General features: G+C 39.4%; 8 protein-coding genes, 1 long non-coding RNA gene and 1 other non-coding gene across 18 annotated transcripts; 8 read left to right on the forward strand and 2 right to left on the reverse strand.

Annotated features, from left to right (window-relative positions):
* The first annotated feature begins 3668 nt into the window (after nt 1-3668).
* On the forward strand, nt 3669-5399 carry pfdn4 (prefoldin subunit 4). The gene is made up of 4 exons (XM_077512823.1): nt 3669-3784; nt 4478-4585; nt 4665-4805; nt 5128-5399. The coding sequence occupies exons 1-4, from the start codon at nt 3758-3760 to the stop codon at nt 5257-5259; spliced, it is 408 nt and encodes a 135-aa protein (XP_077368949.1). The 5' UTR covers nt 3669-3757; the 3' UTR covers nt 5260-5399.
* A 1281-nt stretch (nt 5400-6680) lies between these two features.
* Nucleotides 6681-23203, forward strand: vegfc (vascular endothelial growth factor c). Its single transcript, XM_077512822.1, has 8 exons — nt 6681-8031; nt 12034-12274; nt 12347-12537; nt 14829-14959; nt 15300-15403; nt 18003-18137; nt 19688-19889; nt 22298-23203. Exons 1-8 carry the CDS (start codon nt 7930-7932, stop codon nt 22407-22409), a joined length of 1218 nt encoding a protein of 405 aa, XP_077368948.1. The 5' UTR covers nt 6681-7929; the 3' UTR covers nt 22410-23203.
* A 408-nt stretch (nt 23204-23611) lies between these two features.
* Nucleotides 23612-38764, reverse strand: LOC144013688 (uncharacterized). Of its 2 annotated transcripts, XM_077512824.1 has the most exons (10): nt 38560-38764; nt 35892-36037; nt 35199-35280; nt 34040-34175; nt 33522-33721; nt 33258-33394; nt 33045-33186; nt 32655-32936; nt 25723-31582; nt 23612-24436 (listed from the first exon to the last, which is right to left on the reverse strand). In XM_077512824.1, the coding sequence occupies exons 1-10, from the start codon at nt 38683-38685 to the stop codon at nt 24426-24428; spliced, it is 7122 nt and encodes a 2373-aa protein (XP_077368950.1). In that variant the 5' UTR covers nt 38686-38764; the 3' UTR covers nt 23612-24425. The 2 variants fall into 2 exon arrangements, with proteins under 2 accessions (XP_077368950.1, XP_077368951.1); XM_077512825.1 differs by lacking the exons at nt 35892-36037; nt 38560-38764 and adding an exon at nt 35738-35819.
* A 1129-nt stretch (nt 38765-39893) lies between these two features.
* Nucleotides 39894-43680, forward strand: LOC144014938 (gamma-glutamylaminecyclotransferase-like). The gene is made up of 2 exons (XM_077515232.1): nt 39894-40025; nt 41086-43680. The coding sequence occupies exon 2, from the start codon at nt 41105-41107 to the stop codon at nt 41579-41581; it is 477 nt and encodes a 158-aa protein (XP_077371358.1). The 5' UTR covers nt 39894-40025; nt 41086-41104; the 3' UTR covers nt 41582-43680.
* Nucleotides 43681-44909: 1229 nt separating this feature from the next.
* On the reverse strand, nt 44910-87538 carry LOC144013689 (FERM, ARHGEF and pleckstrin domain-containing protein 1-like). The gene is made up of 28 exons (XM_077512827.1): nt 87162-87538; nt 81930-82144; nt 70119-70223; nt 70005-70047; nt 69195-69273; nt 67810-67907; nt 66672-66786; nt 64379-64526; nt 63316-63411; nt 63065-63231; nt 62012-62080; nt 61869-61944; nt 61600-61774; nt 55371-55555; nt 55183-55272; nt 53617-53753; nt 53092-53173; nt 52927-52988; nt 52680-52855; nt 50877-51007; nt 50730-50798; nt 50537-50626; nt 49749-49831; nt 49010-49122; nt 48699-48859; nt 47662-47769; nt 45805-45956; nt 44910-45598 (listed from the first exon to the last, which is right to left on the reverse strand). Exons 2-28 carry the CDS (start codon nt 82101-82103, stop codon nt 45523-45525), a joined length of 3060 nt encoding a protein of 1019 aa, XP_077368953.1. The 5' UTR covers nt 82104-82144; nt 87162-87538; the 3' UTR covers nt 44910-45522.
* LOC144013691 (uncharacterized) lies at nt 79585-82237 on the forward strand. Its single transcript, XR_013282299.1, has 2 exons — nt 79585-79695; nt 79811-82237. It is a non-coding gene; the product is annotated as an uncharacterized LOC144013691 (long non-coding RNA).
* A 223-nt stretch (nt 87539-87761) lies between the features above and the next one.
* Nucleotides 87762-99469, forward strand: LOC144013690 (N-chimaerin). 3 transcript variants are annotated; one of them, XM_077512828.1, is made up of 15 exons: nt 87762-87868; nt 88167-88263; nt 89512-89550; nt 89719-89774; nt 91584-91615; nt 91689-91802; nt 92293-92419; nt 92498-92659; nt 94513-94590; nt 94662-94746; nt 95967-96140; nt 96221-96298; nt 97473-97610; nt 97684-97789; nt 98374-99469. In XM_077512828.1, the coding sequence occupies exons 2-15, from the start codon at nt 88245-88247 to the stop codon at nt 98543-98545; spliced, it is 1380 nt and encodes a 459-aa protein (XP_077368954.1). In that variant the 5' UTR covers nt 87762-87868; nt 88167-88244; the 3' UTR covers nt 98546-99469. The 3 variants fall into 3 exon arrangements, with proteins under 3 accessions (XP_077368954.1, XP_077368955.1, XP_077368956.1); XM_077512829.1 differs by lacking the exon at nt 87762-87868 and adding an exon at nt 88007-88052; XM_077512830.1 differs by lacking the exons at nt 87762-87868; nt 88167-88263; nt 89512-89550; nt 89719-89774 and adding an exon at nt 90106-90946.
* Nucleotides 99470-99964: 495 nt separating this feature from the next.
* On the forward strand, nt 99965-100037 carry trnam-cau (transfer RNA methionine (anticodon CAU)). The gene has a single exon. It is a non-coding gene; the product is annotated as a tRNA-Met (tRNA).
* Nucleotides 100038-100897: 860 nt separating this feature from the next.
* Nucleotides 100898-104772, forward strand: LOC144014939 (deoxyribonuclease-1-like). The gene is made up of 10 exons (XM_077515233.1): nt 100898-100999; nt 101072-101154; nt 101239-101327; nt 101396-101482; nt 101546-101658; nt 102479-102591; nt 103583-103740; nt 103858-103954; nt 104031-104166; nt 104616-104772. Exons 2-10 carry the CDS (start codon nt 101074-101076, stop codon nt 104732-104734), a joined length of 993 nt encoding a protein of 330 aa, XP_077371359.1. The 5' UTR covers nt 100898-100999; nt 101072-101073; the 3' UTR covers nt 104735-104772.
* A 938-nt stretch (nt 104773-105710) lies between these two features.
* abtb1 (ankyrin repeat and BTB (POZ) domain containing 1) lies at nt 105711-116624 on the forward strand. Of its 6 annotated transcripts, none has more exons than XM_077512832.1 (12): nt 105711-105975; nt 107444-107506; nt 108045-108106; nt 108219-108363; nt 109774-109933; nt 110032-110077; nt 110300-110416; nt 110506-110618; nt 112056-112388; nt 113050-113250; nt 113776-114014; nt 114506-116624. In XM_077512832.1, the coding sequence occupies exons 1-11, from the start codon at nt 105920-105922 to the stop codon at nt 113980-113982; spliced, it is 1503 nt and encodes a 500-aa protein (XP_077368958.1). In that variant the 5' UTR covers nt 105711-105919; the 3' UTR covers nt 113983-114014; nt 114506-116624. The 6 variants fall into 6 exon arrangements, with proteins under 6 accessions (XP_077368958.1, XP_077368959.1, XP_077368961.1 ...); XM_077512833.1 differs by having other exon boundaries at nt 113776-114003; XM_077512835.1 differs by having other exon boundaries at nt 112056-112154; nt 112221-112388; nt 113776-116624.
* The last annotated feature ends 2085 nt before the right edge of the window (nt 116625-118709 follow it).

Raw genomic sequence — 118709 nt, forward strand, 5'->3', positions numbered from 1 at the left:
CAGTCCTCAGATGAACTGGTGATGATGCAACTTGCACGGGGAATTGTCCTGGATGTCATTATTTTACACACAACTCAAAGTTACGGTTTGTTTAAAAACTATTTTTTTTTAATTATAGGCCGACATAAACATGTTAAATTCAATTACACAAATACATATGACAAGGATTAACGCCCTTATAACGTCATTAATGTCATCATTAATGTCATCTGCGCCACAATGCATTCTGAGAACAATATATATGCAAAACAACCAGATTTAACACGTCCGCAACTCATCCAGGCAAAGTGTTGCCGCGTTCCATTTTTTGGAACAATATGCTTACAGTCGAGCAGCGTAATTTTGGAGATGGTCCACAAATAGCAAAAATCAGAATATCTCATTCACTTCCAGCCATTTTCACAGAAGCAACCCTCTTCACTCTGGGTAGTTTTACTGGATTTTGACTGATTTTGCAAGGCCCACAGAATTTTGTGGTCTATTGCTATAAAAAAAAAAAAAAAGTTGCCAAAAGAAACATTAAAGTGTTTTCTTTAATCAGGAACAAAAAAGTAAATTTTTAAAGTTTCCGTTTGGCAGCAATTAGCATTGAAATATAGCTAAGTTTTAATTATTCACAAATCTATTTAGAATTTTGAGCAATTTAGCTTTTTTCAACATGGCCTTGATTTATCTACTTTGCTCTGCTGCCACCTGCTGTTTGTGTAATAACTACCATTTCTTCAATTGTTCTGAGCAGTTGAGAGGCTGCATCAAAGCCTTCTGTATGCTCTATCCATCCATCCATTTTCTTGACCACTTATTCCTCACAAGGGTCGCGGGGGGTGCTGGCGCCTATCTCAGCTGGCTCTGGGCAGTAGGCGGGGGACACCCTGGACTGGTTGCCAGCCAATCGCAGGGCACACAGAGACGAACAACCATCCACACTCACACGCACACCTCGGGACAATTCGGAGCGCCCAATTAACCTGCCATGCATGTCTTTGGAATGTGGGAGGAGACCGGAGTACCCGGAGAAGACCCACGCGGGCACGGGGAGAACATGCAAACTCCACCCAGGAGGGTCCGAGCCTGGACTCAAACCGGAGACCTCAGAACTGGGAAGCGGACGTGCTAACCACTCGACTACCGTGCCGCCCTCTGTATGCTCTAGCATAAAACAAAAAACATATAAATATATATTTCGGACACTTAAAACATTTAAAATAGAACGTATTTATACATTTTTGGGAGCAAATGAGCAATAGTTTTTAAGTTATATACCATTATTTTAAGGATCCGGCCCACTTGGTAGTATATTTTCCTCCATGCAGCCCCTGAGCTTACGAGTTTGAGACCCCTGATCTAGCCTGTGAACAGAATGAAGATGATCTGCTTTATTTATTTATTTATTTGTTTTATGAATAGTTCCCCCTTTGCAGGTCTGTGTTCGTCTGAGTGACATTCTAAACGTTTTATTTTTATTTTATTTGTTTTATTAATATTCTGGTTCAATATAATCAAAAGTGACGTGGCTTAAAATATCTAATGTGACATCATTCCTTTTTTAAAGCAGAGATGTTTGTGGGTTGTCAAAAGCAAGTAACAGCTCTTTTGATCAGAGCTCGTCAAAAAAAAGACAGAGAGCCGTTTTGATGAGATCATCTGCCACATTTGTCCTGTTAAAGATTGCACAATGCTTCTTTGAGGGGAGAGGTAGCATCAATACATCAATACTGCGAACCTTTCAGCCATCAAAGATGTCAGCTCATCAACTGAGTTTCTCCTTTTATCAGTCTTTGTTTTTTTTGTTTTGTTTTTTTCCTGGAAATATGTTGTGATTACAGGGACAAAAGTTCCTTAACGTTTGTTTTGTTCCTCTCAGAAGTAAACAGCCACATCAGTCAGTTAGACTGTGAAAGAAAAAACATGTTTTTTGTTTTTTGTTTTTTTAAATGAACCCAAAATGTGCCTTATTGATGGTAACTGCTGGAATGCTTGAACACAATGCACTGATTGTAGCATGTGGCGTGCACATGAAGGTGGGAGTTGGATTCTCCCCGTCTGGATTGTGCACTCTTTGTAAAAGACCTTATAGTAACGACGCATGCCAATTACAGCTAACCTAACGGAAAGTGTTGTTTGCATTTTATTTGGATTTTTTTTTTTTATGTCAACACAATAGTACTATTAATGTACCTTTGCACCTTTTAACTGTGACCGTTTTCTCTCCATCCATCCATCCATCCATGTTCTCTGCCACTTAATCTTATTGGTGGTGACTCGTCAGCCAATCACAGGACAATTTCGATTCTTCACTGAACCCAACGTGCATGTTTGTTTGTTTTTTATATGTGGGAATTAACCAGAGTACCCAGAGAAAAACCCACAAGGGAGCCAGGATACACAGAAATACCCACAGAAGCATGCAGACTCCACACAGGAAGGTTGAAGTCATCTAGACTTCAACAAAGGTTCACCTCAGTTTTTAAAAAAATATTAATTGGATAATTTAGCTTCCACACTAAATGCTATACAGCCTCACGTAAGCAAGCATCATGGAAAGGATTGTGCTCGACTTCTACTGGATGGCATGCACATATTTTCGAATGGATTAAGGCTGCTCTTGCTTTACAGATGTTCGGTAAATATTTGAGATTGGGTGCAGTACTGTTTGCTGGAGAAATATTGACAGTGCGCTCATTTAATAACACCTCTGACATTTTGTCAGTGCCATGAATGGACAGCTTCACATTAAAATATTCACCAAAAAATTAAGCAGTCACTCAAACTCATTATAGCACACCTTAAAAGGACCCTATTAGGTTATGCAAAGTTGAGTTTTCAATGTTTTTATCCAAATAGCGGTATGTGTCTTGAGTGCCTGTCCACCCATCACGTGCGTAATTCCATCCATCCATTCTCAGAAGCGGGATACACCCCTCAACTGGTCGCCAGCCAATTACAAAGCACAAGAGAAAAATCATCCATTCACACCCATGGACAATTAACTTATCTTGCATGTTTTTGGAATGAGGGAGCAAACCAGAGTAGGCTATCTAGAGAAACTCATGCAGGCAGAAGATGCAAACTCCTAACAAGAAGCCGTCAAGTGTGACATTAAACAACCAAATAAATCGTTGTCTGCCAATCTCAAACTGACCAGTGTTAAGTAAGCGACGGGCTGGTTAACATAATAACCACCACCAGACTTTTTTCAGCCAACGACTTGGCAGCTAGATTTTGAGGGTGAAAGAATCATGTTGACACAGCGGCTGAAGCATGAGCATGTCAAAAGGTAAGCAGAGCTGCAGTGTCATCTATCAGTGTTAATAATGTTATGTTGAGTTGCTTGTGTGGAGGTGGGAGATATTTAGCTTCGTGATGTGTCGGCGGCAGCGCTAGCTACACTTTCCTTGTCCAAGGCACTAGTCCGAATGCACTGGCAGCATCCTGCTCAGTGGTTGTCAATCGAGCAAAAGCCAGACTTACAATTGGCTCAAAAGTATGTGCGGCAGGGTAGCGAACTGCATGAGACAGATACACCCGTCAAACGAGATGATTTCAAGATAATAGTCAATATAGCATACAGTTTTTTTTTTTTAAGAAAGAAAGAAAGAAAGAAAGAAAGAAAGAAAGAAAGAAACAAAGAAAGAAAGAAAGAAAAACAAAGAAACAAAACAACAAAAATCTGTGGTCCACCGCGCCGCACGGGGCGCTGTTAGCTAGACTGTGGCGCTCGTTGTCACACGACGGTGTTGACGGGGAAGAAGTGAAGATGGCTGCAACCATAAAGGCAACTGGCGTACGTGTATTTAAAATAACTATTAGTTGTCTTAAACATTTTCTTCTGCTGTGGTATAGAGATTGTGTAGTCTGTCTATAAAGCTATTGGTGGTATCAGACAGCGTGCCCGATGTTTTTAAGTCGCGGTCACACCCTGTTGTCAATCAAAGCAGCACGCGCTAATCGAGAGCTAGCAACCTCGCCATTGATTTGTGATATTATTCAATAGATTTATCTTTTTGTGCAGACCTTGATTAGCATTGGTTACTTTTGGTAAAGTTGTTGTTCTCCATTTTTAAACAATCGAATGAACAGAATGACAACGCGTTACGCCCGAGTTTGTGTCGTTAAGTTTAGCCTTTTATAGCAGTCGTCGTGTTCAATCTGGTTTAATTTTGTATCCAGGCGGGTTGATTGTCATTCGGGTACCTGTAATTTTGTGGCTTTTGCAGAAAAGTGTGCGTAAGACCATGCCAATCTCGTTTGAATTCATGAATGACAAACTATCGCAACGATAAGATAAATTGAGAGCAGTTTGCCTCACTAAGGATTTCGTCTGAACAGCCCCTGTGTGCAATAAATGTATATGAAACAACTACAATACTGTGTATAGGGATGCACAATACCTGCATCAGTATCCCATTTTTTTTTCAAGTTCAACATTACTGTGTGCACTGTTATGACTTTTTGACCAAACATTTCTCACCTGCAGGGGGTCGAAGATGTCAATGTCACTTTCGAAGACCAGCAGAAGATCAACAAGTTCGCGAGGAGCACGAATCGAATGACAGAGCTAAAAAAAGAAATTGAGTCAAAGAAGGTGAGCTTCGTCCCATTTTTGTTTACAGCCATCATATATTGCAAGTTTTCGTTTACTGATGTGCTCTCCCGCCTTGCAGAAGTCACTGCAGAACTTGCAGGACGCCAGCGACGACCTCATGATGTTTGACGACGACTCACTGTTGATCCCCTATCAGATCGGCGACGTCTTCATTAGTCACACGCAGGAAGAGACGCAAGAGATGCTGGAGGCTGCCAAGGTAGGTTCACTGCAGATCAAGTATCGAAACACAATACATATGTTGTAGTGCATGGGGGGGGAAAAAAACATTGATGGGATTTTATGATTGCTGATTTAATGTTTGGGTTTATGTTTTAGTTCTTCTGCACATGAAAAGCAGCATAAAACACTCAAAATGGGCACTACAAACTTCACTACATCAATACGGTTGACTTGATTATTCATGCTTAAGTCTTACTCTACTAACGCTATATTAACCAAAATACCGTATTTAGACTAGTGGGTCTGCATGCAATATATTATTGTTGACTTCCCTTCTAAATGCCGTATTCTCTGAGCAGGAAGCATTGCAGCAAGAGGTCAAAGGGCTCGACGAGCGAGTGTCGTCCATCCAGCAGCTGTTGTCGGATCTGAAGGTGCAGCTCTACGCCAAGTTTGGGAACAACATCAACTTGGAGGCGGACGAAAGCTGAGACGGGGCTTTTATCTGCAGCCCCAGTAAGGACTTTGACAGAACATTTGACACGCAAACAGGAAGTCCAGTTGGACCCGACCCGTGACAGCAAAGAACCACAAAGACAACGATTGAATAAATAAATGCTTTTCAAATGTATATTATTCGGTCTCTTTTTTTTCATTACTTAGTTGTGATTATCCTGATTTACAACATTTTAACTTAATTAGCGATTACTAAACATACGATGGTATAAAATCGATGTGATAGAACTTTTTTTTTTGGGGGGGGGGGGGGGGGGGGGGAGTTTTAAAACGAATGAACAATGAAATTCAAGGCTGGCTTATTCATTTTCACATTCAAAGGGGACGACAGTGAGGACAGCAGGTGGCGCTGTTTCCCTTCGATTTCCATCCTTTGGTTGTTTCCCAACCAGCATTGAAGTTGACTGAACCTAATAGTCACGAATTTTACATTAGAAACTGCAAAAAAAAAAAAAAAAAGTACTGAAATAATGATCTTGTTTTCATTTACAGTACTCACAATTAGATGTACGCTGTGTGAAATATGAGCCTGTGTATTTTTATGAACACAAAGCTGATATACTCGCAGGAAGTCAGCTAGTGGACAAATTCAGGTTCACGCTAGCCTACTTTTGGCCACCTGGGGACAGTATGAGACCAACATAAAGCCGGTCAAAACTTCTCAGTAATATTAGTCATTCTTCACAGAGGATAAAAAAATATATATAATTTTGATATTTGGACATGGTTATTTCCCACCACTGACTATGATTATGGTTGACTTGTGCACAACTCCACAATGTGCCCCTTGGGAAGAGGTGGGTCATCAAAGTTTTATGTCCAGCTGCACAATCATAAATGTTCATACGACTAAAACATTTAGGTGTCTTTAGAGTCGAGTCATTGCTGCAACATTATGAAAATTGAGGAGGCAGTATAGTCCAAAATTATGGGCTAATAAAGGACTCCAAACAGGAGCAACATGTTGAAAGAAGAGAAGACCTCTTTAAGACAGTGATTTGTTTTCAGCACATGAATTAACAAGCGAGAAAAGTTGTCATTTTTCTAAACAAAAGACACATGAATGTATACTGTAAATACTTGGCAAGGATCCACCAAATCAATCACGTTTAATTTAATGCCGTCAGCTCACACGAAGATGAAGACAGCAATGATTGGAATGTGGAATTTGCTTGCGCAAATTTCAACACAAAAAGCCCATCAGCATGCACACACTTGCCACCGTGTGCGTGCATGTGCGTCTCTAATCCTTGTAAAGGCTGCCAACCACTGGCCCAAAAAAATCGGATGTTTTTTTTTTCTTTTTTTCCACTCTCCCTTCTCCAGCCAAGCAGTTCCCAGACACTCCCCTTTCTCACAGCTCCACTCCGCTTCAAGCGAGTCACCGTTTCTCGCCTTTTGTCTTTTTGAAGTCTGGTCTGTCCCCGTTAGCTATTTCGCTTTTCTGCGTCACCTTGGGAGGGCGGCGGGGGAAAGATAACTCCGAAAGTCAGGTTCCTGCTCTTCACATTCCCCCCCGCGACACATGCCCCCGAGCCTTGGGGCACTTGTATGCAATGTTTGACCTTGGATACTACTAAAAGCAGCATAGGAAGAAAAATGTACCTCGGCAACTTTTTTTTTTTTTTTTTTTTTTTAAATCGTTGTAAGGACACCAGCAGAGTGATGTAAAGCAGAAACCGTGAACAGACAGCGAAAGTATTAGCGGCCAATAAAAAGGCACTTAAGAGCCACATTCATCAGAATTTGCTCGACTGAGGTGAGCGCACGCAAATAAAAGTCTACAAGGAGGAAAGACCGCTTCAATATGATAATGTGTGACAGGAATGTGGAGTAGTTTACAGTAAATGTATATCTCCGAAGGAGCCCGATGGCATATAAGTGGAAGCCTGGAGGGAGAAAAAGAGCCGTGCCAGTATAACCAGTGAAAATGCATAAATCATCCCTCAGATTCTCGGCTCCGCCCACAAGCAACAAGCTTCCCACTCTTGTATTCTTTTGCATTTACTCCACCAGGACCTCTGCAGCGCCTCGACACTTCTGCTCACATGAGCGCTTAAACTCGCGTTTCTCTTTGTCAACATCTCCATTTTTTTATTGAAAGGATTTGGAACTCTCTCTTCCCTTTTCTGGTGCTTTTCTGTCAGATTTTGAAAAGCTTTGCCCTGAAGGTTTCTTGGGCAAGAGGCGGATAATCGGAGTAGGACACAGAGGGAGGGAAGAGTGCAGCTGCTGTGTGAAGAGCAAAGAAAAATAGAGATAAAGAAGGCGAGGAGGTGTGCAAGTGTGAAGGGCGAAGAGGCCGGCGAGGACAAGGAGAGAGAGAAAGAAAAAAAAACGTTTTGCTCATCCGACGTCCACCTGAACGTGAACGGCGGGAATGCGGCGAGGCGAGGCGAGACGTCACACGCCCATCCTGAATGAGCCACGCTGAGCCGGAGTAGAACACTTTCCTCATCATGCTCGATTCAGCCGCTTTCCCACATTCCAAGTACAACCTGCGCCGGAAGAGCAACTTCGTCCCCGGGTAGAATGACGAAAGGACACATCTGAGCTTGTGACAAACCCTCCTCCTCTCTTTTTTTCTCCCTCATCACCTTCCTCTGTCCTTGCCTTCACTTCAGCTCGACTCTCTCCTCCTCACTATGTTGATACCAGCTGTACTCCTATGGATTCTTAATGTCAGCAAACTGTGCTCAGGACAAGACTACATGGACTACTACGCAGCTGGAGACACGGGAACCCAGGTGAGAGCTACAAACGTGGATCTCATCGTTACTTCTGACCAGGGTTGGGGAGTAATGAATTACATTCTAATTACGTTAGATTACGTAACGTCATTGCAAAAAAATTTAACTAATGTTACTAGAAGAAAATATGCACATATGTGAAATTTAGTTGATTACAATTTGAGTTCTGTTTGAAATATCACCACAAAAAGTCAGATTTTTGTTCTTCTGCTTTTGCCCCATCTAAAGCCGACACTTAATTAGTTGTGAATGGCCATCTGTGGTCACGTGCCATTATTATGCCTCTGTATTCAATCGACTTATTGGTGCAGCAGTCAGACAGTTACAGATGTGCAACAATGTCACAGGTGCACAATATTGCCTGAGTTGTAAATACTTTAAGAACTTCAAACTAGGGCTGAACTATTCTGAAAAAAATTAATTTATGACTTGCAACTTTTAAGCGTTCACAAGGACAACTTAAGGAAATTCTACAAAACACGACAGCTTCAATGTGTCTTTTTCATGACAAGCAGGTTAAATGATGATGACAAAATCATTCCTGATGCGATAATAGTGTTATGAAGTCAGGTTATGTTATGTAGTACTTTGACAGTAAACTTCACCTGGAGAGCCAATAAACAGCTAGAAGTCACCTTTACAAAAAAAACAATATCACAACTAGTAAGTCAGCTAACTTGGATCTCAAGGCACCACTGTATTTGTCAGGTCAGTGACAGAATATTTTAGGATTTCATTCCTTCATACACTACCTCAGTATCTTATAATCTTTAATTGAAAGACATTAACAACTATGGCATTCACCATTCAAGAATTGTCAAATCTCACTTTATCACTGATTTTTAAACGCTACTGTACACATCTAATTTTATGTTGTGGATTTTTCATTATATTACTATGATCATTTTTCCACAATTGCGCGGAAGTGCATAAAAGGTAGAAACGTCCAAAATTTTTGATCAATTCACACTTTAAAAAATAAATAAATAAATACTGTGCAAAGTGTCTACTGTACAGCAGAAACAGGTTACAATTAGGTCACAACTGCACGTCTACAGTAAACATTGTTAATTTGATACAGTTTCCAAAGCTAGGTAGAAGAACAAACTGTAATACCTCGACAAGTTAGAAGTCCAGAGTTTATATTAAGTTGGCATTGGGCAAATGACTGCAGTTAACAAGTCCAATAACATCATGCAAGTGAAGGAGTCCATCATTGTGCTAAAAGACAACAAATGTATTAAGAGTGATTGCGAAAAAATGCTGAGGCCGTATCAACAATTTGGTGCCTTGAGATACTGGTGACAACAAGTTTTTCCAAAAATGACTTGAGCTAATGTGTACATCTGATATATGGACGCTGCATGGTGGCAGTGAACTCAACTGAACTCAGGTCACAACAAGCAGTAGTTTAGCAGATAGTGAACAACTTCAAAAAAGGAGGCCTAAATCCATTTTTTGTCACCCCTAGTTGACATTTAAACAAAACATAAAACAAAGACTTAAAACTTAGCATTAAAGGGGAAGTCAACCCCAAAATTTTCTTTACAATATGTTGTATGTGCCCCCATGAGTCGAAACACGGCGTTCTGATTCATATTGCATTTTTGGAATGAGTTAAGTAGCAAAATCCAATATAGAAACAGTCACAATTATAGTTTACTGAGTCACTTAAAGTAGTTGTGAAATTCTTCTTTGATTGTGTCTGCATGTCTGTATTATATTGCCCCCAGTGGCCAAGTTGTGCATACCATAAAGCATTCATTCATCATTCAACATTAAAAAATAAATAAAATAATAAATAGCGCACAAAGATTGCCTTGGTAAAAATTTACAATCTGAATGAATGTAAATAAAGATTCTTTGGACGGAACCTTGGTCAGCTTGAATCAGAACAATGACCAGCTCTTGATCCAAACCATAACGCAACATGAGGTCCAACAAGATGGACGCAGTGTGATATATAGGACCACAGTGTCCTTGGCTTACATTCAGCCAAATGCTACAAAGCCGATAGCAGTGCACTTGACAGTGAAAATTGATAACCTGACCTTAGATATACTGTGAAAGGCCAATCAACTGAATATTCATCAATATCCCTCATCGACGGCAAAGACTTTATCCAAGTATTAAAATGTATGACTATGACAAATGTCCACATAATATAGAGCTTTGGAAAATGGACGTATTGAACACAAAATGTCTGTTATACCTGAATGGTAAATCCCATATTTTAGTGGTACTTCTTGACAGCCCGCACTCAATCATCAACCACCAACAATTCTGGTGGTCTATAAAAACCTAAATCATAGTTTTGGACCTATACTTCCGCCCAAAACATTGGAAAAGTCATGCTAATTCCTGAGTTTGACACTGAAAGATGAATGAGACAACAGATGACTATTTCAACTTTGATTTCCAGGAATTTACGTACATCCGGAACGGATACACAACTTGGCATCTTTTCTTTGAACCCACCCATTTTATTTTATTTTTCAACTCATGTGCGCTGTTGTTTGAAGCTGTGAGTCAGAGGTGTGAATGGTTGCCCAAGTGCTACACTGATAATCCAGATGATAAAACGGCACATTGAATGTCTACTTTCGGTTTCAGATTTGGATTTTGACTGTGCATACTACATTTGAACTAGTTAGAGCTGTAAGTGGACGCTATGTGCTACTTTGAAGACCCCCTTTTTCTTATAGCACGCAGTTCCTTAGACCCCAATATTATATTTGGCAGAGGCATCTTTTGTTGAATTACAGTTATAATTCTTTAATTAAAAAATATACAAGTTTCCTCCTGTACTAAACATCATTAATTAAGCATATCATTTATACATGTATTTAAGGCAAGTTGTAGAATGGCTGAAGTTATCTTGTTTATGTTTAATAAATTTAAGACACCATAAATTATGCTGTTTCTACTAAGTACTGTTTCGAATGTTCTCTAATTTTGATACTGTAAATGTATAGGATCGTATGCCGAGAACGTTTCTTGGGAGGAGCAATATGGCGGCCTTGCGACCTCAAAAGTTTTGGCCTATTGGCTATTCAGTCATATATAAAGATCAGTGCCAATTTCCCATGTGTTAGCATTAGGCTAGCAGAATTTAAGGCAAAATTGTTCATTCAAATACTCAACATGTAAGCTCTATTTTGGTTTGTTTGACAGTAAAGTTCAACTGGCAGTGGCAATAAAAGCCAGAACCGTTTTTTTTTTGTTCGATCTGCCAATCAGGGCATTGACGAGATCGCAACTATTCTGCACTATTCTGGTAGTTTATCTGCTGAAATGCTGCTTGTTGTGACGTGAGTTGAGTTCACTGCTACCATACAGCTCTCATGTGTCAAATTTGTGCTCATAAGTTAAAGCAAAAAAAAGAAAAAAAAAAGTTTCCGATTGATGGTTCGTAACTTGAAAAATAATTTCTGCTCAGGTGCACCTTGGGAGGTGTAGGACATCACAAAGCTGAGAAAATACAATAGAAACCCAACGAATTGTGACAAAATGTCATAAGAGCACATCTAGGTTCTTCCAATGATGGTGCAAGAGTTGACGTCAGTTTGCGGGCAGAATAATGGTTTTCCTTTCATGAGAATGGGAAGAAAAGAAAAACGCCTTTGAAGTCATCGAATACTGCTGCAGCTGGGGTAATGAAACAGCCATGAATATTATTCTTCCATGTTCCTAGAAGTGGACACACCCCAGAGCAATGGACCGGTCATTGCTCCATCATGACCTCACAGTCCCACAGCAATGACCTCATGTCCCAATCACAGAGAAAAAGGTTTTGTTTTTTGGTGTCAAGTGGGGGGAGGAGAACAATTTGGCATGCATGGCAGACAACACCGCAGGCAGGTTTTTTACAAACAACTCCATTATTATTAAGATGATTATCATGTTATGATATCATATCCGCTGGTGGCTCAAAGCAAGAATGACTCCTAACCACGATGTGGGACTACGATAAGAATGTTATGTTTGTCTTCCTTCCAGGCTCCAGTCTTGTCAGATGACCAGGTCAGTTTACAGAGCGTCGTGAGCGTGGATCAGCTGCTGCAGCTTCTCTATCCTGAATACAATCTGCTTCAGCAGTGCCTGAGGAAGAAGTCATGGCACGCCTCTTCCTCCTCTTTTCCCACCTCCTCGGCCAGCCCGGCGGTCCATTCGGACCGTGACGATCGCTGGGAGTATCTGAGGAAGGAGGCTCTTTACAAAGTGGACAGCACGCTCGGAGGTAAACGCCGCACCGTCGCGCTTTCCTGCTCGCAAACCGAATCGCCGACTAATGCAATCAAAACGTGACCAGTCATCCTAGAAGAGATCCAGCGCACCTCATGTCAGCCCAGGGAGGTGTGTATTGAGGTGACCAAAGAGTACCCAGAATCCACCAGTCAGTTCTACCTCCCCCGCTGCGTGGCGCTGCATCGCTGCGGTGGATGCTGCCCCAACGAAGCCTTTTACTGCACCAACACGAGTCACGCGCTCGTCAACAAGACGGTGAATATTAGCACATCGGCAGCACGCCTCGCTATGATCTGATGCAAGCAGCGTTTCACAACCGTTCTCGAGCCTTGGCACGGAAGAGGAGTGTCAGAAAAGTTCCAGGATTGCCGTCACAAACGATACAGTTTTATATACAGTCAGAATTTAATGTAATTCTGTAAAGGGTCTGTTGGTTCTGGCTCCATTGAATCGAGGTTGTATTGTACTGTGAATATTTTTAGGGTGCATGAAACCAGCAGAGAATGCTGGGAAAGTGTGTTAGACTCCATGGGGAAAACTCAAGGGGAAAACGTGCACCAGTCCTGGATCTTTTCTGACACATCTCACAGCACACCACCAAAACAAAAACGTTAACAAACGTATATACAGTGGTACTTTGATTTACTAGTATTTATTTCCAAGCCATTGTTTGGTTGATTTTGTGCTTGTGTCGAGAGCCGGAATTTGCAGAATTTAAGGAACGAGTGAGCTTCATCTAGTGCAGTGGTGTCCAAACTACAGCCCGGGGGCCATTTGCAGCCCGCCGTCCATTTTTCAATGGCCCTGTATGTGGCCCTCAAATGAAAAGGTTTGGACACCCCTGATCTAGTGTCAGTAAACGCTAGGGGTGTGCTCAAAAAATCGATATGGCAATATTTCGTTGCGGGCCTCATTACAATACATGTATCGATATGCAGGCGTCAATCAATATTGCTCGTTAACTTTAAATAGGCAGTGAGCGACGCGTTGCTTGCGCAGGGCTATAGAGCCTCTTTGAAGTTGCGCAGGAGAAGTGGGAGCAGAGGAGACACGGGTGCAACAGCGTCTTTGAAGTTAATTGCCTTCAGTTAATGCAAAAATAGCTCACCAGTGATTGGAAACTGTGTCTTGCTAAGAAAAATGAAAGCAGAGGAAGAATATCAACATTTATTTACTTATAAACTTAACATGGCACGTATCTTAATGTGCCAATTTTCATATTTTTTGCTTAAAAACAAAATAGAAAAAAGCTACAGTTACATGAAAAAAATGCTGTTTTTATTTCCCCAAATATTTAAAATAAGCACATTTTAGAGCTGTAATTTTAATACTTTGATATTTTTGCTCATATCGACTCATGCCTATTAATACATTTTCCCGGTGTGTCTGTGAAAACTGCTCCTTGCTCTGCAGTGCGTACATATTTAGACCCGGCCTGCCGCTTGGTGATATACCAGAAGAGCTACTAACAAAAACATTTTGTCATCCAGCATAATAAACATATCCTTTCGGTAAACATATGACTGTTCTTATAAAATGCAAGTAAATTAATGAAAAATATCGGGATACGTATCGCCTTGAAGATCATGTATTCGGGATACATATGTATCACGATACGTATCATATTGTGACCCCTGTATCGTGATACGTATTGTGTTTGGTGGCAATACCCAGCCCTAATAAACGCCACAACATCCGCCCGGCATCCCTTTATTTGACTAGACTACAATAGAAAACCTTTATTGTAACTTTAAGGTGCTGATACAACAACACTTCAGTTATATACAGTTATATACTATACTTAAAAAAAAAAAAAAAAAAAAAACTAATTATTATTTGTAGTGAAGAAGCTCTCCCTTAGTCTAGTCCTACTAGATCAGTAAACTGTCAGGAAAAAAGGGTACTGCAGGGTCCATTTTTCTTCTCCAAGGTTGAACTTTTTTTGTGATGTGCCCTACAGGACTCACAACTGAACCCTTATAATCATTGTTTATCATGAGAAAAGGTACATGAATGGTCCAAACTGGGAAAAAGGCCATGTCTATACATTTTTTTTAGTGCACAAACAATTGCTAGGCAGTGGGCACACTTTGGAAAACGTCCACTGTTGTATGGTATACAGTATGAAGTTATTAGAAATTAACATGAGCAGTGTTCGGAAAACATAATGCACTTTAAATGAACTGTCAACGGTTCTTTCTTCAAAAAACAAAAAACAAAAAAAATTTGGTTCCAAGGATGTAATGTGGCATGCATCCATCTCTGAGATAAAAAAATAATAAATAAATAAAAAAAAGTCGTCATTAAATGTCAAGGTACCACTGTATCCTCATAATACCATTGATGATAATTCTGTTGCATGAATGGCAATAGGTGGATACTATCTATTGCAAGTCATCGATCTGCCTGTCACACAATATGTAGCTGGCACAAATATATGAAGAAAGCTATTAGTTGTAGTGAATACATTATTTTACCCACCAATTAAGTGAAATTAGATCATTTCACATTCCTCAAAGCACACTCACCCTCCTCCATCCTTCCAGCTAATGGAGCTATCGCCACCCAGGATGGAGCGCTCCGTTGTCATGGTAACCTTTGTCAATCACACGGCGTGCGAGTGCCTCCCTAAGCGGCCACTTCACTCCATCATCAGAAGAGCCGCAACGGATCACCTGTGAGTGACATTGAAGCAGGCGGGTGTCATGCACAGACATTAGGAGCATCTATACATTTAATGAACTATAATTTGACAGCACGTTAAGGAAAAAAATAAAAATATGACAATTTGGTTGAGATTATCATCTGCACATGTATTTTTTTTAAGGCATTGTATTAATAATATGATTCCACCAAGCTGTTTGTTGTGAAATCCAATCAAAAGTCAGGACTCGGCACATTCACTGCCTCACAAATCTGGAAATGATACAAGTTTAACACAAAACATAACCGGATTGAACTGTTTTGTTTGACATTCCTTGTCCTAAGAGTGTATGTGTGTGTGTTTATGTGTATAGCTGTTCCCCTCCCACAGTCCCCTGCGCTACAGCGTTCTTGTGGGATCCAGTCAACTGCATGTGTGTGCCAATAGATGCCATTAATTACTCTGAGAAAGAGACAGGTGAGACCTTTATTCGTATTATTATTATTATTGTTGATCATGCACCTTCTTCACTTTGGAATAGACATAACAAAAATGTTTTTCTTCATTTATTTGAGTAACATCAAGTTAAAAGAAACAAAAAAATTACAACAAAAGTTATACAAAGGTGGTACTCAAAATAAGCAAGTAGAAGTTCATAGAACTTGTAATAATCCTAACCCTTTAAGTTTCCACTTTTTGGTTATACATATTTCTCGTACGACAGAACCTCAAACTGAGGACAAAAATAAAACATCAAAATATACTCCATCAGTTTGGAGTTAATATGTTTAGCCTCATCATTATGGAAATTTACAGAAAACCAATCACAATTTAATGTCAAAATTATATAAAATTAAAATGTACTTATTTACACATAACACAAGCAAACCGACATCAAATATACACTATAAGGATAACAATCGGCACAAACAATACTCGTTTATGGTCATATAGTTTGACGATAACTCATCCATCCATCCATTCATTTTCTGAACCAGTTGTTCCTCACAAGGGTCGTGGGGTTGCTGGAGCCTATCTCAGCTGGCTTCGGGCAGTAGGACGGGTACACCCTGGACTGGTTGCCAGCCAATCGCAGGGCACACAGAGACAAACAACCATCCACACTCACACACACACCTTGGGACAATTCGGAGCGCCCAATTAACCTGCCATGCATGTCTTTGGAATGTGGGAGGAGACCGGAGTACCCGGAGAAGACCCACGCGGGCACGGGGAGAACATGCAAACTCCACCGAGGAAGGCCGGAGCCCGGACTCGAACCCAAGTCCTCAGAACTGGGAGGCAGACGTTCTAACCAGTCTTTCACCAAGATTCCGCCCAAGATAACTCAAACATTTGTAATTACAATATAAGAAAAATTGAAGACAATTGAGAAGAAGAAAATAGCCTCAATAGACTTATTTATGAATATTAGAAAACCTTTGTCGCAAGTTAAAAAAAATATATCTCTTGCTCATTAGTTATTTAATTCCTCTACATATTTCCACAAAGTAATTTAGGTGTACCTTTTTAAATTGCCTCATGTTCGTACATGTTTTAATATCAGATTTGAGGGCATTCCATAAATCCACTCCAGCTCTGGTGATTTCAATTTAGATCGCTAACTCATCCCACGAGAGAAACCAAACTGTCACAGCAGTAATATTCAAACATCTACGCTTGATTTGATAGCTAATGTAGAAACCACGTGAAAATAACGAGAGCAGTATTGAGGAGAAAGAAGAATAAATTGAAATTTAAATCCAAGCAAGACAAAAATGAAAGTGAAGATATTACCGACACGGAATAAGTAATGCTGCTACCAGTCACAGATGAGCTCGTGTGTTTTGGATCATAAGCAGATTCTTTCTTTTTCTTCCATACTTTAGCCTTTCCATTATTTTGGTAGAAGTCAATGTTGGTTTCATCAATCCATAAAACTTTGGTCCAGAACTTTTGTGGCTCACCTCTGCACTTTGCGAAATCCAATCTGGCCTTCAGATTCTTTTTGCGGATGAGTGGTTTGAATCATGCGGTATGGCCTGTATATTTCTTCATTCTAAGTCTTTATTGATGATATAACTCATGATGGTCACAGCAGAATGAATTCTGACATTCACAAAACTATTTTGTCTGGCCATTTACTGGATAATGCATCCAAAGTAATCTAAAAGCAACAAAGATAAAGACCGAAAAAACACACTGCTAGCAAAACGAAGGACTTCATCGGGGGGTTGAAAGTCTTCAACTGGCCAAGGCAAACTAATACATCGTGCATTTTACCTCCTGAATGTAAAACCCCCAGAAACAAATTAGAACTGAAAGGCGCTACAGTGAAGGCCAAGAAAAGCAATTCAAATGTGGACTGCGAAAGTCTGAAGTTTTGTCTCATTTTCATCTTTCTGACCTGGAATCAATCGTCTTCAAGAAACAAAAACAGAAGAATTTACCTCACCCGTTCCAATACTTTTGGAAGCGACTGTATCTGTAAATATGTTATTTTACCATCAAAAGCTCATTCTCAGTCTTGTTTTTGTTATGTTGTAGCTGAAAGTGTGTCAAAAGCAAAATAAATAAATAAATATGAGCATCAAAGACACCGTTCTTCTTGATGTGTCCCCTTTCTTCGCTTATTAGTCAGAAACAAGTGTTTTTGGTGAAACCAACCCATGTTCCACTGCAGGCTACTAAAGAACCAAAAAAGCTAGGAAATCTTTTTTCCCCTCAGGTGAAACGAAGAGCGTCTACCTTTTCTTTTGGTAGGTTTGGTGCTTAAATTGTTAAAGATTATATTCTGGGTCTTGAAAATGAGTGGCAGTCTAGGAATTCACCACGAACTGTAAGTGCATTTCCTAATTTTGAAGCAGATACGTGCTGCTGCCTTTTTGCAATATGTTGCATAATAACGTGTCATTAGAAACGACATCCTCCACAAAATAGTTGTCTCATTCTTGTGAAAAGAAATAAAAGCGCAGGCCTACTTGCAGCTCAGTCGTATTTACTTAACAAGGCCTGGATTTTGCAACTAACCGCTGGTGCGATTCCAACAACTTCTCTTTATCTGTGTGGCTTCCAGAGGCTTTGGACTCGGGGCTGCTGGCTCTCTGCGGCCCCAACAGGGTTCTGAAGGAGCCCAGCTGCGAATGCGTCTGTCGTAACGGGCTCACTGAGGCCAGCTGCGGTCTGGGCTGGAAACTGGACCACAACACATGTAAGGGGTGTTTTAAGATATGTTGACAGAAATACAGTGCACACAGATACAGAAAATGGGGACTGAGCCCTGCCACAAATAAAAAAAAATAAAAAAATGTGAGGAATTGACCCTCCCCCTAAAAATATTTATAACTGTACATGGCAGCGGTTCTCAAACATTTTCCACAAAGCACGACAGGAAAAAAATTCTTTGCTTTCCGAGTACCGCCATCAGGGCTTCTTTTAGCCCTAAGCATTTATCTAAAAGAGACGGGTTTTAGTCCAGAACGTATGTTGAATATTACAGTAAGATGCTATAATATTACATTTATTTTTGTGCATTAAATCTGCACTTAAATATATCGCTGGCGTTAGGCCGAAACTCCAAGTAATAACTGTAATTCCACACTTGTGGGTGTTATTTTTGCAAATCATAACCAATCAATCTCAATATTAATGGTTGAACAAACATACTGTTTTTGGGGTGTCCTTAAGTACCGGGAGCCATTTTGGAAATACAAGGTTTGGCCCGATGCAGGAGATAGGGGTACCTAAATACATGTATGTCTCCCATTGTTTAGAGTCAATTATGTGCATGCAACCTTTGACTAAATACACTGTAAAGGAGTCTATATCCTTCTGACTACCAGGAAAAAAATATTGTCCAATCATGTTTATTTTGATATTCCCCAACCTTTGTGAAGTAACTGGAATACTGCAAAAGTAATTTTTGAAAAAGATAAAGGTTTTATTTTTAAGCTATGATGTGTCCACTACAGAGGACATTTTTTAAACTTAAATGCTAGGCTCAAATATAGTTAAAAATAATTCAAACAATACCTTAATATGTTCTTAAGAGTCTTATAGAAAACATGCTAACATTTAAAGCCTAAATGTGTTCAATAAAAAGTGTTATACACTTACTTTTCCTCTTCCCTAAAAAGTGCTTGCACTGAGGGAAGCCATTTTCCTTTATGATGCAAACAAAGTTTGCAAAGCCCCACCCCTACCTATTTGGTATCATTGGAAAGCTCCGAATGTCCTCTATAGAGTTAATCATATTCACATCATATGCAAATTATATGCACTGGGTGGGAGATATTCAGGTTTAAAAAGGTCCACTACAGAGGACAAATTTGAATTACTGGCAGTCAGGAGGATACGACAAAATATTAATCGAGTACACTTCAAACGCATTTTACAAGTTCACCATTAAATATAGCTTAGAGATGACCTGGGGGGAAAAAAATGCACCCAAAGTACAAATGTAGCAGAGCTCTCGGTAACCTCCATTTACAAGAGGTTAAACTCAATCATAGAAATATTTTTGTCTCAGATGCATCTCTTCATCATACTTGACATCATCACTAATTTCCTATTAGCCAAGGCTTCGCCGCCATCTAGTGGCAACTTAAGGATTTACAGAAAAACAAAAAACTTTGCTAATAGCTGGGGTTTGGTTCCACAAAAAAAAAAAAAAAAAAAAAAAGGTGATTGTAACAAGTGAAACACAGTATTCGTAAAATATGCACAGTAATGGATCAATACTTAGCAAACTGTTTCTTGTAGGTGAATGTCAGTGCGAAGGTCAAGGCGAGGGCAAGTGGTGCCCCGTCGGCCAGCGCTGGGACGAGGAGCTGTGTGGCTGTGTGTGCGCCGCCCAGTGCCCCGGAAATCAACCACTCAACCCTGACACCTGCTTGTGTCAGTGCAGAGAGAGTCCACAGTCGTGTCTAAGGCAAGGCAAGAGATTCAACCCCAACACCTGCAGGTGAGCCTAAAATAATAATAATAATAATAATAATAATAATAACTGCTTATTGTAGAAAGTTTACTATTCATCTGTGTTTGTGGTTTTTACCTGCTGGTTTAGCTGGAGTTGCTTTTTTAATTCTTAATTTCCAGTGAGGTAATGTCAACTGTGATTGGTTGCGATCTCAAGTCCTTGTAAGGCATGTGTGTGTGGGGGAGGGGAGGGGGGGGGGACAATATGATGAAATGTGAACCAGGGAGCATTAAAATAAATCACTGATGCAAGATATTCTCCTTTACGTTGATTTGTTCAAGAAAATTGTTTGATGTTGCATCCAAGAATAATTCATGGGTAATGCATCGTCTCGTGCCAGCCTGAAAACCACTATCTTCTTTGAAAAATTCTCAGTCTAAACAAAAAAAAAAAGACGACATACATGGAAATGTATTTCCCAGTTGTCATCATTAGCCAATTTAGCGTTGTTTTTATTACTGAGCGTTATGGGAACATGCTATGGGAACATGCTATGGGAACATGCTCTGATAGCGTGAAAGTCGAGCCAACACAAGCTAGCTCTTAAATGTAACGTAATTTTTTTTCTCAGTATGAGGACTATGTAAGCTAATAAAAACTGATACTATTTTCATAAGTTTATTTTGTTGTACCAAGTTATCAAAATGGCTATTGAATATATACAATAAAAACACATTTATACTTTTGTACATTTCAGTGTACTTTTAGTTTTACTTAAGCACAATAGTGATAGTGCAGTCAGTATTGTACTTCTGTTGCCAGTCTTTAAAAAATAAACTAAAAATATTTTTACAGCGGTTAAAAAAAAAAAAAAAGTTTGCCACGCCCATTGACCTTTACTACCAAATTAAAATAAATGCAATTGCACTTTGTGTATTTAAAATAACCATTACCAAAGCCTTTCAGTTCACTAGCTTAATGCTAATGCTGTTACAGTACTATAAAACTTTAACGCCGACCACATCCAAAGTCTTCAAATGAAGATATTCTAGACCTGCATCCTGTATTGCATTCTGAGACAAAGTTTATTAATTGGCTCTACATAAAAATAAAAAAAACAAACTCCTGAATCACCTTTAATGTGGTTATGTTGCGAGAATCAAAATCTAAATCTGCGACACTGCTGACTCGAAACTTTGTCCATTCACTTTTGTTCCGACGCTTTCATTTATGGACATAAGACGTCCCCGGCACCCAACCGCGTTCTTAGTTGCGAGCATGCGGTGCGGTTCCCACAGCTCGCACGCGAGAGGCCTCTGACCCGAGAGGCCTGAGCTTGCTGACAGTGAGCAGAGCACAGCAGTCATCAGGCCGCCGGGTAGCCGCAGAGATGGATGGAGTGACAGGACCCAAAGAAAAACATACGAGGGGGACGGGAGCTGAGCCATGAGAGGAAGTTCAGATGTGCAAGTGATTTGTCACGGTGCACATTCTCAGGCGTTTTGTGAGAGATGAAAGGACCACAAAAAGATGGATTTGTGACAAAAAAAACAACAACAAAAAACTAAACTGTTTAACACGACTTTGTAGTTTTCGTTGTGGGACTGGTGTTGCAAAATCTTGCAAATTTTCTAGGTTAGACACTTTTAATGAGAATTGATATTTATGTGACTAAACCAGGAATTTAAAAATTGAAAGTTGGCTCTCAACGGGGGAAATTAAAAATAGCTGAGCAAAATACATTTTAGCATAATCTTCACGCTTTAGTTTTGACCCAAACATCACTCCTTCTGAAAAAATATGGAATACTTTTCCAAGTCACATGATCCACAGAAAGTTGCATTTCTCAGATCCTCTGCAGGCCATGGGAAGTATGCAAGCCCCTTATTAGTATTATTATTAATAGCTTCCACTTAAACTATGACTGGGAGAGTCATGCTCTGTAAATAATTTTTGGGGGGAGTTATTGTTTATTTGCCGCTGCGCTTAGTGTCAACAGGCTATAAATGCCACATGGCTGTTTTCATTTGCTAATTCGATGCGAAAAACTCAAGTTACTTTCAGTCCTGTTACTCAAATAGGGACTTTCAGTATGTCTACAATAAGAGCTGAACATGAAAAAAAATAGTGTTAGGTGAGCCAATACCTTTTAAGCAGTTCAATATGTGTGGGTGGGAGAGAAAAAAAAATAAAAAATAAATAAATAAATAAAGATAAAATGAAATTCATTTGGAGTGTTCCATAAGGCAAATAGCATTAATTTGGTGCAGCGGGCCTTAATATTTATGCCTGAATATGATACTTTTCCATTCAATAACCCTCAGTTGCCTTGTAAACGTTCCAATTCCCGTTAAAATTTACCACACTTTTCAGCTACAGTATTTTCCACTGCTTGGTGAACCCAAGATGGGATGAGTAATTGAATGTTTTCTCCTCTTCCACCTTTACCCTAGTTGTTACAGGTTACCATGCAGGACCCCCAAACGTGCCTGCCTAACCGGCTTTTACTACAGCCACCAAGTCTGCCAATGCATCCCCAACTATATGAGGCCACAGTGGAATTAGCCAATCACAGAGGAACAGATGCAAGCTGAGGACGCTGTTTACACCTTGGGAAACTTGTGGCCTGACACTACAAGAGACCAGCAGGCAGAACAAAACAACAAATGAAACAGCTATTGGATTACAACAGACCTAATCATGATTCCAATCGCTAAATATGCTTTGTCCCATGGTTGGATGCAGTAACAGAAAAGGAAATGAGATATATGTGACTCACAGGTGTCCGTGTGTGGCCTCTCATCCAATCGCACCTGGTGAAATGTCAGAAGGCCTGATCGGATCGATCTGCTTCCGGGCCAGATTTGATACCTGCTGCAACATGTTGGAGCAAGCACGCCGACACTTTCCTTGAAATGGAAAGTGGAAGAAGATAATGACGGAGTAGACCCAAGATGAAATAAGCTCAAGGCAACTTTGCTGCTGCTTGTGAGGTTGAAGCATTCACCCTAGCAGAGATGCCGCAGCAGCATGAGTGTGAACATGACACCAACATTCAATTTTTTTTTTCTCCAACTAATCGTTTGCATACCTACCAGAGGGCACAGACTGTCCGTCTTGTAATTCCTACACACCACTTTGCCTTTTTTTTTTTTTTAAGTCATTCACTTCAAAAAGGTAGTCCCTGCTGCAGTACTGATCTAGAGCTTTTACTCATAATTTAAATGATCCGAGGCAATGTTCAAATGTAAATAGTTAATTTCTTTGTATTTAAATATTGGTCTTCTGTAGTTGTGAAATATTGTATTTAAGGCAAACCATTCTCCCAAAGTCAATGTTTTGATTTGTATTGATGCCAATAGCGCTAAAAGAATGAATCCAAATATATATATATATATATATATATATATATATATATATATATATATATAGAGAGAGAGAGAGAGAGAGAGAGAGCGAGAGAGAGCGAGAGAGAGAGAGAGCGAGAGAGAGAGAGAGAGGATTGTGTTCTCAGCTTACTTTTTGAAGTACCCCCCTTCAATTAAACGATCTACTGACAAATGTCTGGACATTGTTTTATAATCAAACATTAAAATCTTTCCTGTATTTGTGTAATTACACAACACAAACAGACCTGCAATGACATGTAGTTGGAGTGAGCCTCAGGCTACACTTGGCCATGCAGGCTCATTTAAATAACCTTTCAATGTTCAGGAAAAAAAAAAAAAAAAAAGAATTTAAGTCTGCAGTGATAAAAACAGAACCAATAATGTGAACTTCTTTTATTTTCTCCAAAAACAAATATAAACTCTGCTCCAGTAAACCCTGACATAAGCAATTTAAACTCTAATATTTACAATATAAAAAATAAAATAAATAGAACCTGTTGCAGCTTCCTGCAAATAGTTAAAACTGTGGTTCTGCATTGTCTTATTCGTTGCAATGTCTTATTCGTTGAAGGAAGCCTGAAAAACAACAGGGCAATGTTTATACTGTAGCAGAGACATGCCTGTTCAATGACAATGAAATAACCTGTGCAGCGAAGCAAACTTAACTTATTAGGGCAAGAAAAACTTCAGAAACTCGAGTGCCTGCTGACCCCTACTGGCAGCACCAAAATTAGATATGAGATTCATCCATTCATTCTCAGAAACAGATGTGCTGGGAGCCTATCCCAGCTGTTACAAACTGAAACTGCATTTGTCCAATGTTAATAACTTGAGCTTGTAGATTATGACAAGAGTTCAAAATGCAAACAAAGCATTCCTTTGTATGGCTTACTGATGGGGAAACAGTATCCTTGTGGCAGTTCTGTCCATGTGTTAAGAGTGGGGTACAGACTCCGATGAAGCAGGAAATGTGTGGATCCAGGGCAGGCACTTCAGTACAAACTAACTGAGCTCCTGTAGTCCTTTAACTCATTGGCGAGCTCCCGGGCTTTGTTAACGAATATAGCTTTTAGTCTGTACATCTATTAAGTCTTGAAGAGGTCCTGTGGACCTATCTCCATCCCACAGTTTCCACAGGCCGCTCAGTTCTGCATCCACAAGGTCCACTCACTTGGAATCACGTCAGGGTAGTTCAACTATTTCCTGCAACGTAAAGAATACAAGTGATACTGGTTTAGTTTAGTTACAATAGCAGAGAGGGACTCAGGATATTTCACTATAACGTCATACGTACTTGCAGGCAGCAAAAGCCTGAGCTTTCTCTGATGAAGTAAATAATAAACATAACTCTTCTATGCCATTGAAACTAGATGGAGTGATTTACAGAACAGAGTCAATGGCTTGAATGATTATGTCAGTCGTCTTCTCTACCGCAGCCTGTAATTTATAAGTGTCAGCTGAAAGGAAGATGATACCTGAGGTAAATTGCTTTCGAAGGTAGACGGAACGTCAGCCCTAATTAACATTTCAGTTGACTCAAATCTAAACATGGTGGAAATTCAGACATAAATAACGATCACTGAAGGACTTTACTGCTGCTCGGATTTATGGCACAAGGCGCGTTCTTTTGACGGCTAAATGGATAGTGCGCTGCAGATATCAGGCTAGTCACGATGTTTTGCTAAATTACACAAACCAACCCAACCAAACATTTTTACATACCTGTGTGAAATTGCCTTGCACAAACCAGATGACAGATGGTTTGCTTCTCAAGTGTCTAGTATGTCTTGTGATCTTCTCTGTAATGCTGCAGCCCATCAATTATCATTAGAATTGAAAATTAAGGTGTCTGTGATGTTTTGATTGGATGAGTTAGTCGGGGGGTGGGACCAGTGTAAGGAGGAAGAGGACTACGAATGTCTGTTGCAGCAAAGCTGACTTTTGAATGAAACAAGTTTAATGCTTGCATGGGCAACATTAATTATTAAGTTTTACAAAAACACAGTTATTGACTGACCACCACTTGTCTTCATTGCCTCTGCTAATCAGATGCTACAGTAAATCATCTATTTTTCATTGTTACAGGATGGGCACTTGTACATTAGTTATTATTTTGTCTTGTTGAGTCACCGTCGCTAACTTGCTGTGCAAACCCAACAACCTGTTGATTTCAGCAAGGCGTCCATGTTGACAAATATCGTGCTACAACCCCAAGCTAGAACCGTCATTGCGCAGTGGTAAAGTCGATATGTCATCTAGTGGGTTCAAACCCTTCTAGTTTTCTGTACAACCATTTACAACATGCACTCTATTTAACCTCTTCACTTACAGGTTCTGCTGGATTATTTAAAATATATATATATATATATTATTTCTAATGCTGCAACACCAAACAGGTTTTGGCAGAATTTCAACAGTTGTCACTCACTCCTATGTCACTTGGAAGTACCCTGATTATTCACAAATATTCTGGAATGATCTCAACTCACCCTCGTCATCGGAGTCAAAGCCAAAGAGGTTGGAGCAGCGCTGGAGGTGACTCTGCAGCTCTTCTGCACAGTTGAACGTCATGAAGCAATTTGCACACCGTTGTTTCTGTGGAGTGGCAGTAACGGGATCCTCCTCAGGCGAAAAGTCAGGCGGCGTCGCCACCTTCCTTCTTTTGGGCATGGCGGTGTACTTCTCGTCGAGGTAGGCCGTGGGAGGCGCACGCATGTGCTTCTTTCCGTACTCGGCCAGAGTGTCGATGGAAAATGTGGGTCTCTCACAAACTTTTATGAACCCTGCTTTCAGCAAGTAACCACAACTGTCTTCGGCACACACAGGTGTTATATTTTCATGTACCTTTTCTCCAGCACAATTGTCCACTTCGCCGACCTTCACTTCACTGCCCTTTGAAGCTTCAGTTTTAGACTCAGTTGCTAGTTTTGCAGTACGTTGGACTGGAGGTGGCCTTTTCTTGCTTGACTTTCTTTCACCTTCTTTAATTCCCTTGGCAGCCGCTTTGTTTCTCCTAACCTGCATACATTTTGACTTTGAAGTACGTTTGTGTGCTGTCTGTTCAGCTTGAACAGTTGACATTGTTGACCTGGACCCATTATTTTTCAAATTTAAAGGATTTTCCTTTGACTTCCTCTTCAAATTAGACGTGTTGGAACTGGAGCAATCACTACTCACATTTGAAGATTTTTTCTTGGAATTTCTCTTCAGATTAGACGTGGTAGAACTGGAGCCATTACTTGTCATATTTAAAGGTTTTTTCTTGGACTTTTTCTTCAAATTGGCTGGGTTGGAACTGGAGCCATCACTAGTGACATTTGTAGGTTGTTCCTTTGTCTTCCTCTTCAAATTGGATGTGTTAGACTTGGAGTCATCACTTGTCTCATTTGAACATTCTTCCTTGGACTTTCTCTTCAAATTAGAGGAGATGGAACTGGAGAAATCATTTGTCTCATTTGAAGTTTCTTCCATTGATTTTCTCTCAAAATTGGCTGTGGTAGAACTGAAGCCATCACTCGTGACATCTGAAAGTTCTTCCATAGGCCTTTGCTTCAAAGTGGCCGTGGTAGAACTGGAGCCATCACGGGTCACATTTGAAGTTTCTTCTATTGATTCTTCCTCCAAATTGACTGTGGTGGAATTTGAGCCATCATTTGTCACATTTGAAGTTTCTTCAATTGATTCTCTCTCCAAATTGGCTGTGGTGGAATTGGAGCCATCACTCATCACACCTGAAGGTTCTTCCACAGACTTTAGCTTCAAACTGGCTGTGGTGGAACTGGAGCCATCACAGTTCACATTTGAAGTTTCTTCTATTGATTCTTCCTCCACATTGACTGTGGTGGAACTGGAGAACTCACTCGTCACATCTGAAGGTTGTTCCACAGACATTTGCTTCAAAGTGTCCGTGGTGGAACTGGAGCCATCACTCGTCACATCTGAAGGTTGTTCCACAGACCTTTGCTTCAAAGTGTCCGTGGTGGAACTGAAGCCATCACTCGTCACATCTGAAGGTTCTTCCACAAACTTTTGCTTCAAATTGGTCGAAGTGGAACTGGAGGTATCACTAGTGAAATTTGAAGGTTCTTCTTTGGATGTTCCCCTCAAATTGGTTGTGGTGGAACTGGAGACTTCACTTGTCACATCTGAAGATTTCTCCTTTGACGTTGTATTCAAATTGAACGTGGTAGAACCGGTGCTCTCTCTTATCACGTTTTTAGGTTCTTCGTTGGGCTTTTTTTCAAAATTGGAGCATACTGTAGCATCTGATTTTTTTGTACCAGCAACCTTCCAATGACGTGTCTTTTCTGATTTCTTCTTTTCAGTTACAGTCTTCTTCATATTCACTGGAGTGACAGCAGGAGCACCATCAGTAGGGCTGCTTATGGAAGAATGCGTTTTCACTACCTTTTTATCGCCAGACCTCTCGGCTACATCAAACGTTAACGATGCGGGCTCCCTTGAAACTGCTGGCAATTGAGACTCTCTGTGGGGACCTTTTCTGAGTGCAACCCTTCTCGTTTTTGCCCTACTGGCTCCTGAAGACTCGCTGTCTTTTGAAGCACAGCGTTTCCTCAAATTAATAACTCTTAATTTATGTGCATGGACCATTGAACTCTGAGATGCCATAGTTAGAGGAGCGCTTCTGTCCAAGGAAATTTTCCGTTCAACACGACTACTCCTGGTGTTCGCACTCACACTTTTTTTGGACTTTGATTTCTGGTGTATCATTTCAGTCATCCTGCCAGCATTGTTGACTTGCTTCTGTGTTGCTTTAATGTCTAACTTGTTGCTAACCGTTGAAGACACTGTTGTCTCAGAACCATCTGGGATTTCACTGTTTAGACTTTGACTGTTTTGGCTCTTGGTCATCTTATCATCATGTGTTGCTTTTTTAAACTTTCGTGGTCGGCCTCTTTTTCTTTTAGGGACCATTTCAGTTTGGTTAGCATTGACCTGCTTTTTCTTGAGGTTATGCCTCAATTTGTTTCTGTGTTTAATGAAAGGTAATCCCAGACCTTTGGTAGCCACCTGATTAACCTTTGATGTTTGACATTTTCTTAACCTCAGATTCAAACTATGACTACTGGACTGTGTGGCGGTGTCCTTGTTAGAGAGATTCTTTAAAACTGAATGCTTGGACTCACTTCTCGTTTTCAGCTCTTCTTCCACCACAAATGATTTTACACTGGGAGGAAGAACACTGGCAACTTCTGCTGTTGTGTCATAAGATGCATGCCTTAATTTACGAGGCGACTGGCTAAAAGTCCCTTTCATAGCAGAGGTTACAGCTTCTACCTGCATGCAGTTAGATTTATCGTCAGTCTGCATGTCCACAGTCTGTACTGGCTTGGTGGGTTTGGAAGTATAGTGCTCTTTTTCATGAAGGTTCAGTGCCCAGAGACAAATAAATAGTTTAGAACAACCAGGTAAGCAGCACACTGCCTGCAGTGGACTGTGTTTTCTGGCATGTCGTCTCATTTCATTTCCGGTTTTGAATCTGGCAGTGCAACCAAGGTGAAGACAAGGATGCCGAGGACTGAGCCGATGCCTTTCCACATGATGCTGAAAATGCTCAAAACTCCATAATACTCTCTTGCAAATACTGCATTTGTTGCTTGTGACTTTAAAGGACAGCTCTAAAGGTTTGATGTCACCGTAGTGATGGTCCAGAGCATGGTAGAGGAAAGCAACACGGTTTTTAGAAAGGTCCATAGACCAAGTACATCCATCTGCTGGACAGTCAACTTTCTCTAAATGCTCTACCCTTTTCTCCTCAATGACCTTCTTGTCCTTGTTTACATCATCCTTAAAACATTCAATGTGTTTCCTCTTCTGAACCAGTGATGCAAAGGAGTCACAAGATTTGGGCATCATGTGATTCACCTTGCAGTTGCCTGCTTTGTCTTTAGAACTGTGTGTTAGAGGTGTCTGCTTGTCTTCAGCTTTTGAGTTGGTCCGTTTCATTTGGTCAAACTGATTCTTTGTGCCATTAAGTCCATTTACCTTGTGGTCGGGAGATTTGATGTCATTGCACTCATTTTGTTTGTTTGTTTGTACAAAATGACTATCGACTGGCTTGTCATTTGATCGCAAATTTCTTGATTCTAATAGCAAGTGTGCTTCTGGATGGCTAACAGATTTATTACAGACAGAGGACTTCCTCAGCCTCATACTAATGTGATGGTCAGACAGCCTGTTGGGAACATTAGGTTTGGCAGAGGTCTTAGGTTGGGATAAATCTTTGGTCTCTGACACACCGGTTTGTTGAGCTTTGTTAGTGGCTAACGCCTTGCTTCTTTTGAGCTTGTCAATATGATCAGACAAGTGCATCATAGCCAGTAGGTCATCTTTGAACTTGGTCCCACAAAACATACATTCATCCCTACGGAAATGGAACATAGCATGTATTACTACACGTCTGCCCTTAAAATCTTTTTGACAATAAGTACAGCAGTACTCCAACCTGGATTCCTCTGTTTCTATTGTTTCATCATCCTCAAAGTCATCATCGCCATCTTCATCGGCTGATCTTGTGTGATCATTTCCTTGCATATTACCAGTGGTTGATGGTTCTGGCACTGTATGACTGGAGGCGTTTACAACATTGCTTGTATTTTGAAGCACTGATTCCTTGGAATCGGTGTCTGTGGGTTGTTTGCAGTTCTCCATGTCTTGAGGAAGTTCAACAGGAGTCATCTGAGTGACTATTTTTGTTGCTAAGGCTGAAATGTCAACATGGTTAGACTGTTCATGTTGTGAATCCTCCGTGACATCTTTGGCCTTCTCAATACATGTTTCACCATTTTCAGAATGAGGGAAAAGTGGCTTTGGGTTATTTTGTTCTTCATCTATGTTCACAGCAGCTGGTTTATCTTCGAGAGGCATGTGACATGGAGAGTCAGCGTTTGGAATAATTAATGGACCGGAGGCTGATGAGGTGTATTCAGTATCTTCTATTTCACTGCTTTGTGGATTACAGGTCTGAGAAACCTCAGTGGAAGCTGTAGTGGGCTGTTGTCTGACTTTCCCCACTGGAGGGCTTTGTGAAGCAAAAATCACCTTCATCTCAACAGAAGGTTCATCACTGAATTCTATGGATTTAACTGTGGTATGGACTTGGTCTGTGTTTGTAGAGTGAGCAGTTTTATCTAAAATATCAGTTTCTGTTCCCTTTAATACACCGAATTTGTCAGAAGAAACCACTTTTTTAATCTCTGCGTTTTCTAAAAGTTCTTTTGCTGGCAACTGTAAAACTGGGCTCGGTGGTTCTGGATGTTTAGTTGCATCTGCATCCTCCGAGCTCAAACCAGCCCGTGTCTCAGCATTAGGTTTTTCACAAAGCCCTCTCTGTGGTTCTTTGGGGGGATTCGCATGTGCAGATGAGCGTGTGATTGTTGATACCGATCCATGAATATTTGACCCATTACCCCTTCTTTTGGGCCTGCGAGCATAACAATGTAAAAGCTGCACAAGCATAGTTGCATCCCTTGCTCTAAGGATGACCTCTTTTCCACTCATCAGCTTCACAGGATGGGAGGAATCAGGAAGTTTTAATGTTTGTTTATAAAAGAGCATCGGAGGACAGCTTTTCTGTCTGTTGCAATCTTCAGTGAAATTTCCCATCAACTCATTGTCTGGCAGCGACAGCTCCAGAATTATTTGTGGAGCAGATGCTGGTTCAACAGAGTCCAGTGGAAATCCTCTCTCATGCTTGGTGCAAGAGTTTACAGGCACCTTAGGTTGGGTGCTGTTCTTGAGCTGCCCATTTTCGGACCTCTTGAGGGCAGACGACCGATGGACCCTTAGATGTCTTAAACTATGTTTCTTACGCCTCGACTCTTGCAGATTGCCAGAATCTTCCAGTAGCCATTTAGGTTTTTGAATCCTTCGTTTTGGACGATCTTTTTCGGATAGTCGCGTAACTCGTCTTAGCTGCCCAGACCGTATGTCATGTATCCTGTCAAGCTGCCAAAATGAACGCCTCGAAGGCTGAGATGATGCTTCCTTTGTATATCGTGACCTGTGGTTAGCCTTTTTCACAGCATTGCTATCATTCAGTCCTGTTTTGCCTTGGCCCAACTTGAGTTTTTTGGGTGCTTCCGCAGAGATAATTTCTTTATGTCCATCATTATTATTAGGCTTTTTTGCTATTCCATCATCAGTACTTCCTGTTGATGTGCTTTCAACAAAAGAAAACTCTTTGGCACAGTAATTTGGGACCCATGTTTCCTCCATAAGTTCGAGGGAATCGTCAACTACTTTCTCATTCATCAGTTTCAAACAATTGGCACGCAAAGCAACAAGGTTCCAAAACTCTGGGTCAAAGTGAAGGTCCTTCTTCAAGACCTGCCGACACACAACAACAAAAATATACATTGGCAAATTATCGCATTTCACAGATACTAGGGCCCGACCATTAACTACAACAAAAATCATTGGCAAATTGGCTGATGATGAATGATGAAAAAAAAAAAGATAATGATCTCTATTATTATTATCATTTCTATCATCATCATCATGATCATCATTTATTTTTCCTTTCGGGCATATTATTGCAAAAGACAACATCATTTACAACATCCGGGGGAACAAAGGCTGACGGTTTGAAGCCGTGGCATATTAAACCCCATCTCCAAAATACATTTTAGACATATCAATCATCAAGGTCTTAATTCAATTATTACTTCACAGAAAACTATATCATAACATTGATTCCATCAATATGTGTACTTGTATCAATGGGTGATTCTGTCAATTGACAATTTATTTTTATTTTTTTGCAAGCAACGCCAGGGTACAACTCATGGAGGAAGTGAACGTATTCACTTGATATGATGCTTTGTTTCGTCTTCTTTCCAAGTCATGCATGTCATCAAGTGACGCCCCCCAGTGTTCAGATTGACACACCGCAATATGTTAAAATATTCATTCAAACATTTATTGCAGTCAATTCCTTGAAAAAAAAGCCATGCTTCAACTGCCTTTCATAGCAAATTCAGACAATGCATTACTCTGACAAACAAAAAAAAGACTGACAACGATGAACGATTGCATTTATACGTATAAACCATCATGCCCAAGCATGTTGCAGCATTACATTTCTCAATCTTTGTATCTATTTTTTTCCTACTTTATTTTCCTTTCCTCTATAATTTCTTCATCTTTATCTTGAATGTCTGTTCTATTTTTTACTTATTGTTCTACTTGACCTTTATGTTTGACGAATGTTTAAATACATTTAAAAAAAAAGACAAGACACCACATTTGAATAAAATGGCGCCAGTAACAAATGACAAACTTCTGTTGCTAAAACTAATTAGATGGTAATACTTCTAAATGTTACTTGAAGCATCTGCCTCAAAAAAAGGCCTTATCGGTCGGGCCCTAATAAAAAATGTAGATGGAAATAGTGCTTTACCTGCAGTGTTTCAAATCGGATTTGATTTCTGATGGGACTGTGTTCGACATGGTAGTCTTGGTCGGGAAGCATATAGAGGAAATGCACCATCTTGTAGGCTTCCACAGTTCGTTCCAAGAAGAAGACTAGGAGCGCGCATGCCCGACACACTTCCAGATCGTTGGGGAGCAGGCCAGCAATAGTTTTGTAGATCAGCGACTTGGTGAGAATGTCACATGGGAGGCAAGATTTCAAGGCATCTGTGCAAAGCTCCACGCAAAACTGGACCCCGTCTTCACCTAGCTAAAAAGACAGAAACACAAAGATCTGTAAAATAGTCAGGTGCATGAGAGGATCAGAACTTGTGATTTGGATAAATAATCAATACATTTAGATCTGGACTATTCTCACCTCTTGTATTACAACTCTGACAAATGGGAAGACTGAGTTGACGTTGGTGGCAGATAGCATTAGCTGACGGCTTTCCTCTCGAAAAGCTTGTTTGGAAGTATTCAGCCGATTATGAAGTTGACTCCATACAAAAACAAGTTCCCTGCACAGGGGCACAAGGAGGGGATTTTTGTACACCATTACAACATAAAAAATGAATTTGAATATACCCACCATAAGTAGTACATGTCTCCCCTGCAGAGTTGTTGGGAGAGGAACACCTGGCAGAGGGCTAACAGCATCTCATTTGTTACTTCATACTCTAAACTGCAGATGATGTGCACTGCATCTTTACCAGTGAGGTCAACAACCTGAAAGAAATATTTCAGATTAGAGCTAAAAAAAACAAAAACAAAAAAAAAACTAAATAATCCTGGTACAGCTAAAGGACAGCAAGGAGCCATTAACAGTCAACTGCCCGCCTCCTTTCCAACCTACCTCTTTCAGCAGCTGATTATATTGCGTTTTGTAAAGCCATGTGAGGTAGACCTGGAGGAAGAACAAGTGTTTCCCTGCCGCTGGATGACGAATACAACACTTAGCCAGGGCTAAAGCCTCACTGACGCGCTCACAGGAAAGAAGGTAGCGCACCCGAAGCTCCAAGAACACTGGCAACTCAGAGCTGAGGAACCTGTCCACTGAGAAAAAGAAGGGAAAAAAACACACACAAGGTTTCTCAGTTATAAATAGTATGCCGGTTCTTAACTATGAATACATTTAGGTAAAGGAGCTCATTAATTGTAACAGTGTTATACAGGCTCTTGTTTCTTCATCAGCGATTTAGAGTGAGCAAAACATTTATTTGGTTAAGATGCAAAGCCTCACAATGCATGGCGGCAAAAAAGACAAAAACAACAACAGTATTTGCAGAGTGCATTTTGTATAAGCAAAATAAGAATTCAATTAACATGGGGAAAAGGGCAAATGATGTGACACAAGTGACAATAAATATCTACCTTCATTCTGAGGTACACTGGATTCGCTGAGTATTTGCTTCAAGGTTATACTGGCCCAAGCACCTCCTACACGAAGCAAAGGCTCAACCTTAAGTAAGTGAACATTCTGATGCCTTAAAAGGGCAACATGGCATTCCTACAAAAAATAAAAAACGCAAGACAGCTTAATAATGTGTTATCTATTAATCATTTATAGTAATGTACAGTGTTAAGAAAATTGCTGACATTCACAAGACTGATTCTGTAAGATATACAGCACAGACACCCCTCAAATAGTATTGAAGTGTGATGCCTATTCCTTTATTCTTTGCTGTAGACTGAATGGATGAGTTTGACGAAAGATGAATTGGAGACATGAGATTAACATTTCAGTTTTCATTTCTGTTTAAGAAAACCCCACCATGATAAGTGAAATAATCTGAAACAAGAAATGGCGTGGAGTAGGGGTGTGAATTGCCTAGTACCTGACGATTCGATTCGTATCACGATTCACAGGTCACGATTCGATTCCATACCGATTAATCCCGATACGAATTTATAAGTCGATTGTTGCGATTTTTTTTTCATTCAAATTTAGAAAATACTAATCAGTAAGCTTGTAGAGTGTAAGATTTATATGAAAATGTATTATTTATTTATCTTATAGAGGTTGTAATCTGTTTAATGTTTGAACAGCATTAAAATAAAATATTAAGGCTTAATGTTCCGTTCATATAACATTCTTCCATGCTCAAGGTGTGAATCCTAACCCGAAGTCAGACGTTTTGTTGAATATTTTTCCATTAAAAATGGAAGTTTAAAAATCGGTTCACACACAAAAAAAAAAAAAAAGGCAATGATGATAAGACGTTGAATCCGTTGAATCCGAATACCGAATGAACAATTCTGAGCCGAATCGATTTTTTTTAACACCCCTAGCGTGGAGGTAGATAAATAATAAATCGAAAAACCAAATCCCGGCATCACAACTTCACACAAAAAAAGGTGCTGTCTTCTAGGCCAAGTAACAGATCGAGATAGAAATATTTGGAAACAATAGCTGAAATGGTATTTGCTTGTCTCGTTTATCTCTAAATCAATACAAAAATGTTTTCAGCCTACAACAAGCAACAGAAACGGCTATTTGGATGGTGTGTGTGTTCAAATTTCAGTCAGTCACCTGGAATTTAACAGAGAAGTGTTTCAATGGCTCTTCGTGGAAATCTTGCTCATCAAAGAAAAGCAGCAACTCAAAAACACTCCTGCGTGAAGATCAAAGAAAAAGTAGGTCACAAAAATTTTCTACACAAAAAGGTCTTCATTTTGGATGATGAATCGGGATATGTGGGAAATCAGTGAAGTTAAATACACCTGCACTTGGACAATACAAATTCAACTAAACAAGGAAAAATAGTCTGTGAATGTGCTCATGGTCTTCTGGTGCCGTATCTAGGTCAATGTTAACTGTTATCATTTGGGGTTAACACTTAAGAATCTTAAAAGGTGAACTCAGGTCAGGTGCGTCTGCAAAGCAAAGCTCCTCTTTTTTTTTTTTTTTCTTTTTTTTTTTTTTTAAACATTTATACAACAATTAAAAAAAAAAAAAAAAAAAAAAACACCACCACCACCACCACCACCACCACCACCACCACCAAAGCGTTAAAAGGTTTTTCAATGCTGATTGAAATTCTAAAACTATTACTAAAACTTCTTGCAAACCTGAAAAAAATGGAGGTTGCTGAGAAAATGCCAGCCTTTAGTGTATACCACATCAGAGGTTCCTATGCAACATCTTCAGTTGGGAAGGAAAAATCCACGTTGGAGTAATGGAACGGACTCAAGTTTATATGTAAAGAAAAGTGAGTGCACTTACAAAGCCAAACTACTGAGCGTGCGATGCACGTGATCACAGCTTGATGTGAAGGAGGATGAGGCCCGAGTGAAGTGGCACAGTGCCGTCTCAAGGATCCTGAGTCGAGGGAGTGGCATTTGCCAGCGAGAAGCGTACTCTTCCACCAGCTTCATGAACATACAGAGAAAAACAGATGAGGTTTTAGTCCAGTGATTCTCAACCATGGTGCTGTGGGCAACCAAATCTGGTATGAGAGACTATCAGGGGTGCTGCAAGAAATTTTCCAATCCTCTTTTTCCAGACTATGTCACTTTTTTCCCCCCAAATTTGACTGATCCTGCAACTTGTACTCAGGTGTGACTTGTATATGTTAAAATTTGAGCTCGGACTGGCACCCAAAATCCCCGTTCCCTAATCATGTTGGCAGAATACGTTCTGGTTGGAGTTGAAACCTCCACTTCGAACAAAAGGTTTCATTTTTAATTTGAAATGGTTTACCTTAACTAGAATCCTATGCCGCATTGAGGCCAACGGTAGAATCCCGCTTGGCCCTAAATAGTAAATTCTTTTGCCACATATTCTTTATGATGCATAACGAATGTGACCACCAGCAGTAATGCATCATATGCATGTCTACTACAACTAATCATCGTCATCAAATTCTTCTACTTTTATTTGATCATTGACAAATACGTTTGGTTCACGGTGGGTATTTGCACCACTAAAAGGGGTAATAACTGACAAGTGAAACTCAAGTATGTTAGAGCTTTGAAGTGAGCTATTTCAATGTGCCTGAATTCTCCAACAATTATTATTGTGAGTATGCCAAAATGTGAGTTAACCAACTTCAGGTAAAATGCAAATGTGCATATTTGTTTGCCCTTGAGTGATGTAATGTCAGTTTATGTTGAATAATATAACTGCCAACATACAATTGTTTATGTACCATGGGTTCATGATTGCGTACATACGATAAGAATGGCATTGATGTTTTAAAATCCTCTGTTCTAAGTGGTTTGCTGCCATCTTGTCGTATCTAAAAGGTAAATACAAATCCTTTAAGGGAGGGTAATAAATTATTCACGTTTCCACTATACACAGCAGGGCACGGTGCCTGGTTATCCCTCACAAATATCAAATAGGGGTTCACTATATATCGAGCCTTAACAGGTTTCATTTTTGCAATCAGCAATTTGTTGGTTGTAGAATGTTGTCGCTGCTGAACTGTCTCCAATGGTATGGTTGCGAGGAGCAGAACCAGGTACAGCTTCATTTCTATCTGCCAAGTACAAGCCGGAGATGTGAACGGGTGCCTGAGATGACTAGATGGGACAAGATCATTTGAACCAATCCTTCTGTTTACGTGTTGCTGGCCAATGGACATTGCGACATCTATGATCTTGGAACCATCATAGTAGTCAAAGGAGATGCTCGTCTTCTAACAGTTAAAGGTTGGGTGAAGGAAGCTATGGTGTATTTTTTGACTGGAGATTCTGTCTAGTAATTTATGATTAGATTATTATTATTTTGTGGGTTTTGTATAATTTGCTGTAAATGACTTTATTTGTATTTCCTTTTATTTGGCCTTGTTTTACTCTGTTGACTGCAGAAAGGTCAGCATTGCAAAGGAAAATTTGTTCTCAATCTCAATTGCCTTATCTGGATTAAAAAAAAGGTTAAATAAATAAAATTAAGGCTATAGGAAAATATTTAAATAACTAATTGTCAATTATGTTGTTTAATCGTAAATTGACATTAAAAAAAAACTTTAATTTTCATCCCCTTTTATTCAAAACCAGGGCATTAATGTACAGTATTTCAAATAGGATGTGCAGAAAATTCACAAACAAAAATATTTAATAATTCAGGTTCTGGTTTGGTTCATAATACTGTCAGTAAAAGAGGCAAAAATGTTGATCACTGTTTTCCAAAGTAAAATCAAATGTTTTATTTTGACGCAACACAAAAATAATCCGCTTTCAAGGGCATCTGCAGAAATTGGATATTTATTGTTGCTGTTAAGATTCCAAGCACTTGGACAATTTAAAATTAAAAAGTCCCTATGTTATATTACATAATATAATGACATATATGATGTTCCTCGTATAAAATGGTGTTGGCTCGGTCAGTAATGGCTGGGAAACGAAGAGTTAAAATCCCGATTTAGACAATTCAGTCTGTTACATGTGATTTATTGCAAAATGAATCAATCTACGAATTCTCACCAGCCCCTAAATCAAATCGAATGAGCAGTTATCGTGAACAGATTACAAAGTTTGGCTAATTGATAACTATTTGAAAATGTATCGATAACCAGGATTTGTTGGGCCTGGTGATGCAGTAAATCTGTACATGCCAAGTGCAAACCACTGCCAATTCCTGCGCCAAGTAAACATTTGACGAAGTTTGTTAGTAATTCCGTGCTCGCTTGCTCAGGCTAGTAGCAGGCTAACTGTACAAAACAGACTTCGCCACAATAACACCTGAATTGGCGTTTCTTTTAGGTTTGTATTGCAGTGACTTTAACATTCGTTCCAATACCATGTCTGTGTTTTAAATGGCACGGACTGTAAACGCTCACAAACATAACGGCTAAAAGCTAGCCATCCAGTTCTGGGGGAGGGGAGTAAGCTAACATACAAGCTAAAGCCTTCGTACAACAAATGTGTCAACGACGCGGACTACCTACCTTACAATAGTCAGAACAGAACGTTTTGCTGTCTCCCCGCAAGCCGTCACTTGAATAAGAGCTTATCAGTGACCGCAACCGTTTTTCTAGCCCGTCCAACTCGAGCAAACTGCCCTGCTCCGCCATACTAGCTGCTTAGGATCGCTCGTAGCTGCCCACCCAGCAGCAGCCACTCAATACTGCACGCATCTCCGGGCACTCATTGGCTAACGTAAACTAGAGCGCTTGATAACGTGCGCCGAGTGAGCTCGTCAGGGCGGATAATAAGGTTCACACACCAAAAACGTAGTGCCGGTGAAATTTAAGTTACCATTCTATTCTATTCGAGTGTCCCCAGTGTGTAGCTGATTGCTAACAGTACAATGCCCCCCGCCCCCGACTATTCGAGGATTGTTATGGAACCTATCGTAGTTGTTCACAAAAAAAAAAAAAAAAAAAGCTACAGTCAGTGGTCTGACAGTCTGGCATGGAACTATGTTAAAGTCAGTTGAAGAACTTCGTTTCTACAAATGTAGAGCTTCTCATTTTATGCAGGGGCAATAGGCATGCAGAGGATGTGGCCAAGTCGACAGTGAAATTGAGGGACATTATCTTGAGAAAACTTCCATCCACAACCCACCAACCTCAATAATGTCAAAGTAGGGTTTTAACTAGTTTCAAATTAGGATTAGGGTTTCAAATTAAGATTCTAAACAACATATGGTTGCAAATTAGAGTTTTAAACTACAGTTAGGGTTAAAGTAGGGTTTAAACTTGTTAAATTTAGGATTTCAAATTAAGTTTTCAATATGGGGTCACGGGTGGCACGGTAGTCGAGTGGTTAGCACGTCCGCTTACCAGTTCTGAGGTCTCCGGTTCGAGTCCAGGCTCGGACCTTCCTGGGTGGAGTTTGTATGTTCTCCCCGTGCCCGCGTGGGTCTTCTCCGGGTACTCCGGTCTCCTCCCACATTCCAAAGACATGCATGGCAGGTTAATTGGGCGCTCCGAATTGTCCCTAGGTGTGCGTGTGAGTGTGGATGGTTGTTCGTCTCTGTGTGCCCTGCGATTGGTTGGCAACCAGTCCAGGGTGTCCCCTGCCTACTGCCCAGAGCCAGCTGAGATAGGCGCCAGCAGCCCCCGCGACCCTTGTGAGGAATAAGCGGTCAAGAAAATGGATGGAATATGGGGTCACCACCCACTCCATTTTTTCACTTGTATGAAATATGACTCACTCTGCCACATACAATATGGCGACAAAGCCGACATACGATTTAGCGCACACGGAGTTGTTACAGTTCTATGGGTAAAGCCTCTGGCAATCGATGTGACCGAGCTGTCCAATCAAACGTGTCCTACGGAGAAACTCGAACTGGGTCAGTTGTGTAAATTCCCGTCTGCGGCAAGAATCAAACGATCCGATCCTCCCTGTATTTCAGTACTTTTCGGTGTCATTATCAATTCACGTTCTTGGCCACGCATCTTGCAAGGTACACGCTGCTATAGTTTAACTACGTGTCGTTGGTGAAGATATTTTATATAAGGCGCCGGTTCCGGGTCAGGAATAACAGGCTCTGTACTTGACGCCAGTTCTTAAAAATAATGTCTGTGTGGTTTTCTACAAGACAGAATAATCAATATATACACACATACTAATCCCCAATCAAACCAGTACACTAACAGTATCTTGCAAACAAAAGTGAACACTGTCAGATTTTGTCAATATTTTATTATATTTTGTCATGGGACAAAACGAAAGACTTGACACTTTGTTACCATGTAGCCATTGTACAGTTCCTAAAAAAAAAAGAAAAGTACTTACCACTTAGCCATCCAAACTGCTTGCAACAAAAGTGAATATACCCCTAAGTGAAATTGTCCAACTGTGAAGCTCTGAACTCCTTTCTAGAAAAAAATGGTGGCCACACTACATGACACTGGATTGGATTAGGACTAATTTGGACATTTTCACAATAATGCTGCAACAAATTTGGAGAAGCAAGATATTCCCCATCCATGGTCTTTGAGATTTGTTTAATGTTTTCGGTTACAACGATGATTCATGGCAAACTTGTCTTATGGCAAGCTCCATACGTCTGGAGTTACAAGTTTTATCTGAAAAACAGGCAGGGGCCATTTCTCAATTATAATACAGTATAGTGTAGCATCTCTCTCTCTCTCTCTCTCTATATATATATATATATATATATATATATATATTTGCAAAGTTATTATATATATATATATTTTTGTAAAGTTATTCGGAACCCGTTGAATAAAACATGAGCCAATGCTAGTTATACTTCTGGTTGTACATAATTGACTTTTTTTTTTTATTTTTAACATATGCTAAAAAATACATACTGAAATGGACTTAAGTACAACAGTTGAATTAGTACTTCTACTTCAGTTTTTTTTTTTTTTTTGTAAATAAATACGAGTATCTAGATAGCTAACAGTCCGTATCAGTAGAGTGCAAGTTATTGTCACCTATAGAGCAATACAGAATACAAATAATTTTGGTGTCTGTGTACTGTTTTGTCATTTCAGAAGTCGCCTTTCCCGAATCATGGCTCGAGTCTTCGTTTATGGCACTCTGAAGAGAGGACAGCCGAATCACTTCCGCATGTTAAACGAGAGCGTTGGAACCGCACAGTTGCTTGCCTCTGCCGTCACGACTGAAAGGTTCCCCCTAGTGATCGCTGGCGAGAACAACATCCCTTTCCTCCTCAACCTCCCCGGTCAGGGTCAAAAGGTTCACGGCGAGCTGTACAGAGTGGACGAGCGCTTGCTAAATTTCCTGGATGACTTTGAACAAACTCCCACCCTATATCAGCGAACTCTGGTGACGCTGATAGTGAAGGAGTGGCTGGGGCAGGCTGACGACGAGGAGAGGTCTGCGGCGGGGGGTGTCACAGAGGCATTTGTGTACAGCACGACGACGTACCAGCCGGATTGGCCTTCGCTGCCTCACTACGAGGACTACGACGCCCACGGCAATCACGGGCTTGTGTACATATGCCCAGGGCCGGCCGGCCCTACATGATTTGGTACCCTAGGCGAAAATGTACATGGTAGCCCCCCCCAATCCCATAAAAAAAAACACACACAAAAAAAAAATATAGATATATTATATTTAATAGCACACCACACAATAAATACCAAATTCCACAAACAAATAAAAATAAGAAAAATAACAGAAGTACAATGCAATGCAACTTTTTATTGCAATTTTTGCAAAATGACAGTATTTAAAACCTCAAAATGTTTTCACTATGTACATTAATAATTGTGTAAGATACAAAAAATAGTAAATGTATCAATATACAAACTTTGATATATCGTAAAACTTTGGCAATAAGGTGATTCACAGATAATGTGAATAGTGTGCAAAAAAACTTCACTAAATAACTTAGGAACATAACGGCAAATACTTAAAATAGTGCACGCCGGGACCTCCTTGCAGCAAAGGCATCAATTGGTGCGTCAAAAGATAGCTGCCTGGATACTTCTTGATTGATGCTGATAAGTGCCACTTTAGTTAGCCGTTCTTGTGACATGGTAGACCTTAAATAGGTTTTTATTAGTTTAAGCTTGGAAAAGCATCTCTCAGCTGATGCTACAGTCACTGGTATGGTAGCGGCCACTCTGAGTGCTACCCACATGTTGGGATAGATTTCTCTAAGTTTTTTCTCCTCTAGAAAAACTAAAAGTTCCATGCTTGACATATTGGATTTTGGCCAGGAAGGAAATGACTGCATCTCTGCTAAGAGTTTTTTTTTTGTTTTTTGTTTTTTTAAATTTATTAGAGTACATATTGCACAAATAAGTAGACCCCGAGAAAAAGGCTTGTTAATTCCAGGCCTAGCAGACATGTTGCTACCCATAACAGTCATGGAGCTCATAGAAAATACTAGATGTAGTCGTTTTTGTTGTGGGTTGCTTTTTTTTTTTTTTTTTTGCATTAGTTAATTTGATTAAATTGAAGATTTTGTAATCTATGCATCCTATTACAACCTTACTTTCATGTTGTGAGTCAAGTGCGTATTCTACAGAAAACATTTTGTCAATATTTTGGAAATTGTTCTTATGTTTATTGAGATATTGAACATCCATCCATCCATCCATTTTCTTGACCGCTTATTCCTCACAAGGGTCGCGGGGAGATATTGAACAAAATCTTTACATTTTTCAAAGGTGGTATACTCATATATGCTGAGCACTGTACATGATGCAGCAATAGCTGATATAACTGAAATAATCACCTGGATCTAGAAGATCGAGCTTTGTGTCACTCAAAGTACTGCTGATTGGTGTTTGACTGGCTGTTGCTTCAGCTGTACATTAAACAAAATACATCACTTCAAATTATTTTGGTGTTAAAGCAGGGAAAACAAATCCATTTGCATTATGATAGAATACAATGTCAGAAATTATGGCTGTTTGTATTAAATGCACCATCCATGCACTTACATTCAGTAGCCTTTGGTGAAGATGACACTGAAGGATTGTTTACCACAGCTTCTGCAGGTGCTTGTTGTGGCTGCAAATATTTTCTCAGCGCATCTAGTAAAAAAAAAAAAAAAAAAAAAAGCATTTACTATATCGATGTTTACATTAAACCAGCACATAATTCTTATTTTCAATAAATTAATAAATTAATGTGGTTATGTGAAACAATGACTTGTGCAAATCCATTTGCAGGTATCTGGACTTACTGGCTGTTTTAGTTTAAACTCAGCAAGCGTTGCCCCAAGCGTGTGCAAAGTATCTACTAGCATGGATGTAATGGTGCAGTAAACAAGTTACAAGCAAGCTAAGAAGCTAACGCTATTTTCGTGTTTATTTTATAAACAATGATGATTGACCGACATACATACCTCTACCCTGGGCCCGTTTTTCCTCCTCCTCCTTTCGCCGCTTTCTTAATGCAGCACTTGAAAGCTTGGACCTTTTCATTGTTGTCGATGTCAATGTATAAACAACACAAGTGTGCCAACCATCTATCTATCTTTCTAAAGTGCTGCCACTACACTCCGAGATGATATACGACCCCTCCCCCTACCTTTCATTCATTGTAAGCGGCAGCAGCGGGTCAGGTTCAGGGCGCCAGGACAGCAGGTCGTGAACTCACAGTCATTTATTTGAAATAGAAGTAATAAAAAAAAAAAAGGAACTCAATAAAATATATTTGCTATATAACATTTTATGCTAGAAAACACGAGGGGGGGGGGCTTTTTATGTTTGTGTTTTTAAAATTTTATTTTTTTTCCTTTCTGCAATTTGGCGCCCCCTCCACAAGATGGCGCCCTAGGCGACCGCCTAGCTCGCCTGTAGCCTGACGTGCTAATGTGTTCCTATAATCATTACGACTGCAAAATTCGGACACCAAACCAACGTGAACACATTTGACACTGCTCGCCTGCTGTACTGACGTCATCAGCAAGCGCCGACCAGACGCGAAGGCCCCCGAATGGATCTGGCAGGCCGAACACATATGGTACCGACACCGGCCCTGCATGATACGCCACTAAAGCTGATGACATTTGTCCCATTGCCTGTGTTTATGCACTATTGCAGTTTCCCCAACCACTGATTGAGTAAAGTGCTAATTGTACATCTTGTATGTATGTATGTTGTATGTATGTACATTATTAGATATTAGGGATGTAACGATATCCAAACATTACGATACGAAGGTCACGATGCGCTAATTATATTGTGGGAAGGTTGACGATACAAAAAGTCACAATATTGTTTAAATAAAAAAAAAATAAAAATAAAAAAAAAGCTCAGACTTAAAAATGAAAAAAAAAAAAAAATCACAGTATTGTGCTTTTGTACATTACAGCAATGCATATAAACATAAAATCTCTAATAACACTTAACAATGAGGCACCTACTTGCTAATATAAGCACACTGAGTTTTTCCACATATTGACTTGGTTCACAAGCACATTCCCTTCATCAGAAGGGCCAAAACATGCCTTGTGAAAATTAAACTGTACTAAAATTAGCCACCAGAGGGTGCTAGAACTCCACAAATGGAAATCAACCTGACTTTTTTTTTTTTTTTTTTTAACAGATGTGCTACTTTTAATATCGTGACATGACGATATAGTGTGGTAGTTTTAATACAGCAATATCATGATATTGCCGTTATCGTTACATCCCTATTGGATATGTAATAATATAGCCACATTTATATGGTTTCGGGCATAAATGGCCTGAGGGCAATCATAAGTGCAGTTTGACACTCCATTAGAGCAGCTGAATAAATACTACCTCTAACAAAATTCTACAATTGTAGTCTGCTCAAGATGGTTATTTTCTGTACTATGTTGTTGTGAACACAAAACATCTTTTCTCTTGAATACAAACAGATTGTTTTTATTTTGAAGAGAAAAATATCAGGATTGTAAAAGAAAAACAAATCCTTCAGAAGGTCATCCGTATAAATGAGACACAGAAATATGTAATGAATTGCAGAATCAAGCAAAGCAGATCGTTTCACAGTGTATCAAAAGTACTCTACAAAAAGTTCCTGCAAAACGAGGGAGATTGAAAGTGGCACTGCAGTAACGTACTGTATATAGAATGTCACGGAAAATAAACCCATTTACTGATACATAAATTTTCATCATTAACGTGTGCATGACATGATTTCAGACCGGCACAATACAAACACTTGTGGTAGATGTCAAACAGTTCAGTCAGGTTTGTGATGGGGCAGGTGTGCAAAAACAAACCAATAAAAAAAAATGCCAGGAGGAGGAAAACATTAAAATATTAATATGAATTCAATTAAGCTGTGCAGAAAGTGAATGGTGGAGGTAAAGAACCTCCCAAGAATATGTGTCGAAAGTGGAAGTGAAAAAACAATTTGCAGATATTAATTAGTGCAAAGTGGCATGATTTGGTGCATATTTAAAGTCTTTCTTGCTTGAAAGCAGCTGAGAATCCAGATCTTCACCTGGTGAGGGGTTATCAATAAAGGTCTTTCCTGGCGCTTGGCAGGGAACGGCTGGTGGAGCACGTGGCACTGCGGATCACCTCCATCCACCTGGTGAAAAATACATTAATGTAATTGCTTCGCTGCCACGAAACATGGGATGATGTTGATTTTGGCGTTCAGGTGGAAGTGTGAACCTAAAATGCACTATAACCTTGACAGGTGAACTAAATCTAAACTTTTGAATGCAAAACTGTTTAGTGTTTTAGTTCGAAGAAATGTCAACTGAAAGCGTGTATGTGTAAGTGACCGTTTACCGTTCGAATGTGTACTCGCTCTCCGATCGGAAATAGTAGACGTGGGACTTGAAGTGAAGTTTGAAGACGTAGTCCTTGTGGATGTTCTCCGACTCGGACGGGATGGTGACGGCGTAGCCTAGCAGAGGAAGGCTGGCCAGAGGGTAGTCGTCCTGTCGGGAGACAGCAGTTGTCACATTTATTCAGCGTTATCACATGTTAGAGGTGCTACGTCACAAGTCTTAACATTAAAGTTACTATGGCAAGAATCAAGCAAGTCAAGGCCCTACGAAATGGTCAAGCCAATCAAGTCATTGCTTGGGTTAAGCAAGTTATAAGTCAAGTCAAACTAACTTGCAATTTGTATCTTTACTCACTTGTTTTTATGGGCTCTGAACAGTCTCTGCATTGTCTTATTTTAGTGTCGTCTCAATCAAATGCATAACTGATATAAAGTTTAGTTAATGTTTGACCAGCTACAATATCAGTGAGCTTCACTTTTGAGGCTAGCATAGTTTAGTTTTAGCGTCATGTTCGTTGCCATCCTTTTTCCTTTCATTTTGTTGAAAGCATCATAGTTTAATTAAAAAAAAAAAATAATAAATACAACATTTAATCTTTAGAGCTCCCTCGATGAAAATGTACAATTTAAAATGTAAATAGTCAAGACTTTCCAAGTCATGTACACAGTGTAAGTCATGTGCACCTCCACAAGTTTGAGCCAAGAAAGTCCCATGTCTTAAAACTGGCAACTTAAAGAGAGAGTTCGTTTTTTTGACATGAATCTCTATTTCATCCTCACCTCCAGTGGTGTGCGATCATCACTGACTTACCCCTGGCAGCGTTCTGTGACACGAGTTCTGGTCCGGTTTAGCTCGAGAGGAAAATAGTCCGTCAAATTCGCTGGGGTCATGTAAATAAAGCGTTTTTCTTCTAGCGAACAATTTGTGTTCAAAGGAGTAATACATTTGCATCACAAAACTTCGCCCTGAAAAAAAAGTCAGACTCCATTACTACCGGGCACTATTTTTCTGTTTGTTCGTATCACTGTGCATCGCCCTGTAGACAGCTGACCCCGGGATTACACCAGGTGGGTGTGCGTTGCGTGTCGATTACGTCTCGCCGCAGCCCTCCGCACGGATAGACCTATTTTCTATTTTTGCCGGTTCCGTCGGCCTCCGGCAAATGGCAAGCTAGCATAGAACACATCAAGTGGGACAGGAAGACCGACGCAGTTTCAAAATAAATTTCCGGTTACTTTTCAGAATAAAACACTCGCCAGCTCCTATTTCGCAATCATGTCGGCAAAACGTCATAATGCTTAATTCACTGTCTCAACACCGGCGAACATGGACAAAAAAATTGACACGTCCGGAGCGCGCAGTCAAGACGCAGCGGAGCAGAGACGCAACGCACACGCACCCGGTGTAATCCCGGGGTGATAGTTGCGCCTTCCACCTTCGAAAAGACAAACGACTTGTAGATTAGTGTGCGTCTATCAGCTGTATGTGGGGCGCCGCGCAGTGATACGAACGAACAGAAAAATAGTGCCCGGCGGTAATGGAGTCTTTTTTTTTTTTTTTTAGGGCGAAGTTTTGTGATGCAAATGTATCACTCCTTTGAACACAAATTGTTTGCTAGAAGAAAAAGGCTTTATTTACTTGACCCCAGTGAACTTGTTGGACTAGTTTCCTCTCGAGCAAAACCGGACCAGATCTCCTGTTACAGAACTCTGTCCGGGGGTAAGTCAGTGATGATCGCACACACTGGAGGTGAGGAAGAAATAAGAGATTCATGTAAAAAAAATCTGAACTATCCATATAAGTCTGCTACCCAGGAGCACAATTAACCGTAATTTGTCTTTTTCACTTTTCAAACCTGGTGTGACTTGTAGAAAAAGAGGCTGAAATTGGTGAAGACCACCCAGAGTTTCTGCCAACCATTACTGTTCTTGAACTTTCTCAGCAGGTTCCCTGAGAGCTGGTTCTGGAAGAAGAAGGGCAGTAGATCAATCTACTCTAATGATGAACCTTACATGCGCTTGCGTGACAAATATTTTTGTAAGTTCAATGGCAAAAATCAAACACAGAGCCAATGTCATTCAAAATGTTCAAAATAAAGTGTCCGATGTAAGATGCCTATTGTGGTCAATGACAACCAAAAACCTCTGGTCAGAATTCAGAAACTTTAACTCTTTCATTCCCAGCCATTTTCACAGAAGCAACCCCTTTTGCTCCTGTTTTACTGGATTTTGACTGACTTTGCAAGGTCCACAGAATGTTCTGTTCTATTGCTATAAAAACAGATCCGTTTCCATTTTGCAGCGATTAGCATTAGAATAGTTTCATTATTCACAAACATGTTGAAAACACTGGCAAAAAGAGCTTGTTGCAAATGGCCCTGGCTGATCTCTTATACTCTTCTGCCACCTGTTGGCCGTTTTTTGCAATGACTACCATTGCTTTAAACAACCTCTTCATGCTTTAGCATTAAAAAAAAAATAATAAAAAATAAAATAAAAAACTGAAAAAAAACGCATAAATATGTTTTTGGGAATGAAGAACAAAGTATTGAAAAACATATTTATACGTCTTTGGGTTTGAATGAGTTAATAAAACAACTAGATTATGAACGTGGTCAATGTGTCCAGTTGTCCACTGTTTGTTATCATGATGGGACAAAAGCGGATCAATAGGAACAGTTTCTGACATTATTAGTATTTTCTGATTCTACAGTTGAACAACTTTTATGGTACATACATACAGTATCATAAAGTAGAGCAAATGTGTCATGGTCCTCAGTGTGTGGTATGCCACAAAGTTTCCTATCTCCATACATATAAAGTAGTTACAAGTATTTTTTTTAATAATATGACAAAACATATTTTGTGGAAATCACCAGGAAAAGTCATGTACCTCCACAGCAATACTGAAGTCCACCATGGACACGCTGGTGTTGCGATGCCAGCACACGTGAACTGTGGTGTTACCGCGCTGAGCTTGGCGCTCCAGAGACGAGCGCGAGCCGCAGAGCTCCTCCTCGGACTCGTGCTCGGCCCCGCCTTCTTCCAGAAGCTCTGCGGAACAACAGACAGGATACGCAAATGAGTCAACATTATTATTTCAATTCATATTGACAGAAGAACTACGTTGAGATTTCTAATTTAGTCCTACAAAGTTGGAGTATAAAACTGAAGAGTCGAATGTTTGTGGCAATGCGTCCTTACTATTATCAGAGGGGCTGGTGGAGAGCAGATCCATGTGGGGGCCGTTGATTTGGTCGGCCAGGTCAATTGCCATCCTGATGTCCTCCACCCACCGCTCCATCTCGGCCGCACAGCTGGGAAGAGGGAAGGAGCCAGGAGGTCTTAATTGAACTCTTTCAATTAGGCCAATCAGTTTTGTTTTTGTTTTTTTTTCGTCAGTGAACTTAACCCAACTGATTTTGACTCTTTTCCCACATAAGAACAACATGGGGAATTTTTGGGTGTGTTATTAGATTAGATTAGATTAGCCTTTATTGTCATTATACAAGTACAATGAAATGAAAGCTCTGCCATAAGTGCACACATAATAGACAAAAATATATGCAATGAAATAAATAGATTAAAAAATAAAATAAAACCAATACTCAATTATCAAATGTTTTTATTTGTTATAGTGTATAGCCAGAATAATATGGCTGCAGCGTGTTGTAAATGTAATATTTTTCACATGAACATCAAGGCAAATGAACTTGCGATTGTGGTTGGATCCAATCATGAACCAGAAGCGTTGACATCATCCAAAATATGCATTTTATTGGTTTAGACGTGCAAATATGTCATGTTCACTGCAATCAACCACCGGTTTGAAGGGGTTAAAATATGAGGTATGTCAGGAAAGTTGAGCAGAATTGATAACTGGTTTGGACACTTTAAAAAAAAAAAAAAAAAAAAAGTGGTATAAATGTTTGGTGTAGGGTACCTGGCTGCCACCACCACTGACTGCTGTTGGCCAAACAGGGTAAAAGAATGAGGGACACCCCACTCCTCTTCACTCTCTGTAATCTGCACATACAAGCAAGCGCACAAAAATCTGGCAACATATTGAACAGATCTTTTTTTTTTCTGGATTTGGAAAAGCAGAGTTTGTGCCAAAATTCAAAACAGGTAAGCCTCTATCTTCAAATAATGGTCCATCAATATTAGTGTTGTTCCGCTACCGTTTTTTTGCTCCCGATACCGATACCCAGCTTTGCAGTATCGGCCGATACCGATACCATACCGATAATTACAATTTTTTTTCCTCAACATGAAAAAGCCATTGGTTCAGAGCATTCAAGGGCCAATAGGATATCTTAGATCGGCATGCAGTGAACATGTCATATATATCAGTGAATGTTGTGCACGAGCAAGTCACAAGATGTTGCATCCAAAATCCTATATGAGCGTTGGAATTAATGGTATCGGCATGTTACTTGTAACATGAAAAAGCTCTCCTGCCATTGGTTCAGAGCATTCAAGGGCCAATAGGATATCTTAGATCGGCATGCAGTGAACATGTCACATACCAGTTGTTGTGCACCAGCAAGACACAAGATGCTGCATCCAAAATCCGATATTAGCGTTGGAATTAATGGTATCGGCATGCTACTTGTGAGTAGTCACCGATACCGATACCACTGTTTTTATGCAGTATCGGCACCTCTGCCGATACCAGTATCGGTATCGGAACAACACTAATCAATATTATTCAGTAGTAGAGTGGAATACCGTCATTCCAAAGAGGGGTAACTGGCCATGGACTTTGAACTGGTTGGATGGAGTCATCCCTCGACTAGTGTAAACCAAGGAATCGCTGAACTAGAGAGAAACAGGCAGGGAAAAAAAAAAAAAAGTGTAATTATTCATTTTACCACCACATAGTGTACATTAACGCTAATTTTAAAGCACTTTAACATTATACCAGGAAAAACATTCTCTGTTGCAGGCCTTTCCCCGAGAGCTTACTGAGGCATCCAAGCCGGATGAATTCCTGTCAGGCCAACACAAACACGCATTACTACAGAGGACAATGGAGGACATTTATCGTCTATGAACCAAAGTGTCTTACCCTGCCAGGGATGGCCAGATTGTCAATGCCAGTCAGATCTTTCTTGAGCTCAAGAAGCTTTTGAAAGTTCTCCATCTTCATCATGGTACCTTGCAGCTGCAGCGCCAACTCTGTGATGTCTGCCAGGGCCGCTGCAGCAGGCACACAAGAAGCGGGGATAACATTTGGATGAAGCCCATGTAAAAGTAGAACATGGAAATTATTAGAAATTGCATGTGAATGCTGGAGAGCTGCGGCTGGACGTGGTGTCACCACGTCATCTTTTAATCAAGCCGGCGATGTACGTCATCAGCTGAATACATGCCTGAACATGTTATGCATCTTTTAAAAGCTGAGTTTCTGGAGATTTGAATGGTGCCCAACATTTTAGGATACAATCATATCTGCAGACTTAGTGAGCACTTATGTTAGATAATCGTAGATACAAAAACAAAATGTCGACTCGCCATAACAGCCTCATAAATGTCCACGAGAACGTCCAACTCCATCAAACATGGTCCCATTACGTCGACAAGGGTCCAGTCAAAGTATTCCAGTAAAATAGTTAAGTCCATGTAAAGCTGTACAACGTTACCAATTTCCATCAAATATCAATATTTTTGATGCATTTGTGATCGTAGCTTCATTTAGCATGAGCGGATTAGCCACGTACACATATCTACCAAAGGTGTCACATCTTTTCTGGCATTGTGAGCTCACTAAAAAACTATGGAAGGATCTAGTAAGATTTATTTGTAGTAATGTTATTGAAAATTTTGTTTTGTTTTATGAGAATGTTGTTTTTGGTTATTTTGTAAAGAGTGGTAAATATGACAAAGAAATGGTCTTTGTGGTAAATTTGCTAATTATATTAGCAAAGTCCTATTTACACAAATGTAAATTTGGGACTCATAAACCACTATTTTCTTTGTTTTATAAAGACTTTCAATTATATATGCAATCAATCAGTGGGTGCCAGAATAAAAAGGCTGCGAGGACTTTGACTGTATGTGCGAAATTTGAGTTATATGGTTAAAAAGTGACATTTTATTTTCAGTAATGTATTTTTGTTTCGAATATTGTATTCCCCTGGCATTTTAGTAGTTTTTTGTTTAATTGTTGCATTGGTTTGATCGTCTTGTTGATATTTACTGTAAGTTTGCAACAGTTTGTTCAATAAAGCATTATTTAAAAAAAATAAAAAATAAAAATCTACCAAAGGCCTAATCCTCCGCCTTTGATTGACACCTCACTTTAGCCAATCTGCAAGGGTTTTCCCGAAAAAAAAAATAAAATAAAAAAAAAATAAATAAACCAGAGAAGCCACTGAACATCTTGCTCGTTAAAAAGTCACTCACATTATATGCCACGGAAGAGGCGGGACTGATTTTGCACAAGAGTTTGTTTCCGGTTCCTGTTGTGACGTAATTGTCCGCGTCCCAATACTAAAACGACACGACCGTCACCTTACGTCACAACAGGAACCGGAAACAAACTCTTGTGCAAAATCAGTCCCGCCTCTTCCGTGGCATATACCCCATTGGCATTGGAGCTTAACCTTTGGAAGTTGTAATATGAACTGTCTCATTCACTTTGTTTTTGTTTTTTGTTTTTTTTGTTTTTTTTGGGGGGGGGGGGTGTTTTTAAGAAAAAAAGTTCCCTAAATATCCCAAATTTTGTGAAATTCTGACGTTTTAACGGGTTGAGAAAAGTGGAAGCCATAGTGTCTACAAAGTGGGGCAAATAATCCAAATATTTTCATGTATATTTATTTCTTCAGCATTCACACGTTATTATGAAGTCGCGGCAGGACTTAGTTATTACCTCTGCAGTCCCTGAAGTCTTCATGGGTGGGCGGGTAGTGCTTGCAGAGCCTCTCCAGGATGAGTTTGTAGTGCAGCAGGCGGTGGAGCGGCCGTAGGAGGAAAATGTTAAAGGGGAGGTAGCACACCCTCTGCTGCTCCAGTTCTCCGCACAGAGCCTCCGCCTTGCGACTGGACCTGAGACACACAGACAGACAGAGTCAGAGGACAGGCAGAACATTCTTTCTGGGGATCTGATGCAGTCTTACCGACAGGTTCGTTCCAGCTCCACCAGGCACTCCGAATGTTTCTGCAGATGAGTCGTCAGCTGCTGCAGTTATAACAGAGCAGTGGAGAATGTCGAGAATCAAAGGTTTATTTCATACACGAGCCAGTGGGTGGCACAATGGTCAGAGAAGATAAAGTTCAATTACCCTCAGACTCTGAATGTTCTTCAGCAGAACATCGCCAATTCGTTGATAGTCTCCCTTGATGTGTGCATTGGATCGACCCTCCCTAAAAGTACAAAAAAAACAACTTTTTTTTCCCCCTTAATGGCAACTCTGCATTAAAATGACATCCAAGAGTGCGTGGAGAAGTTTTCCTGTTTGTGTCATCCATAAATATTGATGTTCACATAAAAAAAAAAAAAAAAAACCGTAATGTTTCATTGAGGAAAAGAATAGAAAATGTCAAACTTTGAACACAGCTAGTTACAACGGAACATTTGTTCCCCAAAGTTATTCAAGATTTTTTTTTAAATGTTTTTACAGTATATAAACAACTGGAAGAGGTCTCCAACTAGCTCCAGTAATAGTACAGAGAGAATTTATGACCCGTGTTTGCCTATATGCAGAAGATTCTAGTACAAACAAATCTGGTCCAACCAGCATTTCTGAATGCGATCGTGTTCGACTGTACTTTCAACACCTTGCATGTAATCTGACGTCGATACTGACCATTGTGCCAGTCTCTGCTCCACCTCCTTGAGGAAACCTTGGTGGAACTTGTAGATTGGATCATAATTGGCTGATATCAGGTTCCGAACAGCGACTGGAAATGCTTCTTCATCTTTCTCTGCAATACGTTGGAAAGACTGGGATGGATACAAACAAAAAGGAAAAAAGAAGGTGAGGGAATCGACAGCGAGACACAGTTTAGACGGGCAAAGGACAGGGAGGGACAGTTGGAGGAATTTTGAAAGCTCAGTAGTGCCAGCCAAAGAAAATATTGAAGCGTTTTTCAAAAGCGCTCAGCACACGCCTTTCTCCCACATCAAAGCGGCTGGAAACCACCCTCGGAAAGCAACAGCTGACTGAGCGAAAAGATCAGATTAGGGTTCATTTTCGGCCCAAACCAAGGGCAGCAGGACTGTACAGTATTTTTGCTAGGTTTGTAGCCCTCATGTATTAAAGCTTCTCTGTTTGACTCATTGGTGGTCTTTATTCACTGGACCAGCTGCATATCTTCCGAGATGGTAAATGAGAAATCCCGTTAAAAATCAACACTGCCGAAACAACACATCAGCAGCATCCAAACTGTTTGATCTTATTGAGCAAACAATTTACAGGTTCTTGAACTTTCCAAGAGGCTAGTTAACACTTTCAAACATCTGGAAATGATTCCCTGAGCATAATTTTCATCTACGGCCGTGCAATTAATCAAAATTCAATTACAATTTCAATTATTACACCCCACAATTACAAAATCAGCATAATCTTTAAAAAAAAAAAAAAAAAAAAAAAAGATTATTAATACTAATTTATATATATATAAAATTATAAATTCTCTTTTATCCAAAAGGAACTTACATAATTATTAGGGATGTAACGATACCCAAACGTCACATTACGATAATTATCACAATATTGTGGGGAGGTTGGCGATATTTAAAAAAGGTCACAATATTGTGTTTAAAAAAAAAACAAAAAAAAAAAACGAGCTCATACTAAAAAGCCCAATATTGTGCTTTTGTATATAACACCAATGTTATGTTATTATTAATATTATGGTGTTGTTTATGCACGCACACATTTGCGTTCCTCCACATATTGACTTACTTCACAGGCATATTATGTTCCCCTTCATCTGACAATTAGTGTAGATTTTAAACATAGAAGGGCCAAAATATCCCTAATGAAAATTAAATTGCACTAAAAAAAAACTAGCTGCGAGAGGGTGCTAGAACTGCACAAATAGAAATCAACCTGACTTTTTTTTTTCTTTTTTTTTTTAACATGTTGCATTTAAATATCGTGAACATGAAGACGACGATATTGTGGCAGTTTTAATATCACAATATTGCGCTTATTGTTACATGCCTAATAATTAGTGTTTCTATTGTTTTTAATTGGTTTTAATATTTTTAAATTCTTGAACATTTTTCTTGTTTTGTACCAAAAAAAAAAAAAAAAACAACGTTTGAATGATCTGGATTTCAATTAATGCTAAAATAATCATGATTATTATTTTTTCAATAATCAAGCAGCCCGACTATCATCCTTATTATCTATTGGCCCTCTCACCTCAGTGATGACCTGCAATTCTTTGAGGTAGGTCCGCTCAGTGGTCAACAGTTCCTTTGCGATGAAATAGGCCTTGTCTGTGGGAAACTTCTGGACACAAAAAGGTGGCGTGGAATCATCTGACCGACTAAATGTATGATTTCAATAATCACGATCAAATAAATCCATCCGTTGTTTTGTATGCCCACCTTCCTCCTGGCCTCATCCTCATCATCGTTACGAACGTATCCGGCGTCACCGAGCAGAGGGCTGGCGAGAGGTGACAGCTGACTTGGGGCCACCACGCCGACGGGAATGTCTCCGTTCAGAATGCCGTTAGCGTTCACACCCGGGTGGTGACCTTTCAGTGGGGAGGCCTCAGAGTCAGGACTTCCTGGGGGATGAAAGAGGAAGATGAGGGATGGCCAGTCAGAGTAAAAGAGTGAGGTGATGGTAAATGAAGGACACACACATGGAGTTTGGGTGAATGTGATGCAACACAAAGTACAACTACTGTCTAGAAACTCACTGCCAACTTGTGTACATCCGTCATGACAGCTTCTACAATTAAATCAACAGCAACACTTAAGCAACCTGGCAATGAACTTCAAGATGAGACCTCACAAATCAATACACAGTAAATGTGTTAGTAGTCAGAACAGGGTTAGTCGCTTCTAAAAGTAAACACATCTCATGTCGAGCATGCTTGATTGCGTTGGCAGGACTGCGGTCTGACGAGACATCACTATACTCTACACGAGCTAACTACAACACTATGATGTCATACTTGCCCGGGTGCAAAGTTCCAAGAATCCACATGCTGGTGGAAAACCACTGAGTCCGTAATTACTTACCAGCGTGGCCAAAAACACACACAAACACAAGCAAGTCAAAACAGTGCAGGAGCCGTCGAGCAGGGCACATGCACACAATGGACAACCAACACTAAAACGTAGGCTGTGGTTGTGGGGGTGGACATCTTTTCAGTTCGTGTGTCCAGGGGTAGGGCGAGAGCTGACAGAATTCCCAACCTCGATTTTTACTGAATCATGCACATTTTCTTCATTAGAATTTTTTTTTGTGTTTTTATTGATGCAAGCGCAGGAAAAAAAGTTACAGTGTTAGACAGATGAAGGAAAAGTAAAACAATAAAGCAGATTTGAATTTTTAGGTGAAAATAAAAAAAGGTGACAAATGTGTTGAATAGAGTTACAAGAGTGAAACCCAGAGTGTCTTCAGCCCACATATTTAGTGTAAGTCAAATATTGAGGAATACATGTTTAGCAGTTCTATTAACCTTTACAAATAGAGTAATTCCTGCAAATTCTAGTTCAGGAGAAAACAAATAAATATAAGACTAGGTCATGTAATTAGCTAAAAACAACTATACGAACATTTACACGAGCAAATTTGGCTCTGATTATCTCAAGAAAGTACAAAATCACAATCTATCATGTCACGATCTAGCATATTATAATTATAATGACCACCATGTATGGGCTTTTTCATGAGAGGGAAGAGAAGATGACTCAACTCCAGCATGTGCATGATTGCATGTCCTTCCTCTAACAAAAAAAAATAATAATAATAATCCCACACAAACAACTTAAAAACATGCAGTGAGGTTCAAACATATTTGCACTTACAATATGCATTAAACTGAACTTGACTTGTATCCGTCTGTCACCCTCCCACCCACTGGAGTTGAGGCATCTTTGTTTTGCCTCTCGTGTGCACAGTGTGGAAACATAGTTCAAATGGTTCCTAAATGTTCGGAAGCGAAACAGAACTGTACAGACAAGTAATCCATAATGATGCTTTGCATAAGCATCAGGGAAGCTTCTCAAACATTCTGGAACCACTTCAAAGCCTTTAACTCTTTGACCGCCAAAAACGTTAAATAACGATTAGTAAAATCATGACGTATGCTGCCATAAACGTTAAATGACGTCAACTACGTTTTTTTTTCCTTTTTTTTTTTTTTTTTTTTAATTATTATGAATGGGAAGTGCAACGTGAAAGTGGAGTGCTGCCTGGTAAATGGGTTGTGGAATCAAAAACACCACTAACTATGGCCAGCAGATGGCAGCATTGTGTCTCTTTTCAGTGGATTGCCGGTATATGGAATTACAATGAAACGTGACGGAATCTGATGAAATAGAACGTTGTCAAGGATGATGTGAATGAGCCTTTGTCACATTAAATCCAATTCACAGAGCGTCACGAAACAAAAATATTAGTGACAAAGTAACTGTTGTGCAGAAAATGTATCTTTTCACAAAAAGCTTGTTTTCAACTTTTCAATTTTCACTAAATGTCACTCAAATGACATATTTTAAACATCTTTTTTTTTCTAATTAAAGAATGGAATGCAATCTTTCATTCAGTACACACATTGTATATGTAGTAAAAAGCAAACAATATTCTTTTTGCCTTGAAAGATGAGTTAAAATGCTTGAAATGGGCTGGCACTGTGGGGAGGTTGTTGTTTTTTTTGATAACGTATGGCAGTAAAAGAGTTAAAAGTGAGTGACAAAGTGAGCAAGAAGAAAGCGCAATGACAGAAAAGTTAACATGCATTCTGGGGAGGAGTGAGGGTGACACCCCGAAAAACATGCTTAAAAATAGTAACAAAGCATGAAGTATTAACATTTGTATCAGGACAAGCCAAGGGGGAAATGTCACTCAGACGTAGGAGTTTAGCAAGCAATTTTCCAGACAGTCAGACTGTCACATTTGCTTCTCATTCCGAAGCATCCTTAAATGTATAAACAAATAGCAGGTTGGTACAGAATTCATTAATGTGGCGACATCGCGATGGAAACTTAAGCAGGCCCGGTAATCTGACTCATCCAAGGAAAAGCCACACACAGATAGAGCGTGTGTGTGTGTGGTTGCATGCCAGGAGCCAAGCCAAGCATGAATGGTCACAAGGAAATGGCTTCACGTTTGATTGGTGATTACTGTGAGTGCAAAAGGTGTAACTGTGTAAAGACCGGAAAAGGCCCGACACCCACCAATGTGACAGAGCCAATTATACAAAAATACGCTACATAAATGTGTACGGTATATAAAGGTTATTCTAACTCCCACTACTCTATTCAAATACATCCGTTTTAAGCGTCTCTAATTTTAAATACAAAATACTACAAAAGTCTCCACCAGAAAAAGTATGAAAAGTGCTCCAAAAGGTCGGGAGCGCCAAGGCAGTAAACGCTACTACTCCTGCAACAAGTGCAGCAATCAATGAGCAATCCCCTCTTAAATGAAGGATTGTTCTAAACGGCTGCCCTCTTGAAAATGATCACAGGTGACAGTCAGGAAAAGTACAGATGCCCTAAAGGCAAATGCCTTCACATCACTTCTGCTATGAAAACTAATGTATTGCGCAAGACGACATATACAACATTACAGTTTAAGCAAACAACCTGCTCTCTACACCTAAACATGTCAAGAATAAAACAAACAAAATATGGACTAAAAGGTGACAAATGGAGAATTTTGGTGAAGAAAACAAAATTCTGTATGCTACATTAGTCCTTTAGATTTAGAACTCTTGCATTCTGCACAAAACAACAATGTAAAAATACATATATGCAGTTGGGGTTATGGCACATTGTTCAACAACAACCTTGTACGCAGGATTGCCCACTTTATGTTATGTTAGCTAACTTTCACTGTCAACAGCTCAGAAACCTGAGAGTTCTTAAATTAAACCCTAATAAGCTGTCATTCAAAGTCAAAATTTGTTTTTCTATTATCATAATCATTTCTAAATTGCGTGAGTAGATTTCATGGTTATGCTACAGTCTATTACAGTCTCCTGAAACAATCCAGTGGGACACTTGCATCCCGTAATAATCACACCTTAACATCCCTAACAACCACATTGTCTTAAACGCATATTAAATTCAAACAAGTCAGACATTGCAGGAGTAATATATACAAAGGGGGGATTTTTTTTTTATGTATTTATCCCGTGCATAAATTGTAAGTTTGCTCACTTATAGTATATCAGTCAAAAGTTGGTAAATGTTGAATGAAACCAGTATTGTAACAAGCCAGTCAGAATTGTGGCTCCTATTTGATTGGCTGGATTTCAACTCCCATGTATAATTAAAGCGCATCTGTTCTAGGAATCAATTTCTTACCTCCAATCTCGATTCCAATATGGATATTAGGGACAAGATTGGGTCACGAATATAAGCAGAAGGCTCGGTCAAAGTCTGAAAGAAAACTATTGGTGCGGTTATTTCAATTGGTAGACGTACAAAATTATTCATTTATTATTAATTAATGAAGTTGATCTCAAGGCAGCTGGGATCTCCGTCATCAAGAAAATAGGTGGTTACAAACTGTACCGTAATGGACTCAATTTTTGGAGTGCCGATAAGCAGGCCGGCCTAAAGTTTGCCAGTGAATATCAATGATTGAGAGTCGGATTATGGTCAGATGAAACCAAAGTTGAGATATTTGGGATCAACATAACTGAGGATTCTCTCCTGACCTACTTGTGCTAGCCAAAAACGTACTTCATTCACAAGGAATGTTGTTTTATGCCATTTTAACATATTCTGTCTATCACCATAATCGAAATCAATTAGGGGTACTGGTCATTTCTTTGTGAGTAACTTACAAATTCAACCAAATTTTTTTCCTTACCGTCTAGTTAACTCATTTGCTCCCAAAAACGTATAAATATGTTCTATTTTAAATATTACCCAAACACATATTTATACGTTTTTTTGTTGTTGTTTTTTTATGCTAGATCATACAGAAGGCTTTGACGCAGCGTCTGAACTGAACAGAATGGTTGAAGAATGGTAGTTATTATAAAAACGGCCAACAGGTGGCAGCAGAGTATAAGAGATCAACCAGGGCCATGTTGCAACAAGCCATTTTCGCCATGATGAAACTTAGCTATATTCTAATGCTAACTGCTGCAAAACAGAAACAGATAGAAATATACTTTTTTTTCCTGATGAAAGAAGAGACACTAATCGTTCTTTTGGTAGGTTCCATGTTTTTATAGCAATGGAACAATATTCTGTGGGCCGGGAGCAAAGGAGGTGGCTAAAATGAAAATGGCTGGGAGTGAATGAGTTAAACTACGCACTGACCCAAAACAAGAAAGAATTGACACCCACATCAGCCCCTCATGGTAACTATAAGATGCCATGGATGGTTAGCTTTATCGCCTTTAGCAGCTGAAAACGCGACCGCCTCTATCTTCCTCATTGAAATTGTAGCAACCTTGCTCCGCTTCTCCATTACCGTCAACCAGCTGGAGACTCCCAAAGGAGAATTTACAGCGCGGAGGCGGAGACGAGCTCACGCCGTTCGAGTTGACCGAATTCATGGAGCTGACGGCGGCCGGGTTGCCGAACGTCAGCGGGTGGCTGTACGCGCTGCTGCCAGTGTCCGACTCGGTGTCGCTAGTGTCGCTGCCGCTGCTGGTGGAGCCGTCGATCATTTGAACCGGCTGGTTTAAATTGTTACGGTTGTTCTGAGCTGCGGGTGCGCCACGCTGGCCGAATAAGCGCTGCACTGTATTGGAACGCGATTGACCCGGAGCCAAGAGGTTGCCCGTGTGATTACCGTTGATCATTCTTCTCTCCAGTGGGGCTGAACAAGGGGTCGGAGCATGCAGCCGGGTGTGATGCGGGCTCGTGTGGTAGATGGGTGTGGACGTGAGCTGGCTGAGAATGAACGGATCGGTATCGGAGCGATTACGCATGTTGTTGTTGCTGCACTGTTTGGCCAAATGTGCAGGCGTGCGGTTGGTGATGATGTTGACGGGCGAGTAGCTGCCATAGTGGGTGGGCGGGGGGACAACGGGCGCCTCGACGGGCGTACCTCCGGGACGCTTACTGAAATAATGCCCGGCGTCATCCCATCGAGGGTGACCGTTTGCTACCTCGCCGTTACCGAGCGAGTTCGTGCGCTGGTGGAAGGTGCTCATCACCGGGCTCGAGCACTGGCTTTGAGTGCCCGTTCCGAACGGGCGCCCCGCCGCCCGTTTCTCGCGACCCTGAAAGATCTCGTCCAGCAGCGTGCTATGCAGCGGCAGGTGGCCATGATGAGAAGCTCTGTTGTTATTTGACAAACTGTCATCGTCGTCGATCTCGTGGCGACCATTAACCCTGCTGGAATCGCGACCATTTCTATCACCCAGCTGTTGACCTTTTACATCCTGCTGTTGCATCAACCCCGAGTGGTTAGTGTGGTAGAAGCCATTAACGAGCCTGAACAAACTCCCATTTGGGCCTCCATTCGGAGTGTTGCAACCCGTGCGCTTTTTGGACTCGTCGTCATTGCTGCCATCGGCTTGGCTACAACCTTTGTTGCTCTTTGTGACATCGCATTCACTGTCTACGTCGCTGCAGTCTATGTAAGGAATGGAAGAACTGCTGCCTTTGTTCGCCCTGCAGGATGGACCTGGATTGAGGAGATGCTTGTCTTTGTGGGTCTGCCTGGCATCTGAGCCGGGAGCTGCGGTATTATCACGGAAGCCGTTGGTGGAAGACGTGGCCCCTGGCAGCTCCTGTGCACCGTTAGAGTCCACTTGTCCGGCTGAGTCTGGTCGATCTTCCACCGGCACAGATGTGACACTCTGTAAGACAGTGGAGGAGAAGCTTTTTTTTTTAATGGCCTCTGATTCTTTTTTTTTATTATTTTTTTTACCTCCTGCAATATGAATCTGTTACCTCTTTTGGCACTTGCGATCTGCAGGAAGAGGACTGATGGGGCATGCTGCTACTTGACAGAATCTTACTGTGCTTCCTGTTAAGGATGACAGTTGTGGTCAAATCACATGCAAATATTTGGTAAACAGTTTGAACAGTCTTACCTTTCAAACGGAACCTTTTTTAGCTCAGAATCTTTCACATAATCAATGATCTGCTTCTGGGTGCGACCACTGCAAAAACAGGGCACAAAGAGGCAAATTAAGTGTGCAATACATGGCAATAATTGAGTTAAAACAGGAATGCTTGCTGAAGTGATTTCTGCGAAAATGACTGAAAGTTCTCAGAATAAATTAGTATACTCCAACAGTTTTGTTAGGAAGCCTATATCAGTAGTCAGAATTCCTATGGAATTTTTTTTCCAAAATACCCCAACAAAGGCGGGCCATTCATTGCAAATGATTTTGTCAATGTGAACATTTTCTTTTCTAAGCTAAAAATTTCAATTCACTCATAGTTGAATCAGTTCTGAATATTGTTGTGTATTATTTCTAAATTTATACAGTATGTGTATGTATATGTGGATCTACCTATTGTATCAATTGCATCTATTGTATCGATCCATCCAACTATTGTATATATCTACTGCTATCTGTTCTGTATCTATTGATACTATTGGTGTGTAAATGACCAAATCAAATGTGTCCTGTTGGCTTTCCAGAAGTTGCTATCAATTTTCCTTTTCAAGCACGATATCGATTCATAAAACCATGAATTGATAATTTTAATAACTCTTTTTCCCATAAATTCTTAATATAATTTTAAAGGCTGATTTTTTTTTAATCTTAGTTTTCTTGAAATTACTGTTCACATGAATTGAAAAGAATTTTCTTACATTTTTGAAAGACCTGATTTATTGCACTTTTAGACCATTCAGAATCTTTTTAATTAAAAGTATATAGAATTATGATGTCATTGTTTGTGTAACAAACACTAAAGTGATAACACATGTTAAAATTTACTTTGGAATTTAATATTTGTGGAGTTTCTTATCATGTCCTTCACATTTAAGAAGAATTGATGTCCCATAATTAATCAATATTGGATTGAAGTGAATAAAAAAAAATAAAATAAATCAAATCAAATGAACTCTTGCGAATCTTAATCGAATTGATTGAGAAAATTAGAAATCAATACCCAGCTCTAGTTGCTACTACCTGAAGCGGAATGAGGATCCTCTAGTGAAGAGGATGGGCTTGGGTTTGGGCTTGGGCTCCTCAAAGAGTCTAAAGAAGGCGTGATACTCGACACAGATCTTCCAGAAGATCTTGCAGCAGTCCCTGCTGGCCATTGCAAACTCCAGCGTGTCATGGTGACCACTTTGCTGGAAGAAGAAGAAGAGGAAGTGGACATGTAGAGAGCTGGCGCTACAAGCAACCTCATAATGGAAGGGGCAGGAAAAACTTACAGCAGGGTCAGCTCTCAGCTTGATAAGAAATCGTTTGCGTTTGAAGCTGAGTTTGCGAATCTTGGACCAGTTGAAGGCGTTTATTTTTGTGTAACCCTGATAGGAAAACATATGCACAGAATGAGGTTCATGTAGTTAACTCTTTCACTCCCAGCCATTTTCACAGAAGCAATCCCGTTCGCTCGCGGCTGTTTTACTGGATTTTGACTGATTTTTGCAAGGCCCACAGAATATTGTGTTCTCTTGCTATAAAAGCATGGAACCTACCAAAAGAAAGATTAAAGTATCTTCTTTCATCAGGAAAAAAAGTATCTTTCTATCTGTTTCCGTTTTGCAGCAATTAGCATTAGAAGAGAGCTAAGTTTCATCAGTTTTCACAAATCTATTTAAAATTCTAAGTAATTTAGCTTTTTTTCAAGATGGCCCTGGTTGATCTCCTTTGCTCTGTTGCCACCTGCTGGCCGTTTGTGTAATAGCTACCATTTCTGCAACTGTTTGCAGTTAAGAGGCTGCATCAAAGCCTTCTGTATGCTCTATCATTAAAAAAAAAAAAAAAAAAAAAAGTGTCTTTGGGACACTTACAACATTAAAAAAACATATTTACACGTTATTGTGAGCAAATGAGAAAAAAAAAATGGTGAGACAAATCAATCATATATAGTTTAATAATATAGGGGAGTCAGAAGACATCCAGATTTATGAAATGTCGCCCCGATCTCTGTTCTGTTAATGTATACAAAAAATTAGACAAGTAGTAAAAAAACAAAAAAACAAAACACAAGGAGAGCTGCTTACTGTTAGACCTCCAATTCATCCTAATATCCTATTAATAATCTTTTTTTTGGTAATATATTCACAAATGATTTAATTGTGAACACTATTTTAAGCTGTCAACTAAACTGTTCCACAGTCTAATCCCAGAGAACGAAATAAAATTTTTTGTACTGATTCCGTTAATTTTGAAATTATATAGTATATCCTGCATAAGTTATAACCCACAACTCTCTTTCTACACAATTTTGTGGTAAAATTATGAATTATATACACGCTGTATGGATGTTACCTGGAACACTAGCACCCCGGTGTGGGCCACAGCCAAGCTGAGTTTGGTACCCTCGCGGTCCTTTGCCGGGTGCAGGCGAACGCCATACATTTCAAGTCGCCGGGCGATTTCCAGCAGCTGGTAGTCTGACTCTGCGGGGGTCTGTCCGCTGAAGTGGAGAGAGACCGGCCCATCAGTCAGTAGTTGGACTCATGCTTATCTAGCGGATTACTTGTTTGTTAAACAGTCTGCTGTTAACATCGCAACAGTCTGAAGGCGAATGATGTGCCAATATTTGGAAGTAGAATCCGTTATTTTTCGGTGTTTGTAGTACCCTTTAATTAGATCGCAATGATGATTGAGGTGATTGGAAAAAAAAACCCCAGCACGCTTTAAATACACGGCGAGATCAGATGGCGGTGACAAGCTTTGTTTCCCTGCAAATCGGAAAATATTTTCCTGTTTCCTGTATACGCTACTGAATTAGCCACTTCCTTCCTGCATCGGCTGAGGGATGGGGGAAGGGAAAGGGATCAGGGACGCGCTGCTTCGGGTTTCAGTGCTTATCTGCAACACTTTTAACTTGGAAATGACGTGCACGTGCAAACAGTGGGAAAATGTGTGTCTATGTTCTCCCAGGTGCATTTTAGGAGTGCCAAACAGTATGTTTGTGGATCGCTTCCCGCTGTGGGGGAGTGGAAATAAATGGATACATGGGGGGTAAAGTAAACAGTGCAAAAGTGTAGGGGAGTTGGGGCTGAAGGTACGTCAAAATTTTTGTGTTGCTGAGCGCTTGGAAAAAGTCAGTGTAAAATGCAGCGCTTGTAAAATGAAATAAAAACTAGAGTCATGTTTCAAGGACCAATATGGCGAGGACACAGAGGTGTTTTGGTAACAACACCCTTCCCTCGCAAAAAAAAATGGGGGTGCTCAAACACTCAGGTCCACATGGGTGCCACAGGCTTGCACGTGCGTATTTATAGGAGAGTGAGGGAAAGATAAAAATCTGCTTGAGTGATATGATTGCAAGATGGGTGTGTAGTGTGTGAGATAGAAATCTGGTGCAAGACCTGCTGTGGATGTCCGTGTTTATGACTCCTGACACCCTTCTGGAACTGATCCCCAGTCAGATTAGGGACGCTCAGTGCTGTTTATGTTTGACAAGCACGCCTAACCTCGATCAGCTCTTCAACCCGAAGCCTTATTGAGCTTTTAATGGTCTTTCACATTGTTTGTGGTCTAATTTTGGCCACGTACGGATCTCGTGTCTAAGATTAAAAACAATATATAGTACACTGCATTTTTTTAACTAACATAAGGTCTTGACATTTATCAAACTTTTTTTTTTAAACCATGAAAATTTCAGTTTGTATACACAATGCTCAGGTTGGAAAAAAATAGTCAAAAAAATAAATAATTTTCATATATTCTCTCACGTTTTTTACAGTCATCAGAGGGATCCTCCACTTGTTATAATCAAAATTACACCATTAATTTGCATCAGTGGCGTGCAGTTGCATTAAACGTTACTTTTTCAAACTAAGAATATTACCAGTACAGAAATTTGCTCCCGAGTCCAAAATTTGGCAAATTATGTAATCTGGTAGAAATAAATTTGTCATGTGTGGGGTCACGCCGGGGTTAAATTTGAGTTCATGACCTGTTAAGTTTGAGGTCAAGTGTCTGTTTGAACTGATGTAACCATCATCTAGTTTCAACTAGTTTTAGGCTATGTGATGTCAATCTTTAATCCTTTAGGTGATGTCTGGAGCTATGTGATGTCGTTCTATAGTCCTTTACTTGCTACAACCAATCAGATCGATTCACTGTCTGGTGCAGTCTGAGAATTGTCTGTGTTTTGCCGGATTATTGCTTTCTGTTCATCTGTGCAACTCTCTTTGTTTCTCATCTAGTCAAGTTTGTTCCCACGCCTCTCGATGTTAATAAATAGTTAAAATCTTATTTGTGCCTGCACTCTGGGATCCAACCTCCAGCTCATGACAAAATTAAAGTAAAAAAATTACACAAATTAAATCTAGAATGAAACCCATTCTACTGCAATTGTGTATGATTCAATTCAGTAAATAACACAGAATTTAAAAAAAAATATATATATATTTAGCCATGACAGAGCCAAAAGATACAATTTGACGTACTGTATATTATTGATATATCTTCAGATTAAATTACAAAATAATTAAATGTAATTAAATTTGCATTAACACAGCAAAAATCATTCAAAAATGGAAGCAAGGTGCATCGAAATGGCCAGCATAGAACCCAAAAAGCTGAAAAACCTGGTGTTCGAACTTACACATGTTTGCGGTGACAGTCGGTGATCTTGTCCCGGATGGCGTCTTGGTCTGGCAGGTATTTATTGTGCAGAAGATGCTGCCAGCTCTGGGTCTCATCAAAGTCTCCTATCTCCGCTGAATATGGGGAAAGACAGGAAGGGAGACAGATGGAGGTGAGATGACATGGCAGGGTGGAAAAAGTACAGCGCAAGAACTCGTTTAATTTTGCTCAACTCATTGAAATCTAAACAGAGTTGCAAACACAATCATTTATTTTGATTTGTGACTGCTACAGTTCATCTGCATTTGGACTGAGTGAAACAGTGCTCAAGTTGTTCCAGCAGATGGAGCCGCACCAACAAAGCTAGACTGGAACAGTTCGACATGATTTTTCAATCAAACCAGACAGACACACTTAGGATTGTTCGGCCTTGGCAGAGGACTGCCCTCAGCTGGTTTCTATTCGAGTTCTACGTTTATTCATCCCCCCATGAAGTACTGGTGTATGGGCACAGCAATGACGGTTACCCTGGCAACCAATACACTTTCTTCCATCCTGCTGCCGAGACCATGAATAGATTCATGTGGTCAGTGAAATAGGTTTTGAATACAAATGGTACCATTCAAACTTTAGCTGTACAATTGCGGATATAACCGCTATAGTCCTGTGTCTAACTTTGTTTAGTTTGCTGTTACAGTATACTGTAATCATAGGTGCTGTGTCTGTTTGGAGTAATACTCGATTCTCCTGATTTCTTTAGCCATGCCCTTCTGTGCACAGCCGATAAGCAGCAGCCAGTGCTTATGTTGGGCCGGTCCACTCTCTGTCATTAGTTTTACTCTTAAGCAGCTGTGTCTTGTGATGTGTGTACTAGGTCCAAAACTATTTGGACAAAGAGTTTGTATGATTTTGCTTTGATCGTCATAATTGTATATTTTCATGGATGATTTCAGTCTTTTGTGTTGTGACATGCTAAACTCGTAGTTTATGCACTATTTCCTGCTTCCTAACAATAATATTTCTTTTTTTTTAAATCAGCTTGTGGTTTTTCAACTGCACTTGCAGCTCCAGTATTTCATTGTGTTTGATGATACACCCGCCGTCACCATTCCCATCACCAAGCGTGGCATCAACTAAGTGACGCTCCATGCTCTTACACTGTATAATGTGGGAGACCATCAGGGCGGCGCTCGAGTCATTGCAGATGAGATTACCGCAGGCCAGGTCGCGCTTGATCTGCAGCGCAAACAGATACCTAAAGGCAAAGCAGAAGCAGATGGAAGGAGGTCACTGGCCAAGAATTGTGAATGTCAGTGTAAGTACTTTGCTGTGCTCACTGCATTGCTGTCACATGTACAACAAAATACACGTCATTAAATTTGGAACATCAGTACATGCCCGGTTCAGTCGAATAAAACATTGATGAGATGTCTGCCTTGTACGGCTCCGTCTATCTGGTCTGCATGTATCCTAATCCAGTGATTCTCTAGTGTGCCACACAAAATGGTCCAATTTCTCAGAATTGTTCTGGAAATGATTACCGTATTTTCCGCACTATAAGGCGCACCTAAAAGCCTTCAATTTTTTCAAAAGCTGACCATGCGCCTTATAATCAATCCAGTGCGCCTTATGGATCAATATTGAGCCGCAACAAGTCTCGCTGTCAAGACGCTATCGGTGACCCTGCACGATCGGTGACGCGCATGCGCAGAAGATCCCGCCATCTTGGTTCGCTAGCTAATACTAATACTTTACCTCAGAGAAAATAATAAAACAGCTGTTTATTCATTTTGGGAGTGAATGGAGTTGTCAGAAAGCTGCTTTGTAATCTATTAATAAAGTTTGACTGACCTGACTGTTTTGTTGACATTCCCCTTAGCGCAGCACCATCTAATGGATGCATAACGTAACCCCAGCCTCTACTGTAGTGCCTTATATATGGAAAAAGTTTTAAAATGTTATTCATTGAAGGTGCGCCTTATAATGCGGTGCACCTTATATGTGGAAAAAGTTTTAAAATATGTCATTCGTTGAAGGTGTGCCTTATAATGCGGTGCGCCTTATAGTGCGGAAAATACGGTACTTATTGACTTCAAACAATGAATCTTTGCTCATTTAGCCATGCGTCGGTGAGTGTGACATGCAAAACAATAAAATGTTAGACAGCAGAAGGTAAATAAATCTGTGCATCCACTTGCTGCCATTCATAAAAACATTTGACATGTGGCATTTTTTTGGTGTTTTTTTCTAATGTAAAATATGCACCTTGGCTCAAAGTTTGGGAAACACGATCCTAATTAATGGAAATGCTGACAATAGTGAGAATGACACAAAGGGAGAATAATGAGCAACACTTCCTGCCTATTGCTGAAGTCAGCTAGCCCACTCCAACCATAACAGTTTGTTCGGAGAGATCAAACTAGCCAGGCTTTGTGTGCCACCAGTAAATATGGTTGAAGTCTAACTTGAAATGAGGAGCAGACACAACTCAGAAATTACACCTCCTCTGATAAGTGAGTGCATGTGTTTGTGTAAAACCTACTGAGTCAGCTCCTCCATGATCTGCGTGTGGTCAGGAGGGAAGAACTTGACCACGAAACGAAGAATAGTGTTCTTTGGCCCTTGAATAGGGAAGGAGGGGAACATGTTAGCAAAGAAAATGTTTATATTTTTTGTCATTTTTTGACAAATACCAACTTATCAATAGAGCTTATGAACTAATGAACTTGGCGCATCATTAAAATGGTAGGATTTGTACCACAAGGGAGTTTCCAAGAGACAACATTCAATGTAGCTTGAGATGTCACACCAGAACTACAATCAATACACAATTTTATGGAGATTTTTCCTTTACAGTGGGTTAAATTAAAAATGACCAAAAAAAATTAAAGAAGTCAACTTTAACATTTCTAGACAATAATATGTTATATGTGACATCACTAGACTAAACATGACATTCTGATTAATATTACCTTTGTGGAATTTGAGTTATGAAGCAAAATCCAGCCGTTTTTATCCATCTCGGGGCGGCCATTTTGCCACTTGCTGTCGACTGAAGATGACATCACAGTTGCTCAGGGCTCAGGCAACGACAAATCACAGCTCACCTGTTTCTGAAACTGAGCTGGTGATTGGTTGTTTATGAGGCCTGAGCAACATCGACAGCAAGTGGCAAAATGGCTGCCTCCTGCTATTGATAAAAACTGCTGGATTTTGCTGCTTATCTCATATTCCACTAACGCAATATTAACCAGAATACCATATTTAGACTAGTGGGGCTGCATAGAATATATATATATTTTTTGGGTCACTTTCACTTTAAATAACAGTACAACACATTTATGCAACATACGTCGGATCTGCTTCATCGTTGGCTTCAGCAGGTCCAGCCACACCTGTGTGAAAGTCAGAGTGAAACATTGACGTCAAAGTCCCAAAGAGAGGTGTTCAAATTTGCACATCTCACAGTCATCTTGCGGTGGTCCTGGTACTCCAGCCCAAAATAGTCTCCCTCCACCAGGTTGAGATGGACACAAATAAGGTCGAATAGCACTTTGCCGGGGGAGCGTTGCTGGAAATGAGATAAAACGCAGGAATTAAGTTAGACTGAACTTGCGGCCTGCAGGCATGAGGCTGGGGAGCGCTGATGTTGGAGATGATCACATCTTTATGTGTGTCTAATTACATGGTTCACAACAGACTGAGGCAGTGACTCTGGATGCACACACCCCCGGCACCCACCAAACAACTTTCCCCTAATGACAAACGGCTGATCTTTAACCTGACCGACAAGTGTGGGCTTTAGATTTGGGTGCACAGATCCCTGTGTTTAGAACCAACCAATCAGCCTCAGGGAAAAGCTGCAAGTTGCTCATCCAGTGGTCTCAGCTGTGCTCTGGCAAATAAGCGGTGCCAAAACACACAGAGCTGTGGAACCAAACCCTAAATTACCTAGGATATTTGTTTTTCTGTTATATTCAGGCTGGGCGGCGAATCAGTAGCACAGAGAAACTAAACATAAATATTTTATTGATAACATTACTTTTTAGACACTGATTATTGTAAAAATCAGGTGGATGTCTTGGTCAGCAAGGTTGGGAGCTGTAAAGGTATTACACATCTTCAGCACAATATTATAAAGTACAATTTGCATACATGTTCTCTAGAACGATTAAACCAAAATGTTGTGCATGACACATGTCATCTAATCTTACAAGATTTTAGCTCACTGAGCATCAATTTTATTGTGAGACATCACAATCAATGTACCAGTGATAGCAATGAGGAAAACGATTAGGACCATGAAACAAGAAACTTTTTAGGAAAATTTTAGGAACACAGTAGACATTTTCCTGTACTTGCTGCACAATATGGCGAAGAAGTCAACCGTAATGCTAAAAGAAAGGAATGTATCCCGGAAAGTGAGCTATGTTTGGTCTTTACAAGAAGCGGCTCACCCTATAATCACATGCGGTAATCTTTCGCAGCACGTCACTGCGTCAGTTGCTATCAAAATTTTGTGAGTAAAACATTTTTACTATGAACTGCAGAAAAGCTGTTTAGCTAGCTTTAATTTGTTTTGATTTGGTTGAACACTGTACAGTTACTGAATAGCTCTTAAGACCTTAAGCACAGAAAAAAAAAGCATAAATAAGAATCAGAGCAGCAAAGGTGTAAGCCAATGCTAACACCATCTGGCTACCATGAGCGTACGGCCATCTGCTTGTGTGGTCAGCCTGAATGGACAAACGCGCCTACGTGCACTGGCAGACAGACACTCCTACAATAATAGTGAGCACTACCATATTGCTGAGTCAGACAGTCAATATTCTCTTCTTAAAAAAATAAACAAGAATTTGATGACATCACAACCTGTGTGTGTTGGGATGACAGACAGATGCCATACAAGAAGCATGTGACGATTCATTCAATTCATTCAGCGGTATAATCTTGTATGAAAAAGAGTTCACGGCGCACTCACTAGGACAAGGCCATTCCAAGTTTAAGAACACATACTGTTCATTTTCCATGCACACACAGTAAATTCCAGATCATTATTCACCTGGGCCAAGAATATCCTCATAAAAATTATCGAAATACAAACCACAGTTAAGAAGAGACAGGGAAACAGGAGCGAATACATAGTTTAGACTGTAAGAAGCTGCTCCACCCTTGTGCGTCTCTAAATCTGACCTTTTAACCACTAAAAAGTGCTTTATTGCCTGCAAATGTGTTAACCTCAAACCGTGAATGCAAAACAATGTTCAGACAGATCATATGATCTAAAAAACAGATACTTGGTCACTATCATCTTATAATGTAAACTTCATCTACAATTATTTCTAATTTAGTCTGATCAAGAATATTATATTTAAATATATGTCATATACACATACACAGAAGTACTACCTATTTTTAAGGGAAAACAGTCTCCTTAGTCTCAGCTGCTGAGATTTTTTACAAGAAGATTCAGGTATGCTTCAGGGATATATTATGTGTCACATTGGAGCGTGGAAAGCAATATTTTTGAAAAATGGTGGGATTAAATATCAATAACATGGGCTTCATCAACACAGATCATGTCACCATAAACATTTGGACAAACTAAAGACCTTCACTTAAATTAACTGCATGTGAAACCTTTAGAGAGTCAAAGCAGGCAAAGCAAATATGTCTCCAACCTTAATTAAGTTAATGTTACCACTAAAAGTCAGTCAGTGGACTGCTTTTCAAAACTGTAATCCTAAAATAGCTCCCTGCCTTGTGGAGCAGTACCTGAAATATGTGCAAATGGCATTTTAAAAAAAATGGTTTGTACTTATTTTGGTCAATGTCCAAGTTTGACAGGTTCACCAAATTCCAAAGGGAATACATTATTGTAAAATAAGATTGTATTAATAATAATAATAATAATAATAATCATAATAATATCAATCCACCCATCTTCTTAAACCCTTACTCCTCATGGGGGTGCTGGAGCCTATCCCAGCTGGCTTCAGGCAGTAGGCGGGGTACACCCTGAACTGGTTGCCAGTCAATCGCAGATTATTATTATCATCATTATTATTTTGCAGTGGTGTTTAATTTTGCACACCCCCTTTTCAAAAAAACAAAACTAAACCACTGTTGTCATCATTGTAGTTTTGTTCAAAATCCACATTACCACAAAAACTAGAATAATTTTTCATGAAGAATTGTATGATTAAAGCATTTTCTGCACATTGCACATTAAATATGGTACATAGCATTATGCTTCTTATAGACTAGACTAGTTCACACGCACTCACTCCACTCAGGCACTCTCCAATACACAAGCTCCTTCATTTTTGTCATATTTTTAACCACGATTGCATACTTGTGTTGTGTAGAGGATTAACTAGATTAACCAGGATTAACCAACGATTAACCAGTGGAAGTAGGATTTCCCCCATTCTAACTTTGAACCTGCCAAGCTGGGGGTTAGGTTTCATACAAGCCGTCTGTTCAGAATCGGGACCAATACCATACTACCACATGTCATCACATTTAGAATAATTAGAGAGCAGAAGAAGTGTCCCGGGCCTCAACAGCCGACTGTCCATCAGCAAACCAAGTTGGAATCTGGCGATATGCCTGGAAACCATCATACAACGTCTGTGACTTTAAAAAAAAAATAAAAAAAAAAAATTAAAAATCCAGATTTAGCAGTCAAAAGCTCCTCCAGACACTTGGATAACACAGTCCATCCCTTTTGAAACTTTGATTTTCCTTAAGTTCTAAGTGGTCCTGGTGTACAAGATACAAAGTGAAAAGAGAACTCAAAAGGTCATTTTCCATCACAAGTCACCAATCAACAGTGCCTGTTTGCAGCTGGTGCATTCCATTTCTATGCACTTTTCATTTAGTGACTCATGCGGGTTTTGCAGGAGACAAATTATAGTAATCCTGCTCCTCTATTCAAGGAGGCTGTAGAAAATACACGTCACAATGAGCTGGCATCTTAAGGCAGCTTCAACAAAGCAAGTATTTCAGTATTTTTCAGTATTTTTTTTCCCACTGTGAATTGTTATCTTGTCAATCCTAAATCTGACTCATTTCATACAAGGTCAGAAAAGTTGCATGACTCATGTCAGAAAAGCCATTATTTCAAACCCAAACTACAAGTTTTCCCCCTTTAATATGGGTCAGAAAAACAACCAGCATGTCTTCAAAGCTGTTATGTGCTGAAGGTTGGATCCCAAAGCGCAGACACAAATAAGATTTTAACTATTTATTTACATCAAGAGGCGTGGAACAAACTTGACTATACGAGAAAAAAAAAAAAAAGAGAGTTGCACAGAGGTACAGTGGTAATAATCTGACAAACACACACACACTTCTCAGACAGCTACTACAGACAGTGAATCGATCTGATTGGTTGTGACTAAGTAAAGGATTAAAGATTGACATCACAAAGCTCCTGGCATCACATAGCTGTCACATAAGTTAAAACCAGTTGAAACTATATGTTGTTACATCAATTCCAAACAGACACTTGTTACCTCAGTTCAAATGACCAGGTAAAGAATTAAAGATTCTTGACATCACATAGCTTAAAACCAGTTGAAACTATATACTGGTTACATCAGTTCAAAACAGACACTTGTTACATTAGTACATAACAGACACTTGACCTCACGGTCATGAACCCAAACTTAACAGGTCATGAACTCAAACTTAACCCTGGTGTGACCCCAGACATGACAAAAGCGACCCTTCCATGTTTGCATTGTGTCGTGCGGAAGAGGTTGTGGCAGGACAGCTTGTGGCTGCTTCACCTCAACCATGCGCCTCCTCACAATGTGCTGGAGCACCCAACCTGTCTCGATGCGTTTTTTGCCGCCCCCCCTTTTTTTCCCCCCCAATCTCAAGGCGGTTATCAAATTGACCCGTTAAGATGTGGACAATATCAAGATAGCTATGTTACTGTTGACAACACTGCAGAGGATCCAAGAAGAATCCTGGGAAAGCACATTAGACTCCAAGGGGATTACTTTCCAAGGTAAAATTTGTAGTTTGGGATTGAATTTAATATATATTTTGTGACACAAGACCACCTCATACACTTTAGTGCAATGCTTAACCCAAGCTGCATACCAAACTTTTTCATTCAAGTCCCAAATTAGGAATAGTATAATGTACATATATTAAATTGATGATAAAGAACCACTAAACAAAATCCCAGTTTTGACTTGTGCCTGCTTGATCAATAAAATACTGACTGTTTGACAATTGGTTAGCCAATAAACACTGATCTGGCTTGCACTCATCCCTTCTTTAAGTTTAGAAATGCAGCCATTAAACTTAAAACAGCACTCACACACCTGCCCAATGTTTTCCTAAAATCTTTTATTTATTTCCTTCCAACCAGGAATCATTTTGTTTTTCCTCAAGTATTTCATGTCACGCTTCACCTCCAAGCCAAGTAAAATATTCTCACCATCTGTGCTCATACTTTTATTTTTATTAAATATGGATGCCAGCCTTGGAATGGGTCCATTGCGATGATCACAAACATGAAAAGGGAAGGTTTTGAATATGTCATGAGGTGTTCCAGCACTTTTCATCTGGATTTGCTGCTTTTCTTTTAGTACTGAACCTTTCAAAATGTGGTGAAAGGAGATTTGGAAGCATGCAATGCCCCGTGATCTGTAGAACTATGAGGGACGAGCACAGATGGAAACCAGATGGCTGAGACGGATGATAAGAACCCTCTGAAGAAGAAGCAAAACATCTCAGACGCTACTCTTCCTTTGGTAGCCTGCTGCGAATTCAGAAAGGAAGCTTTTCACTGCAGCTCCTTGCACATAGCACAAGAGAGCTTTTGCTTTGACTTTAAACATGACCGTTACTTGGCCGGTCCACAAGGGGAAACACTGGAAATGACTTGAATAAGCCTTACCATTACTCAACTCCAGCCTGGCTACATCAGTACCAGTCAAAAGGTGTTATTGACTGAGATGCTGTGTCCAAAATTAAACAGGGATGGAAGTGACCATACTGCAGGTTAGTGCCCCACAAAGTATCGTATAAGAAAACAACCCCCCCCCACCCCTCCAAAAAAAGCAAAATATTCTTGGTGTACAATGGGGGTGGGAGCATTTAGCAAGGCTCCTCCTTCCTGGTCTGTCCACCAATCACAGTCTCTAGCTCAGATTAGTCCAGTAAAACGGCTTAACCCTGCTGGCAAGAAATCAAAGTCACTTCCTCTTCAACACAACTAGATAAGAAAAGAACTCACACACTCATGGCGATCTACCTGCCTGCATTCACAGCAAGGCATTATGGGCAATCAATCTGGCAACATAATGAGAATGCCTACAGGTGAATGACAGAGATGTGTTGGTGTGCAGCTGGTGTGTGCGTGTGTATATGCATGTTATGCCTCACAGCACAATTGAGGAAAACAAATTAAGTACATGCAGAGTCCTTGTCCCATTAAAAAAAGCAATTAGCGTCCCATGCCTGTTGGCAGAACGGTGTAGTCTGGCTCCCATAATAATGAACCCCATAAAATTCATGACTCTCACATTCATGATGCAGCGGGGAGACCATTGGACTTGTTCTGAAAATCCAAATTATCAATTCCATTCATGAAACCTAAAGAGACAATTGGACAACAACCTAACCCAGGGTTATGAAAAGTATGGCTTACGAGCCACATTGGGCCAAATCTGCTCTTTAATCCGGACCACAAATAGCAGCTGCAATCAACAATATGGTGGACTGCGACATCCTGAGGTTTGGGAGGAATTCGCTTATAAACTTGGAGACAAGAAGACCAATAATACGATCAATTACCTTTTTATTATTATTGAAAGCTAAAGAACAGCAAATGGTCAGTGTTCCATCACTGTCAAATACAATTATTCATTTTCCAACTCAAATGAAGCTGGAGCCTGAAATCCTTGTTGAGGTGGCAAAATGTTGCCAGTTGGCAGACGTCCTTTAATTGGCTCGAAGGGTGAGGGGCTTTCCCATATATTTTCTGAATGCTATGCAGCACTTTCATCTATGTTTGAATATTAATCTTGTGCTATCAAACTTGTATGAAATGGCAGATTAATAGTCCAAATAATACATATCGTCACCTTCTTAAAATAAAATAATTTTTTCAAAAATTATTATTTTTGCCTAAATCATGTCCTTAGATGCAAATGCTCCAATGTGACACACAATTCACCCATTATTTTCGTAAATTTGGTTCCTTAAAATGTATTATACATTTTAAATTAATTTTCTATCTATGTGATTAAATAATTTGTCAAAGTATTGTAAATAAAAACAATATATCATGTAGAATAAGAAATTTTATTTCATTAAATAATTGTTTAATTATGTAAAATACAATTAAAATATTTTTAATAAAATATTTTCACATAAAATACGAAATTTAAAATTAAATTAACCACTTTACATTCATGTTGTGAAATAATGTGTTAATATAAAGAAATATAATATAAAAATATAAAATAATACACTATTATTAAAACAAACTTATTTTACATAAAATAGAAAAACAGTAGTTAAATAAACAATTTTACTTGTATTTTATTTTTTATGGAATTGTTAATTATGTTACATAATGTAATTGAGTAATGAACATAACTGAAAATAAGCATAAATTATTTTATTATTAAAATAAACAATTTAACACATTTTCCTTTTTTTTTTTTTTTTAAACTTCCTCAACTGACTAATGACCTGGCCCATCTGTCTATTTTAAAAAATAAAGTCAAAATTTAAAAAAAAGGAAAAATATTCCAACGTGGCCCTCGAGCACAAACGTTTGCCCACCCATGGTCAACTCTTCTTGTTTTGACTCAAAGTCCAGCTGTGTGAAATTTTTCAGCTTCAGCATGTAATCTTCCATTATGTCAGAAACGGAAATTAAAATGAAATTGACCTGAAGTGCTTCCTCACAGGGAGATATCATTTACAGCATTCACAAAAACAACAAGAATCCCATCTGCAGCCAAGCAGACTGGACACAGTGTGCTGGAACCGTGGTGAAACACCTCCATGGGGGACGGATGCGTGTGGTGAATGCCCTCGCTATTTCAGTGAAATCCTTCCATTTCTCCATGACAGCGAGCGGAACAGCACTCGGGTCCCTTTGCTGGGCCCCATCCTGCTCCCTTTCACTCAGAAGCTGTCTCTGGCTGCCCGAGTCATAATCTCACATTCATTGCTATTGCCATGTCCGTGCTTTTGGAGGGGACAGCTCATTCTGTGGCCCCGTCTTTAAACCCAGCACGTCGCAATACTTCCACGTGGCTCTCACATTGGATAAATGGAAGCTGTCACAGGCAGAATTGCTATTCCGTGCTCTGCTTTAACCACAGGCATGAGGCAGGCAATGCCGGCTTGCGTAACACAGAACCGTTTGTGTAATGGATGCTGGCATGCTGCTTCCACGTGATCAATTGGTATGGGAAATAGCCACTAAAGGCCATTGTAGTACAGCATAGCTAAATTAATGCATTTAATTGTGGCCTAAGACTTCTGCACAACTTTACGTTTTTCGTCAATGAATACAAAACCGCAATTCTTTAGTTTGAAATGGCAGCCGCAAGTACAAAACAAAAAAGATTTGGGACAGTGAACACAAACACAAACGATTTAATGTATAGAAATGTACAGCAACTAGACCATATAGACCTATTATCACCCAGGACGATTATTTGTCAAAATGCCAAATATTGGCATCGGATTTTTTATGAATCTGAAGGCCGATAAAGCTGGCATCTCACTGAGCGGTGAATGCTTGCAAACGTAGCAAATTTATGTTTTTCATCAGGAGTTGTAAGATGTTCACAGACAGTTTTTACTTCTGAAAAAATTCAGACAATTTTTCACTGCGAAGATCTTTTGAAATCTTTTACAAACCCTGCCGAAAACCCTAAATTAGCTACATTCACATGCATTTGGCGCTCAGTGTGATACAGGGAACTTTTCATTTATGGATTTATTCAAATTTCCACTTTATAAAAAATTATTCTGACACTGGTAACGCCCAACACTTTTTATTTTTTAAAAATATTAAAGGAAATTTTAAAATTGAGAAATTATGCTGAAATTTTGGGAAAATATTTATTTTAAAGTGTCCCAAAGACGTTTTTTTTTTTTTAATGCTAGAGCATCCAGAAGGCTTTGATGTGGCCTCTCAACTGCTGAGAATGAGTGAATCAATGGTAATAATGACAAAAATGCTGATTTCCCCACAATTCTAAGCAGATTTGTGAATAATGAATAAAACCTTAGCTTTATTCCAATGCTAATTGCTGCAAACTGAAACAGACAGAAAAAGATTTTTTTTCCTGATGAAAGAAGAGACTCATCTTTCTTTTGGTAGGTTCCATGTTTTTATAGCAATAGAACACAATATTATGTGGGCCTTGCAAATCAGTCAAAATCCAGTAAAACGGCCGGGGAGTGAAGGGGGTTGCTTCAGTGGCTGGGAGTGAATGAGTTAATCTATCTTAAATACAAAGCTGTCAATTCTTTATATGTCTAAAATTAAATGGAAAAGGTATTTTATTTAAATTTTGATTCTAACATTTTCTCTTTTACGGAATATCGGCTTGAAATATTGGTTATCGGTCTCCTTGACTACTAATAATCGGTATCGGCCTTGACAAAAAAACATCACGACTAGACCGATTTGAAATACTTTTCAGGGGTGCTTATGTGCATGATGTACAGTAGCTGGCGACTCTTAATATCTTCAGTCATGGGGGACATCGGGAGAGGTGAAGTGATGTCGCGTCTGAATCTGATACACTTCTCTCCCTTAATCCTCTTCCCCTGTCACCTATCATGCTTTGATCTCTTTTGCTCCACCCACCTCACACACACAGATCATAAAGCCACAATCCAATCATGCAACAAAAACCCCCACACTGTAATCTTGTTGCGCCTGAACACGCACACCACCCATCTTGGTCTTTAAAGCCGCTGGCGTCCAACAAAGACGTCAGTCAAGATGAAGAAGTATTGGACAGTCTTATGAGGATTAAGGTCAAGTAAGATTGCCGGATGAGAAGAAATGATTGACTAATTAGAGACTTGGTTGTGAACGGATACTATTGTTTTGTGTATCAGTAGTTGTGGCTCTAAATGTGCGTTTTCGCTACACAGGCCTCGTCTGATCCGATTGGGACTCTGTGAGGCTGGGGGGTATTTCCTCAAAGCAATTAACTTCACTACTCCCCAGGGAATATAAAGATGGTGCAGATGTCTGCAAGGTTGTGTGTGACTGCAAATTAGCAAAAACATGTTCAATATTACTAATTACCCGGAATGTCCTGCCACTGCAAAACAGCGAAATGGGATTTCAGTGCCTTCCGTAATGAAAACCATTCTCCCTCACGAGCGCACATTCCCATCTGATTTTAGTAAAAGCAGAAATATCTTTTCAGATGAATGCCTGCATGTCAGAAAACTGGACTGTGCTCGATTTCTTCAAACCAATGCCAGCGTCATCAGTGTGAGCTGCTTATCTTTGCATTCACACGTTAGGTGGGACAACTGCACAAACATGGCAGAGGACATGATTATGGCGAGACAATTGCTCCCTTATTTTCATAGTCAGTGATAATACACAGTGAAAGTGTTTCATTTGCTTCCTGTGATTGAAACGCTTTTTCTGCTACACTTTTAACCACAGGCACGACCAAACTTAGAAAAGCCAATAACTGATGCCTCCACCAACGTACATTACTCGGCAGACAATAACTTGTAGTCTTCCTTCCCCAAAATTGGCACTATACTTTCACATATGAATGACGCAATTGAGTGGTGGAATTTCCTGAATATGAATAAATATCAGGCTGCATCTATGAGCAAATGTCATTGTTATACCTCCTTGCAGTCTCTCTGAGAAGCCTTTTCACCAAACAGCATTACATCAGATATACTCATCCAAACAAAGCTTGTCAAGATTGGCTTCTTTTAACTACATTTTTTTAACTACAATAGATTTAAGTAATACAATTCATGTGGGTAAGGTATACTATGTGACTAATAAACTTTAATTATATGGTTGTGTTAAACACACAATGTGTAATTCTTCGTTTTTTTCTGCTGAGTCTGACCGTAAATTTCAAGTGGGAGAAGTATTAAAAAGCTTGAAGCCTCTTTGGAAAAGAACTGCTAAAGCCACTGAGAGTAAATGTTTACGATGCTAACGAATGTTGACTTCAAGTCAGGGTTCGTTCAAGGTTGCAACGTTTCCTAAACGTTTTCTAAACAGTCATAATGGTTCCTTAATCAGTCTTAATGGTCTTTCTTGGGAACGATTAGTTACCACTATGACCTTGAAATAAGATACAAGACTTGTGAAAAACTAAACAGCTATTCTGTGAAATGGTTAATTTCAACTCTTCCCTGAAAAAAAATGTCAATTGATGTTGAGCAATTATGATTTTAAAGTACTTTTTATGAATACTTTTGCATTAAGTATAGTATCCGCCATTTTGGGCAGTCACGTAATCGCGATGTATCGCGTGCGTAAAACACACAAGGCTGCCAGTGACAACAAAGAGACACACGAGGAATTATTGAATCCCATGGCGGACATCAAAGGTGGAATTACGCCTTATAAGTGAAGACAAACTTCATCAAAATCTGTACAGCCACAGAGGACTTGCCAAACGTTTTGTGTCCAGCCGAATGTGAAGATGAAACTGCCCGATAAGGAGGACACATATAGCGAGTCGAAGTTGGGGAGTGTCTGAAAGTTGCGTGTTACAGAGGGTCAAACTACCAGTCAAGTCACCATTGACATTGTTCACTGTGGAAATATAAGTTGTGGACTGTCACTAACCTGGACAGCAAACTTCTAGGTGACTTTTACTCTTCCAGGCCATGCTACATGTTGTGTGCTAAGCACGCTTTAGCCCACATTAGGAGGCCACCCTTCACCACCCCACCCCCACACGGAATGACATGAAACCGGAACATGCTGAGAATTTTACTCTGAACAGAATTTGTGCAGTTTTTGGGAGAGAGGATGGTCTTTTGCTTGCCCATTACGTCAGCAAACTCCCATTCAAGTGAACGACAGCAGCTGTCGTTTGCGCACGGGATGCGTCATCACGATCACGTGACCAGGATAATGGCGTGCATCACGGTATGTTCTTATTTTGATACTTAATTGGTTTAAAAGCAAATTCAGGGAATAATATGCCAAAGGTATTTGCAAAATCAACATAGAAGAAGGGTTAAACTAGCTCATAGTACCACAGACTTTACTCACTGATATCTGGAAGACTTCCTGTGTGTCATCCAACATCTGCACCCTGATTGAGACTTTTCTTCCTGGCGCCTGTGCAGGTGGACGGAGACCAGGCTCCAGGGTGGACACCCCAAAGCTTTCGGGAGCGCCCAGCCTGTGGCCGGCCGTGGATGGCCTGTCAGCTGGTTCAACCATGGCGGGGCTGTTGGCTTCTGCTCTCGATCTGTTCCCGTCTGCTGGAGAAACAGAAGAAGGGCTGTGATTCTTCTGCAAATGGCTGGCAGATTGTCTGTTTTTCCAAATTAAACCGGCTGTGACCGCTTCAGTCAGCCATTTGAGTATTTTTATATTCTGGTCTTCACATTCCACATGGGCATTTCTGTAGACACACAAGCTTTTACATGGGACCTTCACCCTAAATTCCATATATTACTGCCCCTTTTTGGGTGGGTATCAATCCAAAAACATATGTTTTACAATAAGCAGTAGCATGAATGTAAAGCTGTTTTTTTTTCTTTTAAATCACGATTTTGTCTATGAGATAGGCTGGTGCTATGTGCCTAAAACTGCAGTGAGACACACGCAGGTGGGATTTATGGCATTTTCCTACAAACCGACCAGTACAGACTTGCCAAAGCTTCACAAGTAGGGCAAATGAGACACGGTCTGAGAATACACAAAGACACAACCCCCCACAACTCATACAGCAGCACACCAACCTTTCAGCACCCCCACCTCTACCCGACACACGATAAACCTCCGCCTCAGACAATAAATATCCTCTCAGACGGTCTGTGACATCACGTCTGAGGAATGTTTTAGAAGACAATTCTGACAACACACATCCACGTTTTCAATCTCTAATTTGTTAAAGAAGAAATTAAAAGAGCATTTTTTCCCATACCATCCCACTTTAATATACTGACATGACAAATCAATGTTTAGTGATACAGGAAGAACGTACATTTGCATACCCTGTCGATTAAAAGGTCACGAGAGGCAACCCTTCCAGTGTTACCATTCAACCTACACATGTGTCTGAATGAACAGACCCTTGTAAATATTTACATTTGGTACTTTTGGAGATATCCCTTTGCTTATGCCTGACATGGAAGGTCCGTGTTTTCATGATTGCAAAGAGTAAACTCACTGATAATAAACTCCAGGAACTGGTTTGACCTTCAAGTTACATATGCAGAGAAAAATTGTTGGTACCACACTCTTAATGAAAGATAAATCCATCATGATCATATAAGATAACTTGAACTGATAAAATCAATGAATAAAATTGACTGAATGAATCTGAAAGCATCAGGAGCACTACAACATGGTCACAAGGGTTAAGAATCGAACCCACAACCTCAAGGTTGGGAGATGACCACTTTACCACCTGAGCCATGAAAAATAGCCACTGAAAATGAGTCATAGTTTCATCGTTGTGTTCATATTCAAATGAATTTTATTGCACAACATTTTGAGGGAAAACACAATCGATATCTGTAAGTCTCAATGTGATTCTCATCATGCCTTTGAGAAGTATTTTTGTCCCTATTCATGACTTAAGAGTTCCAACCTCCAGTTTGAATGGTGCCTTCTCCAGACTACGTTATATGTTTTGGCTATGTCCAATAGCATTTATATTTATATATACTTTCAACCGATACCGACAAACCAATAATTGAGAAAATGCTGATGTTGATAACCGATAAGTAATGCAAGGCTGACACATGCACGACTCTTGGCCACAATCTTGTCGTGGCAAGTCGTGCCATTTTGGGGCAAGAACTGGGAGGTTCCCGCACTGTTCACAACGAGTTCACGAATGCGTGACCATTTGTGTCCACATTGACACGAACTGGTACGACGAGTTGACGCATAGTTTACGCACTTCCCGCATTTGCATGACGACTTCACGCAATGCGGACGGTGTCGTGCCGACTTGGGCACGCCATATAAAAAGGGGTCCTTCCCAACCCCTATTCATGGCACTTCGTGACAGTCGTGGTGTGGCGCGCACTGGCACGCATCCTTCCCGCATCGCCCCGACGAGTTCACGAACAGTTTGCGCATAGTTCACGACCCGGTCGTGAAAATTTGTCCCGACATGGCATGCAGTCACGACGGGTTTACGCACACTTCACGCCACTTTACGACTAGTAAAGTTCGCGCACTGACACGTGCCAATTCGTGCCACAAAATCGTGCAAGTGTCAGCCTTGCATAAGCTGATAATTGTTTGCAAAATTAACTTGAATACAACTTTCCATGCCTACTATGAGTCTATAGTATAACATGGACAAAAACTATATTGATACATTGTGTAAAACACCATGAAGCTGAATTTTATTGACATGAGCCACAACCACAACAGATGGACCAACATGGCATTTCTATTATTATCGGCGGATTTCTTTATTATCTGGTTTATCTGTTTGACGTCAAATTGGTCAATAATTGCTGCTAATTATAAGCCACCGATATTATCGTGCATCCCTATTTATATCAGGATTTTCATATTAATCGTCTTTTTTTTGTATTGGTTGTGTGTTATGTGGAAGGCTCATGACTTGCAACTGCGACCTTGCTTTCTGACATTGGGCAGCATATTTTGCCTCTGAATGCCTTGAAACTTGATAGTCTTGAGAATTCATCGCCACCAGAATAGATCCAAGACACCCTGTGCCGGATTTAGCAAAGCAGCCCCAGAATATAACTGAGCCCTCTTGTAAAGTGTTCTTTTGTTTGTATGGACCGGTGAATTGTTGGTACTTTTTTTTTTTTTCTCCACAGTCACAACAACATTGTCCCAGACGCATTGTCGCTTATCTTAAAATATTTCAACAACTTCCAGTCTCATCAGTTTCAAGTTCAGGGTACCAACAATTTTATCCACATAATTATTGCATCTTGTGGGACTCTTCCTCTGGGTTTTATGCTTCAATTAGACAATAGTGCATGAACCAACAACCGTTTATACTTTTACTCTGCTAATAAGCAGAAGCACTGGTCCTTGTCTCATCCTCTGTGGGCTTTCAAAGGAAAAGAATCGTCAAATCACAGGCGGTTTATAGCCCCACTTGCCCATGTGACATTTTAATCTTAACAAACAATTGCAAGTTACGTCTGCAACACCAAGAGTTTAGCAAGCTGATACAGATTCAGATGCAGATCTCTTCTATGGTGGCAATAATAGAAAAAAAAAAAAAACCTTTACCAATATTAAGGATGACACGCGCTTGTTGTTACTTTGACCTATTTCTCGGATCAGCAGGTTGAGTGAAGAAAGGAAACGGGGAGGCAGTAAGAGGCGAGAGGGGAATACTGAGCAAACTAGGCACATGGGCACAAAGGAAACCACTGTGGGAGCTTCTAACAGCAACGCTTTCACTAGGAGGGACGCTCACACAGCCTTTGAACTGGTGTTTAGAAGAACATTTCCCAGGGGTTTGTGGGAGTCAAAGCCAAAGCGCTGGGGTTCCCATGCAACTGTGTGTGAGAGAGAGAGAGAGAGAGAGAGAGAGAGGGTCTACTTGGGAGCCACAAAAAACAAAATGTGGAGGGTAAGGCTGCACTTGACAAAATAAAGTGGTGGCACTTCCACTAAACATTGACAATCAAAACGACACGCGTTCTTCATGATGTAAGTTGAAGGACGCCAATAAAAAACAAAGGACACACCCACAAAGAGATACAAATACATCCAAGACAAAACAAGGAATCGAACACTGCATGAACTACTTGCAGTCATGCACTTAAAATGAGGATTTTTGACTGTGTACAATGAACAGGCAGGGAAAAGATGTGAAGGTACAAGACCAGAAGGGACATTATGCGAAAGAGGTGTGAGATCAGAGGTGATGCCCCCTTTGACCTCACCCTGGAGGAAGGTGTCAACAAAAAACAACATAAGCTCCTCATAAAATCATAAGGGGAAAAGGATTGTTATTAGCTGATGTTAACCTGTGGATTGTTTTTTTTTTGTAAAATGTATAATAAATGAGTATAGGGTGTCTTAATCAACCTGGTGGTCTATGTCTATGTTTTAGCGGCCCACAGCATATACTAAAAATAACATTTGACACGGCAACCCTACTTAAAAAAGAAAAGGTTGCAGGTGGTGGTGTGTGAAAAGTGTGGGTGTTGAAAAAGTAAGTGTGCAAAGCCCCTAACAACTACTATACTATTAATAACAAATTGGGGCCTTGAGACACTTCAGTTTAGTTCATTCTGTGACTACGTCGGGGGCGGACTGGCCACTGGGAATTTCGGGAGTTTTCCTGAGTGGTGGCCGCTCCATTTTTGAGCCGGTCATCCCGAATTTTGTTCCCAGTCCCTGGATCACAGTCATAACTCAAAACACATCTGAGATCATCTTTCTATAGATCCCCTCTGGTGCCAGGGTATGGGGGGGGGGGGGATTGTAGACACTAGACAGGCAAAATAACCGTTGCACGAAACACCGCATGTGTTAGGATTAAGGTAAGCGGACTATTACTCACACAACATGATGTGGTTTTATTAGATTAAAATCAAACTATCTGCTTTATCTTTAAGACAAAGGTGTGATGCAGAAGTTTTTTTTAAGTCCTACAATATCTGTAAAAACAATATTCTGTATAATTGCTTGATTGAATAAAAATTCATGATAGCCAAAGGGGCCCTTGTATCCTTCCATGTCTGTATGGGGCCCTCAGAGGAAAAAGTTTAGACACCCCTCCTGCTGTACACTGTTATAATGCTTGTTGGCAGAGTGAAAGGCCAAGATGTAGGTTAGCAGAGTAATCCTTTAGGCCCTAGTAAAGATGTCACTAGGCTAAGAATCGCTGCGTGTTAGTCAATATTGATGCGGATGTTTTGACAATGACAAGCCTCTTCCGATGATTTGACTAATAGATCAACAATGGGAACTAAATAACAACTATCCTATTGTCTTATTGAGGACAAAGTTGTGAGAAAATGATGTCAAGTGTTGAAAGCACTCCACAGTTCCCAGAAAGCAAAGCACACTCGCTGACTGTACAGGACAGCGAAAAAGGAGCTGCTGGTCTGGTCCACACCGAGCTCTGCGTATTCGCTTCATGACCAGACTTGATGCAAATTCGACTCCAAAATGCTGGGTCATCAAAAACATCACAAAACACACATGGGCTCTCATTCGTTTAGCCACAAGTAGTCTCAACGCATGCAACATGAGTCGCAGCCGAAAGCCTACGTGTAACCTGGCTGCATAATCCGGATAGAATGATTTCCTCACCCCGCTCCTCTCTCCCGAATGCTCCGTCGGGTTCGTCGGTATATCCGTTACCGAGGGGCAGCCGGCCGGTCGGTCGCGTTCCCCGCAGTGAAGCTTTCTGCTCTCAGGTGAGACGCTGGCTCTGTGCTGCACCCATTAGGACAAATGCTGGGAAACGTGTGCGAAGCTATCCGAGCTTTCTTCTGGAACAATAAGGAGCAGCGCACCGCCTCTCGAAGCCGCCCGGTGGGACCCTGGCCACACCAGTGCAAAAGCAGCTCCATCACGCCATCTTCTGGAGAAAAGGAATTTATTCTACAGCGTTTAACTGTTTAGAAACAAGACAAGGAAGGCTTTCTTCTGAATAATTTGCCAATTCCCTACTCCATAATCGCCATATCGAGATTAGAATATTTAGAAATATATATTTTTGTTTCCAACGGGAGCGACTTATTTCATTCCTGTAGCGAAATAGCGAAGGCCTAAATCAACCCGAGCTGATATAAATATTGAACAAATTTTGTGTTTTACAAAAATACAAAGAGGTAAAGTGATACGATATGATCTTCGCGCCGCAAATTATGAAAAGGTCAATGCATCGTGGGATATGCTTTTCTTCTGCCAATGGTCAAGGTCCGTTGCCATAGTTACCACGACAGCGGGCGAGGGCGAGACTGTTCACGTGACCTAGCAAGATGGCGACCACATTGTGGAATTGGTGCTAGTGTGTGAGTACTGTACTTCGTTTAATTAGCTATCCGCTACATTGAGACACGCGGTCTATTGTTTCGCAATTACCAGTCGCATTCTCCCTTAACGCGACAACAATGTCCACGCAATTCGTTTTTTTTTTAAATTGCAGCTAGTTGCTATTTAGCATGTCAAGTGAAGTACACGAATAAACCTGCTAAGGTTAGCTTAATGCTCAACCTGAGCTGCTGCTGGCTTGTATGTAGTTTAGCCGGCCAGGTGTCTTGCAATACATTCTGGTCCTTCCTTATGCTTATATTATTATTTTTCTTGCAGGGTCTTGACGGCCGGAATTTGGATGTGTTTTTTTCCCTCCATTGTGCACCATAATCGTCATCTAATTACAGAATCACGATGGCCCTAAATGTGTTTGGTAAGGAGAATCAGGTTTATTGTTGTAGATTACGAGTGATTTAATTTGTCTTGTCGTTTGTGTGCATCACACGTCTGACCAATGTATACATTTGCACATTAAACTCGTCGGAAACCAGTAGCTTCAATGTGGGGTTTTGAACAGGTGTGATGTCAAAACAGGCCAACATAGTAGCTAATAGCTATATAATGTAGTCAAATCGACCCGATATGGTACAATTTCTAAAACAGACTGTTAATTAACTGATTGTAACTGCTGTAGAATTATAGCTGGTATTGGAATTTGATTGTCTGCAGAGTTTGAATTAAAAAAAAGTGGCAATAATACTTTTGGATGCTATTCTTTTTGTTTAGGGTTTGAGGTGTACAATAGAGTGACCATGTAGGTTATTTTTATACAACAGCAATGAACGAACCCTTACAAATGTTATTAATATTACGTCTGAGAAAAAGGCAGTATTAACCTAGTTGCACATATAGAACAATGTTTTACAGGGGAATTTGCAGTTTAATAAAAAGTTAAAAACAAATATATCTTAAAGCGGTCTCAATGTCTTTACAGTAGAATTTTCTTGAAATTATCTTTTGAAAAACCATCCCTCTCTGAATCATTATTTATATATGCGGCACGGCTTAATACCCGCAGTATTGTGACTGGTTTTGGGCTTTTTGATGGTTCTGACCAAGTAATTTCAAAATAAGATATGGCCTACGGGTTAAGCGGCAAATTAATATATTAATATGCAGGAATTTTTTTTGTATTTTGATTATGTCAAGTTCTCGTTGATGGGGTTTATCACATTCGTGCTTTTATGCTGTACTCACATTGATCTGATATATAACATTTTTATCCAGATTTATTCATTTTTATCTATTCTGAGGATATCTGAGGTTTCTCTCTCTCTCTCTCTCTCTCTCTCTCTCTCTCTCTCTCTCTCTCTCTCTCTCTCTCTCTCTCTCTCTCTCTCTCTAAGTTGTTGTGATACATATTCCAATTATGACACTTTGGGTGAAAATTGGAATTATGTCAACTTAACCTTGCCCTATATATCCAGTCAAAGTGACCATGTGAAATGATGATAGTAATTTATTTGTCTGTATGTATATGTATTTGTTTATTGTGTATTTGTACTTACTGTGCCCGTCTCGAATGTTCTTAAAGCAAAATGTATTTATGTATTTATTTGTTACAGTCAACTTTAAGTAAAAGAGGCAAAAGTCACAAAACATTTTATTTTTGTGTCCTCAGACCATGATGAATACAGGCCACCAGTATGGAAATCCTACTGTAAGTACTACTAATACATCATATTTTATTTTAGCGTTTATGTCTGTGTGGTGATGGCATTTCCTCTTTTGAGCTTTTGCCATTGTCTCCATGCTTGTACTTCCAAAATGTTAACAATTGACATAACTCTCTTAAAAATCTAGGTCTAACTTGTGTTTTCTGCCACAGTGTATCAGCTCCAGCAGGAGGCGCCACACCCACGGCGATTGACCTGCACTTGTGAGGTGTGGTGTGCACATCTTTTTTGTCTTTATGTCTGCATTAGGGGTGTTAAAAAAAAATCGATTCGGCGATATATCGCGATACTACATCGCGCGATTCTCGAATCGATTCAATAAAAAAAAAATCATTTTTTTTATTTTTATTTTTTTAAAGAGCTCAGAATTGTTCATTCGGTAGTCTTACCGATTCAACGTCTTATCATCATTGCCTTTTTTTTTTTTTTTTTTTTTTTTTTTTTTTTGTGTGTGAATCGATTTTTAAACTTCCATTTTTAATGGAAAAATATTCAACAAAACGTCTGACTTCGGGTTAGGATTCACACCTTGAGCATGGAAGAATGTTATATGAAAGGAACATTAAGCCATAATATTTTATTTTAATGCTGTTCAAACATGAAACAGATTACAACCTCTATAAGACTGAAATTTCAGATAAATAAATAATACATTTTCATATAAATCTTACACTCTACAAGCTTACTGATTAGTATTTTCTAAATTTGAATGAAAAAAAATCGCAACAATCGACTTATAAATTCGTATCGGGATTAATCGGTATCGAATCGAATCGTGACCTGTGAATCGTGATACGAATCGAATCGTCAGGTACTAGGCAATTCACACCCCTAGTCTGCATTGTGACGTTTGAATGCTGGTTCTTGTCCAACTTTCTTTTTTCTTTTATGACACTAATGTGATGAAAGTCAAGTTGACATTGACGAGAATGCAATCTTTGCGAGAGAACGCAGTCTTTTTGCGAGGGAACGCAGTTTTTTATTTTTATTTTTTATTTTTTTAACCATGTCACCTTAGGGGCTCCGTCTAAACATGAAACAAAGCAGTGGGAAAGCTTTCCCGAAGCGACGAGGTGGGGCGTGTATTTTCCCACTGCTTTGTTTACACTCCGTACTAGTCGCTTTTGGTCACATGGAAGATGACCCGGAAGTGTTTACGGAGTCCCTAAGGTGACGTGAGAAAAAATAACTTTGCCTTCCATCGCAAAAAATGTTTGCCTTCAACGCTTATTTTTGCGAGGGAACGCAAACCTTTTTGAGAGGGAACGCAATCTTTGCGTAAGAACGCAAAGTGTTTTGCGAGGGAGCGCAAAGTTTGTTTGTTTTTTTTCTACCATGTCACCTTTAGGGGCTCCGTATGTTTGCGCCCGCAACAGCCAGGTAACATATGTATACCTTTACCAAATTGAGAAACCTGTCCTAATTGTGGGCCTTCCACTGAAGTGTTTGACACGGGGGCTAGTTGTAGTGTTTGCAATTAACAACGGACCTCTTCATGTCCTGTGGTGTAATTCCATTGCAGTTTCATAGTTTGGGCTGAAAAGTTGTTCAAATTCCTGCTTAAGCCTGACTTTTTCTACTTTCCTGGTTCTCTCTTACTTACCAATGCTGTGCAATATGCCTTCAGAAATACAAGATAATTTAAATGAATTATAATTACATTCGCCATGTTCATCTGTTGCCTCCTCCTCAGGCCAAAAGCAGGTGATTAGCATCTAGCTCATGTCATATAGTGCTCTAAACGTCAATATCGAGTATTATTACAATCCTTATGTATCACCACACAAATATGTGCCAGCGTGCTGATGTACAGTATTGGTTTGAAATCATATTTGTTAACAGAACACTGTTTTTTGCTTGTGGTTTGACTCATACGTTCTCCTCTGCTCCCAAACGTACGCCAACTCACATGCTGGTCCAGAATAAATTCATCTCACGAATAATATTAGTTTGCGTGTGGGTGGAATTCTTCTGCTAAACTTTTTAGGGTTGTTGAAAATGTGTATTTCTCCTGCAGGTGGACAATCGACCCAAATACTATGGAAGAGAGTAAGTGACTAATTTCTTAAGCGTGTCTTATGAGAATTGTTTCATATGAACGTAAGATTTGTGTTGTGTTCAGGTACCATGGGATGATTTCCAGAGAGGAAGCCGACCAACTTCTGAGTCAGGCCGAAGGCAGCTACCTCATTCGAGAGAGTCAGAGGCAACCGGGCACATATACGCTGGCGTTGAGGTAGGCGCACTTCCGTAAAAGTAATTGTTGGCATCAATTGTGCCATGGCTGAATGTGAATCGTTATGACAGATCTGAATGAGCTTGAGCCAAAGTGGAGCATCACTTGATTTTCATCTATTCATAGCCGTGTTCCACCTGCACACATCCGCTTCCATGATTCCCTTGTGGTTATAATTACCTTCCATAAATACTACTCTGTGAATGGGAGGTTTGATTTTGGGTTAATGATCTTAAAGTGTCGATCCACTAAGGCCTAGAAAAATGTTGTCCCAGTTTTGCATTTGTGTCACATTTTTTTTCCCCAGACCTTATTAAAAGTAATTCAGGAGAGGGCAGATTTTGCCTAAGGGCGGCCAAGCACTGCACGATGCTTCCACGATGATTGGCTATAGTTTACGAATTTTGAATAACCGCAAAACCAGTGGCTGAAACTCGGCCACTCGTGAAATCTTGTTACAGAAGACGCAACTTCCCTGTCACCCATTCAGGTTCGGGAGCCAGACGAGAAACTTCCGTCTATACCATGATGGGAAGCACTTTGTTGGGGAGAAGAGGTTCGAGTCCATCCATGACCTGGTCACAGATGGCCTCATCACACTTTATATTGAGACCAAGGTGAAGACTTAGTGGGGACCATTCCCTTCCAACAGCCCAAAGCATTTCAAGTGTTTTAAAATTGTCACTTTCTTTTAGGCAGCGGAATACATCGCCAAGATGACCATCAATCCTATCTATGAGCATGTCGGCTACACTACGCTGAACCAGGAACCCACACTGAAGAAACACTTGCCACACAGTATGGAGGCTCCCGATGGTCCGGCTGCCATCAAAGATGGCCACAACACTGAGGAGAGGGTGAGGACGATCAGCATGAATTGATACTTATCAGTTTCCCGATACACTTGGTACATCTGCACTTTTGTAATTGTGGAATGTCACAAATGAAGCAGTAGTGGTGTGCGATACTGCAAATTTTGGTATCGATCCGGGGTCGATATCAAGTAAATACAGTGCCGGTACTGCCGATACCGATATCGGTACTTTTTGAAAATTGTTATCTAATTATTTTTTGTATCATTGAATAGCTTATTCACAATCAAATTTCAAACTTTAAGTGTAAGTTTTTGTGTTGTTTACTTTTTAAACAAAGGACGCAATTAAGACAAAGTTTATTAATACACAAAAAATTCTTCATCACTGTTCCACCCCAAGAAACATTCCAACTAGTGTTGTTCCAATACTGATACTCGTATCAGGAGAGGCCCCGATACTTCATTAAAGCAGTCGTATCGGCATCGCCAAGTACTAACAAGTAACATGCCAGTACCATTATTTCAGACACTAATATAGGACTTTAAATGCAGCATCTTGTGTCTTGCTTGTGCACGACATTCACTGATGTGTGACAGGTTCACTGCATGCCGAGCCACAAAATTCTATTGGCCCTTGAATGCTCTGAACCAATGGCAGGGCAGCTTTATCATGTTGAAAAAAACCCTTGGTATCGGTACGGTTGGCTGATACTGCAAAACTGGGTATCGGAATCGGGCGCCAAAAAACGGTATCAGAACAACACTAATTCCAACCATGATAAAATATATCCGTTATTAATTTTCTTTAAAAAAGTGCACAAAGTTATCATAGGAATAGAAAATTAAACAAATACTTCATATACTGTTCAGAAACTACAAATGCAAAACAAAAAATTAACTAAAGATTCTGCCTTCATTGCTACTTTTTCAACCTAAATAAACAAGATGTTAAAGATTATCACGCAACAACAATATAAAACATAAAACAACATACAAAACAAATTATTTTTCAAGTACAATATTGTATGTGTTCATGCAATCTACTACAACGATGAGATCTAAACTAGTAGATCAATATTTTAGTGCCAATATTGATCCGATATCCATACTGACTTGGTATCGATAATATCTATATTTGGATCGATCCGCCCACCACGACGAAGCAGAATAGTGATGTAACATGCAACATGACAAGCAGTCAGTTTGTCGGCTTTCTCGCCAGGGAACATTTTGCCAGAGGATTTAGTGACTGTTAGAATCACTGCGCTCTTATTGGTTCATTCTCCTCTGAATGTGACCAGTTCCGTCCATCTCACCATCCCTCTCTCACTTGCTCAGTGTAGCGGCGTATCTGTGCACGCTCAGACATGTGGATTGGAGCGTGCAGAGTGAGAGATGTAACACCGGTCTAGTCTAGAAGACGTTTAGGATTTATTTGCAGATTTTGTGATTCTTTGGCTGACTTTTGTTGACTAGCGTGATCAAGATGCAGACAATTTTGGCTCACTTTTAGAGGCTTGTCATTTTCAGATCCAGATTTTCTTAAGATTCTTCAACTTATTTCTGTTTGTGGTATGATTTACCGAAACTGATCTTTTGGCTAAAACTACAGATCCCATAATGCCAAACAGCGAGGCTCATGTTGTTAGAAGAGGTAAGAAGCATTCGGGCAGGCGAGGGCAGAAACGCGCACGTCAAAAGGGTTCTTTGTTTGCTGCTGCTCTCGGTTTGGACGGCGGCAGTGGCGGCTCAGTTCTTCTTCTGCCTGTCGCCGGCAGCACCTTGGACACCATTGCAAAGACGGGGACCCGGCTCAACCAAGGCCCGGTTCCGTCCAAACCAACATCTCCCGTCTCCGCCTTTTGGCAGCCAATAAAATCTTTTGCCCTTTCGCAGCTCACGTCGCTGGTGCGGCGAGCCACGCTGCGGGAGAGCGACATGGTGCCCAAATATGAGAAGGTTCACAACTTCAAGGTGAGACGCGTGTGCACGTGTGTGTGTGTGAGCGTGTTGATTGCTTATTCATCTTTTGCCTCTGTCATCAGGTTCATACATTTCGTGGACCTCACTGGTGTGAGTACTGCGCCAACTTCATGTGGGGGCTCATCGCTCAAGGAGTGAAATGCGCAGGTAACACACGAGTGCACACGGTAAATACTGTCGAGTCTATTTGGTCCCACTCTAAACAGACTAAAATGTACACTTGGAAGAGAGTAAAATATTCAGAGTAAATATTTATTCAAAATATTTTGAGAGTGTACGAGAGAATTTGTATTTCCCATAAAAAAGATATTAAAGATGTTTCACTCAGAAAGTAAATTTTGCACAAATAGATTTTTGACTAGATTTTACTCATTTATTTCAAAAAAAAAAAAAAAAAAAAAAAAGGTTACACAAAGGTTGAGGAACCAACTCACGACATTTAGCTTGGGAGACTGCCACTCTACCACCTGAGGTATGCCAGTCCTACTGTTTGCTTAGGAGATCAAAAACATTGTTTGGAATTACGAAGATTGCAGCTGACGCGAATGATATACTAACTCACATTTGGAGCTGCATGGCTCAGAGAATAGATTGGTTGTCTCCCAACCTGAAGTTGTGGGTTTGTTGTTCCTCAACCCTTGAGTAACTTTTTTTTTTTTTTTAAACTCTCTTCCTAGTGTAAATTTTATTCTGTTTAGAATGGGACCAAATATACTCTGTTTAAAATAGGGCTGCTATGAAGAAAATATTAATCACAATTATTTGGGTAATAATTGAAATCATGAACGATTAGGGCAATTATTTGTTTTTGTTTTTTGGGGGTACAAAACAGGACATTGTTTAAACGTAAAAAAAAATATTAAGACAATTTTCTTTGAAACACTACAATTATGCAAATTTCTGTTGGACCAAACAAGATTTATTAAATTAGTTATTCTAAAACAAAAAAGCTACAAATATATACATTTAAGCAACTTAAAATTATTATTAATATTTTCTTATTTTTGTTTACGATTGACAATTTTGTAATTGTGGAGTGTAATAATTAAAATTGTAATTGGATTTTGATTACTTGTACAGCCCTAGTTTCGAGTAAAATTTACTCTACAGAATTGGAGTAAGTCATGAATATTTGCAAATCATAAATAAATATCAAGTGTTATCCTTAAAGTTTCAAACAAGTCCCAAGTTACTGTGGCAGAAACGAACAAGTCAAGTCAAGTTGAAATTTATGAGAAGTCGATTTATGCTATTACTTAAGCAAGTTACAAATCACGTCTTACTCAAATCATGTGACTCGAGTCTGCCCACCTCTGGTGTGCACACACACACATAAATAATATATATAAACCTCTCATATGTGTCAGACTGCGGGTTGAACGTCCACAAGCAGTGCTCAAAGGTCGTGCCCAATGACTGCCAGCCAGACCTGCGTCATGTCAAGAAGGTGTACAGCTGCGACCTGACCACACTGGTCAAAGCGCACAACACCAAGAGGCCCATGGTGGTCGACATGTGCATCCAGGAAATTGAAGCCAGAGGTGAGTGACATCGAGAGCCGACTAACTGCCACCCACCGATCACTGTTTCTTTTTAACCGTGGCCTCCCACTACTCTCCAGGTCTGCAGTCGGAGGGTTTGTATAGAATATCTGGCTTCAGCGAGCTGGTTGAAGACGTCAAGCTGGCGTTTGATAGAGGTGAAAATCACTTGTAAACTCTAAAGTAGGGGTGTCAGGCAATTAAAATTTATAATCGTAATTAATCGCATGACAAAATAGTTAACTCCCGATTAATCGCAAACCTCATAACTGTTCTAAATTTACAATAAAATGTAGAATAACTTTTTTCCTATTGTTTGCTCCCAAAAACCTAGAAATACGTTCTATTGTAAATGTTTTAAGTGTCCCAAAGACGCATATATACACTTTTTTTTTTTTTTTTTGTAAATGTATTTTTATGTTAGAGGATACAGAAGGCTTTGATGCAGCCTCTACACTAAAGAACAGTTGAAGAAATTGTAGTTATTACACAAATGGCCAGCAGGTGTCAGCAGAGCGATCAACCAGGGCCATGTTGAAAAAAAAAAGCTCAAATACTCACAATTCTAATTATGAATAATGATGAAACTTAGCTATATTCTAATGCTAATTGCTGCAAAAAAAAAAAATGATTCCTGATGAAAGAAGAGATTTTAATCTTTCTTTTGGGAGGTGCTATGTTTTATAGCAATAGAACACAATATTCTGTGGGCCTTGCAAAATCAGCCAAAATCCAGTAAAACAGCCAGGAGTGAAGGGGATTGCTTCTGTGAAAATGGCTGGGAGTGAATGAATTAATATAAAAGTGGGGGAAAAATGTTAACATCATAAAAATATAGCTAAATCTTTTAGTCATTGATACAGTAATTTCATAAAATTGAATTAAATTTAAAAAGATGAACCGTACTGTAAAAAAAAAAAAAAACGAGTGTGGTATTGATTTGTATTGAAGCCTTTTTCTGCCACTAGATGGCATAATTGCACTAGTAAGACAGTGACAGCTCAGTGCATTTTTCTTTTCATATTAAGAGCTAAGAGCTATCTAATGTTTAACATGAAGTAACGTGAAATTCTGCACATTTTTTAAATTATAAAATACAACTTGACCTCAGTGTCCACAAATCTAGGCATTATTATTAAAATTGAATTTGACATGGACATATCTGCTGCATTGCGACTGGAATTCCCCTAGTACAGGCTTTCCAAGTACTCGAGCGTTAAAAAAAATGAGTGGCGTTAAATGAACTTTAAATTAACTCAACATTAACTCACTAATTTTGACACCCCTACTCTAAAGTACACTCTCCGATGAGCTCCTTCCCTGAAACCGCAGATGGCGAGAAGGCGGACATCTCGTCAAGCGTATACGAGGACATCAACATCATCACTGGCGGGCTCAAGCTCTACTTCAGAGAGTTGCCCATTCCTCTCATCACATATGATGCCTACCCGCGCTTCATCGAGTCCGCAAGTAGGCCCCCTGACATTTTTACATGACGACATGTTTCATGTCTTTATTGGTGTTTCCCATTTGCTCATTATAGAGATCACTGACCCAGAAAAACGCCTGGAATCCCTCCACGAGGCTCTGAAGCTACTTCCGCCGGCACACTGCGAGTCGTTGCGCTACCTCATGGCGCACCTCAAGAGGTAAACGGCTGCCATGTTTATTTCTTTTTTAATGTAGCATCATGAACAATAAACTCAAACCCACCGCTATTTGAGTAAGTGGGATAGTGAGTTTCCACATGTAAATATCACTAGCACGTGTGGGTGTCTTTTTTTTTTTTTTTTTTAATTATTGACCAATTTAAAGTGTTGAAAATGGCCTGCTCTGTTTGATGATGAAATATTATTGATTGAACAAATATGACATATTTGTGGACTCCTGAAAAGTGACAATTTTGAAGGTACAAAGATTTGGCCCGACGCCAGCGATATGTAAATAAAAATGTTCCGCGAGATACTTTACCAAGGTAATTTTAGTTCACGAACACTTAACGAAAAAACTAAAACAAAAATTAAAAATACTGAAATTAGCTAAAACTATGCATTTTTTAAGTAACTCAAATTAAAGTAAACAAAAACTAACAGAATCACCCTGAAAATTAATTAAAGCTAACTAAATTTAAAAAATAAAAAACTCAAAATGAAATAAAAATTTACCCTGATCTGTAATAAACTGAACTGAACTAGACCATATGAACATGAGCTATTTTCCTCTCTTCCTTTAGGGTAACCCAATACGAGAAGGAAAACCTCATGTCCAGCGAAAACCTTGGAATTGTCTTTGGGCCCACGCTGATGAGATCACCTGACTTGGATGCCATGACGGCACTCAATGACATCCGCTACCAAAGGCTGGTGGTGGAAATGCTCATCACCAATGAGGATGTGTTGTTCTGAGAGGCGGCAGAAGATGGAAAGGATCGAGGGTCAACGATGTGTAACCAGTGCAAGGCAACTTGTTCCAAATGACTGCCTGTTTGTCAGTTCACGTGCCAGAAGCAGAAGGAAATTTTAGAAGGAAGTCATCTAAAGAAACGCTAACACTGAGCCACATAGTGTCAGAGCAGTCAAAAGAATGCTGTATTTCTGTTCTTGTTTTTCGTGTTTGAGCTTTGTTGCAAATAGCTGTGAGCTTGCCATCATGAGCCAAAATTAATAGAAATGTTGCAGCAGGGCTTCCATGGCAACCACAAGAACATCCATTTACTTCCTCAGTTTCCTAAAAAGAAAACATGATTCTATCGCTCTAAAACTGAACGTAACTAATGTCATGAAGCGATAGTACCTGCATTATGAAGGATATATATATATTTTTTTTGCAATGTCCACTTTTTAAACTACGGTAATGCCGTAGGAAAAGGGCCGCGTGAAGTCAAGATGCATTTTGTTTGTGCTGCCATATCGCACATACTGTATGAGTTCCACCCCATTTCTGTCGGGGAAAGGGGGCAATGATCAACTCTTACTTGAACTTTTTCGTAAAATAAAAGCAAAATTTTAGGTTGTAAAAAATCCAACACACCCATCGCTGCTGGACTGACTGAAAATGTAGAGTTGTAACATAATGTAACATTTTCTAACAAATCAAGGTTGTTTTGTTCATTGTGTGATTTCAGAATATATCCTGTATATATTTTGTTTTTGATTTTATCATCAATAACACTACCATGATCTGCTGAACCTTGAACCACTTATGAGCCTTGTGTAATGTGTGAGACTTATTTTCTTGATTATTATTTTTTTTACGCTGTCATGATGTTGATGTAAACTATTTTTTCTGTATAGTATGCATGGAGAAATTAAATTATTACCCATTGAGTATGAAGTTTGCTATTTATTTTCTTCATATGACTAATAAAATCTGCTCCTCTGTAAATTAGTGGACACAGTGACAAACCTGACTCAAGACGAGTGAGTATATTTGTCATGCATTCATCACTTTTAGGAGAACGATGCACATGCAAGTATTTGCCATACAGGTTGCTGTGTGTACCGTGACAGATCATAGGGGCTGTGATAAATGATCCAATTTTGTCCAAATTAACTACAAATGCATCTTTACTATCTACGCCAGTCACGGGAAGAGCAATTATATTACCTTCCATTAGGTACAATAATCCTGTGCACCCACCTGTTTCCATTCATACACACTAAAAATAAATCATGGCTTTCTGCAGGTATCGTATCTTTGTTTTCAATTAAACAGGCCCAGGTTTCCCACCGAGTCTTTTAGAGAGTAGTGCGACCTGAACTGCAATCACGGCCAGTATCGCTTGGTTTTGTATGTAAAGCGATTCCTTGGATGTGGGTTTTCAAGCCTCGTTGGCGCAGTAGGCAGCGCGTCAGTCTCATAATCTGAAGGTCGTGAGTTCGAGCCTCACACGGGGCAGAATTTTTTTTTTCCTTTATAATTTTCTCCTCAACACGAAGCTTCACATAACGTTTCCTCGTGATAATATGCCCAAATATTTGATTAGCTATACGTATGAACGTGTTTTTACTTCACAATCATGCTAACTAAATAAAATAGGAGGTAAACGTACTTTAAAATTTACTTTTTTTTTTGTCTACTGCTATTTCTCCATGCGTGTCGTGTGTGGGGATGGGTGAACGAGAGGAATATACTTATTTATTAATTATTACTATAACTATTAATTAATTTATCACCACTTTTTATGCAAGTTATGTTTCGTCAATTTACTTGCATTGGATTAGTTTACGGGTACTTCTGACAAATTCATTGTGGCGGACGTGTTGATGTATCGCATGAGCACCATCTATGTGCCAATCAGCTCAAGGCTGGCCCCTGGTGGCCAAAATTATTCATTGAGACCTTCAGGTCCGAGAAAATGTCGAGTTCTCCGTCAAAAGAGCACAGCACATTTCTAGAAACATTGGTTTTCCTAAAAAAAAAAAAAAAAAAAAGACAGAATTAATAAAAAAAAAACTTCACATTTTCCATCTTGTCTGTCTTTTTTTCCACATATGCTTCGATTTATTGCTGAAGTATTTCCATGTAAAAAAATATATATATATACATAGGTATTACCTTGCTTTATAGAAGGAACCTTCAAAGGTCATCATAACCATATTTACACAGTTCAGAAAAGACTGAATATTCCCGAGTCTGTAACTTTCCATGTTTCCGCTTCAATGGGAAAGAAGTAAAAGAACTGCTCAACATTCCGTGCAAGAAACTAGTCATGCAGTCTCAGCTTGCTTTTCTTCCTTTGAAACTGGTTGTCCAATTATTGTTCTCCCCTAAACAAACACGAACCTTGCAAGCAGTCACTGGTGCAATCTTTTGGCATATGCGCTATATTTGAGGCACACGTCTAAACTTTACTACCGGTAAGAACTACTTGGAGTATCACATTTTAGCAGGATTTTGAGCCTCTGATTGTTTTTACCTTCTTTTGTTAGACATGAAGATTGCTGCGTTCAATGTCCAGAGATTTGGACTAACAAAAGTCTCAAATCCAGATGTACTCTCAGCTCTGGTTAAGGTAGGTCACACACTGATGGTTATGACGGGAAAAAATAAAACAGGTTATTCATTCCAGAAGCATTGTCATGCTCTTAATCTTTAGATTGTATCTCGATATGACATCATCGTGATTCTAGAGGTGGTGGACGTCAGTGGCGCAGCGGTTGAGCTGCTTGTAAAAGAACTTAATAAGTGAGCTTGTTCATTTCTAAATGAAGCTAAGCCTTGTACTAATATCTTCCATGCTATGTACCTTATAGAGTCAACAAATGCCATCATTATGCTCAGCAGCTTAGTAGCCGATTGGGTAGGAACAGATACAAGGAACAGTTCCTTTTCCTTTACAGGTAAATATTTAGTGTATTGAAATACATAGCAAAGATTTCTAAGTGTGTTTGTCCACGTTAAAGGGATGACGTCGTCGACCTGATTGACTGCTATCAATATGAAGACAACCAAGACAGTGACATGGATGCCTTTAGCAGGGAACCTTATATTCTGCACTTCAAACCATGCAATACTGGCAAGCCTTTTTTTTTCTTCACATTTCCATCCAATCCCAAAAACTAGTGATAGACCGATATGGCTTTTTCAAGGCCGATACGATACCGATACCGATTATTAGTAGTCAAGGAGAACGATAACCGATATTTCAAGCCGATATTTATTTGCTGTAGAAGAGAAAATATTAGTGTAAAAATTAAAAAGTACTTTTTCTTTTCAATTTTAAACGATATTGGCAGCTTTGTTTAAAAATTATATTTAAAAAAAAATTGCAGGGAGTTTCAACATTTCTTTTTTTTTTTTTTTTTTTTTTTTACTTTTTTTTAATTCTTAAAAATAAAACATGTAGGGAATTCCCTGTGTCAGCATCCTTATTTATAAAGTGGAAATTGAAATAGATCCATAAATGAAAAGTTCCTGTATTTCACTGTGCAAAAAAATGAACGCAAACGTAGCAAATTTGGGGTTTTCATCAGGATTCATAAAAAGTTTCAAAAGATTTTTGCAGAAGGTGAACAAATTGTCAGAATGTGTTCAAAATACCCGCTTTATTGGCTTTCAGATTGGTCAAAAGGCCGATACCGATATTTGTCAAACTGCCAAATATCGGCACCGATAATCGGCCCGGCCGATAATCGGTCTATCCCTACCAAAAACTTTGCTGTAGTGTCTGCAGTATGTCTGAGTCCATTATGGACACGTTAAGTTGTTCATATGGAATGAGACACAATGAAAGGACAGGCAGGTTTGTCAAGTTCAGTCATTTTGTCGTCAACTAACGTACAACAGGTTTTGTTACCCACACACATAAGTTAAATCCGTCTGTGTTTATGTTGCAGTGCTGAGTGATATAGTGATGATCCCAGTTCGCACCACACCGTGGGATACAGAGAAAGAGCTGGATGAACTCTATGATGTCTTCCTGGCAGTCAAAGCGAAATGGAAAACGGATGTGAGTTGCACCAACCCTCTGTTCTGGTGCCACTGGAATGAGTATTAGCAACCTTTGCTGTCAAAAGAACAATTTTAGGCCAAATGAATAACCAGAAATCTGTCTGTAGCCCCAAAATATTTGGACATCGTGGTGAACGAATCTGTGTTAGTGTTAGTCGAATGTACTGAGGGCCCAAAAGATAATTAGAGCTGCACTATTACAGTAAAAAATATACACCATTAAATGTTTCGGCTTCTGTTTTATTCATTTATTTATTTATTTATTTATTGGTTGTATTTTTTCATACTTAATTTTTCCTAAATTTTTAGACTTTTTTTTTTGTCTCTGCGAAATTTCTGAGATTTTTGGCAATATTATAGACATATGGTAATTTATGCATCTCTTCTTCTTTTTTTTGCAAATTTCATGGCTATTTTTTGTATGCCTGTTTGCTATCACTTTCTGACATTATTGACAATTTTATAGCAATTTTTGGGATTTTTTATTTCTTCTGTTTTTGGACATTTTATGGTCATTTTTTGGACATTGTTATTTAAAAAAAACTTTTTGTCTTTTCTGACAACTTAAAAATTTGGACCCTGACATTGAATATTTAATTATTCATTTTTATTTAATCATGAATTCATTTAAAGAATATTTTATAAAAAATAAATGTGTAAAAAAAACATTTTATTTTATTTTATTTTATTTTATTTTATTTTATTTTATTTTATTTTATTTTATTTTATTTTATTTTATTTTATTTTATTTTATTTTATTTGTTTTTATTTTTTTTTTAGGTTTGGAAGTGGGTGGGCTGAAGAACTGACGCTTAGTGGTCACCATTTTGGACAGGTTTACCGAAGCGGAAGTAAATTTAATGTAAATCATTGGCTGCATGTGGCCGGATGTCTGAATACCAGATGGCTCTATTGAATTATTGCTTTTGCCTATAAATAAAAGTTAGAAAAGTAAAAGTCAGACATCTGCCTTCTTCTCTCTCTCCCAGAACGTAATGATCCTGGGTGACTTCAATGCCGATGGGAAATATGTAACTCAAAAAGGAATGAAAGAGCTTCGCATTCGCAGTGACAAGAATTTTCACTGGCTCATTAGTGACGATATGGACACAACTGCAAATACAGCAAATGCACACACCTATGACAGGCATGTTTTCATCCAAAATGTTTCTTTAATGAAATTCCTGAGGAGAGGTTTCACTTGCTTTTTTTGAGAAAACAATCGAAAGTTTGGCTCTATTTTGTTTCCATTGCTTTTAAAAAGGATCGTCGTGTATGGAGACGACATGATGGCCGCCGTTGTCCCACAGTCGGCCAAACCATTCAATTTTCACAGAGAGTTTTCAATGACAGAAGAATTGGTAAGTTTTATTCCACACCACTAACAATAAAAGAAGAAATAATCTCACGATGTGTTATGTATGTACACTTCCACAGGCACTGAAAGTGAGTGACCGCTACCCTGTTGAACTGGAGTTGAGCAGCTCCCTTCCTTTCTGGGTGACAAATCACATCCAGAGAGGTGGCACTAGTGAATACACACCACATCCAACAGTATTGAACCCTTCCACAGGTAAGAAGTGAAATGTTAATTTAGTTGATCTCGCTGCTCGCAATGATTGTTGTAGAGCAAGCGCTTACTCGCATATTTCTGAGGGGTTTTTAATGTAATTTTTGAAGTACCTACACAGCATAAATCTTTCTACATTCTATCAAAATACTGTTTGCCTATTAAATGACTAACACAGTTAATCGTTAGTCATGTTCTACTCTTGCCAAAAATTTTACTAAAGGCATCAGCCTAACCACAAGTGACAGCTCATCCATTGTGTGTGTAATGAACTGATTTAAAATGCTTTCATGGAATTTGTTAACATTGGCAGGTTATTGAATATTGTTAACTGAATTGGCTATTGAAATAACATGGAACATACCCAGATATGTGCGTTTTCAATTACACAACATGACACAACATCCATCTGTAAAGAAACGTAAAGTGTTTGTGTGTCTTTTGCCTCCTAGGGTGTTTGCGCGATGATGTGTTGACACTGCAGAAGGAAAACCTCCATCTGGAACGAGAAAAACTTGAACTTGAGATCTCCTTGTTGAAACACCAGCTTGCCTCACTCAGTAGAGTATGACCAAAATCAATAAACATTCTCATTTCTTGTCTTGCAAATCTGTATTCCCACTTACTAGCTTCATTTAACATATTACAGGTATATTGCTTTTCAGGCGCATAATAAATATATATTATGTGTTTACTATTGTATATATTTACACATGTTGCTCTGTATTTTTACTGTTGTATTATCCCAACCATTTTATATTGGAAAAATCTCATGAAAACAGCCAAGAGGAAAAAAAATCATGTTTTTAATCTCAATTTACTTGAAAATTTACTTCCTCGCTGTCAAAGCTGAACCAGTTTAATTGAACAAAAAAAGCTGAGATACTCGCAGGAAGTCAGGAGTTAGTATTCTGTCGTATGAATGGCAACAGGTTTACTTGGGTGGCTCCACAGATTTGTTGTATCTTCTGCCATCTAATGGAAGAGCGTTTAATTGTTCTGCCATTTTCACATCGCTGGCATAGACAGACCAATTACAGTAGAAGTAGAAAACTGAATTCATTTGTTTCCCTGACAAATTAAGTGAAATTGGATCATTTCACAAGGGAACCCCCGCGACGGCAAATAAAATAATATAAACAATATTTAAAAAAATAAAATAAACAGTCTGCAATTGGCTGGCAACCAGTTCAGAGTGTACCCCGCCTACTGCCCAAAGCCAGATGAGATAGGCTCCAGCACCCCCCCGCGACCCTTGGGAGCGGTCAAGAAAATGGAAGGATGGATAAAATAAACAGTCTTTACACGTAAAAACGCATTTCCAAATTTAATTTTCTACAAAAAACGGGCCATCTACCGCCCAACCTACAAAAAGCTTATTTTTGAATATCACGTATTTTAAAATACGTTTAAAAACTGTAAAAATAATAGTGCTGTCAAACTCAATGTCTTAAACGCATGAAATTTTTTGGCCTGACGCTTGGTTTGCCGTACACGAATCGAAGAGTTTTCTTTTATTCGCCTTTCTTGACGCCGTGAAGGCAACGCCACCACGTCACGTGACTCCGGAGCTTTTTCCCCTTCCAGCAAAACATTACAGAGCAGAAAGCACTTGTCAACAACCGAGCGTCGAACTTGACACAGCACCTCAACTTCCGAGCGAACAAACTCTCAAGCCTCACCCACTTACAGCCTACCTGTCCAGCAGACAGGCCGAATCAATGTATTTCAGAGGACTGAAAACACCGAGGGGATCATGGACGTCCACGATTTGTTTAGTAGTTGCAGAAAGGGCGACATTTGTAGAGTCAGGTGAGGTAACCCTTTTTTGTTTACAAGCGTAATTCTTCTTGACATATTTCCTCATACTCTATTTTGAATAGTAAACATTACTGTATGAGCTACAGCTACTGATTAGCGAAATGATAATAGCTATCGTTAGCCAAAATGAGCTTGACTGTAACCGAACCCCAGTTGGCTCAGTTTGCACAACATGCAATATAATAGATTACTGCCTGGTATTATCATATTCGTGATCTGACGTCATTACACTCTACAACTGAGACATGTGTGGCATTATGGAAACGAACTAAATACATAATACAAATAATGCAAAACACATCCATCATGCAGACTATATGTTGGTGGGTAGGCGGATACTGACTGGTTTTATAAGCTCTCGAATGCCCCAAATACAATAAAACTACACATTTTAAAGTGGTCTTTTATTTTGTGAATCCTTAGGCACACGTGCAATAATAATACTGTCTAATCTTGATATGTCACGTCAGTTTCGCCTAGTAGAATTTGGATGTTTCTTTTTGACAAAGGAGAGGTGCTCATGAACATCCACTAGACATTTGGGAGCACTGTTTGAGAGAAACAGGCACATTGTGTAAATAGAATCTAGAACAATAGAATATACTCTCAGAAATAGAAAAACAAACAAAAATGTTGCATTTATACCTTGGAGAATGTTTGGTCTGACTGACTTAATACTGTATGTTTACAGCATACGTGTTTGATTGTAATTAGTGTCTGCCAGAAAAGGTAGTTGAACTTTAATAAACCATGAACAGAACATTGAATATATACAGTTCAGGAAACCATTACCACCATTAGAGGATTTTAACTTTTTCAACACTCGTATTATGTTCGATGATTTTTAAATTAGATTAAATAATAGACGTTATCTTTTCTCTTTTTCTTGTCAAAGTTCGAGTCTACCTTCATCCATTATTTTATAATCATCAGTAAAACAAATTTAGGTTGAACAAAATGTGGCCATTTTGCAGTGGATTCAAACTGGACTGATCTCATATCTAAAATGTTGCATTGATGCCATCTACTGGTAGATGTGCGTCAGTAAAGTTGTTTCCAAGCCTGAAATTTACAGCATCAGTCACCCTTCCCACCTCCATTCTCATTGAAAAGCATAATTGACAAGTATACATGCATTGGCAGTGAATGACATGACAGTTAAAAAAGAAAAAAACAAAACAAAACACTAAACCTTTTTTGGTATTTTGACCATTGATTTTCTGCAAATAAATGTTCTAAATGACAATGCTGTATTTCTATTTGGAATTTGGGAGTTATGTTAAACGAAAATGTATAGTATTTAAAACTACTTGTAAATAGAAAAATCAGAGCAATAAATTATTTTGCAGTGGTCTCTTGATATTTTTGAGTCTTTATGTTCTTGTGTTGCGTTCAATTAACAACAACCTTTGTTTTCCATATTGCTTCATTATTAAGCCACTCATTTTGTGTCTCCTAGATACCTCGTTGAACAGCGAGACGTGGACCTCAATGTAAGAGATAAATGGGATAGCAGCCCTTTGTAAGTACCGTTCTTTGTAGGGGTGTGAATTGCCTCGTACCTGACGATTCGATTCGTATCATGATTCACAGGTCACGATTCGATTCGATACCGATTAATCCCGATCCGAATTTATAAGTCGATTGTTGCGATTTTTTTTCATTCAAATTTAGAAAATACTAATCAGTAAGCTTGTAGAGTGTAAGATTTATATGAAAATGTATTATTTATTTATCTGAAATTTCAGTCTTATAGAGGTTGTAATCTGTTTCATGTTTAAACAGCATTAAAATAAAATATTAAGGCTTAATGTTCCGTTCATATAACATTCTTCCATGCTTAAGGTGTGAATCCTAAAAAAAAAAAAAAAAAAAAAAAAAAAAAAAAAAAAAAAAAAAAAAAAATCGATTTTGCCTATTATTGAATCGATTCGAGAATCGCGCGATGTAGTATCGCGATATATCGCCGAATCGATTTTTTTTTTAACACCCCTAGTTCTTTGTGGTGAACGCAAATAGTATCTTTTACTATTTCTAACTTGTCCTCTCTTGTCTGCTAGGTATTATGCTTGTCTCTGCGGCCACGAGGAGCTTGTCCAGTACCTGCTGGCAAGTGGTAAGGGTGAGATTTTAGCGCTGTTATCTGGCGGGGGGACAATATATTACTGCTGTCATGTTGTGTTACACAGCATTCCAGAAAGATGTCCTTTTGTCTCTTCTCATTTGGCGTGTAGGTGCCAAGTGTGAGGCCAACACGTTTGATGGCGAACGCTGTCTGTACGGCTCACTGAACGACTCCATCCGACGCCTGCTCAGAGAATACAAGTGTGTCAGTGTCCGGGCCATGAAGCGGGATGATTTTAACTACTTCCTGCACTTGTAAGCTTAGACTTTACAATTTGCGTCACAATTTGCTCCAAAATATCTTTATGTCCAAGGATGGCGTATATTATTTGACCATTTATGACTCAAACATCTTCTAATTAGTAGATTAACACCTTAGATGTTCACAATGGGTACTCCTGCCTGCCTCTGGCCAATTGTTTTCAGACTGGATTCGAATTTCCCATTGTCAAGGTGACCTGTTTGGCATCTATAAAACACGACACAAAAAGCAGAGAAGACACTCAGTTCAAAGCTCGCGAGGAGAAAGGGGAGGAAGTGACTGATACAATTCTCTTCTGCACTCTCTAAAAGAATCTTCTCCTCACCCTCTCTTTTTATTTGGTTTCCACGCCCCTAGTTACATGGGTGTTCCAATCCTAAAAATGTAAATGCTAGGCATAGTTGGAACACAGTATACTTGTTTGTCTATGTGAGTGCATGTGAGTGGAAGATAGCTGATAACATGTGTGGTCAAGTTTGCAATAATTTCAAAACAGACAATAGGCAGACTTAGGTTAGATCAGTGCTTCTCAATTATTTTCTGTCATGCCCACCACAGGAAGAAGAAAACATCCCCCCCCCCCCCCCTTCCCCCGAATGAAAAAAGAAAGAAATATAGACCAACTTACAACAAAGAATAGCTTTATTAACTGTAACAGAAAAGATTTAAAGTGCATCTGAAATTCAAAACTAAAATTAAATCCTTAATTAAACTATACAAATTTTTTGACTGACCATGTCAAACCATATGATACGGGAAAATAAAATTACATAAAATCAATAAATAATAATGCATTCAAACTGATCACCAACATTAACTCAGGAGCACAAAAAAAAAACCTAACCTGCAAAACAAAAATATATAAAATAATTTGTGCTGATTTATTTATTTTTGCTATGTGCAAAGCGCGCATGCTCAGTGCAAACAAAACCCCTACACCACCGAGCGAGTACTCCCTACGCACACTCTTCCAATAATGAGCGCCACTGCCCCCTAATGTAGTGGAGGTGCAATTGCACTTTATTCTAGGACAGTAAAAAAAAAAAATCTCAATAAAAAAGCATGTTTCCCGAGGTCAAACGCGCCCCCCTTGATGGAGCCTCGCGCCCCTCTAGGGGGGTCCCGCCCCACTATTTGAGAAGGACTGGGTTAGATGTTCTTGTGCTCTTGAGTCGTCTTCTGTTAAGATAACATATAGCTAGGCTATGTGAATGTGAGTGCGGAGCAGGAATGCAATCAGAAACAATGTATAATATATTGCAAATTTCTCCTCTCCTCTCCTCTCCTCTCCTCTCCTCTCCTCTCCTCTCCTCTCCTCTCCTCTCCTCTCCTCTCCTCTCCTCTCCTCTCCTCCCTGAAACCCAGCCAAGGTCATGTCATCCTAACATTTGCTCGCTCCTCAGGTTGCTGGAGCAGGGACTGCACAGTGACATCACGTTCCTGGTTCATGGGCAAATGTTCACGGCTCACCGATGTGTGCTCGGTGCACTGTCGGAGTATTTCACGGAAATGTTTGCAACCAAATGGAAAAACAAAACCTTGATCCACCTTAAGCATCCTCTGGTAGGTCCACTCGATGGAGTCATTGCTGAAGTCTTATCTGCGTTTGTAAGAGATGATCATGTGTGGTGGTAAGCACACATATTTGTACCTGCTTACAGATCAACCCTGCAGCTTTTGGAGCCATTCTGCAGTATTTATATACAGGTGAGGAGAATTTACAGCTGCATATAAATATGTTTGTAATTTAAAGAGGCTTTGTGTACCCACAACAAAATAGATTATATTAGACAAATAACATTGCCCGGAGGAATCACCATCGCTTGGCAGATGTCATAAACGTAACATAATAAATAAACAATTCCCCATGATTGAACCAATCTCCAGATCAATTAATTGATTATAATGCCGATCCCTAATTTGTTCCAGGACGAATGGATATTGACGTGAGCCTCGTGGACGACTGCAGACGACTTGCTAAGCAATGCAAAATGACAGATCTCATTGAGGAGCTGCAGATAAAATGCAGACAGGTGTATGAATTTGGTAAGATGCCATTTGAACGTTAGACTGCGCTAATCTGTTTTGTTTTTTTCAGAGCTTGACTCTCCTCTTGTTTCTTCTTGGCTCTGAAGTGTCCAACAAGCCAGGCATCTGTGTGAAGGTTCTCAGTCTGGAGCCTCATAGTTGCCAACTCCAGGAGGACATGGCCCAGTTGGCAGACTGCGCTCTGCCCCCTCAGCTAAGAGTAAGAATTGGGTTTGAGGTTGTTGTTGTTGTTGTTGTTGTTTTGTTTTTTTGTTTTTTTTTTAACCCTTCCATCTTGCCCAGTTACAGAAATATAAAACTTATCAATAACTGATGCCGTAAAAATGCTGCGTTGTTTGATTACAGTGTCATATTTGGTATGTTATTTGTAGTAGTGTTATTTGGACTTTGGTTCATATTTTAATACGTTAGCGTTTACAATTTCACAAATAATTGTCATAAGTTGTTTTAATATACACGTGCTGTGCGATATGATTGGCCTGGCTTATGAGTTTTTTGCGATACGAGCTATCATTCGGACAATTTTTTGGTTGGATTTAAGGTACAAAATGTAAGAAACTTAAAGCGATACAAGATTTATAACTCATTTTCCAGTATTGGGATTAGGCATTGTGAACCTCTGGCATATTATTCCCTGAATTTTCTTTTAAACCGATTAAGTATCAAAATAAGAACATACCGTGGTGAACGCCATTATCCTGGTCACGTGATCGTGATAACGTATCCCGTGGGTAACCGGAAGCCGCCTTTGCTCATTTCAGTGGGAGTTTGCTGACGTAATGGACACAAAAACGACCGTCTTCTATCACAATTACTGCGCCAAATCTGCTCAGATTAAAATCCTCAACACGTCCGGTTTCATGTAATTCCGTGTGCGGGTGGGGCGGTGAGGAGTTGCCACTCCTAATGTGGGCTAAAGCATGCTTAGCACACAACATGTAGCTTAGCCTAGCAGAGTAAAAGTCACCCGGATGTTCCCAGCTTCGACTCGCTATGAGCCGGCCGGCTGAATGAGTCAGCCAGTTTCATTCGACTTTCGGCTGGACACAAATCTTTGGTGAGTCCTCCGCGGCTGTACTACTTTTGTAATTCCACCTTTGATGTCCGTCTTGGGACGCAATAATTCCTAGTGAGTCTCTTTGTGTCACTTGGCAGCCATGTCATTCAATGTGTATTTTACGATGATCATGTGACTGTCCAAAATGGCCGATACTGTACTCAATGAAAAAATATTCATAAAAAGTGCAATAAAATCAACTCAACTCCTAGTCGTTCAGCATAAAATGACAATTTTTTTTCAGGGAAGAGTTGTAATGAACCAGAATAGCTGATTAGTTTTTCACAAGTCTTTTATCGCTTTAAGATACAAGCGCTGTATGGTGGCAGTGGCTCAATTTGCTTCAAAACAAGTAGCAGTTTGTCGGAACAAGTAAATATTTGTCAAAAAATCAGGGAATTACATGTCTATTCAAAAAGATACATACAGTAACCCTTAGCTTTTAGTCCGCTACCTTAATGCTAATGCTAATCACCACCTGGAGGCCACAGTGCTTTACAATCTGCCTATTTTGTCAAATCAGCCAGTTCTTGTTGTTTTAAAGGCCAAATCCACCAGTTTTCTTTTGATTCTCCTCAGGTTGGATTCGGAGTACTTCCCTTCAACAGGGTCGACCACCTTCCCACCTATCCTGACGTCTGCTTTCGAGTTGATGGCTACGATTTCTTGTGTCATAAGGTTTTAACGCTTTGTTCTCATTGCAGACCGTCCTCGTGCTTTCACTCCATCCTTGTATTTCTGCAGGCGTTCTTCTGTGGACGGAGTGATTACTTTAAAGCTTTGCTAGAGGACCACTTCAGTGAGGGAGAGCAGCTTCAGTCCCAACCGAGCACGCCGGCGATAACTCTGCACAACATCTCTCATCAGATTTTCATCCATGTCATGTATTATATCTACAGCGATGACACACAGGTTTGACATTTTTTGTTTCGTATAAATCCAATCATATATACAATATTAAAACATAGGGCTGCTCGATTATGGAAAAGTAATTATCGTGATTATTTTTAGCAATAATTTAAATCACGATTATTCAAATGATTTTTTTTTTTTGGTACAAAACAAGATCATTTTTAAGCATTTAAAAATATTAAGACCAATTAAAAAAATAGAGACACTATAATTATGTAAGTTCCTTTTCAACCAAACAGAATTTATAATAATATATATTCATAACAATATATATTTATTGATTTATTTATGTTGGCAAAAACTTGAATGCAGCATGTGCACTGTGTAGTAGGACAATCATTTATTTTTTGGTACAAAATGAGAAAATGTTTCAATGTAAAATAAATAAAAAATATTAAGACAAATACAATTCTTTGAAATACTATAATTATGCAATTTCCTTTTGGATGAAACCAAATGTATTACATTAGCTGTTTTAAAATTTATTAAAAAAAAAAAGAAAAAAAAAAAGGTTCAACTGTGTAAATTTAAACAACTCAAAAATTAGTATTGGGGGAAATCTTACTTTAATTTACACTGAACTCAAACAAACAACCTTCAGTTGCTTCTTGAGTGTTCACCAATTTGACCTGACAACCAACCGGTCCTTCCTGATGTCCAGCTGACACGGGAGAACGTGTTTGACATCCTGTGTGTGGCTGACATGTACCTGCTGCCGGGGCTGAAACGTCTGTGCGGCAAGACCCTGGCCAAGAACATATGTGAGGACAACGTTCTGTGCATGTGGAAGACGGCCAAGCTCTTCCGGCTCTCTCGGCTGGAGGATCAATGCATAGAGTTCATGGCCAAAATAATTGAGCGGGTAGGTGTTTTTGTTGATTTTGCATGAGGATTTACTGAAGTTATGTGGACAAACTTTAAAGCTGCTCTTAGCAACAATTTAGCCAAAAATATCTTTACAATAGCCGTTTTTATTTGACCATTTATGACTGAAACATCTTCTAATTAGTAGATTAACCATGTGCATTGTGTACGAGAAGAAGGGTGTGTGCAATTAAATTTTTCGGCTGCGGATGGCAGTAGCGATTCAAAATTGAATTTCCTGCGATCAGCAGCTTTAATGTTTTAGCATAAAAAAACAAAAAACAAAAAAAAAACATAAATACATCTTTGGGACACTTAAAACATAAAAAAAAATTTTTTTATTACACATTATTGGGAGCAAACGAGTTAAGTGCAAACAATAGTTCTATTTCATAACAGCATGGAATGACTCGCTTTACTGTCTACTAGAAAATTCAACAACAAAAATCACCACTGTTACGTTATTCATGTTTTCCGTGTCCATTGTTGTCATCTGCCACCTCGTCGCACGTTTCTGTCACAGCTGGTGGAGAAGGAAGAGTTTGCCGAGATGGTCAAGGAGGATGCCGCTTCGCTGGAGAAGCGACACGAGACCGACTCGGTTCCCCTGATAGACGACATCCGTTTCCACATCGCCAGCAACGTGCAGACGTACAGTGCCATCGAGGAGGCCAATCAGAAGCTGGAGGCCTTGGAAGAGCTGCTGTTCAGCATCGATATCGACTGCTGAAGACTTCTTGAACGTCGAGAGGTGCAATTTGCGTGAGAAAAGAACTTTTGTTTCTGCATTTATAGGCTTCTTTTGCCTGGAGTATTTTGTTGTTACAATATTGTACATAACCTATTTTTAGTTGTAAACATGAGTGAGAATATTGCATGTGTTATTATACATACCATATTGCCAAGGAAAGTTGATTTAAAAAGTCTACACACCCTTTTTTAATGCCATTTTTTTGTGATATAAAAAAAAGAGATAAATTTACATCATTCAACAACTTTTTCCCCCATTAATGTGTGACTTGTACAACTAGATGGGGAAAAAAAAGAAGAAATCTTTTGGAGAGGGGAACAGAAATAAGCAATGAAAGCTAATGTGGTTGCACAAGTATGCACACTCTCTTAATAACTGGTGCTAAGTTTAAAATGAGTCACTTTCAAACTTACATTAAATAGGAGTCAGTACACATCCGCCCTCATTTACATTTCATCTGATTAACCCAGTGCTTCTCAATTATTTTTTTGTTGCGCCCAAGGAAGAAGAAAATATTTTGACTCCGCCAACGCTCTTCATTCTGAACACAGACAACTCGTCAGTTACAAGAAGGCATCCACCCTTGTGCAGTCACATTATAATTTTTCTTTAAAATATTTACACTGCATGGGTAATAAGTCAAATTAATGGTAGGATTTTTATTTATTTATTTTTTTTTATTTTTTTTTTTTTTTAACTCACACAAACCTGGCATTTATCCATGCACGTGTGACTTTTTCCTGTCCTATCTACATTACTCACTTTTATTTGGCCTCATATAGTCGATTTCATTGCCACCTTTTAAACCCTAAATGTAATAATTTATGTATTTTGCAAATATTTAAAAAAAAATTGTTTATTTTATTCCATAAAGAATATGAATTAATCATTCTCTATTCATGTTGTATGTTATGGTGTCTTTGGCAGCATGTGCAAGAGATTAAAAAAAAACAAAAAGTGGAACCTTAATGTGTAATGCACCTTTTCTTTAAAAATGGACAAATTTGTGTGTTCATAGTTTCAGCAAAAAAAAAAAAAATGCGATTAGAATCATATGCGTTCCTGAATCAGTATCTGCCCATTTGGCATAATAATTAGGGTGTTTTAATTGTATTACAGGTCTGTAGTCCCCAGTAAGAGTGATGTAGTTCACATTTGTACCACCAGATGATGTCATTTTTCAGCTTTTGGGTAGCTGTGTACAGTATTACAGTATACGAGACTAGTGCTTAAAGAAGTGCTCTGTGTTGCACAAATATCCTTCATCATGGTCTTAGAACAAAATAGCATCTAGAAATTGCAATTGTGTCTCCGTGTTCAAATGACACATTTCAAGTTTTCTGACATTTTATTTTATGTAACATTGGAGCTCACCATTTCAAAGTAGACTGAAGTTAGGCTGGTGAGGAAAAAAAAAAAGTCAAGTATTTGATGGAATCTTGTGTTTTGTCGACTTGTATTCAATTGACTGACCAAAGTTGCTGTTCTAACACTATAAATGCAGCACCACTGGAAATGTCAGTGAACAAAACCTTTGGCTTCCAGCCCCGTCAGTCTCTTGAACACTAACGAGGTCCATGGTACGAGAATAAACAGCACAATTAGTTATTACCCCAACAGTCTTCTTGTGCAAATGTTTAATTGTTGCTAAGCAACACAAATGGGTTTAGTCACACATTGGAAAACATTGTCCTTGTCACATTTTATTTCCGATATGAAAAGAAAACTCCTCCTTTTGTACAATGACTCTTCAGCACATAGTTGTGTAACTTGTGACTGAACTCTTTGTTCACCTCAACGTCTTCATATAGTTTGATTGCACATCAAAGACTGTTCCTTTCATTTACTGGATTATAACCCTATACGCACACTGAACCTTTGCCCTTTCTTTGTCAAATAATTAATTAAATTTTTCCTTTATGGAATTGTTTATCGTCATGCCCATAAGTGCACGTAATAATAGAGGCATGACATAACTCTTAATTAATCACAGAAACGCAAACACAAGTCTTTTATTTTAAAGACAATAATGTGTGCTATATTTCTCTTTCTCCATTGCCAAAACGTGACTTTCTGTTGCATGTCCAGTCCATTCCTGTCCCGAGTAATATTTAGCAAAGACAAGTTCCATGTGTTTCTAGAAAAAAAGATAACTTGAAGGGGGCAGCGGGGGATAAAATCTCTTGGCTCTTGACTCATGCCTCTGCGTGACTCACAGAGGCTTCACAGTGACATCTGTCTCCTCGTATATATGAATCTGCATGGTCACAAATTCATGTGGAGCAGCTCTGTGTGGCGCTCATTTCTGCAATATACTAATGGAGCTCAACTGTCTCTATTTTGTTCTGTTTGATTGCTTGTGTGAAGGGACACGATTGCCTTGGAGCTGCTGCCCTTCGAGGTAGCCAAAAATCTCTTGCTTTGCTTTTTTTTTTTTTTAATTCATTGTTACGCAAATGTACCCATATGACGTATGTACACTTTCATTGTATTTTCATACATATAGGACTACATGAGAACATGCACAAAATATCACATGGGTCTACAAAAGGCAACCCAAGTAACAAAGTACATATGCATCGCTGTAAATAAAATGGGTGAGTTTGTATTTTTAATGAAAATTTCCTCGCATTTGTCAAAACTGTCGTATATGAACAACCTCATCTGTCATCCTCGCTGTTGGACGAATCTTGTACTGCTTTAATAGGAAGCTTAAGAAACCACTACGCCGGAGAAAGAACAACCAATCAGAGAGAGAGAAGGTTTCCTGAACAAGGTATCAATGATTTGGGTTTTTTTTGTTTTTGTTTTTGTTTTTGTGCTCGCGGGAACACTTGTAACACACACCCGCAACCTCTCGCCGATTTGTTACATTGGGCTTGAGTAACGTTGAGAATATGATGAAATAGAAAAAAGTCAATTACTCATTTATATGTATATATAATATATATATATATATAATATATATATATATATATATATATATATATATATATACATATATATATATATATATATATACATATATATATACATATATAATCGGACATAAAACTAGCAAACGGAAACAGCAAAAGTACCACTGGTAGCACGGAGGATTCAGAAGCGAGACAGAATTACCAACATTTTGGCTCAACAGAAAAGTTTCTCACCTCTTTTCAATTGGCAAATTATAATAAATTTCAAACAATAAAAGTTGAAATTGATAACATTATGCGATGAAGTCGTGCTACCAACATAGCAGCCTTAGCTAACGTTGACTTGTTCACAGTACTAAAAATAGCTCAGTATTGCTTGCGCTCCTATTTTGTATTTCACTGATGCTGGATATGCATTCTCTGTGACGATAAACTGATAACATTGAGTCATTGCAACCATTATACAATGAAGTCATGCTACCAACATAGCAGCCTTAGCTAATGTTGGCTTATTCACACAATGCTAGCTTAGTATTGCTAGCGCTGGTATTTTGTATTTTATTGAAGCTGGATATATGTTCTCATTGACTATTTATGCTGTATCTTTTTGTGCTTCAACACAGCCATCAATTTTTAACAGATTACCCCCCTAAAAAAAAAATACATAAATAAAAAATAAAAGTAAAGGTGTCGTATCAGTACTTGTTTTACACTAAGTAAGGCAAGGCAAGGCAGACTAGAGTGTGTTTACTTTTTCTACATCTCAATTAGACTGATTCCTTTATTTACTAAAATTATTTTGTTGCTTAATTAGCTAATTTAACACAGATGGTTGCATTTATTTTGAGAATAATTTCATATTAAAGCTACATTAAAATATCTGTCTTCCTGAAGTGTTCATATGGTGTGAGATCATCACATTTATACCTTGTATCCTGTCAAGATACAGTATGTTCTCCAGGGGACAGAGGATGTATACAAAAGTCACGCACTGCTTGTGTCCCTGCTACGTCATGGGATTAGTACTCGAGAGAGTGGTAAACCCATACTTAGCCAGACGCTGACCTGAAAAGCTACCTTCCACCTCTGTTTTCTACATTCCACAATAACATGTCCTTATCAGGTAATATACTGTAACAATTTGAGCAATGTATGTCAATATGGATGTTTTATTTTGTGGATGCAGCCAACAAGCAACACAGGAAATCCTGTATTTACGTTCATTAGAGCGATTTAGGAGCTGGGCCAGCGTTGTGTTGTCCAGGCCAGCTGTTACGTAAGAAGTGGCACAGTATAGACCACACACGTACTGCACTGGAAAAAGGTAGCCGCCAAGACGATCTCTTTATAGGATTGGAGAGAAGAGCTAGGCAGACAGTTGCCATCTAAAGTAATACCAACACTCAAGATGCCTTTAAAACCTTTATAAATGCTAAAAGCTAGCACAGTATATATCATTTTAAATTTTGTATTCCTTTTCCTTCTAAAATGAACGCAGCTGGGATTACATCTTACAACTCTACAACAATTTGACCGTTTCACGAAATACCATGGGGCATTTTTTATTTTTATTTTTTAACTTGTTAGCAAAGGTGGTTCTAGTGCCATCTTAATACTCAAGTTCCAGCTTATCAAGCAGGAATCTTGTTTATCTTCCCGCTCTGCATGGAAGCAGCTCCTGGAAGTATGAGAAAGGCCGATGCTTATACACTTAACATAGCCACAGTAATATGGGATTAAGTCTTAACATGCGCCCTCCGAGTATTAGCTGCCAGGACACAGACAAAG

The sequence above is a fragment of the Festucalex cinctus genome, chromosome 2 (genome assembly GCF_051991245.1).
Source record: "Festucalex cinctus isolate MCC-2025b chromosome 2, RoL_Fcin_1.0, whole genome shotgun sequence".
In the NCBI taxonomy this organism is placed as follows: Eukaryota; Metazoa; Chordata; class Actinopteri; order Syngnathiformes; family Syngnathidae; genus Festucalex; species Festucalex cinctus.

Coding starts and splice junctions, on each gene's coding strand:
- vegfc (XM_077512822.1), top strand. CDS start 7,930: ATGTTGATACCAGCTGTACTCCTATGGATTCTTAATGTCAGCAAACTG. Junction 14,960..15,299: donor AGAGCCGCAACGGATCACCT/GTGAGTGACATT, acceptor TTATGTGTATAG/CTGTTCCCCTCCCACAGTCC. Junction 15,404..18,002: donor TTACTCTGAGAAAGAGACAG/GTGAGACCTTTA, acceptor TGTGGCTTCCAG/AGGCTTTGGACTCGGGGCTG.
- LOC144013690 (XM_077512828.1), top strand. Junction 89,551..89,718: donor ACCAGTATGGAAATCCTACT/GTAAGTACTACT, acceptor TTTCTGCCACAG/TGTATCAGCTCCAGCAGGAG. Junction 96,299..97,472: donor CAAGCTGGCGTTTGATAGAG/GTGAAAATCACT, acceptor CTGAAACCGCAG/ATGGCGAGAAGGCGGACATC.
- LOC144013689 (XM_077512827.1), bottom strand. CDS start 82,103: ATGGTTGAACCAGCTGACAGGCCATCCACGGCCGGCCACAGGCTGGGC. Junction 64,527..66,671: donor GACTGTCACCGCAAACATGT/GTAAGTTCGAAC, acceptor TCTCCACTTCAG/CGGACAGACCCCCGCAGAGT. Junction 53,754..55,182: donor AATTGCAGGTCATCACTGAG/GTGAGAGGGCCA, acceptor TATCCATCCCAG/TCTTTCCAACGTATTGCAGA.
- LOC144014939 (XM_077515233.1), top strand. CDS start 101,074: ATGAAGATTGCTGCGTTCAATGTCCAGAGATTTGGACTAACAAAAGTC. Junction 101,155..101,238: donor TACTCTCAGCTCTGGTTAAG/GTAGGTCACACA, acceptor CTTAATCTTTAG/ATTGTATCTCGATATGACAT. Junction 101,483..101,545: donor CAGTTCCTTTTCCTTTACAG/GTAAATATTTAG, acceptor TCCACGTTAAAG/GGATGACGTCGTCGACCTGA.
- LOC144014938 (XM_077515232.1), top strand. CDS start 41,105: ATGGCTCGAGTCTTCGTTTATGGCACTCTGAAGAGAGGACAGCCGAAT.
- abtb1 (XM_077512832.1), top strand. CDS start 105,920: ATGGACGTCCACGATTTGTTTAGTAGTTGCAGAAAGGGCGACATTTGT. Junction 110,417..110,505: donor CAGACAGGTGTATGAATTTG/GTAAGATGCCAT, acceptor TTGGCTCTGAAG/TGTCCAACAAGCCAGGCATC. Junction 113,251..113,775: donor TGGCCAAAATAATTGAGCGG/GTAGGTGTTTTT, acceptor TTTCTGTCACAG/CTGGTGGAGAAGGAAGAGTT.
- pfdn4 (XM_077512823.1), top strand. CDS start 3,758: ATGGCTGCAACCATAAAGGCAACTGGC. Junction 3,785..4,477: donor CAACCATAAAGGCAACTGGC/GTACGTGTATTT, acceptor TCTCACCTGCAG/GGGGTCGAAGATGTCAATGT. Junction 4,586..4,664: donor AAGAAATTGAGTCAAAGAAG/GTGAGCTTCGTC, acceptor CCCGCCTTGCAG/AAGTCACTGCAGAACTTGCA.
- LOC144013688 (XM_077512824.1), bottom strand. CDS start 38,685: ATGGCGGAGCAGGGCAGTTTGCTCGAGTTGGACGGGCTAGAAAAACGG. Junction 36,038..38,559: donor TCTGTTCTGACTATTGTAAG/GTAGGTAGTCCG, acceptor ATGTTCATGAAG/CTGGTGGAAGAGTACGCTTC. Junction 33,395..33,521: donor ATAATCAGCTGCTGAAAGAG/GTAGGTTGGAAA, acceptor TATTTCTTTCAG/GTTGTTGACCTCACTGGTAA.